The sequence below is a fragment of the Coffea arabica genome, chromosome 9e (assembly GCF_036785885.1).
Source record: "Coffea arabica cultivar ET-39 chromosome 9e, Coffea Arabica ET-39 HiFi, whole genome shotgun sequence".
NCBI classification, from domain to species: domain Eukaryota; kingdom Viridiplantae; phylum Streptophyta; class Magnoliopsida; order Gentianales; family Rubiaceae; genus Coffea; species Coffea arabica.
The window spans coordinates 2,568,120-2,712,280 of NC_092327.1; the positions used below are offsets into that span (position 1 = coordinate 2,568,120).

General features: G+C 35.2%; 6 protein-coding genes, 1 long non-coding RNA gene and 1 pseudogene across 27 annotated transcripts; 6 read left to right on the forward strand and 2 right to left on the reverse strand.

Annotated features, from left to right (window-relative positions):
* The first annotated feature begins 16,611 nt into the window (after positions 1-16,611).
* On the forward strand, positions 16,612-17,791 carry LOC113710096 (purine permease 21-like; annotated as a pseudogene).
* Positions 17,792-30,956: 13,165 nt separating this feature from the next.
* On the forward strand, positions 30,957-44,865 carry LOC140014795 (serine/threonine-protein kinase GRIK2-like). 19 transcript variants are annotated; one of them, XM_072066238.1, is made up of 11 exons: positions 30,957-31,190; positions 31,298-31,355; positions 32,921-33,039; positions 33,467-33,889; positions 36,424-36,491; positions 38,972-39,123; positions 39,883-39,948; positions 40,980-41,075; positions 41,536-41,614; positions 43,425-43,492; positions 44,498-44,865. In XM_072066238.1, the coding sequence occupies exons 7-11, from the start codon at positions 39,934-39,936 to the stop codon at positions 44,507-44,509; spliced, it is 270 nt and encodes an 89-aa protein (XP_071922339.1). In that variant the 5' UTR covers positions 30,957-31,190; positions 31,298-31,355; positions 32,921-33,039; positions 33,467-33,889; positions 36,424-36,491; positions 38,972-39,123; positions 39,883-39,933; the 3' UTR covers positions 44,510-44,865. The 19 variants fall into 19 exon arrangements, 9 of the variants coding, with proteins under 9 accessions (XP_071922339.1, XP_071922340.1, XP_071922338.1 ...); XM_072066239.1 differs by having other exon boundaries at positions 39,046-39,123; XR_011821474.1 differs by having other exon boundaries at positions 33,467-36,491; positions 39,046-39,123; positions 39,883-40,007.
* Positions 44,866-46,188: 1,323 nt separating this feature from the next.
* Positions 46,189-46,770, forward strand: LOC140014877 (uncharacterized). The gene has a single exon (XM_072066514.1). The coding sequence runs from the start codon at positions 46,189-46,191 to the stop codon at positions 46,768-46,770; it is 582 nt and encodes a 193-aa protein (XP_071922615.1).
* Positions 46,771-49,770: 3,000 nt separating this feature from the next.
* Positions 49,771-50,466, forward strand: LOC140014878 (uncharacterized mitochondrial protein AtMg00310-like). Its single transcript, XM_072066515.1, has one exon. It carries the CDS (start codon positions 49,771-49,773, stop codon positions 50,464-50,466), a length of 696 nt encoding a protein of 231 aa, XP_071922616.1.
* A 1,110-nt stretch (positions 50,467-51,576) lies between these two features.
* LOC113709437 (uncharacterized) lies at positions 51,577-56,645 on the reverse strand. The gene is made up of 2 exons (XM_072066220.1): positions 56,506-56,645; positions 51,577-55,830 (listed from the first exon to the last, which is right to left on the reverse strand). The coding sequence occupies exon 2, from the start codon at positions 55,685-55,687 to the stop codon at positions 51,902-51,904; it is 3,786 nt and encodes a 1,261-aa protein (XP_071922321.1). The 5' UTR covers positions 55,688-55,830; positions 56,506-56,645; the 3' UTR covers positions 51,577-51,901.
* Positions 56,646-70,313: 13,668 nt separating this feature from the next.
* Positions 70,314-75,570, forward strand: LOC113710571 (uncharacterized). Of its 3 annotated transcripts, XM_072065499.1 has the most exons (7): positions 70,314-70,481; positions 71,348-71,403; positions 72,311-73,511; positions 73,649-73,693; positions 73,775-73,873; positions 74,119-74,283; positions 75,110-75,570. In XM_072065499.1, the coding sequence occupies exons 3-7, from the start codon at positions 72,336-72,338 to the stop codon at positions 75,257-75,259; spliced, it is 1,635 nt and encodes a 544-aa protein (XP_071921600.1). In that variant the 5' UTR covers positions 70,314-70,481; positions 71,348-71,403; positions 72,311-72,335; the 3' UTR covers positions 75,260-75,570. The 3 variants fall into 3 exon arrangements, with proteins under 3 accessions (XP_071921600.1, XP_071921599.1, XP_027089453.2); XM_072065498.1 differs by lacking the exon at positions 71,348-71,403 and having other exon boundaries at positions 70,314-70,537; XM_027233652.2 differs by lacking the exon at positions 71,348-71,403.
* Positions 75,571-76,694: 1,124 nt separating this feature from the next.
* On the reverse strand, positions 76,695-81,608 carry LOC113709276 (uncharacterized). The gene is made up of 11 exons (XM_027231996.2): positions 81,272-81,608; positions 80,940-81,020; positions 80,709-80,804; positions 80,487-80,570; positions 80,333-80,402; positions 80,142-80,224; positions 79,605-79,684; positions 78,991-79,089; positions 78,785-78,890; positions 77,086-77,175; positions 76,695-76,944 (listed from the first exon to the last, which is right to left on the reverse strand). Exons 1-11 carry the CDS (start codon positions 81,521-81,523, stop codon positions 76,906-76,908), a joined length of 1,080 nt encoding a protein of 359 aa, XP_027087797.1. The 5' UTR covers positions 81,524-81,608; the 3' UTR covers positions 76,695-76,905.
* Positions 81,609-97,878: 16,270 nt separating this feature from the next.
* On the forward strand, positions 97,879-100,334 carry LOC140014475 (uncharacterized). Its single transcript, XR_011821236.1, has 2 exons — positions 97,879-98,103; positions 98,844-100,334. It is a non-coding gene; the product is annotated as an uncharacterized lncRNA (long non-coding RNA).
* Positions 100,335-144,161: the final 43,827 nt, after the last annotated feature.

Genomic DNA, 144,161 nt, shown 5'->3' on the forward strand with positions numbered 1-144,161 from the left:
AGCAATTTTTAAGATATTTACCTTTTGGTCAAAAATTGGAATAGTAAATCTTAACTTGGAACCACTAAGAAGGTGACACTTGTCACCTCTTAAATGCAATCTTATCTTTTCTTTTCTCTCTCACATCAATCAAATCACCTCCTCTACTTATCTCCTAACACCCGATAAATTTTTCACAGTATCCGAAATTTAATCTTATTGGCCGAATTTTTCCGAACTTTTCGCACTTGTGGGTCCCACGTCCGAAATCCGTTCTTATTTTCTCAAAATCTAACCGATACTAGAAAAATCATCTAAAAACTATATTTACTCATAAAAATTATCTGGGGAACTTTTCTAATAAGAAAATGTGGAAAAGCGGCGATAAATAATCTCCACTGAAACTTTCTAATATTGCAACACTAGAGGTTTGCTAATCATTCAAACTTACTAACCTATGTCAAGGCACACACTAGAATACCGAATATAAATTATAGTTTGAACCTTATAATCATAATACGTAAACTAGGATTTTCCAACTTAACCGAATTAGGGTTTCCTTCCTAGCCATAAAACCCTATTTTTTCCAAACCAAATATCAAATAACCCTAATATCGACTTACGATCGGACTGGGGCCTCACAATCTCCCCCACTTAGGACAATTTCGTTCTCGAAATTAATTCGTTGGTCAAAGCGTACCTTCAAAACCTGCCGAAGGGTCAATCGCCTCCTGTTGACCCATTGCATACACTCTTGCTGGCCCTTTAGGTCGATTGTCCCCTGCATTGGACGACTTAGTTGTGGTCCCTTCAGTCGGTGACTTAAATTCTTCCTTTTTCATCTTAGGACACCGGGCAATCAGGTGTTCGGTGCTACCACATTTGAAGCATTTGCGTACCGAACTATTCTTCCAGCAATTTTCATCGGTGTGATTGCCCCCACAGAAACCACAGGTTGACTTGGCGGCTGTACTTGCCCCTCCACGCTGGACACTCCTCGGCCCCTCTTGCACGACCTGACCCCGCACAAAGTTTTTCGGGGTCCCTGCAAGTCGTGGACCATCCGTACCTTTCATTATCTTGGCAGGTGGCTCGTTTCGCGAGTTTTGTCCGACCATGGAATCATTTGAGCTAGGTTGCCTCCTTTTCCGATCGTAGAAGGCTTTAACCTGTCCTCTGGCAGTCTCAATCCGCTGTGCTTTTTCTAGCGCTTGGCTAAACGTGTTCAACTGAGCAGCTGCTAGCGACTCCTGGATTTCCACATTTAAACTTTGAACGAAGCGACGGATTCGTTTCTGCTCCGTTAACACCAGCTCTGGGGCAAAGCGGGAAAGTTTAGTGAATTGGGTTTCGTACTCTGCCACGCTAGATGCACCTTGACGCAGGCGAATAAAATCATCTTCCCGTTTCTCTTGCACGATGGGCGGCAAATACTTCTCATTAAATTCTCGGGTAAAATTGATCCAGGTCCAAGGGGTTTGTTCCCGTTCCCACTTAGCTCTGATCACATTCCACCAGGCTCGAGCGGCCCCCTCAAACTGGAAAACAGCAAAAGATATCTGCCGCTCTTCCGAATACCTAAGCGCGGCAAATATATCGAGCATTCGGTCCATCCAGGTTTCTGCTAAATCAGGATTAGGTCCTCCTATGAACTTAGGAGGTGCAAACTTTTGGAACCGTTCTAAGGCACGGTCCTCGCCCTCATGATTATGTCCCGGATTATGTCCAGGGTTTCCAGCAGCATTCCCGTGGCCCTGAGCCTGTTGGTCAATCATACGCTCCATCAAGTCAGCCATTCGTTGGATGGCTGTAGCTACTTGGTCTGGCTCTTGTTCATGTTCCATTTCAGGGCCTCGTCCTCGCCCTCTACCCCCACCTCGAGTACCGGAGGCCATCTAGTGTACAAGTCTATAATTCGAAACAATCCGTATACTTATTATCCAGACTATGAGCAAAAGAAGAGACACAAAACTTACGCACAAAAGGCACACAAAAGATAAGTTCAACATTCTATTCAAATATATACACGTATTTACAAAGTCACACCAAAAGATTTACACATTACCCGACCTCCAGTCGGTACAAAACCCAATATACACGAGCACTCCGGCTCCAAAAATCTAGTTAGTCGGCCACGTAACAAAACGAATTAGCCGAACTAGTTCTAACAAAAGTAACCCGCCTAACAGTCAAAAGTACAAAAGCGGCCCTATGCGTCTCCCCTAGGACCCAGGTTCCCAACGGAACCTAACGTATCCACCTCATCCATCATCTCCAGACCGGTGGCTCGTGGCGGAGCCTCTGCGGCTAAATCTAGTAAGAGCTCGCAGTCAACAGACATACTCCGAGCCCTGTCCCTCAGCTGCCTCTTCATAGCGAAGAGGTGCTGGTGTGTGTCCTGGAGCTGACGGTGCAAAGCATCCGTCCTCTCCCTCTCCTCTCGGAGACCCCGCTCCAAGTCCCTAATACGCATCGCCTGCCCAAGGCCAACCTCTCTAGCCTCGTCTAGCTGTCTAAGCAGGCTGCGTCGCTCGTCGTCCACAGCCAGGACGACCTCGTCAGGGTAACAGTATGTGTACCAACATCCACAAGGTCGGTGCGCCACCTGACCAAAAGGGGAGTATAAAGTGTAAGGCTCTCCAGGTCTCTGCCGATAGCGGATCGCCCGCTTACGCAGCACTCGATCCTCTACGCCTCTCGAACTCGAAAATCTCGGTCCCACGCCACTGGGTCCCGCACCACTCGAACCGCCCGGATACATACCTACAAAACATTAAGTCGTCTGTCAACCAGCATTTCAGCTTAAAGGATATCATTCAACTTAAAATGGTCAAATATGCCTCTTGTCTATCGCGTATGTCCCACTTGCCTAAGTCCTCTAACCTAGGCGCTCTGATACCAACTGTGACGACCCCACTTCTCCCAAGGGCGAACCCAAGGGTATCGGCGGGCCGCCTGCCTAGCTCGCGCCAGGACTCAAAACTTAAAGCTAATAAAACTCTTCTAAGCCACAAGAACACGATTCATAATATATACAACCACCAAAAGTCTATTTACATCTTCAAAAGCATCAAGCCAAACCGCTCTAATATACTATAACAATAACCAGCAAAAGGTAGACCCTAAGAAGGGTCCTTATACAAACCACCAAAACAAAAACAATCATCCTAACTGTTCAACTATTACAAGCCAATCTACCTATACTAGTATACGAGCCAAAATTCCCCGCGTCGGCCCCTGCTAAGGAAAACAAAAGGAAAGGGGTAAGCTAAATGCTTAGTAAGTAAACAGGGGCGAAAGCATAAATTCACGTAGCAACAATTACACAATGAGAGTAAAGCAAAAGCAGAAAAGAACAACATCATATAATAAGGATACGGGTGGCTCCAAAGCCAATTCATGTGCCATGTATGATCTCCTGCCGACACTCCGTCGACCGCAAATAATAGTCCGTAGAACTTCACTTATACACCCACCGACACCTTATCACCCTCACTGGCCAGTCACCTCACAAACTTGCCCGGGCGAACGAAATCACAAACTTGAGCTTGAGTCACAAGCTCGGGTCACAAACTTGGTCACCTTCTCGGTGAACCGGATTCACAAAATTGGTTCATAACATGAACCTACAAACTTGGTGACCTCAGACTAAGTTGGACTGACTTCGACCAAGCCCTAACCGGCTCGAATAGTCCAAACAGGTCCTAGATCGGGCCCACGAACTCACAAACTTTGCAAACTTCACAAACTTTACTCGAAAGTCACCCCGAGCCACAAGCTCAAGGGTTTTGGCTCCAAAAGGTTCATATATATATGCCAAGTACAATTACACATTCAAATTAGGGTTTAGGTCGAGTGCGATAAAGTACACCCTCGCCTAAGTACCCTTTTCACATATCTCAAACACATAGCAAAGAAAACACACCAAACTGGCCTGAATACTTACTCAGAAACTGAAATAGCAAAAGTACGAAGTCGGATCGAAATGAACAGCTAGTAGTGGGCCCCACCAGTTCCGCCCACCTCACCACCGTCTGAAATAGAAGATTGTGTCACATCATATCGTAAACGGCTACTATCGTGCCTCAAACAAACAAAACGGCAAAAATGGCACGCGCGCACATACATATGACGGACGGAAACGGAAACGGCCGTTAGCGGAAACGGCAGATTTGACACTCGTTTCTATTGTAATCATAAGTTGAGCTACGAATATCGGATTAAGGCGTATGGGACACCATATCGAAGCTTAAAGGATGAACAACAATTGTTATGAAGACATCCAGAACTGAAACTGGAGGCTTCAGCCCCAAATGAACCAAACACAATCACATACGAAATCTGGCCAATGCACAAATGGTCAGTTTTGAGTGCAAACTGTTTTCTATGCTACACATGGGCAAAAGAGATGAAAATTGGCAGTTAGATAGTTCATTCCAAATGGAACAACTTTCATGAAGGTCAGAAATCCAAATTTGGAACGGAAGTTGGTCATTAGGACCAAAACAGATCTGACCAGAAAATGGTCATTTTCACGGGCAGGCCTTATTTGCTCGGCTATATCTCAGGTTCTATAAATCCGATTCATGAAATTCCAAGGGCGTTAGAAAGCTCTGATATAGGGTTATAAGTTTGGTGTTTTGGTCGCAAGCCCAAACAGCTTGTAACTAGTCAAACGTGAAGCCAAAGTTCCAGTCGTAAACTGTCCGGATATAAGAACAGAACAGAATTTGACGGTCAAAACAGGTCTGAGTATTTCATTTATAACTCAGGTTATACCACTCCGTTAATCCTGAAAATTTACAGGGATATCCAGGACTTAATGGGCTACAACAATGTAGAAGGCCTCTCAATCCAAATCCTAGCACAACTAAGTCAAAAATGCAGAAAACCAACCCAGAACCGTAATTGCAGGTTCCCAAATCACACAAAACTGTAATCAGTCCAAGTCAGTCTATACAGGTCCAAAAGTATTGATTCCAAAGGCATATGAAAGCTAAGACATCAAGATACATTTCATCAGAAGACACCAACAACAAAATCCAAAGCAATTCCAGTCAAAACAGACAATTACTATCGCAGTTCGGACATTCTGTTCACCAAAAACAGCAACAGTAAAAACGGCATAACTCACTCTATACTATGCCAAATGCCCTGAAATTTTGCAGGCACTTCAACCTCATCAATACCTACAACTTTCATGTTTTGAGAAAAGTCCAATTCGGCCTCTATCTATGACCTAAAATTTCGGACAGAATGTTCAACCAAGAACCCTAATTTTCCAGAAATTCTTCCAAATCCAAAATTGATTGCAATTATCAACTAGTCACACCTACTAGTGTCATTATAGGCCATTGCCAATCATCATAAACAACCACACCATCATAATCCAATTAAACCAGAAAAATCATCAATAAAATAAAAACTTCATCAAATCACTTCAAACCAAGATAAAAACCAGAAATTTCAGCACTTTAATCACTAATAAGCATAACCTAAGCTTCATAAGGTATAGGAGGGTAGTCAATCACCACTTACCAAGAAAACAAGAGAGAGGAAGTTGTGGAACACCTTAGCTCTTCCAAAAACTTCACCAAACCAACCACTAACACCAACTAGAGAGATTTTATGGAGTAGAAATAGATGGAAGCAAGTATTTTTGGGTGATTTGAGCTATTTGGGACTTGAAAATTGAAGAAGTTTTCTTCCTTTCTTAGCACAAGAGGGCCGGCCACCAAGGAGAAGAAATGGTGAATTTTTTAGCAATTTTTAAGATATTTACCTTTTGGTCAAAAAAAGTCAAAAATTGGAATAGTAAATCTTAACTTGGAACCACTAAGAAGGTGACACTTGTCACCTCTTAAATGCAATCTTATCTTTTCTTTTCTCTCTCACATCAATCAAATCACCTCCTCTACTTATCTCCTAACACCCGATAAATTTTTCACAGTATCCGAAATTTAATCTTATTGGCCGAATTTTTCCGAACTTTTCGCACTAGTGGGTCCCACGTCCGAAATCCGTTCTTATTTTCTCAAAATCTAACCGATACTAGAAAAATCATCTAAAAACTATATTTACTCATAAAAATTATCTGAGGAACTTTTCTAATAAGAAAATGTGGAAAAGCGGCGATAAATAATCTTCACTGAAACTTTCTAATATTGCAACACTAGAGGTTTGCTAATCATTCAAACTTACTAACCTATGTCAAGGCACACACTAGAATACCGAATATAAATTATAGCTTGTACCTTATAATCATAATACGTAAACTAGGATTTTCCAACTTAACCGAATTAGGGTTTCCTTCCTAGCCATAAAACCCTATTTTTTCCAAACCAAATATCAAATAACCCTAATATCGACTTACGATCGGACTGGGGCCTCACATTAAGTGTGTTTTATTAGTTGGTTTTAGTATATTTTAACTACTTTTATAGCTAATTAACTAAGTTTCTAGTGAAAATATGCATTTTGTGGTTTAAGAGGGAAAAATGTATTTTTATGGATTTTAATGGTAAAACTTCATGTTTTTGTAGGTTTAATGATTCAATCACCAAATGGAGTGACTTGAGAAGATAATTGGATGATTGATGATGGTTTGAAGTGGTTTAAAGAAGATGTGAAGTGCAAAAGATGAAATGCAAGTAAGAACAAAAGGAAGCAAGTTTTACAGCTTTGACACCTTGTGGTATTTCGGCTATATGTTAAGGTACAAGCATTGGATTGAGTTGATTCTTGAACCATTTTGAAGCTAAGAGACATATCTACATTTGGTATGAAGACATTGAAGTCTATTTCAGTTTTTTACCTTGTCAAAAAGTCAAAATACAGAAGTGAAACTCTATTGTCGTAAGCTGAAACAGAGCTCTGACCAGTCTTGGGTATTTTGATCACATCTCGGTCCAAAAAACTCCAAATTGGATGATTCTTGAGGAATTGGAAAGCTAACTTAAAGAGATACAACTTTTTGTTTTGCACAAGAGCTAGTTCGGCCTCAATCATTGAGAGAAGAGCAATTGAAGTGGTGCCATATGCACAGAAGTGAAAACGTGACTTTATGAATACGTGGCTTGAAGTTGCGTATTCTCAAGTCGCGTATTCCTCAATTTCGGCTGTAACTTGCTCAGCAACTTATGTTTTGTTCACACAAACTTTTTAACCCATTTTTCTGCAAGAATATCGGTGAAAACAGCCCAAGACAGCTGCAAAAGAAGCTTTACAACTCATTTCTAACTTGTTTATGGGCTCAAGACATGATTTAACACTTTGTCTCTTGCAAGAAGTTCCTCTATATATAGAAGCCTTTGGAGGATATTTTCATAACTTTGGAAGGCTAGAGAAACTCACCAAAAATGTAGTCTTCATTAGAGTTTCCTTAGTTCATTAGTTAGGGTAGTATAGAGTAGTTAGTGTAGTGTTTCCTTCTTGTCTTTGTAATTAGATTTGGATGAAGATTGATGAACAAAGATGGAGAGTTTGAAACTCATGTGACAAGAGTGACATCTCTCCTATCACTTTATCTTTTGTATTTAAATTCATATTTAGCTATAATACAAGTTTGGATCTTGTTTTCATGGTTTGCTAAAGTTTATGCCTAGAGTTATGGATGAACTTGCTATATCTTGTTAGTGATGTTTATTTGGTTATTGGATGATATTATTTTGAGCAAGTTATTTATCATTTTTGTTTTTCTAATCATGATTAACCGGCCATTTGTTGTGATTATCTAAAGGTGTTAAGTTTGCAATGAGAATTGGGATTTAACACTAGTTCAAGGAAGTGATAAAGCTAGGGAGTTCACTCACGAGAGTAGAGGAGCACCTTTGTGGCTTTAGTGACTTGTTTCATGTAATTTCATAGAAGAAATAAGTTTGTAGTTAAATTCATAACCATGAGAGTAGGTATGGTTTAGTTACAAGTATAATTAATTTACTACGAGAGTAGGTTTCACATATATTAGGAAATTACGCCATAACTAGCCAAGATAATAGCATTCACTTAACCAATAATCTCATTAGCGAGAGTAGTGAAGAATTCCATACCTTTAGGAGTTTTTTAGTGTTAATTTTATTACTTTTACTTCATGCTTATAGTCTAAATAATAAAGGAGTATGAAAATCACTGGTAATTGAAATCTTCCCTGTGGGATTGACCCTTAATACCCTATACTCGATCACAATTCGTATACTTGTGATAAATTACGTGTGGGGTATTTAAAATATTATAAATGTAAAACTTGATTGTGGATGAGTTAATTGTGCATGTGTATCCAGCGCATGTTAGGGTGGCTGACATAGGTGCTGCAGTCCATGTCACTTCTAGGCATAGTTATTAAAACCAATCCAGGCATCAACTCAATAAGAGGACCGGGTTGACGGGTCAGTGATTCAATTGATGGATCACGGGTTGAACTGTTGGGTCACACTATATACTAAAAAAAAAATAATATAATTAAAAAAATATATAAATTATAATATAAGTACAGAAATTTTTAAATGTTAACAAGCCATAACCTATTCATGTTTCATAGTTCATACACACAAGCTATACCCATACATGTTCCTTAGTTCATGAATTTATATTGATATTATACACAAACATAAATAATAAATCTAAATGTCAAAGAAAGAAATAAACCTTAATTTCCAAATCTCTTTTCAATTTTTCTCGTCTAATTGTCAAGAAGATGACAGTGTCCATGTTGGTATGGCTGATTATTTTATATGAGCTTGCTAAATGCTAGTTATGTTATCCTGGTGTTTTACCTCATATTGATATTTATTTATTGTTTATTATTAATATTTTAGAGTCCATTTATTCTATTTTATAATACATGTAAGGCGATAATAGATTCTATTAAATAAATTGATAGAAACAAATCAGTTCCCCTTCTTAGTTAGTTCCGTACATACTAATTTAGTGAAAAGGTTATTTTTGTAACTCCAGATTTTGTTACGTCGAATTTGTACATTTTGTTGATGTTTATTGACTCTACATTGTTATCATTTTATTTATCGTTTAGTTCATTTTACCAATTGGCAAAACTAAGTATTTCCCATTACTAATTATATATAAAATGTTGGTAACAGTTTTGTAAATCATGAAAGGCAAATTCTTGAACATATGTCTGGTTACCTTTAAACTTTTGATCTAGTACTTAAATGAAAGAATTTATGAAGAATAGTCCACAATTGTTCCTATGAAAAAAAAAACTCAAATTTAGGCTCATGTGGGAATTACTATTACGTTAGTTTTAAAGTAACAACGCTATAAAAGAATGCTTACACATTATTTAAGGACTAATGTAGTTGATTGTAAGTGATAACTTTCATGCACAGAGGTCAATTCAACCTAAAGTTTAAAATAGCTTGCCCCCCATCTTCTGCTACCCATTTAATACAGATTTACTAATCAATTTATTAAATTGAACCATTAGCAATAATAACATAAAGTGTATTACTCTAAAACATTTAGTAAAACTTGATTAACAACTTGTAACATTATGAAGAAAACATTAACGTTTGCCCGTTTTACTAAATTTTGAATGGAATATCTAATTTTTTGCAATCAATTTTTAACTAAGACCCGAAGTTAAATATGGCCTAGACCATTCTTGTTATATCACAAAAAAAGAGAAATAAGAACAACAATCTAAACAATAAGTGAACTCTTATCAACAACGTATAACATTCATAGTACAGCGTCTGCTTGTAATAAACAACTTGTGGTCAATTCCCTATCCAATCAATAAAAGAAAAATTTTCAGTAACCAACAAATCAAAAAGTGCATGATACTCTTAAAAATTAGTAACTATCCATCAATAAATATTTAACCTTATGAGCATACTCACTTATTTTTTTTTCATGTTATAACTGCCCATCTACCACTATAACAATTTCCTAAATCTTACATAAATTAGCTGCACCTATTATAGTAGATGGTAAGATTATCCTTTTTCTTAAACAGTGTCTTCATAACTCAGTAATAATAGCACCCTCTTAAACCAAAGCTTGATTGTGGTAGAAAGAGAAAATGTGTTGTATTGATAAATATTCACCCCTTCCAACTTTGATTGTAAGAAATTTTGTCTATGCATTCTTCTTCTTGCTCTGCTACATGTCCAATTGTAATAAATTTCTCCTATGAGAAATTACGTAAACTAACTTTTCTTTCATAAGGAGTTTTATAACACAAAATTAAAAACCATAAAAATAGAAGGAGAGAATGGGTTGTATATAGAAAGATGGAGAGAGAATGCCTTCTAAACTGATTTTATATTGTTAGGGTTCAAATAACAATCACTTCTGAAACTTTAAAAGTAATAACACCATTGAAGTATGAAAATTCAAATTGAAAAATTTTCACACCAACCCAACAAAACGATATCACTTGGAAGCATTTTTTTTTAATTTGGCTACGTGGTGCGCTGTGATTCACATATGTTGGCTTGTGAAACTTTCTGATGACCGTTTGTGCCCCCAATTTCCTGTTTAGCTATGTGTGTTTATAGTATTAATTGCCTGATGCAGAGAAGGGGACACATAGCAAACTAGACATTTAGATTCGTAAGATAAATCAAGATGATAATGTTGGAGTTCTGCTTGTATCATGGTCACAAAGTATCAACCAATCTCGTTGTTCCTTCTCTTCCCTCTTTCTCTTCCCAACCAAATTCTCACTCTTTTTCTCATCCTCTCTTTTTTATTGTTCATTTCAATGGATAAATTTTGTTGGATATATATAATTATTTATGATTGGTTGTTAGAAAAAGACTTTAGTGCTAAGTGGGTATATTCAACTAAGTGATTGACTCATAAATTCACTTCAATTGGGTGTAAGGAAGAGAAATCATATAATAGAAAAAAATCATACACTAGAAATCATGTAATACACACATACATGGATGCACACTTACACACTTTAATAGTGTATACACTAGCGAATATAGATATATTTCACGCAATTCGAATTTAAATTTAAACTTCTATTCTTGCACATGTGATATTTATCTATATTCGTTAGTGTATACACAGTCAGTATATAAATTATATATCCCTAGTACCTCCCTCGAGATTTAGCGAAATTACTTTCATGTGATCCCTTGTCAATAACGCCATTAGATCTTTTTGACAAGAAAAAGTAAAATGACAATGTTATCTTTCCAAAAATTCTTATAAGCACAAAGTTACAATAATACACAACAAATACAAATACTAAAAGTCTAAAATATCATTGACAAAAAATTTAAAGAACTGTAAAATAGACAATTTTAATACATAAATGAATAAAAGAGGAATATTGTAACAACAAAAATAGGAAATAGTAGATTGTATTATGAAGAACAAAAGAAAATCCAAAGAAAGTAAAGAATTAACAGTACCAAAAAGCTTATCCAATAGAAAGGAAAAGAAAAGAAAAGAAAACGAGAAAGAAATGTCAAGCCATGAATCTTGGGGCCAGATTCCTGTCCCGAACCTCATTGCCATCTCTATCCATAGATGGCTACTAAGTTTTTTAACTTTTGGCGCAATAGCAGCTTCCGTTCCCTTCCTATTTACTACTTTTCTCTCTTTGCAAATATAGATCTATACCTAGTTGCAGAATACAACACTTCCAGTCCCAACAAATCGCTCAAGTGAAACTGTCAAATTGCAAGAGATTTAAGGTCTCTTCAATTGAGGAATCTCTTGGTATTCAAGATAAATAGTTTATTGGTTGAATTTAAGATTGGAGGTTTTTTAATTCTATACCTAATTGAATGTAAATAAAATATGAAAACAAATAAAACTAAGGTATGATACTGTACCTAACCCAAATGTTATTTTTAGTATGACTAGTCAATTATACTTATTAAGTGAACATCATATGGCATGTTTTGAACATCATTAAAATTGAAGAATTAAATACAATAAATCAATGCACGATATTATGACCAATCCAAACATAAGACATGAATCAATTTTTGGAAAAAAAAAAAAACAGGTACAAAATTCTAAGAAAAAATAATGAAAGCTTGGAAGCTCAATGGGAGGCTAGGATAGAAGTTTCCGGTCATCGTATATATATGACATGTTTTGAACTTAATTAAAATTGAAGAATTAAATACAATAAATCAATGCATGATATTATGACCAATCCAAACATAAGACATGAAACAATTTTTGAAAAAAACAAGTTCAAAATTCTAAGCAAAAATAATGGAAGCTAGGAAGCTCAATGGGATGCTAGGATAAAAGGTCTCCTTCATCATATACATACATACATATATATATATATATATATATATATATATATATATATATATATATTCTACCAAATAAATTCTTATTACTACAATTTGGGAAACTATTTTAGGGTACAACATATAATTGTGTTGAATGGTGGAAAAAATCTACATCTTTCAAACTAAACACTTTAATTTAAGTAACAAAACTTGTGGAAGGAAAATATTATGTAGTCCAAAATGTGACCCTATTCGTTTTTCTTAGAGAAGTAAAATATGGTCAATGAATGGTATTAAATTTGATGACTACATTCGTCTAGCTTGGAATAAAAAGAAACAGAGCATCCTTTAAAAGATAATGTAAATTAGCTTGTGTTTAGGTTCTTAATCTAATTAATATGGCAAGTGAGAAATCATTGTAGAATATGCCCTGGTTCGTGTGGTCTCCATAAAAGGAATAGGTAATATTGTTAGATTCATACTAGGTTCACTTAGGACAAGTCACTTTGTCTAAATTCATTAAATAAATGAAATCACGGTTGGTAGTAAAAGATAAATGGGACATCCCATTTAAAATTAACTCACTAAGTATCATTTGAAAGATGGGGAAATAGAGGTAGAAAAAATACGGGTTATTACAACATAATATCTCTCAAATACAAACTAATTACTTTCTCATGAATTATCCAGAAAAGAACTATAAATAAGTGGAAATTCACCACAACCCTTATTTTCATCAACTCAAAGGGATGAATTAATCTGAACCGATAAGATATTGATTTAGTGGCAAAGGTTGAGATCCCTAGAATTAAAGGTTCTGAGTTCTAATCCGTTTGTCCCCTCCTCACTTCTTAAATCCCATCCCACCCTGCCAAATATTTTTTTTAAATGACATTTAATTGTAATGACAAAGGACAACTAACCATTTGACATTAATTGAACCAATATAATTTATATGGAATTGTTCAATTTGATAGGCCTTAAACTAAGTGACTACTACTTGTAGAATGTATTATTCTGAACAGATTTTAATCTAATTAAACCAAACGAAGCTAGGCATATCAATGAATCGAGTTTTACTCAGATCTAACCTAGACCCAATGTATTTGGGTAGCGTTTGGATTTAATTTCTTAACCCCAAACCTACCCAAACCCAGACCCTATAAAAGAGTTATTGGTCTGGTAAGGTTTGATTTTCTATAATCCATACCTAAATATAAACTCATACCAAACCCTATTCAGACCCATGTATATATAATTAAATTATATATATATGTATGCATGTATGTATGTATGTACACACAGATATATATATATATATTAATAAAGTTATAAAATATTCTAACATTCTATGGTTATTGGATCGAATATCGTAAGACTTCATGATTGTTTTCTTTTTTCAACTTAATCCTAGTTATCACTGTAATTAGTACAAATTTTTTCAGAAAAAAGAGAAAAGTAAAGGCAAATAAATGAAAGATTTGACGTAAATATAGTTGAAGATTTAAAAATAAATAGAAGCAATTGATAGTAGTTGTTTTTTTTTGAATTCATAATATTGCATTCAACTTCTTGAATATTAATTTTATTATTTAAAAATAAAAATTTGGATGGCATTTATATTTTTTTTTTGAAATCTATATTTTTTAATATATTTTTATTTTAGAGTGTTTATAAAAAAACAATGAATACCCATTGGATATTCAGATCCAGGAGGGTCTGGATTTGGACTTATTTTTTCAAACACATATGGGTTTGGATTTGACTCTGAATTTGGGGTTTCGGTCTAACTAAAGCTAATAAATTTGAATTTGGATCAAAGGATCTAACCCAAACCCTACCCATTAACATATCTAACAGCAGCGCAACTTTTTGACAGGTTCTTCCCTCCAGCTACTATAAACAGATTAGACGAGTAACTGAGTAAGATAGTTGCAGATCTAATCTGGATTTCTCCTTTATTTCTACCATAGACCTCACAGACAAGGTAATGATATTTCATTGCCTAATCACTCTTTTCATAGAAAGGATGTACCAATGACCATAAAACAACAAAAATGCGAATATCATGTTTGCTGCAATAAAATTGCCTCAATCTGGAAGATGTTGACTTGGTTCAGTAACAAATGGTTAATGAGATGAGCACAAAACCGTGTTAAATCATATTATTATTCTCAGCTGCCAATTTATAATTTATAACAACTTGGATCATGTAGCTTTCACCAATCGATAGCAGTATTGACAAATAAGATATTTTATTCAGCAATCAGTGAAAGCCTTGACTACTGAATGGCATACTTGCTATTGATTTTGATGAGACATGCAAGCAATCTTGATAATATCCCATCAGCTTTGAAAAGCAGTCAAAGAACTAACAGAATCTGGTAATTAAATACTTCTTGGTGTGTTTTCTTGATGTGGTTTCTGCTGCATCTGTAGTTGTTTTTAGGGGAATTTTTCAAAACTTTACCCTAGCATTGTATTTAAAAAGTTTTAACTGTTTTGCTTTATCCTTACTTAAAATCACACTGTTTCTGCACTGATTTTTTTGGATGGAGGAAGCTCGAAAACAGCCTTCATGCACCACAAGTAAGTCGATTCGTAATTTCCCTTTTCTTCTGTTGCACTTTGGCTATTCATTCTTGTCCTAAAGTCATAATCTGTTGGTACCTATCAAATTTTTTCATGTTTAGGATTACGTTAGTAAAGTCACAGATTTTGTTGATTATCATACCCTACAGCAAATATACTATTTTAGACAACAATTGTACACCAGGGAACCATGACCATGCTTAGGTGCCCCTGGAGGATTAACTGTTAATTCGCTGATGTTATTAGCAAGACATGGTTTGAAATTTTGTATTAAAGCTCATCATTACAGGATTAATTCCAGTTAACTGTGGCATGTTTTGCTGAGGAATGCAAGCTTTCGACCTTCCATTAGATACCAAAACTAGGGATAAGATCGAATGCCTGTGTTATAGGGATCATTTAATTTAGCTCTCCTTTAAACAAATCAGATGATAATTCCAGTCTGAACCGCTTATACTCCTCATTTTTCATACCAAATATCACCAAGAAACACAATTACGCTTAAAGAGCTGAAAAATATTGACAAAGAACCATTAAACAAACAGGATGCACATTTTTAAGGGTCCAAATCTTAAACTTCATTCTTTCACTTCAATTAGCAACTAGCAAGAAATTAATCTTCTCATTTTGCAATATGTCTCCTTCGTTCCACTCTCATATCCACAGAAACGAATTATACGAATATAACAGTTTTGGATAACTCTTGCAACCACTCTGGAATTTGGGTCTCCGTAGAAGTACTTTATGGACATTGACAGGAAGTTGAAATTGGGACGCTTGTCTAGTTGATCACAGATATCTGAATAAAAATCAGGGACCATCAGCTTCTGATTTTAGCTCTAAATCAAATTTCCAGAGGTTGAGGCAGAGATTTGCCCATTTGCACTGGTAAAGCCTAATAGTTAATGTAGAACAGCTGTTTAGCAGTTAAAAATGTAGGCTGAGTACATTGTTGCCCTGCAAGTTTATGATTTTCAGGGTATTGATGAAACGTAAGTTCTGAACTATGATTTTAACTTCAGTTAGGGCCAAAAGAATGTTGCTTAATCATATTTGATTACTAATATGAAAATCTGGTTACGGAAATTGCTTCTTTTCTTAACTAATGAAGACACTAGTTCCTATCTTTAAATATTTCTTTATGATCTACTTATGACTTCTATCACTAGGAGAGAGCATATAAGAAAGGTATTAACTATTATGTAGCAGTGAACTGGAGCAAATTTTTCTGGTGCATTTTCGTATTGGATGTAATCAGGAAGCTTGAATCCGCTTATTCCCCAGTAGCAAATTTGATCAATGGAAGTCATATTTCATAGGTTTACTTCATTTTTGACCGCATAAGCCTCCCAGTTCAAAGAGTATATTTCAATAAGCTATCCTTTTTATTTCTTGTTTATGTGGGATTTGCAAGTGGAATTGTCTAGATAATGCTGATTCCTTCTAATATTACCTGACCATGTATGGAAGCTAAAGTACTATTGTCAACGGAAAATGTTAAAACTCCCTTACAATCATGGTTCAAAGTCACGGTCGCGGTTGTGGTCGCGGCCCAGAACGTTCCACATCGGTCTCGGCATATCGGTCGCGGTCTCGGTGAGACGCAAATTTTAAAGTATTTAATATTCTAAAAATTGTTAATAATATAAAAAAGTATGCTAAATAAAAATAATTAAAAAATAGTAAAAGAAACGGCCAAGTCAATCCGTCACGGTGTGACTCGGCTGATTTCTCGTCTTGACTCGGGGATAACTCGGAGTGACTCGGTGTGACTCGCCGAGTCAATCCGTCACGGTGACGACTCGGCCGATTTCTCGGCGAGTCAAGTATTTCGGTATCGTTTCGTCACGGTATCGTATCGGTAGGGGCCGAGACGGTGACGACTCGGCCGAGTCGTCTCGGTCTCGGCCGAGACTTCGAACCATGCTTACAATCAGATGTACATTGGCTTAGAACGTACAAATGGTGGTTTCAAGTGGCCATCTACATATTATTTCTCCTCTCTGGCCAGGCCGTTGGTACTCTTTTGGGCAGATTATACTTTGATAAGGGCGGAAACAGTACGTGGTTAGCAACATTGACACTAACTATGGGCTTCCCCATGCTCCTACCCTTCCTCTTCCATTCTTCCTTACAGAATAATAATGCAGATTATAGTAGAGTCCAACAGCCTTCTGTTCTTGTCCTTACTTCAATTTATGTCTTTCTTGGGCTGTGTACAGCTGGGGATTCCGTGTTATACTCACTTGGCCTAAAATACCTTCCAGTCTCGACTTATTCTCTGATATGTGCAAGCCAATTAGCATTCAAAGCTGTTTTTGCATTTTTCCTGAATGCACAGAAGCTTACCTTTTTCATAATAAACTCTCTTGCATTGCTAACCATTTCTTCCATAATCCTTGTAATCCACAATGATACTGAAGATTCCAGTAACGCCTCCAAGCACAAATACACAGTAGGCGTTATATGCACTGTTGCTGCATCTGCTTTATATGCATTTGTGCTTTCATTCACTGAACTCATGTTTCAGAAGATACTTAAAAGCAAAACTTTCAGTCATTATTGATCTCACATTCTACGAGTCGTTAGTTGCAACGCTTGCAATCGTAGTGGGGCTTTTTGCGAGTGGAGAGTGGAAGAGTTTGAAATCAGAGATGCAGGATTTTAAACTGGGGAAAGTGTCGTATATCATGACTATTCTTTGGACTGGGATATCATGGCAGGTTTTCAACATCGGTTGCAATGGACTGATTTTCAAGGTCTCTTCCCCGTTCTCCAATGTCATTAGTGCTGTGGGCTTGCCGGTTGCTCCAGTTCTAGCTGTGGTAGTTTTCCACGACAAGGTGACTGCTGCCAAAGTAGTATCCCTCCTGTTAGCCCTGTGGGGATTTATATCTTATGTCTATCAGCATTATCTTGATGATCTGAAGGCCAAGGCCAAAAGAAAATTTCCTAGTGAAGTTACAGAAGATTCGATCACAGAAATATGAGTACTGGTTTTGTACTTTTTCCTATTGTATTGTTCTTGCAACTTTCTTGTGAATTCAGAAGACGAGATTAGCGGTTGCAAAATTCTGGATAAGCAGCTTGTTATGTCCTGCAATAAAGGATAAGAATACACATATGTATCAAACAAAATAGTAGGCTAACGTTTGTTCTTCTTCATATGTTATCCGTTTCAATGTCATCCTTCTATCAAACTGCAAGCAACTCAATGACAAGAATAATGAAGGGAACAATGGTTTGCTGCCATCTCAATGTGTTCGGAAGGGTATATCATGAAGCTTTAAGAAATCTTTGTAATTGCTCTCACTTATATTACTAGGGGAGACAATTAAGTTAATCTGTGGTTTGGCAAGATTTGTGATTAACCTCATATATAACGTAATTTCCCCATGACTTGAAACCGAAGCACAAGAAGGTTTTAAAATAGTTACACTCTCTTTTCGCCTTCAGTTAGAAAATCTGAGTCTTGGTCCAACTAGTTGTACCAGTAGCATGTTCCATTTATAATTTAAAACAGGGTTAATTACACTTACCTCCCTTGAGATTTGTCCAAACTACGAATTAATCCTTAAAGTTTGATAAAATTACAAAACGGTCCATCAAACTCAAAGATCCACAACAAGTAGAGCCTTCCAGTTAGTCAATTAACGTTTGACCAGTCATCTCCAGGCAAGCCACCAGAAAAATGCAACTGAATTCCTAATTTTGCCCATCAATGTTGTTGTTTCCCTTTTTCTTCCTCTTTCCTTTTTGTTTTTATATTGAAAATTTATCATCACCCTAAAAAACGTAGGAGACATTGCAAATTTACAGTTGTTTCAAACCGGCATTGATACCATCTTTCGCTAATAACTCAAAACTGCCAACAAACACCACTTTTTCTTTAGTTTTCAATCAAAATTGGAACAAGAGCACCCAAAAGCTACTACAACTTGCCTAAACAGTTTGCCATATCCATCAATTTGAAAATATACTCCATGAATTGCAATGATCGAGCAATTCCGATCGACCAAAGCTAAGATTCAAGGAAACTACAAAAATAAAAAATAAAAACAAAGAAAGTAAACCACCAATAGAGATCTTGACAAAGTAAAATTAACCAAAAGCATGCATAGATCTATCAATTTTGACTCCCAAGGGTAAATCTCCAGAGATTGATACATTAAGTCATGGGATCTCAAGTTTTGAGCAATTCCAGTTTGATGTACTATTCATGCAGCTTTAATGTCATGGGTTTGTGAAGACAATAGAGAAATACTGAGGAAAGAGGAAGAAAGAGATGGTGGCTTGCTTGGTTATGGTGGATTTGGTGAAGTCGATAAGAAAGATGGCACTCGTGGAAAGGGAAGAGACTTATGGTGACCAATCTTTATTTTTCTTTTTTTTTTTTGAAATTAGTCCCTATCAATTCAAACTATTAACAAAGAGATTTTCTTCTTCCTTTCCTTCATCCTCAGATCTCGAATTGACGCCAGGGGCGAAGCACTTCCATTTTTCACTTGTTTGGAGTTTCTAATCCTTGGGGAAAAAACGTTTGTACATTTTTTCACTTATTTGCAATCGAAATTATGATCTTTGATTTCCAAACATTCACAAGAAAGATTAATAGTAGTTGATACCTTTAATATTTTTTCTTTTGTATAAACTTTACAGAAGAATGGATCTAAGAATTTTTTTTTTTTTTACCTTCGATGCATTTATATTAAGGGTAATATTGTCATTTTATAATTTCTATCAATAGGGTATTAACGGAGTTAGTGACAAGGGAGGTAGATGTGATTTGGTGAAACCTCGAGGATTGATTCATAATTTGGATAAACCTCAGGGGAGGTAAATGTAATTAGCCCTTAAAAAAAGAGTTATTCACTTTGGCCTCATGAATGTTAGTGTTTGGTTCAATATTCCCCCCTCAATCCAAAATATGGGCAGTTTGCACCCCCTATGCTAACACCATTTGTACTTTCTAGCATAATACGATGAAATTACAATTTTGATACCACAATGCCCCTGTAAATCACTTGCAATATTAGCATTTATTTTTTCAAAGGTTACATTTTGAAGCATTAGTAAGCCGCCAGTATTTAACAAGCATCGAATGGCCAAGTTTCAAGTCAATTTTTGACTTTAGAACAAATAAAAATAACTTTATGTGTTTTCTTCACCTCTTGCATTTTGGAACCTTCCCCCTTTTTTTCTTAATTTGTCAATCAACTATGCTCAATAGACCTAGACATGGTGATTGGTAATTGATTGTAGGTTGAAAAGTGGAAAGTGGAGGAGATCAATTTTTAGGGTTGGGGAACCTTTTTTTTTTTCCGTTGTATGACTAAAACCTGAATGTTTGTATCTATTACAGGCCAATTCTATAATTTTACCACTCATTTTCCTGTCTTGAGGATAAAATGGTCTTTTTAGTTCTTTTTCAATAGGCATTTGGTCAAAATTTCATTGACTATTACTATAGGGAGTGCAAAGTGTCTATTTTAGAGGTGGGGGTGGGGGACAGGGAATTCAATCAGTCCCCGACCTTCAGGGGGCATGGTGAACTTAACCGTAAAAAAAATTAACGCAGCTAGGCTTGTTGAAGGAACTGAAGGAAACAACAAATACATTTGGCAGGTCCAATTTGGAGCTAAAACTAATGTTCTAATGTGTCAAAATGCTGAAACAAGCAGCAATTCCACAAGCTTCAGCATGGATGATCAACAAGATGACCACACAAAACATAGATATACGAGGAAAACTCAATTTTGTCTAATTCAAGTCATATGGCCTTTTGTACGTGTCCTTTACTTTTCCCTCTCAAAAGCCTTGGACATTAGCTCAGTACAATAGTCGAAAGTAGTCTTCCTACTTCAACCTCAGTGTAGGCCTTCAAAATTTTTGTAACCAAATAACTGGCACAAAATAAGCAAGCAAAGTTTGGCACCACAATTAAGCAAAAAAGGACAAACGAGTTCTCGAGGCCAGAAGACAAAAAGGGAAGAAACGGAACTGGGAGGCCGTTTTATTATCTGAATGTTTTCTCTCACTTACATGGATAGACCAAAAGTTTTGGTTTTTATATAGACTACTAAGTATCAAAATCCTATTGAGATTTAAACTATCAAAATATGCTAATACTAAAAAATCACAGCTAAACAACGAAATAAGTAGTTTTCTAAATAAAACAAACTAGTAAATAATAATAAGACTTGGTTTAATTCCTACACAGCCACCTTTAAACCATTGTCTTCAAACTGCATCATATGAAGCATCTTCTTCAACTTGAGAAACAGTTTCACCTTCAATGTTTTCATGAAAATATCTATAATTTGATGTTCACTTTTGCAAGAATCAATGACAATCTCCTGATCTTGAACTAGTTTATGAATGAAGTGAAACTTGATATAATGTGCTTATTCCTTCCATGAAACACTGGATTCTTTGACAACTCAATAGCAGAATTTCTATCACAATAGATCTTTGTAGGACCAACTTGATTATACCATAGAAAATCAAGCATTCTTCTCAATTGAATAGCACTATGTGCAGCTTCCATATACTTTGTTTCTGCTATACATAATGCCACCACTTGTTGCTTTTTAAAAAGTCATAAAAATACACCACTGCCTAAATAAAAAGCATAACATTATATACATCTGTTTGAATCATATTACCAACCAATCACTATTTGTATAGTCAACAAGACTAGAATTGTCAGCATATGAATAAAAGATACCATCAGATTGTGTACCTCAAATGCATCTTAAAATTCTCTTGGCCACCTGCCAATGTGATTGGCATGAAGACTACATAAACCTGCTAATTAACTCAACACCAAAAGTGATATCAAGCCTTGTCAACGTCAAGTATCTAAACCTTCCAACCAATCTCTTGAAATTAGTGCCATCAACAAATTCACCACTACCAGCTTTCACCAACTTCAACTTCTCTTCAACTGGAGCTAATATAGGCTTGGAAGTATCTATTTTAAACCTCTTCAATATGTCACCTGCATACTTTTCCTGTGTAATAAATATGCCATCATTTGTTTGAGAAACTTCAATGCCAAGAAAATATGACATTAATCTCAGGTCAGTCATCTCAAAGTGACTAATCATAGCCTCTCTGAACTTAGAAATCACTTTGAAGTTAATGCCAGTAAAAATTAGATCATCCACATATAAGCATACAATAAGAATATCACCATCAAAATTGAATTTGATATACAAAATATGCTTATATAGACATCTATGAAATCCACTCCCAACAAAAAAAGAATCGATATGAGTATACCCCGTTCAAGGAGTTTGGTTCAAGCCATATAAAGTCTTTTTTAACTTGTAGATTTTATTTTCTTGGCCTTCCTTCACATAACCTGCAAGTGCTCAACATATACTTCCTTCTCAAAATTATCATTCAAGAAAGCAGATTTCATATCCATTTGATAAATCTTCCAAGAATTATTGGCAGCAATATATATAACCATGCAAACTGTATTAAGTCTGGTAATAGGAGCAAAAATTTCAAAGTAATCAATACTTGCCTTTTGCTTATATCCTTTAACCACCAATCTTGTCTTGTAACGATTTACCTCTTCAGTTGGCTTGTACTTGGTCTCGTAAACACATTTTACACCAATTGACTTCTTCCTAAATGAAAATGAAGTCAGCTCGCATGTATTATCTTTCTCAATTGCATGTATTTCCTCATCCATTGCTTGATTTCAATGATCATCTTTGACGGCCTCTTCAAATGTAAATGGATCACTATATACACCAAATTTTTTCCAAAAATATTGTAAATTTTTATTATGTCTTTGTTTATATCATTGTTTAAACAATTATTTTTATTTTTATTTTGTAGGACAAAGCTGAAAAGAAAAGAAGGAAAAAACAGAAAATGAAAAATCAGTTTTTTGTAAAAAAAAAAATCAAATCATGCGCGCGTGCAATTCACCCGCACGACTTCTTCTCCTTTCAGCTGGTACAAAAGCCAGCATGGAGTACGAGTGTTGCGCTGGCATTTTGGATGCAATTTTTTGCTCCACTTTCGTTTCCTCCGAGCCTCAGAACAAGGCCACCTAGCCTTGATCCGAATCATCATGAAACTTCCGGAAGGGAAGCCATCAAATGGCTTAGAAATTTGCCAGCAAGACAAGGGTTTCATCTGCACCCTTGAAAGTAGGTTTTAGCGACATTTTGTTCCATATAAATAGAACAAAAGGCAGCATTAGGGCAACAAGGAAGGTACAGGAGGCGGTGGAAAGAAAAGACAGAGAGAAAAGGAGAGAAAACAGAGAGAAAAAGTGCAGAAATTTTTCTGGAAAAAACTTGAGCCAGGGTTGAGCCTCTGGCCTGATTTGTGAGCAAAATATGAACCCAACATTTGTCTTTTATAGGATTTCTTTATTTCTGCATAATCTATGATAGTATAAGGACAAATTTTGTTCACACAAATGTCAAGGAAAATGCCTCTGGACTCAAATTCGCAGGTTTATCAGCTCTTGAACAACTGCAGCAAAGGAACTAAGCTCCCACCTGTGATTTTCTCTTTTCCGTGAAGTTCAAAGCTGTGTTTTTGCTTCTTAAATCATTAAAGGTATGGTATTTCATTTTTTCCAACCTTATCTAAGCTTAGATTAACATCAAACTGTCAAAAATTCTTGCCGAACTTGTTTTCCTATTTTCCTTCTTTTTTTTCTGCTGTTTTTCATAGCATTTAGATCAGATTTTCTTGTTAGGATTGCATTGAACTTTTCCTGTGGATCCTGGGTCTCATGGGCTTGTGTTTTTGGGTCCGAATTCTTGGTTTTTTGCTTGATAAAGTTGCTGCGTTTGATGAACTAAAAAGAGAAGAAAGTTGCAGACAAGCAAAGCTTTCTTCGAACCAGATGCATGGAATTTTCAGAACATTGCACTTAGACCCCTTAATTTTTACATAATTTTACTATTGCCCAACAACTCCTGCATTTGAATCATTTTTCCCCCTGTTAAGTTTTAATCCTCTTTTGCATGCTTAAATGTGTCTTTTAACAAAATTATTTCTGGGTTATAGGACATAATTAGGTCTTAATTTTTTTAGGTGGTTTAATGGTTTGTTGGGTTTAGTAAAATACGATGAGAATTGGATTTGGGTTGTTTTGTTTGGGTTTTTGGAAGTGGGTTTTAGTTATTTCTGATTGGGTTTTAACTTGGGCTTGCAAGCCAAGGCCCATGCATTTTCTATTGGGTTTTTGGATAAAATTATGGCCCAATGGTTTGCTTATTTAAGAAATCTGGTAACATTTATTGCATTCCAGTCCCTGGACTTTTGGTTAATTATACTATGATCCTAAAACTTTAGTTTTCTTTCAATTAGGTCTCTAATTTAATTATAATTTGATCCCTAAACTTTATTTTTATTTGATTTTGACCTCTTATTTTATAATAATTATAATTTAACCTCAAAAACTTTTTATTTTTGTAATTAGATCCATAGCAGTTTTGATTTCTTAAATATAAGTTGTTTATTTTCTTTAATTGTTAATTATACTTCATTTAAATACTTTAATTGATAGATTTCGTGGTTACCTTCACTTCTTTATAATTTATTTGTTAATTAAATTTGTGCCTTAACCATTTTGTTGATTTTGGAGTATAAATAGGACAAATCCAACCTCATTTAACCACTACTTCAAGGGAGATACTTTCTTTTATTATTTTAAATCCTCTTATGTGCTCCTATGTGAGTTTTATGTGTAATTGCATATTTTGAGTGCTTTTTCTTTTAATTACTCATTTTATTCATTTTAAGTTTCATTCATTTTATTTAATTTTGATGATTATTTGAGAAGCATTTAAATATCAAGTTGTAATAGATAGATGTTCAAGACGTGTATTTAGTTAGGCTATGTAATAGATAGGTTTTAATTTTGCTAAAAGTGTAATTAGTTAGATTAATATAATAGTTAGGTTATTATTTTTTAAAATTTCCCCTTAAATTGTAGTTAGGGCCCCGAATATAATAGTTAAGACTCTTATTTGCGTTTATTTGCTTGTGTGCTTGCATGCTTGTATGCTTACGTATTTATTCACTTTCATTAGGGTTTTGGATCTAGAAATTATACTTATGTGTTATGTGCTCTATGTGCATTATGTGTTTACTTACTTTAATTATGCTTTCTATGATTTATTTAGTTATAATAAATGCATGATGTCACCATACTAATCCAACGCTAGTTGTGGCATTTCTCTCCGATTTCTCACTAGTCCAACGCTAGTGAAGATTTGTAGAAATAGGTTTAGTCCAATGCTAAACCCTATAGGCCGTCTCGCGATAGAATCACATTGTTTGCGTGACATTCATCGCATTTGATACATATTTTTCATTTTAAGATATTTTCTCATCTTGCATGATATTTCCTATATATACTATCTCTCTTATCCCTATTTGTGTGCGAAACATGACATTTAGACTTGCATTTCATTTAGGAAATTAGAAGTAGGCTAGTCCATTCGGTTGATTAGATTAGAGAGTCACCCTTCAAATATGGGAAATAAACGAGTATGGTTTATTAATTTTAACACGCTCGTATCTCCTCTATAGAAAGGAAAATTGAGTTATGAATCTTAGTCTCTCGTACCCATTATGTTGCATCCCTCTCTTAGGTCATGTATATTTATATAATATTATAATTTTTTCTTTTCTTAGAGTCTCATTTTTTTCATATTCGTGAACTCTTTTAAGAATAATTTTGGACGTTACAATTAATGTGACTGATGCCAATTAACTTTTGAAGAGATATTTTATCGGGAAAATGATCGGTTTCATCCTTCACATTTCACAAAAATATTCTTTTCGTCCCTTACTTTTAAAATGAAGTAATTTTGTCCTTGACATTTAAAAACTAAAATTATTACATCCCTGAATCTAAATTTTAATCTGAATCAAACCACCAATCAACCTGATTACAAATTTTGGGGGTGTAATTGGTAGATCACTTTGTTAACTCAACTTGATATTCATGTAAAATTTAATGAACCTAAAAATAAAAAATAAAAAATTATAATATAAAAAAGAAAGATTAATCTTTTCTACGTTATCATTGTATACACTGACGGTTTTATGTACCGCCATATCATTTTAATTTTAATTTAAACACCAAATTTTATATTTATGATACACATCTAGATTCGCAAGCGGATATACTAACGGTGTATGAAAAGATTTATCAAAAAAGAAACTCTACTATTTCAAGACAAAGAATGGCCTTTTATGTTACAATTTTTATTTTTTTGGTTTAATAAATGTCATGTGAATACGATGAAGTTGACCGAATGATCTATCAATTCTATTTTCGAAATTTATTACTGGGTTATTGGATGGTTTGATTCAAATTGAAAATTATGTTCAGAGATGTAATAATTTTAATTTTTAAATGTCAGGGACGAATTTCTTTCATTTTAAAAGTGAGGGACAAAAAGAATATTTTTGCGAAATATGAGGGATGAAACATGTCATTTTCCCTATTTTATCCCTTTCGATACTCCATAGGTCTAAATTTGTATCCATGTAAAAACATCTAAAATGTGATAAGTTTTAGAGGTTAGACTAAGAAAATTTTCGACTAAATCTCACAATTAGTCTTGGCTAGATTGAAAGGGTGCCTTAGATCAAATCTTTGTCTTCCGTTTCTTGAACCGTGACTCCCGAACTATTTTCTCTTATTTTTTCGAAAAGTTGGAGTCGTCTAAAAAGGGTTTTATTTATTTATTATTTAAAAAACGTATTTTAGGTGACTTGGTATACCTTAATTCAATATCAAGTAGCGACTCCTATTTTTTCTTAAAAACCATTTTTAGACCATTATTTTGGGCCAAAACCGTCGCATATTTTAAGTCCCATTTAGGCCCTTATTTTCTTATTTTCTAAAATCAAAAACTAATTTTCAAATAAAAACTAATCAAAAACTCATTTTTTCTATTTCTAAAATCAATAAATACATTTTTTCAACCTTATCATTTTATTTCAAAAATGGGGCGCGACAATCACAATTTGCAAATAAAGCAAAATTTACAATATCTTCATCAGACAAGTCATTATCATTACTAACGACATAATCCTCCAAGCGTGTTGGCATGCAATGCTCTCAATGTGGATGACTAGATAACTGTATAGGACTTGATTGCACCCTAAAAAATGAAGGATCACTTGTAGGTTGTCTAGACTACTCTACTAGTTGATTAGAAGAATTCCCTTCATCCAAATATAGCGACATTGGTGGATGTTTTGGTGTAGAATCTGACACTTTCTTAGACCAATCCCAAGCTCCTTGCTCATCAAATGTGACACCCCCATTGATAATCACCTTTCCTATATCTGGATTAAACAACCTGTAACCTTTGGTTTCATGACTATAACCAAGAAAGATGCACTTTTCTACCTTGTCATCTAGTTTCTTCCTAACCGTATCTAAGACATAGGAATAGGCATGACAACCAAATACTTTTAAATGAGAAATATTTAATTTCTTACCAGTCCATAACTCTTGTAATATCTTCCTAAAATTGCATCACGTAGGAGACTAATTAGAAACATATATAGCACAAGCAGCGGGTTCTACCCAAAAACCTTTAGGCATATTTTTGGCATACATCATCAACCTCACCATATGCAGTTCTAATGTTAAAAAAAAAATTCATTTCTGTCTCCTATGTGGAGTCAACTCGACACGCATAGTTCGGTACCCACTTCTTTTGCTAACTACGATTGCCAGATATTTTGTTTTCTCATCAAGGAATTAGCCAGTCAACTGGGCCCTATAATAAATTGCTCTAGTAGCACCGCAACAATAACATTCCAGTAAGAAACACATTACCAACTCTTGGAATATCTATGCACAAATTATTAACATCTATATCTATATAAATTTGAGAAGGGATTTTTAACAACAGGCCTCCACGTATCTTCCCACTACCAATTCCATTTTTCTAGCATTTCACATTTAATTTAATTCATAAAATATATTCCTCTCAACTTCCACATCTACTCTTCACATTTGAAATTGTTGGTTACTTTTTAAAATCATTTCATTTCAAATTGTTGGTTAATGTGCATGTTATCCTATTTGAACTTCAACCCATCACGTTTCCGATTGCCTTGCGTTATTTGTGATTCTACAACAATTAAAACTTCTATAAGACCATAAGAAGAGATAACAAATAGAACATCCTTTCATACTTTCTTATTAATTTAAATAAGTAAGATTATTTACACTCCATTTTTGTTATTCACACTTCAATAATCATTTTGATCATATCATTTTCATTAATTAGACTATATGATAAAACAAATGGTGGAATTGCAAATAATAAAAAATGGAGTGCAAATAACATTTTCTTAAGTAAGAAGTGACTTCCATGCCTTTCTAATTTAAAAAAGTCGTGGCTCTGCTTATATAAGAATTTGGTTTGAAGTTTTTAGTGGAAGGGTAAATAAAAAAAAACAGTGCCAAACTTAGTAAAATTAAAAAAGTAAATGATAATATTTTATCTTTTAACTTAGTAATCCTAAGTAAAAGGGCAAAATTAAATAGAAAACAAAAAGGAAATAATGTTGTGGATTTAAAAAATCAAGAATGGTACTATTCATGAAATCCAAATTATGAAATCACTAAATAAAAGACAAAGTACTACTAGCCTTTTAATGTGGATTTTTTTTTGAAATATTCATTTTTGATAAAAAAAAATAATGATAATAACAACACCAATTCTATCAAAAATTTTTAAAAAAGTAACATTATAGTTTAAGAGAAAGATATAGAACATTCAACCCTAAATTACTACTTAATTTGTATATATCTGGCCCAAATTTGACATTAGATTTGAATAAAAGTGCAAAACTCAAACACTAAGGATAAGTTTTGGTATCATTAATTATTTTATGTATTCTTATTACTGTCTTCATATGTAAATATGTATTTGCTATGTTAAATATATATATATATATATATTGATTGTAGTACTTGAGGATATTATAGATATTATCAGTTTTTTATTTCCATTTTTAGATACTAATAATGCAACCATTGTAATTAATTTTTAATTTTATATTTTCATTATGATAGGTAAAGTTAAATATATTGGGTCGTAGGGATATGAATTTAGAGGTTAGGTAAAGGGGGAGAAGGAAGGGAAAAAAATGGTGAGGAGTTGAAAAATAGCAGGAAAGATTGAAGAAGAAATATGGGTTACAAAGATGGGCGGAGAAGGGACAAAAGAAAAAAGGGGATAGCAGGAATATGATAGATATGACAAAAAAAAAATAATAGAGAGAGTGGTACCATGATAGAAGATATGAAAGGCATTTGATGACTATCTGGTGTATAAGAGAAGAGGGAAATGATAGTGATTTTTAATAATTTTGAGAACTCTAAAAACACATATTACGGAGATTTTTTTTTTAAAATATACGTTAAAGTTTATGAAAATTGCTAATCTAAATGCAGTCAACAATTTTAGGGGCACAAGATAGGAGAAAGATTTTTTTTCTAAAAATGGAAGAAAATAAATTTGTTATAATTTATTTTTTTATATTATAAGTTTTGATATATGGGTATAACATAATATGTTTTGTAAGATATTGATAAATTGACCTTTTTTCAGAAAACTCTTCTCACCTTACCACCCAACCTAACCATCTCCTTAAATGCATTAACAATTCTTTTATCATGTAAATCATTATAGATTAATTTTTTTTCCAAAATATTAAGCATACACTTCTTTAAAATTGTTAGTCTATATATATATTTATTATTTTGTACCACAATATATATATATATATATATACAATATTATTTTGATTTGAAATATAACCCCGTGCATAGCATGAGTCAAAATACTAGTTAACATATATGTAAAAGGGGGAATGCCATTCCTCAAGAGAGTGCTTGTGTTGCTGACGTGGCGACGTGTGATTGGTTGGAGAGTGTTCGTCCAACTTGTTTTCATTTTCCTCTTTTATTGCTTGTCTCTTTTTCTTTCTGACCGATGATAACAACTAATTCTAATTGGGTTATTATCACTTTACCCCCTTAAACTATATCACTACTATCAGTTTACCCCCTAACATTATCTTTTAATTACTTCACCCCCATAAGTAATTCAACTCAATGTTTTAAGAAATTTTGGATAAAAATACCCTTTTATTCTATAGCATTACTACACTGTTATTATTACTTTATTCCTTTAAATTGTAGTGATATAATCGATTTAATTTCTAACATTATTTTCTTAGAATTTTACTTCATCGTTAATCTAACTACTATGGTCAAAAAATTTTAAATATATTTACCCTTATATATATAATTAAAAATAAAAAATTTAGAATGATAATTCTTCTTTTTTTTCACTTTAAGAGATTCAAAAATATAAAAATAAAAGGGTTTTCTCAAATTTCTTTTTTCACACTTATTAATACTATGAAAAGAAAAAGAGATACGAAAGAAGGAGACAGAAAATTAGATATTGCAAAGAAAAAAAAGTCTAACATTATCGTATTAATTTAAAGTTGTTGGGATTAAAATTGAAATCTGGTGGTAAACAGTAAAGTGAAATAATTTTAAAATAATAAAAGTATTTAATTCTTTCTTATTTGTATTTTCTAAAAAAAGAATTGAGTTCTCTCTTTCTATCTCTCTCTCCCCCTCTTCCTCCCTTTTCTGATCTTTCTATTTTTTTAATATTAATAAGATTGTCAAGAAGAAATAAATTAATATTTTGAATTTTTTTCTTGATACTAAAGAGGAGAAGAATCACTTTAAATTTTTTATTATTTTTATTATACAAAAAGGAGGGTACTTTCTTCTAAAGTTTTTTAATTTGCTAAGTTGGTTTAATGGTGCGATAAATTGTCTAAAAAATAACTCTATGGGGTAAATTGATAATGAGACTATAGTTTATGGGGGTAAAATAATAATAACTTTAAGAGCTAAACTTGTCTTTTTACTTTAACTAACAAACTCCGTTAAGTTTGACATTAGTTTTGGGGGTAAAATGACTAAAAGATAATATTAAGGGGGAAATTGAAAGTGACACCAAACGTTAAGGGGGTAAAGTGATAATAACCCATTCTAATTCTCGGAGTTCCATCTCTTCGTTTCTTGCTTCTTCCTCTTTTGCCAGAGAGCAGGTGAGCTGCTCTTGCAAATAGCGGCCTATGTCAAATCACACCCACCCCTCTTCGATTTTTTTTCACAAAATGTCTAGGGTGACAAAATTTACTATCCTCTCTCTCTCTCTCTCTCTCTCAATACTTCTGCCGTCCCTCTCGTTCTTCTCTTCCTCTCATTAGCTTCTCTCTTTTCCAGTTCTTCCTCTTTTTTTTTGTCGAAAAAAAATACTCACTCTTCCATTTGCTTTGGTAAATCATTATTTGTATCAAAGAAGGCCTTCGAGTTCCTTTTTTTCAGTTCTTTCGTTTTTTAGCCTTCTATCTAACTATGTATTTTACTCCCTGCTGTTTTTTAGGTTTGAAGCAAGTGTTCTTTAGATGGGTGATAATACAGAAGAAGGAAAGGGATATAAGGTAATAAAGCTTTTTTTTTAGCAAAGAATTTAGACCTCCATATTTCACATACTTGCTTTTCATATTTTTATATTTTTATTTATGGTTTTAGAGATTTGATTGAGAACTTTTTTTTTATTATTGTGAAAGGAATATTTTCTCTTTTATTCCATTCATTTCACAATTTTCCCTCTATTGTAGAGAGAGCAGATAGTGTCAACAAATGAAAGGAAGATAAACCTGGTTCTTTTATATTTGGAAGGAGAATTGACAGGAAGAAGGAAAAAAGATTAAACATTTCAAGGAGTTTTTCTTTAGTTTATTTTTCAATCATTTTTCTAATTCTGTGCTAAACTAGACCTCCAAGTTTCTACTTTCTCTTCGTTTTTTTCCTTTTTATTGAAGGTTAAAGGTTTTAATGTCTTGTTTAGTTATTGGTTTTGCTACTGCTCGTAGTCTTATTTTGGCATTGCTTTCCTTAGAGTATTTGTAAGCGTTTGTGATCTTTGAGTTTTGTTATTGTGGATAGTTTTTTTTGCCGGTCTAAAGTTTCCACGTTTGGTTTCATTTTGCATCGTCCAAAACTTTCTAATGCTAATTTCATTCATAGTTGGTTTGCCCTTTATAATTTCCTCTTAGTGGGTTTTCCAATGCGATGCTTTTTTTTGAATTAATTATCTATTTTTAAACTTGGGTGTACGGATAAAAGATAAGTCAACCAAACAAAAGTTACATATAGACTAATGTTAACTGAAACATCTGGTTGTGGAATCCAATATAATCAAGCTCTTTATCTTCTGCTTATATATATATATATATATATATATATTTATTTATGTATTATTACTTCTTCATCTTTCACTATTGAATTTCAATACATGATTTATTTGTCTTTTGCATTGTGTTTTATAGTGAAAAGTCTATGAAAGCTTGCTGTTTGTGTTGTCTTTGTCTATCCAGTTGGAAACATTCACAGATACGTCAAGTGATCCAAGAGTACTCGAAAACTACTAATTGCATGCCCATGATAGTTTTAGTCAATTTCCCTGTTCTCATGGAAAATAAATTCTTTCAAATTTCTCAAAATCCCTTGAACTGCATTTTTTCAAAATGGATAATCTCTTATTAGAGCTATGGTATATGTATTATGAAGGCTTTCATGGAATTGTGATAAAGTTTGAGATAGTGATAGAAGATATGCCTCGGGTTACACAGTGTTTGGAGATTTTTCTTTGAAGACATTGATGATGGTAGATGTATGTAGTATTGAGTGATGCGGTATAGCTTTTGATAGACTGTTATTTACCTTAGTTATGGCCTTAGAGTAGTCCCTCAGTTGTAGCCTTAGAATCCTGTGATTTTGTGTACTGCATTTGTTTGAGAAAATGTCTTAAGTGAAAATTTCATCCAATTTATGGTGATCTTACAATAGAAGTTAAGGCTATCTATAACTGAGTGTTACCATGCAAAATATAGTGATGTTGCCCTATAATTGGGACTGAAATTTGAAGAATTGCAGATAAATTGTATTCTCTATAACTCTCTGATTGACAGGACAAAGAAATTTTTATTATGACTTTTTGCAGATCTGCATTAGCTGCGTCAACAGTATCCATGTGGACCATTGCTTAAAATGAGGAGAATTTTGGGTTTTTCAACGGCTGCTGGAGTAAAACATTTGATATACGACATTGAAAGTAGATTGGTATGATTATTTTCTTTGGTTATATGAATAATAAGAGAGACATGAGGATTTGCGCATAAAATTTCTCAATATACATGTTACGTCTCTGGTTAACTTGAATTATGCATGCATAACATGAGTACTTACAACTGATGTTTAAAAATAATTAAGAAATCTTGTTTTCAACATAAGTAGATAAAGAGCGAACTTGATTCAACCGAAACGCCCATCATCCTTTCATCTTCATCATCAGCATCATCTTCGTCTTCTTATCTTCTATCTATCTAGGTGAGAACGAATGGTAAGAAGAAAAATAATTTGCTCTAAGGTTTTTTCTTCCTCTGCCAAAAATAATTAGCCCTTTAGTTTTTTCCCTTTTTTGTTAGCGAAATGGGGGGTTTAGTTGTAGCTTTTTGACCAAACTAATGTTGTTTTTTTTATATTGTAGGATATAAGGGATCTAGATGTTTCTGCCTCTGCTTGGTTGTCTTCCTCTCCTCTTCTTCTCTCTTATTTTTATTTTTTTTTGTCAAAATTCTCTTCTTTCTTTCACCCTTTTCCTATCTATGTATGTGATGAGCAGGTGGTACAGACAAATTTGAAATCCTTTTAGGTTTTGAATCTGAATATTTTTATATTTTTTTTCATTAAATATTTTGTTCATGTTGTTTTCTCCTTTTACTTATCTGATCTGAACTTGACCATTTTTTTGTGATTACAGGTGGGAAAAGTTGATAAATTTCATGTTTTGTTTTGTTAAATTAAGTTGTGGTTGTAATTTTCTAGGTTTTCTGTATTTGAATCCTTAACAAGAAAATATTTTGTGTGTTCTTAGTTTCTGGGATTTCTTTGACAAACATCTAATAGCACTGTAAGTGATCATAGAGCACTATTAATTTAGATACTTGTTTTAAATACCTTTTCCTTCTGTATTTGCAGAGATGTTGCCTTTCCTTTTTCTTTTACGAGAACATCATTTATTTATTTTATTTTAGTTTACAAAGTCAATGTTTTTTAATAAAATTCGTGTTGATTTGGTTCTAAGAAGCTATGATTGGCTTCTAATCATCTAATGGGGATAACATTTTGAGAATGTTGCCTTAATTATAGCAGATTTACTGGTCCCTAGAATGGTTTCAATCTTTGTAGGCAATAAAAAATCTGGTATGATATGTTGGTCTTTCCAATTTTTTCATTTGTTAAAAAGGTATAGTTAATTTTTTGCAGCTCAAATAACAAGAAGATGTTAGGATTTGCTTGCATTCAAATCCTATTTTCTTAAATTATATGTTTTTTCGGTACTTTTGGTTATGTTATTAACATACATTACCATATTAAAGGCATGAACAAATCAAGATTCAATCATTCTAAAACCAGTTCATGGAATAGTAAAATTTTTAAGTTAAAAATGTTATATTTTTCCTTTTTCTTTTGCCTTTTGCATTGAAGGATGGTCACTATTGGATAGGGTGGTTCTTTAATTTCAGCCTTAGGTCCTTCATTATTTGCATGCATTCATTATTTTAAAATGGTGGATACCTTTTGAATTGTCTACCTTGAAATTGTCTCAGATATGTAGGATATTTATTTTTAAAATAGCTCTGACATTTTTTTCCCCTTTTTTTTCTTTATACATACTATGATCATGTTCTGAAAAACACTTCAAATTTTTGTTCTATTGTACTGTGCAAAGAACTGAATGAGTTTTACCCAACCATAGACTTATTGGATTGTGAAAGACATTACCATGATGAAAATTGAAGAGGAAGTGAAGGTGATTTTAATGGAGGTTCTGACATTTCCCTATGATTCCAGATGTTTTACTGAAAACATTAACCTCAAAGGTTCATTTTACCCACTGTGTGATTATTTGTTAGTCATTTTTTTCCAGTTCTTTTTTCCCCTTTTTTTGGGTCTTCTAAAACCCGTTTGCATCTTCTTTTAATGGCTTCTATATGATAGAAGAAGAATGAACAGCAACTGATGGCAGGTTTTTCTTTTTAACCATTTCGTGTGTTTTCTTCCAGAAATGTTTGCTGAACTCATAGCTCAAGAGCATTCTTTTTGGTTCCATGGATTTTTAAGAATTAGAGAAATGAAGCATTTTTTCATGATTGTTCGTATAATCTCTTTTTTTAGCTCTCAAAAGTTTCTTCCTTTTTTTTCTATGCTTTACCCTTGCATTGGAACTTATGCTTATTTCCTTAGGTGAAATGGTTTAACGTGTTTTTTCATATTCTTGGAAAGTTTTATTTTCCTCTTGATATTTCCAGCAACTCTTCACAATCAAGAAATTCAGAGTACAAGGGTGTGGATTGGTTGTTTCTCTTAAATTATTTTTGGTAGTTGGTAATGATTTTGACATTTTTTGTCTTTTTGTAGCCAGAATTTTATACTTTTTGGTCAACATTTTATGGCCATGTGGATGAAATTACATATTGGGGCCTTCTTTCTTGGATTTGGATCAATATTTTTTTAATAGGAATAGAATAGATATCAAAACTCTGATTAAACAAGTAGTAGCAGAAAACTTTGTAATTCATATAATTTTTGTGAATATTAAATAAAAGCAACCCTGAAACAAAATTTAAGACCAATTTTTAAGATGAATATGTTTGATTGACTTTCACTGTACACTTGCTTATTATTTGCTTTCTTATTGTTTCTCTCTCTCTCTCTCTCTCTCTCTCTCTCTGTCAGTGCCTATTAGTTGTTTTGCTAAGTTTCTTTATGATGATTTGTTCTGCTAAGTTTCTCTATGCCCCTGGTCTTACTGCAAAACCCATGTAAATTGATTGTGTAAAGTGATATTTTTGGTTATATGTTGCTTTCATAAGGCTGAGCATGTAGAAATGGAAGAAGCTTAGTCATGTTGAATGGACTTTAGTATCTTTTGTGGGTATCTTTGATTAGAGCTCTATGTTGTTAGGATGCTTCAATACTTATAAAGCTAGCAATTTCAAAAAAAATTGTAGAATTCAGTTAAATCTGTCACATATCATAGATTTGTTGAGAATGGTCCTTACTGGGAGGCAAAGAATTTTTGACGGTTTCTTGACAATGAATGCTCAAATTTCTCAACGCCTGTTTAGTTGTTGCTTGAGTTTTCCAAAATAACTGAAATAATCAATTTCTTGGTTTTCGTTCACGTCTCTGCCTTCATAATTTTCACTGGTGTACAAAGAATAAAATTGCAGATGAAATAATGGTTATGAGGAATTAATTCTGAAGTGGAATAAAGTGGTATTGATTCTATAACACTAACAACTTACAGTGAGGTCTAAACTAACATTATATGTTCTCAAGAGTACCAATGTCAACATTTTTTTTTAAAACAACTTTACAATTTTATTACCTTTTTGTAAAGCTTTGAACTCATATCTTAAATGCCAATAACTTTTGCAGCATCATTTTGTTTTGGAAATTTTAGCTGTGCTTCAGTTCTACCGTTGGTTGCTCCATTATACATAGAGGTTAGTTCTTCTAGCATTCTTTTCTTATCCTGCTACCCATTTTTTTAGTTGTTTTGCATATATTTTGTTACTTTATGCTTAGATGTAAATTTTGGGAGTTGAACTTCTTAGGAATTTCCATTTTAGGTTTTTGCTATGCTTGTTCCAATATGAAATCATCATAAAACGTGTAGACCAAAATAAGTTCATTAAACTGAAATATAGCTAGGTGATAATCAAAGTTTCATGCAATTAATTGTGCCGTTTGACTATTAGTTGCTGTTTAGTTTGAGCCTCAAAGACTAGGTAAATGGGTAGTTGCTGAATCAGTATTTTTTTTCCCAGATATCATGCAAAATGTCCAGCCTAAATGGACGTGTAATCAACTACAATTGTTGATGTATTCTAACCTGCCATATAATAAATGTAATGTTCAACTGCTTATCTTTTAAGGTAAACAATTAAGTTAAAAAGTTACAAAGCATTAGCTTATTAACAAACATTTTGTTGCTTTTGTACTCCATTAAATGCCTACCGATTGGACATTCCTATGTGAGTGAGGCTTGTATCTGCAATAACTACTGCTTTGAGCAATACTAAGCTGTTAAATAAAAGTAAATCTACATTGCTTGCTTGGCAGTGGCAGCATTCCCTTTATTTTTGTCCCATACACAATAATTTCTGCTCTTAGAGCAAATGTTACCAACTAGCAGCTGGGGGAATATTAGCTATAGATTGGATTGTGGTCAGAGTTAATAAGGTTTCTAAGATTAAATCACTCCATTACTGCCCAAGTACACAACAAAGTAGAACATGTGAATGTCAGTTTGCAATTTTGAATTAGTATTATACACTTAGAGAGTGGATATGATTTACTTTGACATGAAATGGGTAACTTTTTGTTAGTAGTATCATACATGCTGTTTCAACCTTTTTTGCCATTAACATAAACATTCTGCTAGAAGGTTTCAGGAGCCATGTCACTGCCACATCCTAATAGTATTTTGAAATCATGTAACGAGTGTTTAGAGAAGCAACAATAAGAAATAGATAAGAAGCTGAAATGAAAGAGGGGATGGTATGAAGCATTTTTGTCCTTGATAAGGCTCTGTAGTGGTTTTGAAAAAAGGTCCAAGTTCTCTATAGGACTTGTTACCTGGCATATTTTAGTATTGTTCACAGAATTTTGAGCTTCCTCTTGAATTTGTTCATGAGCGACTCAAAACAAAGACATTCTGGTGCATATCAAATCAGTGCAAACACAATTAACAGATGCAAGGCAGCACTACACAGCAATAAAGTATTTTGAAACTAATGACATTGCCACTTCTATCCAGTTAGCAGTCTGGTGCATATCAAATTAGTGCAAACACAATTAACAGATGCAAGGCAGCACTACACAGCAATAAAGTATTCTGAAACTAATGACATTGCCACTTCTGTCCAGTTAGCAGTTAGCGCAAAAAATGACTCTTTGTCACTTAGGCATCAAGCTGAGATTGTGGAGCTCTTGACTCCAAGCAGATAAACACTCAATTGAACTTGTAATACATACTTGTCTTTTCCTAAAAGCAAATTGCAGGGAAACTCATGACTGCAGGAGAAGCCAATGGTTCGTCAAAAGTTTGCCTTCGACTCGCTGGAAATTTTGATGATATAGATAATGTGGAAGGAGATGACACTTAAAATACGTACAGCTACTCCACCAAGAAAACAAGATTAAGCTGAATTCATAATATTCAACTTTTATACCACTCGAACTTGATAGTTTTTGTCTTCTTGTTTTGCCATTCTAGATTTGACAGATTGCTTGGAACTTTTTGAAAGGATTATTACTATATCTACGAACTGTGTACATCTGTATGTGGTTATCCCTTAGGCAACTTTTCTGGCAGAGGTTGAACTATGTTTGGTCTCAACTCTGTATCAATTTTAGATCTTTGTTCAGAAGATTTTGCTCCACCTCGATTAAATGTCTTTTTTGTTTGTTCGATTTTCATTGTTTGCAAAAACAAGTTGCATCTCACATTTTATGCAGAAACAAGGAACATCTTACATTGTATGTAGAAACAAGGAACACCATAATGATCTCAATAATCTTCTTATTACATTGTCTTGTGTTTTCTCAACAAATTACTTATTTTCGCTGCTTAATTAAATTACAAAATCACTAAGATATTAGTATACCTTTACGTAACTTTTCATACTTAATGTGTAAATTTAAATAATTGGGCATTTTTGGTCGAACCTAAAAATTACACAGCGCATCGCGCGGTGTTCTCCTCCTAGTATATATAAAAGAGGGAATGCCATTACTCAAGAGGGTGCTTGTGTTGCTGACGTGGCGACGTGTGATTTGCTGGAGAGTGTTCGTCCGAAAATGTGTTTTCGTTTTAAGTTATTATTACTTGGTTTCCAGTGGTAGAGTTAAGGAACCCAGCCACATAATATTTGGTTGTTTGCCCATGTGACATAAAGTGATTGGCTTGCTGGTGATGCAGCAAAAGGAGATTGGTGGCAAGTTTGGTGGTCCCTTACCTTCTTTTTTTTTTCTCCTCTCTGTTGGAAAACACAGACGTGACGTGATTGATTGGAGAAGGTTACCTGCTTCCTGGCTTTTCGGTGACAATTAGCTCGAGATTTTCTCTGCCAGGCACGCCTTCTCTTCACTTCTTTCATTTGCCATCTGACTTCCTTTTTCCAACTTTTACTTTCTCTTTCTTCTTGTCCCTATTCTTCATCACGAAGAAAGCTCATGTTTTTCTCTCTTCATTTTCTTTCCGATGGATGACAACAAAATCGAAAACTGGCTGGAATTTTTTTTTTGTTGCTTCAAAAACTCTTCTTGCTTCTTTCTTCCAAAGCATCTTCATTAGTCTTTTAGTTTTTTTCCTCCAATTATTTACGAGTTTTTTTTCTTTCTGATGGACAACAACAAAATCAAAAAAACTGGCTGGAATTTTTTTTTTTTTTTTTTTGCTTCAAAGACTCTTCTTGCTTCCTTTTTCCAGAGCATCTTTATTAGCGTTTTGGTTCTTCTTTTTTCTCCTATTATTTACGAGTTTAGTTGTCTAATTGTTTCCCCTTTTGTGATGTTGTGATGCTGAAAGTACATAATTTGGAAATTTCCTCTGCCATCCTCATGTGATTTTGTAAATTTTGTTTTTCCCTTTTGAAGTTAGGTTCCATAAGGTTATTTTCTAAAAATGGGTATTCTCACCCCCCCCGGCATCTCCAACCCTCTCTTTTTAAAGGAACAAAATAAAAGGAAGAAACTAGAAAAAGCATATCAATGTTCTTGAAATGAAGCACTTGCTCTTCATCTTTCTTTGCCTTTATGAATTTCTGTCTGAATGTTTATGTTTATTATGTGGGTAGTTTGGTTGACCACTTCCATATATTTCTTGTTCAGTTTCGGAGTATATGGAAGGCAAATGGCCCTTTAAAGTTGCTGGCTCGCCTGATGGTCTTAGAGAAAGTACATTAAGGAAGCATTTTTGAGATATAATTTATGGGTTGGTGTATCTTCATGCAAATGTTAGAGAAGGACTTTTCATTTTTTATTGATCTTTATATGTTCACTTTCTTCACTCTAAGCTAACTAACTGGTCCAATCCATTACAATGTTATTCTTCCCTTGCATAGAAATAACTTTTCCATTTTTTTTAAAGTTTTGTTGTGATACTTGAGGTTGCACAAATTACTTGATGAAAAACTAATCCTTGCTGCTTATTTGTGTCTTTTTTTTTTTGCTAGCCCAAGGATTCTTCACTAAAATCGAATTTTTTTGTTTTCTGACATGCTTTGAAATACCTTTGACTGCTAATCCATTGTGCATGAAGTAGATGCTAATCTTCTTTGTGGTCGTTTTGAGCTCAAAGCCATCCAAAATAGAGCTTCTTAGTGATAGTTGATGATCATATTTCAGTTTTGTTCACTACCAAGCATTGTAAGGGATAGGATTTCCATTTTTGTCTTCTACTTGCCAATGCATATTGTTGCTTCCCAATTAAAGTCTGTTAGAGAAGTAATCACAAAAATTTATTATTATTCGGTAGTATCCGAGCTTGTGTTAAGACTACCCTTGCCAATTGTGGGTTTTACATGGTTTTACAGTCTGTATTCTCCTTAATTATTGCATTGTCTATAAGGCAATATAAGCTCTTCCCCTTTGACGGACTGCTACTTAAGCTTATAGCTTACCTCAAATAATTTTGCAAGTAGAATCATTTAGGAAATTTTTTTTCCATGATGTTGTTCTGTTGTAGATAGTTTATGGTATTCTTACCTTCATCTAAGACTCTGGTAAGATTAAAGTCTCAAAACTTGAGTGCTCTTGTAAATTATTTCACCTACTTATGTGCCTATAATTTGTTGAAGATAATGACCATTTGTTTTCTCCTATGACGTCTTACATATTCAACTTAACCTAAGCTTTTGTCTTCTATATCATTTGCTTAACATTAAAATGTTCTAATGTTTTGCACTAATTTCTTTCCAATTTCACAGAATGTAGTGCATGGTGATATTACAACTGATAATCTCTTGGTAGCTGCTTCTGGGATTGTGAAGATTGGTGATTTTAGCGTTAATCAGGTTGTTAAGGTAATGAACTGCAGTTTTCGCAATATTTTTTCATTAAGATGGATCCTTACTTGGTAGAAGAACTATGTGTCTATGCCTGCACACTGACATTTGGATGTTGTAGTATATTCCTCTCTATAAGAGCTCTGTCTCACTAAATTGACTGTAGCTTTTTCATCTTGTATATCATGCCCAGTTATCACCAGAAAGACAGAATTTGAAAAAGGTTATTTTTGTTGTGTGGTTGTTGAAGAATTTCCAGAATGTCTGATCATGATTTTGGGTATAATTAGGTTCAACCTATCATACCAAAGTTGCTGACATGTCGGTAGTTGGGTTCATACGCATGATAATGTATTCCCACTGCCTCCTCACGTAAAAATGTCCTGTAAAGAACAGGAATGCTTGTTATTCTTTTTGTGTCTTGTTCATTTACTGGTTTCTATAGTCATTTGTAATTGGAGATTTGCACTTTTCGCAGATTGTTAATAACCCCTTGTATATCCCTAATGGGATGAATCCCCTGCTAAAGAACTTGATTGAGGGGTTTTTCTACAAAGGTTTGTCTCTAGATTATTAGTGCTCCATTTCTTTGATTAGCTGATGATGCTTAGCAGTTGATTTCCACACACATACTGCCATTCCATTCTTGTGTTCTCTTTTCCTTCTCATATGGTTTTGGTTCATGTGAATCATTGAAAAGGAGATTAGAAACTTCGAAAACAATCTTTTTTCTACAAAACTTTTAAAAGCTGATAGTTTTAATATTGGTCCCTGACCTTTTGGTGGTGTATGGTAAGGTTTGTACTTGATGGTTAGATGAAATTTGGCCAGGACCATTGAGAAAGAAAAAAAATAGGCTAGAGAAGGAAAAAATATGAAATTAAAAAAGAAGGGGAAAAAACATAAAAGGCTAGAGAACTTTGGAAAAAAGAAGGAAAAATAGCAACTGATGGCAGGTTTTTCTTTTTAACCATTTCGTGTGTTTTCTTCCAAAAATGTTTGTTGAATTCGTAGCTCACAAAAAGCATTCTTTTTGGGTCCATGGATTTTTAAGAATTAGAGAAATGAAGCATTTTTTCATGATTGTTCATATAATCTCTTTTTTTTAGCTCTCAAAAGTTTCTTCCTTTTTTTCTATGGTTTATCCTTGCATCGGAACTTATGATTTTTTCATTAGGTGAAATAGTTTAACTTGTTTTTTCTTATTCTTGGAAAGTTTTATTTCCTTTTGATATTGCCAGCAACTCTTTACAATCAAGAAATTCAAAGTAAAAGGGTATGGATTGGTTATTTCTCTTAAATTGTTTTAGTTAGTTGGTAATGATTTTGACATTTTTTGTCTTTCTACAGCCAACTATTTTATACTTTTTGGGCAACATTTTTTGGCCATGTGGGTGAAATTCCATCTTGGGGCCTACTTTGTTGGATTTGGATCAATATTTTTTTAATGGGAATAGAATAGATATCAAAAGTTTGATTAAACAAGTAGTAGCAAAAAATTCAGTAATTCATGTAATTTTTGTGAATATTAAATAGGAGCAACGCTGATACAAAATTTAAGACCAATTTTTAAGATGAATATCTTTGATTGCCTTTCACTTTACACTTGCTTATTATTTGCTTTCTTCTTGTTTCTCTCTTTGTCAGTGCCTATTGGTTGTTCTACTAAGTTTCTCTATGATGATTTGTTCAGCTAAGTTTCTCTATGCCCCTGGTCTTACTGTAAAACCCATGTAAATTGATTGAGTAAAGTGATGATTTTGGTTATATGCTGGTTTCATAAGGCTGAGGATGTAGAAATGGAAGAAGGTTAGTGATGTTGAATGCACTTTAGTTTCTTTTGTGGGTATCTTTGATTAGAGCTCTATGTTGTTAGGATGTTTAAATACTTATAAAGCTAGCAATTTCAAAAAATTTGTGGAATTCAGCTAACATTGATACTGTATAAGTCTGTCACACACATCATAGATTTGTTGAGAATGGTCCTTACTGGAAGGCAAGGAATTTTTGACGGTTTCTTGACAATAAATGCTCAAATTTCTCAACTCCTGTTTAGTTGTTGCTTGGGTTTTTCAAAATGACTGAAATCATCAATTTCTTGGCTCTTGTTCATGTCTCAGCCTTTGTATTTTTCACTGGTATACAAAGAATAAAATTGCAGATGAAATAATGGTTATGAGCAAATAATTTTGAAGTGGTATAAAGTGGTATTGATTCTGTAACACTAACAACTTACAGTGAGGTCTGAACTAACATTATATGTTCTCAAGAGTACCAATATCAACATTTTTTTAAAAACAACTTTCAAATTTTATTACCTTTTCTAAAACTTTGAACTCATATCTTAAACGTCAATAACTTTTGCAGCATCATTATGTTTTGGGAATTTTAGCTGTGCTTCAGTTCTACCGTTGGTTGCTCCTCTATACATAGAGGTTAGTTCTTCTAGCATTCTTTTCCTATCCTGCTACCCATTTTTTTAGTTGTTTTGCATATATTTTGTTACTTTATGCTTAGATATAAATTTTGGGAGTTGAACTTCTTAGGAATTTCCATTTTAGGTTGTTGCTATGCTTGTTCCAATATGAAATCATCAGAAAACTTGTAGACCAAAATAAGTTCATGAAACTAAAATATAGCTAGGTAAAAATCAAAGTTTCATGCAATTAATTGTGCCATTTGACTATTAGTTGTCGTTTAGTTTGAGCATCAAAGACTAGGTAAAGGGATAGTTGATAAATCAGTATTTTTTTATTTTTTTGCCAGATATCATGCAAAAAGTCCAGTCTAAATGGATGCGTAATCAACTACAATTCCTGATGTATTCTAACCTGCCATATAATACATGTACTGTTCAGCTGCTTATCTTTTAAGGTAAACAATTAAGTTAAAAATTACAAAGCATTAGCATATTAACAAACAGTTTGTTGCTTTTGTACTCCATTAAATGCCTGCTGATTGGATATTGCCATGTGAGAGAGAGGCTTGTATCTGCAACAACTGCTGCTTTGAGCAATATTAAGCTTTTAAATAAAAGTAAATCTGCATTGCCTGCTTGGCAATGGCAGCATTCCCTTTATTTTTGTCTCATACTACAATAATTTTTGCTCTGTGAGCAAATGTTACCAACTAGCAGTTGGGGAAATATTAGCTATTGGATTGTGGCCAGAGTTAATGAGGTTTCTAAGATTAAATTACTCCATTACTCCCCAAGTACACAACAAAGTAGAACCTGTGAATGTCAGTTTGCAATTTTGAATTAGTATTATACACTTGGAGAGTGGATATGATTTACTTTGACATGAAACAGGTAACTTTTTGTTAAAAAATGACTCTGTCACTTAGCCATCAAGCTAAGATTATGGAGCACGACTCCAAGTACATGAACACTCAATTGAACTTGTAATACACATTTGTCTTTTCCTGGATGCAAATTGCAGGAAAACTCGTGATTGCAGCAGAAGCCAATGGTTCTTCAAAAGTTTGCCTTTGACTCGCTAAAAAGTTCGATGCTACAGATAATGTGGAAGGAGATGACTCTTAAAAAATGGACAGCTACTCCACCAAGAAAATAAGATTAAGCTGAATGCATACTATTCAACTTTTGTACAACTCGAACTTGATACTTTTTGCCTTCTTGATTTGCCATTCTAGATTTGATAGATTGCTTAGAACTTTTGAAAGGATTATTGCTATATCTACAAATTGTGTACATCTGTGTGTGCTTATTCCTTAGGCAACTTTTGTGGCAGAGGCTGAACTATGTTTGGTCTCAACTTTGTATCAATTTTAGATCTCGTTCAGAAGACTTTGCTCCGCCTCGATTATATCTGTCTTTTTTGTTTGTTCTATTTTCATTGTATGCAAAAACATGTTGCATCTCACATTTTACGCACAAACAAGGAACATCTTACATTGTATGTAGAAACAAGGAACATCATAATGATCTCAGTAATTTTATTATATTGTCTTGCATTTTCTTTACAAATTACTTATTTTCATTGATTAATAAAATTACAAAATCACAAAGATATTACTGTACCTTTATGTAACTTTTCATACTTAATATCTAAATTTGAATAACTGGGCATTTTTTTATCGAGCCTAACAATTACACCGCGCATCGCGCAGTGTTTTCCTCCTTGTACGTACCGAAAGCTGAAAAACAGGGAAACAAAGTATATTAAAAAAAAAATAGAAACAGTCTATGAGCAGCATATGCATCATTAGCAGAAGTCGGCAAGAAAAAATAGCAGTACAAATTTATGCTAGGTAAAAAGAAAATTTGCACCATTAAAACACACAAGAACAGATTAAGCATTCTAATAGTTGAAGTCTCAACGAACATTTTTTTCAAATCTAACTGCTGAATTCAAGAGAGGAACCACGTATACTCAAAATCCTCTCCAATAGTGAGAGCCTCTCTCTCTAGAAATGAGAGCTCCTCCCCTCGTTGTAGGAGAGTGAAACCGAAAACTCCCGCCCAATAATTAAACTCAAAGTTTTGAATCCCAAAACACAATCTCCAAAATTTCAGAAAGTGAGATTGATCAAGCAAAGATCTTTGAAAGATAGTACCTAACATCCCCAGTACCAAGTGAACAAAGTCTCATTTTTTTCCAATACCAAAAACTTTCACAGATTGTGTTACTCAAATCTACTAAGACCAGTTTTTCCTCTTTGCAGCTGGAAATACAAGTACAGGACCATGAGCGGGAGGCAGAGCCCATGCGCAAATAGTTCAGAACTTGCAATTCCTCACTCTGCGTAGAGGGGAAAGGGGGTTTTATTTTTTTTCTACTTTATTTTGGTTTTAGCTAGTTTTCTTCTCTCTTCCTCTTTGTTTGTTGATTTTGGCTGTTACTAGTTCTTTAAAATAAAAAAATATATATTCCTTTTGGTTGTGTCTTAAGGTGGCATCTGTTTCTTTAACTGGTGGAGCAGGAGCTCTTAGCATCGAGAGATAGTTCTGGGAACATAGTGAGTATTCCTAAAGAAAATGGAGGAAGTCCTTGTTAGTGCACTGAAAAGGTTTGATCTGTTAGAAAAAGAGGTGGAAGGAATAGATCTAGATGATGATGATGTGGAACTAAGTGTGTAGGACTGCAGGGGAAGTCTAGTGGGGAGAATAATGGGTGACAAGATTGCTAATTTCACAGGAGTTAAAAATTTCACTAATCATGTCTGGGGGTATCCCAGAAACTTAAGAGTGACGGAAATAGGATCCAATGTTTTTCAGTTTCAGTTTGAGAAGGAGGTTGAAAGGGAAAGAGTGCTAAGAGGAGGACCATGGATTCTGGACAATCAAGTGTTAGTGATCAGAGAATGGAGTGCAGGCTTTGAAAAGAAAATTGAGTGCTTCAGATTCTCACCACTACGGATTCAGATCTGGAACTTGCCAACCCACTGGATGAGCAGTGCAGCGGGAGTAAAGATTGGAAGGGTATTTCGAAATGTAAAGGAAGTCATTCTGCCTCCAGGAAGGGGGAAAGAAGGGAAGCACATGAAGATATTGGCAGAGATTGACCTATTACAACCTCTTATTAAAGGCACTACAATAAAGCTTAATGGGGAAGTAGTCTGGGTAGAATTCAAGTATGAAAGATGCCCGGATTTCTGCTATAAATGTGGGATAATAGGTCATGGAGATAAGGTGTGTAAACTGGAAAGGAATTTGAATCAGGCGCATAGAGAGGCTCAGTTTGGACCGTAGATGAGAGCAGGAAACATTATGCTTTCTCCAACTAGGGAAGGTACTGGGAAGGAAATGGTGGTAAAAATCCATACCAAAGGACAAGGGGAGGGAAGAGTTGAATCATATAGGACAATGGGAGGCCTGGATACAGGGAAGCAAACTGAAAGGAAAGGAATAACAGAAGGGGGAGGAAAAGGGGTTGGAGAAGAGAAAGATGGAAAGATAGGAAATGAGAGGGACAAAGGGGAGGTCATAGTGAAAAGAAATGACAGAGGGAAAAGGGAGGGGGGAAAAATGAAGGTGGGGCAGAAAGAGAGTCAACAATAGGTAGGTGTGAATGAGCTACTAAATAAGAAAATGAAGGAAGAGAATAAATCTAGCTTGATGGAGAACAAAATGGATATGGATGGGCAGGAGCAGGAGGAGGGCACAAGAAACTCCTTGTCATCAGCTCAAATGAACAATACAAATGAGAGCATGGAAGAGGGAAACCATAGAAAGGTGGTATTGATGACTAGTCAAGGAATGGAAGAAAAAGGAAAACAACAAAGAGGATTCCACAGATCAAAAAGATTACCACTAAGAGAAATAAAGACAAACATCCAGGTTGTGGCAAAAGAAGGAAAAAGGAAGAAGAGTGGAGCAAAAGAGGAGGGGGAACCAATGGAGGAGGATGACTGGGAGGAACCATTACAAAAATTACTCAAGAAAGAGGTTCAAAAGCTCAAAGAGCAAGGGGAATTGGAGGCTATCCCTGGAATGCCTCCACTGTGCAAATGAAGGAACTGGTGTGGAATTGTCGAGGTGTGGGAGGACCCTTGACAATTCCCCAACTGAAGGAGATGATAAATCTCCACTTTCCAAGTATTGTGTTCCTGAGTGAGATAAAAAACAAAAAAATAGTGATGGAAAAAGTTAAAAGGCAGCTGAATTTCGATCAATGTTATGTGGTAGATCCGGTTGGCAAGGCAGGAGGTCTAACTATGTTTTGGAAGGAGGAGGTGCAGGTGGAGAGTATCAATGATGATAATTTCTTTATAGAGGTAAAAATAAAGGATCTGGAGGCAAAGAGTGAATGGTGGTTAGTGGGAGTGTATGCTAGTACTGAGGAAAACATTAGGAAAGAGCAATGGAAAATGATAGAGCAAAAAAAGAAAGATTGGGGGGATCACTGGATCTTAGTGGGAGACTTCAATGATATAAGATCAGGGGAAGAAAAATGGGGGAGGGGGGGGAGAGTGAGAGCTGAGGGTAGCTTTAGAGAGTTTAACAGGTTTATCAAGGAAAATGAATTGATGGAAATAGCTTTTGAAGGAAAACCATGGACATGGTGTAACCAATGGGAAGGGGAGGGAGAGGTGAGAGAGAGATTAGATAGATGTTTAGGATCAGTGGACTGGTACCAACTTTTTGAAAAGGCAAGTTGTATTCACCAAGAAAATGAGGCCTCAGATCATAGCTTTATTATCCTGGACACTATCTCCAATCAGAGAAAAAAGAAAAGAAGATTTTATTTTGATCAAAGGTGGGCTAGAAATGAGGAAAGCAAAGGTATCATAGAGGTAGCATGGGGTAGGGAACAGAAGGGATCAAGAATGTTCAAAGTGATGAGGAAAATCAAAGAATGTCGAATGGCTCTGTTGTTATGGAATAGAAAGTTGAGGATGAACTCTGGGAAGAAAATAGAACAGATTAAAGAGAAAATGTAGGAATTAAAAGAGTCAAATGGAGATAGGATACGAGGGCAGCTAGTGGTTATGAAACTTCAACTCAGCAAAGCTTACAAAGAGGAGGAACTTTACTGGAGTTAGAAAGCAAGATGTAGGTGGTTGCAGGAAGGGGATAAGAACACTGCTTATTTCCATGCAAGTGTGATGGCAACAAGGAAAAGGAACAAAATCACAGCTTTACAGAGGAGTAATGGGGAATGGTACGAAACTGAACAAGAAGTGACGAAGGAAATTTGCAGCTATTACCAACAGTTGCTTACAACAGCAAATTCTGATCAGGAGCAAGATGTAACTCAAGGTGTTCCCAATACTATCTCTAGACAGATGAATGAGCAACTGATACAACCAGTGAAGGAAGCAGAAATCAAAAAAGTTCTTTTTTCTATGCATCCAAATAAATCTCCGGGCACTGATGGTATGTCTCCACTATTTTTTCAAAAGTATTGGGATACTATCTGCTTAGATGTGGTAAATGCAGTAACCAGTTTTTTCCATTCGGGTAATATGTTGAAGGCTGCTAATGAAACTCTTATCACTCTGATCCCTAAGGTTGATAACCCTTTAAATTTGACTCAGTATAGGCCTATTAGTTTGTTTAATACCATGTATAAAATCATATCCAAAGTGCTGGCTAATAGGCTTAAAATTGTGCTAAACAAGTGTATCAGTGAGTCTCAATCCGCTTTTGTTCCTAGTAAGCAGATTATGGATAATGTTCTTATTGCACAAGAAGTCATGCATTTTCTCAAAAACAAAAGAAAAGGGAGAGTAGGCTATATGGCTTTAAAGTTAGATATGTCTAAGGCTTACGATAGGGTAGAATGGAAATTTGTAGGGAGAATGATGATGCGCATGGGCTTCTGTTCTATTTTTGTTCGATGGATTATGGCTTGTGTTTCCTCTGTGTCCTATTCTTTTAACCTGAATGGAGAAAGGGTGGGTTTCATCACAGCCAGTAGGGGGCTGAGACAAGAGGACCCCCTTTCTCCGTATCTTTTTCTGATTTGTGCAGGGACTCTCTTACATGATCAACAGGGAGATGAACCAAGGAAAAATCACAGGAATCAAAGTATGCAAAAACAGCCCCAAAATATCGCATTTATTTTTTGCTGATGATTCAGTAATCTGCTGCAAAGCAATAGTCCAAGAGGCAAAGCAATTAAAGGATATCTTACAGGCTTACTCAAAGGTGTCGGGGCAAGTGATCAATTTTGACAAATCAGATGTGTACTTCAGCAGGAATACTACTAGATAGGTCAGAGGAGATGAATGTCAAGAGTTAGGGAATATGAAGGAAGCAAGCAGTGGTAGATACTTGGGTCTGCCTATGGCGATAGGAAGATCAAAAAACCAAGTTTTTGGGTATATCAAGATCTCAATTATAAACAAATTGAAAGGTTGGAAAAACAAAATGTTGAGTTCAGCTGGGAAAGAAGTTCTGATCAAGTCAGTGATACAAGCTATGCCAAATTACGCCATGGCATGCTTTAAGCTGCCAAAAGGACTGTGCAAGGAAATATGCAAGTGCATAGCGAATTTCTGGTGGGGCAGAGAGGAGCAAGACAGGAAAGTGCATTGGTTAAGTTGGAAAAGATTATCAGAAGTTAAAGGAAAGGGGGGATTGGGTTTCAGAGATCTGGAAGCTTTCAATGAAGCCTTACTTGCTAAGCAGCTTTGGAGAATTTTAACTTCCCCAAATTTGCTAATGAGTAAGGTGATCAGAGCAAAATACTTAAAAGATCCAAATGCTCTGGAAAACAACCCCCCTCAATCAGCATCATGGTCATGGAAAAGCATTCACAGTGCAGGGAGACTGATTCAGAGAGGCATGTGGAAAAGGATAGGAGATGGAAGCCAGGTGAACATATGGAAGGAGAGGTGGATAATGGGATCAAAAACAGGTACAGTAACAACAAGTCGCTCTCCAAACTGTCGAATTCAGACCGTGAACCAGTTAATAAAAGATGGAAGATGGAATGCATAAATTATAAATCAAATCCTCAATCCAGAGGATAGTGTGAAGATAATCAGTATGCCACTCAGCTGCTTCAGAAGAAAAGACAGGTTTTTTTGGAACTTCTCCAAATCGGGGCAGTACACAGTGAAGACAGGATAAGCAAATGTTATGCAGGAAAAGAGCAATGGAACGAGAAGAGAAAGGATAGGAGAGGAAACAAGCTGGGAAATCAGAAAGCATAGCATTTGGAAACGTCTCTGGAAACTGAACTTGAAACACAAGCTGAAACTCTTCATCTGGAGGAGTTTGCAAAACAGCTTAGCTACCAAAGAGACAATCTACAGCATAACAGGTAAAGGTGACAGGATATGTAGTGGGTGCGGGGAGAAAGTAGAAACTATGGAGCACATGTTTTTTCAATGTCCGGTAGCTCAAACAGTTTGGAAAGTAGCACCAGTGAGATGGGAAGGACTGAATGATCTTCAAAATAATCTGTGGAGATGATGGGAAGCATTTTCACAAACTGAGAAAATGGAAAAAGGAAAGGAAAGAATCAGCCTAACAGCAAACCTACTGTGGCAGATATGGAAATCACGGAACAAGGCCCAATTTGAAAATGAAAAAGGAGAAGCAAGGAATATAATTGAGAAGGCACAACAGGTGTGGATTGAATATGAGGAGGTGACAGGAAGAGCAAGGAAGGAAATGGAGGGTGAAGTAGGCTCTGATCAGCATAGAGAGGTTAGTGAACCTCCAAAAGAAGGTATCATCAGAATCACACGGATGCGGCTATAAGTGCAAAGCTGATCAGAACTGGAAAAGGGATAATAGCAAGACACTGGACAGGAGATATTATGAGAGCAAGAGGTGTAATGGAGATGAAAATGGGAGAGGCACTAATGGAAGAATCCTTAACCATTAGAATGGCACTCCAAATGGCAAGACAAGCAGGCTGGGGAAAGATAGAAGTAATGTCAGATTGTAAAACAGCAGTCGACATGATCGCAAACAACAATGTGCATGAGGGTCATATAGCAACCATCCTGGAAGACATTGAGGACCTAATTAAAGGGTTTGATTTTTGCAGTCTCTTTTGTACCTAGATCAGCTAATGTAGGAAGTCATAAGCTAGCACAATTTGCAACAAAACTAGTTAATGACATTGACTGGAAAAACAATTTCCCAACTTGGCTAATAGAAGCGGCCAACAAAGATTGGAGGGCTGAGGCCACCTTTTGTAATGAAGCCCTTGTAGCATCAAGTTAATCTATAAAATGACATCTAACGTTTGTTGAAAAAAAAAAAAAAACTGCTGAATTCAAGAGAATTACAAGAACGCAAGACAACACTTATTAGAGCGTATAAAGAAAACCAGCAGCAGCTCGAAAAGCAACAGCTAGCCACTCTTATATATTTTAAACCACTGGACCTTCCCTAGCTTCATCTAAAACACGATCCAGCCTCATACAAACATCACCAACTCAGGCCTACTATATACATTGTTTTCTTCATCATCCAGCATCGGATAAGCAGCCACAAGGGCATCCTGAGCACCAATATACAGTGAATTGTAGATTTTCCAGTACACCTCTCTCACCTTCCTTGCTGGATGAAATAGCCCCTGAAGACAGTAATTAAGGACGACTGCTGCTCCAAGAGCCACCCTCATTCCTTCAATGGCTTCCATAACCGCATTAATAACATGTGGTGATGTCTCAAAAATATTTGGCCAGACATAATTCATTAAATGAATCAAAGCATCCTCACACCCAAGTCCAGCAACTCCTAAAGCCATGTGCTTCACTGCTGAAGCAGCAGTTTGCCGGTGGACCAAGTCTCTATCCATGAGAGCATCCTCCAGCAATGGAGTAACTGCATAGATATAGTCTTTACCCATTTCACCAATATACTCAAAGAGGAAGGACAAGGACTTCAGAACACCATTCTGAACATTAAGCTCAGGTACACGATATTCATTCATCAGCGCAGGTAAAACTGTAAAGGGAGAACAAGTTTCAGCAACTATAGCAATTGCGACAGTTGTGCAGACACGGTTCTGACGTTCCTGAACTTTGAGATTATTCAACAGTGTTGCAAGGACGTCTTGTGGACCAATAGCTTTTGCAATATACCCAAAAGTGTTGACTGTTGCTCGACGAATACCCTTTTTGTGGGCTTTGAGCATCTCAAGAAGCTCAAAACAAATCCTCATCCATTCTCTGGCAGGAACAAATTCTGCTCCACGGTCAGCAATTCGACCAACAAGATCAATGCAGTTCTCCTGGACTTTCTCATGACGATTTTTCAAAATTGGAGTCAACCGAGGAAGTAAATCCTTTATTGGAGGAGTCATTTTAGTCATACCAATGACATTAACAATAGCTTTCAGAGCACCCAATATTGATCCCAGAACTTCTGGGTACTCTTCCCCCAAATACTCATACAAAACGACACCAAGATGGCCCATCAGTTGTTCTTCTCCACACTGCTTCATCACCACAGCAATCCTTGATATAAGATCTGCAGCTTGTTGTCTGACCTTTGCACTCTTATTATTTAAACGCCATTTAATAGTCCCACATATTTGCGGAAGGTAAGGCTTCACTCTCTGCCCAAGAGCATTAACAACAGCTCCAAAACCATTCAACATCACATTTGCATCATCACTGGTTTGCTCTTGGAACGCATAGAGAATCCCATCAATCAACAGCTCTTCTAAGCGAGCATCAATATCAGACGCGCCCAGATTTGCAACCACCTTTTCAATTGTCTCCATGACCATCCTCCTATAAGGCTCACTCTCATCCTTGAGATCTTCCACAATCCTACCCACTATATCAGCAACCCCAACTTTGTTTGCTATCTCAACAGTAGTATCAACAAGTTGCCTGTAATTTCTGCGGTCCAAAGCCATTCTTCTCACCCAGAAGTTGCGGAAGAACTCAGGGAGAATGTCATTCCTGATGTAGTCTGGCTCAACACCTTCAGTGCTCACACACTGCTTCACAACTTTTAAAACAATTTTCTTCATTTCTTCGTCAGGCGACTGAAACTCACGGATCAGTATATGCATCACTTCCTTGGTATAGTAACTAGCATATATAGCATCCATGAGAGGGATGATGAAACCGATGGCTTTCAAAAAGGCTGCCAAAACCTTCCCTCGGTGAGATCTAATACCCTTCCAGAGAGGCTTCAACACTGAATCGAAGCTCTCAATACCATATGGGGCAGCTGCCTCAGCAAGAGCAGCAAGGGAAAGAGCTGTGATAGTTCTAACCTTCTGATTCTCATCATTAAGACCATGTTCTATGATTTCTACAAGAGACCTCAAGTGTGGAAGAACAGCACAACCAATCAAAATAGCAATCTGCTGAACAATTTTGATACCTGTGTGACGGGCTTGCCAAGACTTCTTACTCTGACACACTGCCTTCAGAAAAGGTAACAAAGCAGGAATTCCAAGTGCAGAGGCAACAACACTGAATGCTCTTGCAGTAGTGTTTCTTACATACTCATCGATATTGTCAATATCAGGGCGCATTGCAGCAATCATAGTTGCCAACCCAGCAGCCTTGCTGAGATTGGAGATAATTTCCCTACCTTCTACACGGGCATAATAATCCTCATCAATCAGCAAAGGCTCGATCACCACAAGAATTTTGTGCACATATGGACGCACCAACTCATCCAATTTGTAAAGCACCCTATCAATGACCTTCACCAGTAAATGTCTTTCTTGGTCCTCCAATGTCGGTTGCATGAGCAACGGAAGAATCCGATTGAACAGTGGCCCAGCACCAAACTCTCTGGCCTTATCAGTTAACTGCCGCAGAGCTGTTTTCCTCTGAGGTGGCGTGCCATTCTTAACCTTGAGCAGCAGTTTCATTATCTTTCGTTCTTTCTGCTCTTCCAGAGACAATTCCTCTTCGTTTTCTTCATTCAACAGTGCACCAAAATATTGATAGTCTTCAGGCTTCATGAAAGGCAGTCCACCAGGCATCTCTTTCGGCACATCAAACTGCTGACCTCGATTTTCTTCAGGGATATTATACAGAGGTGTGCCAATCGGCGTTGGGGTGGCAAGAAGCTTCCTAGCAGGAGTTCTAATTGGGACATAGGAAGCTGGGGGCTCCAAAATTTTGTAGCCCTCCTGGGGAAACATAGCATCCAACTCTTCATCGGTCAATGGACGATTCCTGTCCTCAATATCCTTCTCCCACCTCAGCAAATTATACTGCTCTGGCGTAATTGCACCCCGCAGATTAATAGCACTTGGAGTTGGCGTAGCAAGATCAGCTCCTCCAAAGGGGGTCACACCAGGGGTTGCTGCCGCAGCAGGGGTAGCATTGGACATCGGTGTTGCACTACCCATAGTAGCAGGAGTCTCATCCCACCTTGATCTCTGCCTTTTAGGTGTAGGGGTCGCTAGCCCAGCCAGCTTTGGAGTTGCATCCCAAGTCATCCCAGCAGGGGTAGCACCAGGAGTAACTCCCCCAGCAGGGGTGACATCCGAATCAGCCAATCTCCCAGGGGTTGGAGTCTCATCCCACCTATTCTTCCTCACAGAAGGAGTCGCATCCCCAATCCTCCCGGGTGTTGGAGTCGCATCCCACCTACCACTCCCAATTCCAGGAGTTGAATCCGGCAAATCCCAATCAGAACCTCCCTTAGCTTTCTTTGCACTAGTGTCATCCTGCGACTGATCCCACCGATTTCTCTTCTTGGGTTTCTCAGCTTCCTTCTCTTTGCTTACTGGCTTAACTGCTTCTTCCTCCTTCTTCTTCGCTATTGCTTTCAGCACATCATCCTTCTGCCTCTTCAAAGCCTCCTCCTTCATGACATCAGCATACGACCTCACGTCCGGCCCTGGGGTTTTATCCAGGAAAGGGTCAACCCTCTCCGGAGATATCACCCGGTTCAACCTCCTCTTCCTATAATCATCCTCCCGGTCAATAATTCTGCTCGGCTGCTTAAACCCGAGGTCATCCTCATTCCCGGGCCTCGGAGCATCCTTGAAAAACTCTTTTGGAGCAGTATAAGAATTCAGCTTCCGAGCTATCTCGTTATCAGGACCATCCGCTGTGTCGTCATCGTCATTCACCGGAATTGACCTCTCATAGCCCTCGAAACGGTCAGCGCTGTACAAGTCGGTATCAAACGTAACCGACGTAAGGGAAGCCAGGTCTTGCTCCATCTTCTTCCTCTCCTCTTGGGTTCTCTTAATCTCACTACCTTCTGAGTCCATCTCTTCAAGTTATACAGAAATTGGAGCTTCAACAATAAACCCTAACCCTAACCCTGATCGAAACCCTAACCTAATTCTCACAATACGTCTCTCTAAACAAACAAATCAGGAAGTAATGGCGAAAATTAACCCACGATACGCACCTGAGAATAAAGAAATACAAAAAGATTCAGCAAATTTAACAACGCAAATGATAGTTAAATAAACATCAACTGAAAATGGAAGAATGGAAGAAAGGGCAGAGCTGTATGGAATTTTGCATCGACCAGAATAATAGAACCAGCTACAAGATAATCAAAAGGATTATAAACAAAACTAGAAAAAAAGAAATCAAAAAAAGGAGAAACTGAGCTTGAAAATGGATAATGGGTGCAGAGGTAGAGTAGGGAGGGTGCAGAGGTAGAGGTAGAGTGCGGAACTATGGCTGATAAGACTCTTTCCACAGAAATGCACTTCTAACTTGCTACTAGACCAGAAATTCAGTTCACTTGCGATACCCAACCCCTCCCCTCCAAGCCACACAATCATGCGCAAGCTGCTGCAACTATTACGATCAGTAAGCAAGAAATATTAGCATTACAAACAAAAGACCTACTAGTCGTCACAGCAGCTAGCCACAGGCAAATGAAATGCGATAACCCCAATAATTCAAGTTAATTAGCCAGCCCAAAAGCTTTGATTTAACGAATACTGATTGGAAACTCAAAAACCTAGAACCAGAAACAGAGACAGACCCGTTCCCTCCTAATTATCAAACAATTTAAGCGCACAAGGAAAACAAAGGCGAAGACATCAGCAAGAAAAAGATGAAGATTTACCTCCGATCACTTGCCGACGAAGATATCAGCTTGATCTGGGATTCTGGGTTGAGTAAAATTTTAGGAGGATTTAGACAGAGAGGATCGGTTTAGTTGAGTAGTCATTAGAACTGAGGGGAATGGGAGGCAACGGCTGTAGTTGCGAAGGGAAAAACGGAGGAAGGAAATAAGGGGTTTTGTTATTTTTTTGTGTATATATATATATATATGTATATATGTGTGTGTGTAATATGTATATTTTTTTTTATATCCCCGCCCCAAAAAAATACCCCACCCTGTTTTAAGGCGGGGGTAAATATTCCCACCCCTCACCCCCGCGCGGGCATCCATTCCCATTGACATCCCTAGATAAGAGGGTTGAAACTAGTTTCGGAATTTTTCTACCTCTTGTATTTATTGTTTAAACGTTCATAACCGACTGATTAAGTCGGTAATTAGTCATTACCTGACACTAGGGGTAGCAATCGGGTTCAAATCGGGTTAGCGGGTTGGGTTGAGATCCGGATATAACAGAAATCATGTTGACCCGAACCTGACCCGTCAACCCGAAACCCGTCAAGATACCTGACCAAACCCGAAAATTTCAGGTTGGCGGGTCGATCCGAAATGATCCGAAACTTAATTTTAATTGATTAATTTATCACTGTAATTTCTAATAAAATCAATTTCGCACAAGACTAATTACATAATTAAGTAATAAAATTTTAAATAAATAATTCCAAACCAAATCTTAAATAAATTAAAACATTGAAAACGTGTTTTATTCCAAACCAAATATAAATTAAATTAAAACAGTATAAAAGTAAAAAATAATATAATGCATTATTTGTCCAAATATAATAATTTCAACTTCACACAAGTAAAATAAATTCATTTAGGATTAAGTGATTAATGCCTTTGGAAAAAAAGAATAACTTAGTTTAGTTAGATAAATAAATTTTATGTTTATTAAATTATTTTTAATTCTTAAACGGGTTATCGGATCATATCGGATCACCCATGGGTTGACCCGAATTCGACCCGTTTTCTTTTCGGGTTCATCAGGTTTGACCCAATTCTGACCCGAACTCGCGAAATCTCAACCCAAACCCATTAATTTCGTGTTAGGTTTAGTGTCGTATTTTCAGGTCGTGTCGAAAATTGCCACCCCTACTTGACACAAGGTGCTGGGCCTGATTTTTCTTTCCACAAACAAAAGGACCTGGCCCCACTTTAGGCCCCAACCTTTATTCGGGTTATTGGGTTATTTTCCATTTTGGTTACAAAACTCGAACACTGGATCTCAGGTGTACTAACCCTTAGTGAGACCAGCTCAGCTGCCTTGGAAGAACTAGGTGCTAGGCCTGATTGCTCAGAAAAGAACAGGTGCTGGGCCTAAGGCCCGGAACGGCGACCGTACAGTGCCCAATCTTAAGTCTCTTCAGATTGCTATTTTTTTGTGAAACAATTTTACGTTTCTATAAATATTCTTTTAAAATATGTATTTCTCGTTCACCTCTTATTTTATGTACATCATATTTTAGAAAAATACTACAGTAATTTTTTCTCTAAAAACTCTTGAAATAGGCCACTATTACTTTCTTTCTCTGTCTCTCTCTCTTCATTTTTTTTCTTGTATCATTCTGTTTATGAGGAGTAAAAATGCAATCTATACACACACACACACACACATATTGGCACACCGGCATGGGTGCTTGAAAAAGTGTGAAACACACACACACCCAGAGTGATGGATTTATCTTGAAACATCATAGCTAGTTACGGGTGTTACCCTTTTTTTTTCCTTACAGGGGACAGTTTTGAGAACGTGATTTTGGGGAAAGAGTTGAGTTAGTTCTAGTTTTGTTTTGTTTAAACTCCTCTGTATTTGTATATTTCACATGTATTTGTATAAGTTTGGATATTTTGGCTTATATTTTAAGTTGAATCTTTAGCGACTCCATTGTATATAGTTTTGGGTTGATGAATGGAAATTAAATTGCGCGTTTTAGTTCTTTATGTGAATTTTGATTTAGTAATCCTGACGAGAGTTGAGCAGGCAATCCGCTAATCTTTGGGGTACGCCCTAAGGGAAGGTGGGGCTGTCACACGAACTCCATTTGACTTTTATGATACCATTTTTTTCTAACACTGGCTTGTTCGGTTGTGTTCGGAAGGCAATTCCTTGCCTTGTAAGAACATCTAATTTCAGGAGTTTGGGTTCCAGGTGTATAGCACTTTTTAAATCTTATGATTTATTTTTCTAGTAGCCTTGATTTTGATCTATATTGCTGCCCTAAACCTTGCAGATTCACCTTTGACGGAGCTGAACCAATAACACTTGATGGAAAATGAACATTATGCACATGGTGGGGAAACTTCTGACGAATCGGATGAGAATTGTGACGACCCTACCTCCCCCTATGGCGTACCCTAGAGTTTAGCGGACCGCATGTCCATCTCTCGTCAGAATTCACTCACATTTAACTCGAGAAAAGATATCACGACTATAGAAAAGAAATGAAACAACAATTTCAAACTTAACATATACATTAATGCTCAAATCCAGCTACAAGACTTATACACGCCCAAATACGTTAAAGTGTTTACAACCCAAATACAATCAACCCTAGTTGGGTGCTAGCGCGAGTACAATTGCAAAATCCAAAAACTAGACTACGCTAGTCTGTACAAGTCTCACGTCTCGCTCGTACCCCCTGTAAGGAAAAAAAATGGCGTGGAATGAGTTAAAAACCCAATGAGATTCCAAATAGCAAGTTGACCAATATTTAAAAGAACAATTATCAACGTAGTAAAATAACGAGCATAACAAGTTCATAAAAGAGAGCGATTATATTTCAAGTAGCAAATCTCAAAATGAATGAGTGTAAAATTCTTTTCTAAAAAAATCAATAACACTACGAATAACAATCAAAGTATAAGGATACAGATGGCTCTCAGGAGCCAAATTTTCATTGCTTCACCAGAGCTTGATCAAGTATTAGTTGACACTCCGTCAACTTTCAAGTAAAGTAACCAATCCAGTAGTATTTCGCTTAACCCCAATCCGTCCACCATTCAACCCCCTTACCGGGCCCAAACACCAACTAAACACTGGTAATAATACTCGAGTATACCGATTAGTCGAGAAAATAACACTCCACTCGACAACACTAGATATCCCTGGTTCGTTATCTAATCGACCAAACCCTTGCCGACTCGACTCGATTAACTAGTCAGTGGGGTTTGGGTACCCAAGAATTCAATAAGATAACATCTCCAATCGATTGAGTCAAGATAAAAGTACAGAGACGAGAATGAGAGGTACCTCTCACTTGGATAGAGTGTGCTACATGCTGCCGCTCAATACTTACAAGTCATGCACAAGTATATCAAGTCAATGGCAACAATAAACGAGTACATATCACATTAGAGCAAGTGCAATAAAGTACACCATTGCCCTACCATACCAATCACATATCATTCGTTCACATTGGTCAAGTATTGAAAACAAGTGTCAAGTTCAATCAGGTATTTGGAAGCACACACCAAGAGTTTAGTGCTTGTCAAAATCATATTCAGGTGTAACTCCTTGGTCGGAATCCAAATCTGCGATACAATATCATTTAAAAGGTTGAAATCAATTAGGGTTCGAAACATAGGAGTTTCGTTTCAAGAAGATCAAGTAAATGAAACTCATTTAGATAGGATTCATGTTATGTATCCAACTCTAGAAAATTCATGCTCGTTCTTTTGGTGTTGCTAAAGAAGCAACTAAAACTTTAGAATTCACATTTAGGTCTAAAAGACGAGGAAAATATATTTCGAGTGGTCACTACTTTCATTTTTTCCAAGGGTACAAGTTTCGGCCAAATTTCAACTTATATACCTCTACGAAAGAAAACTCGAATATCATAGACAATCCAAGTTCAATTCGATCTCAAATCTTCGCTCAAGTCGCGAGTACACACGCCTAATCTACGAGTGAAAATTTGGGCGGCATGCCCTTTGTATTTAGCTATTTTCTAACCATTTATGGCTTTATTGTTTTCCTCAATTCAGCCCAAAGTCACACATCAGCAATGTTAACACAATAGCTCTTCAACTAGGCTCAATGTCATCCAATTAAAACACAAGTCTAACAATGCAACCGGAAACCAAGTTTTAAGGACAAAAGTTAAATAGCAGGTTTGACGTCTCTTGGCATTTTAGTCACAACTGAAGCTATGTTTATCATATTGGGGTACACTTTATACTGTTTCGAAGCTAAGACAAAGGGTTACAACTTTTACGAAGACAACTCAACCAAGTTCACAGTTGATCTAGGTCGAATTTGCAGATTACAGAACCAGAATTTCATTGTCAGTCTAGTTGTTAGCACTGGATTTAAATGGCAATAACTCAAACTACAAAATTCCGATTGAGGCATTTTTAGATGCGTTGGAAAGATAAAATATAGGACTAAAATTTTCGTGTTTTGGCCAAAGGCTGATTTGATACGGATCAAAGTGAAAACCGAAGCTAGAAATGTGAAATCTCAAAACTGTCCGCGAAATAGGGCATTTGGCAATCAGGGGTATTTTAGTCATATCACATGTTACTGTACTCCGATTGAGCTGAAATTTTATAGGCAGCTAGATAACTCCATTCCCTACAACTTTCATGTTTTAATCTAGACCTGATTAGGCCTCTAACATGGACAAATAAATAGGTCAGAAACAGGACAGATTCCTCTTTAAACCTGGAAATTTGATGATTCAATTCTTGCAAATCACATTCATGTCTTTAATCACTACCCAAGTCCGTAACCAAGCTCCTCTACATCATATACTATGTAAATAACAATAAACACAAGAGTACATATAAATTTATGAACCAAAATTCAACACCTAAGTAAAGCTTATAGATATACCAAACATCTTAAGCAAGTTTATCACCAAATCAACCCAAAGTTGAAGGAATCAAGTTGCCCCAAAAATTGGACAACATTTTCCCTTAAATTCCTTTACTTTCCACCCTACAATCCATCACCAATCTCAACTCAAATCAACCACAATTGCACACACAACACATAAGTTATAAAACACACCTAATTAGAGCCACAATACCCTTCAATTTGAGCCAATTGATAGCTCCAAAACCAACTACAATAAAGCCCCAAATTGAAACCCTAAAACTGAAATTTAACCACACAAGCTGAAATTTTTCGTAAGCAACCAAAACTAGCATATCAAAGCTTCATTTTGCACATAACAAAGCTATCATTCCATGGCAATTACTCAAGCATCAAATAAGACCAGAAAATTCACCAAAAATCTGAAATTTCCCAAATCACCACTTTCTCCATGAAATTTTTCCATAAAACTATAAAACTCACAACTCTAAACTATTAATCGACAATTAATTGAATAACAGAAAAGATTCTAGCCAAGGTTACCTTGTTCCTCCAAGAAAATGGAAGCTTTGTGCTTTCTTCTCCAAAGTTACTCCACCAAAGCCTCTAAACCCTCTTAGTAAATAACTTTTATGGAGAAATTTGTAAACTTATTAGTTGGAACTCAAGATTGAGCAAGAAAATTGATTGGTGAAGATGAAGTTTCCTCTCTCTTTTCTCCCTCTATGGTTCGGCCAAGATGCAAGAAAGTGAGGATGATTTTTGGTCAAATTTGGAGTTTAGGAAAGTTAAGACAACTTTGGTCAAATCTAACTTCTAATCGGATCCCGACACTTGGCACCTTTAATGTTTAATCTCATCCTCTTGCTTACCAATGGTTAATTACCTAACTAACCTCTAATTATCTCCTAACACCTGGTAAATTAATATCCCTTAATACAAAACTTTACCTAGTCGTCAAAATTTATCACACTTAACGCACTAGTGGGTCCCACGTCCAATATACGCTACTCATGTCACATGAACTAACTTATACCGAAAAAATGTCTTGAAAACTTAATTTCCTTATAAAAAATAGCTAGAAAATTAATATAATAAAGGAAAGTATAGAAAATGTATGCATAGAATTAAAATAATGGCTAGAAAATAAGAATATTTTCGGATTCTCACAAGGATGAGCTCCTTTTGACCTTTGCCATGTTTGTTCTTCTAGGATTGGCCTTATTTGACCCGTACCTAAACCCTTTCCAATGGCGACGAATCCGAAATTGTTCACTGTCAGGTGAACGATGGGTTGTAGAGCTAATAAACAACCATTGAGACAGAATATTCGACAACCTTAGCATGGAAGCTCCCCTTTTCCGGCAATTATGTGACTTGTTGCTCGAGCGTGGCTATTGGGAGCGCATCCTACATAACGGGTGGGGATTCATGAGTCTGTAGTCATTACTCTTATGTGCTTGAGTCATAATGAGCAACATAGGATGCTAATCGAGAGATTCCAACATTCATTCGAGACAGTGGATCGCCATCTACGACGTTGCCTTTGATCTCTCGTTCGATTGAGATGCGACTTTGTCAGGCCGATAGATTATCACACAATTCATCCAAGAATACATAACAGTGCGCTATTCTGGCCATGGTTTAAGATTAGGGCCTAAATTTTTAGTTAGTCATTATGAAAACCTATTAAATATGTAACACTGGCCCATGTGATTAGGATTGCATTAGAACTGTTGACGGAACACACGTATCAACTTGGTGTTGAGCCAAAGGCAGGAATCTTTACCGGAACAGGCATGGCGGCTTATCACAAAATATTCTAACCGTGTGTGACCATAATATGAGATTCACTTATGTCAGGGTAGGGTAAGAGGGTAGTGCCCATGACTTTAGGATCTTACATAATGTTTTACTTGATCCTAATGTTGCCTTTCCAATGCCACCAGCAGGTGCGTGAAAATTAAATCATAAATCACAAGCTATTGAGTTTTCTTCCTACTAAATTTGATTATGAATAATGAACATAGCTATCTGTACATGATATGCAGGTAAATATTATGCGGTGGATGCGGCATACATAAATATGCCAGGATTTATGGCTCCCTTTAAGGGTGCATGGGGAACCCCACAAGAACGGGCAGCAAAAGCACTTTTCAATAGACGTCATGCATCGTTAAGAAACATTATAGAACGCACATTTGGTGTCTTGAAAAAGTGATTTCTAATACTAAAGGGGCCCATGCAGAAATATTTGATGGCAATGCAAAACAACATTGTCTTTGCTTGTTGTGCCTTGCACAACTTCATGCGGGATCATGTTCCCAATGACGCATATTTTGCTGAAGAAGAAGCTGTCGCAGTATTGGCAGATAATTTAGACCAGGGCAGCCAAATGTTTCGACCACAACCTGTCGATATGTCGGCACAGGGAATTGTTGACTGGAATGAAGATAGGGGAGCAATAGCCGATCACATGTGCTATCACCAATATCAGTAGAACATGGTGATCTCTCTCCCTCGTGGGTCTTTCTAACTATAAGAGGGATTGTTGTTGCCTTTGTAATAATTAATGTTTCCACGGACAAATTAAATGGCATGTAGTCTTATGCAGCTATGTAATGCTTATCTTTAATTGTACCACAAACAAATTAAGTCGGGAGGAAGGATATGCAAAGTAGATTGATTACAAAATTTAACTGCTATTTTTAAAAAATCGTGAATCCAAGCACGTTTGTTTTTCAAAATCAATCTATTTGTGAACGATAGTAATCCAAACAACATTTACTGTTTTCAAAAAACATGAACAGTAAATTTTTTTCAAAAATGCCCTAAAAAATAGCTAATCCAAACAGAGCCTATGTTGCATTTCTTTCTTCACATTTTTAATACCTTTCATCTCGTGATTCCCCCCATATGTAGTTGGGCATTTACCTCCAATTCTTTGTAGAGTTGTGAACGAGTCAAGTCGAATCGAATATTTCATGTTTGAGGTTTATTTATTAAGCTATTCGAACAAGATTCGTGTTCATTCGATAATATTCGAACTCCAAATCTGTGTTCGTGTTTGGGTCGTTAAGCTATTCGATCAAGACTTGTGTTCATTCGATAATATTCGAATTTCAAATCTGTGTTTGTGTTTGACTCATTAAGCAAAATTCTAGGTCGAATTCGAGCAAAAAAATATTATCAAATCTTTCATTTATTTGATAATAAATACTACATTTTTTGTATTATTTTTTAAGTTGGTGTAAAAAGATATTATCATGGTGGTAAATTATTGCAAGTAATTTTTAAGAGTATTGTAAATCATTCAAAATTTTAAGTAATTTAACATTTCTTGTCTGAACTAGTAGCACAAAAACTATTAAGGCGTATTTCGATCTTGTTATCTACTTTTATATCTTCATTAAAGAAATATATCAATCAATTTACAAAAATTAAGAGATAAATTTGGTGTTATGGCGATTAAGAAATCATAAGAAAAGGACAAATTTGAAATGAAATTGTATTCTTTCTCTTAAAATGAATTTTTTAATATTATATTTTGAAATAAGTTTTAAATGTTATAAAAATTTAAAGTAAGGAGACAAGTGAAATTTTTTAAAGTTTGAGAAGAGCCAAGTAGCAATGCTTCTGATACGTCTGATGAAGATGCTCCTGAAATGAGTCAAATGACTAAGAGAGCAAATGAAACTTTGAATGGAAAGCCACAAAATAAATAAATAAATAAAAAGGAAACTGCTGTATCAACACGACGGCCAGTTCTACTGTTAAAAAAAAATTTCATTTTTGACTCCTATGCGGAGTCAACTCGACACGCATAGTTCGGTACCCACTTCTTTTGCCAGCTACGATTGCCAGATTTTTTGTTTTCTCATCAAGGAATTAGCCGTCAACTGGGCCCTATAATAAATTGCTCTAGTAGCACCGCAACAATAACATTCCAGTAAGAAACACAATACCAATTCTTTGAATTTCTATGCACAAATTATTAACATCTATATCTATATAAATTTGAGAAGGGATTTTTAGCAACAAACCTCCACGTATCTTCCCACTACCAATTCCATTTTTCTAGCATTTCACATTTAATTTAATTCATAAAATATATTCCTCTCAACTTTCACATCTACTCTTCACATTTGAAATTGTTGGTTACTTTTTAAAATCATTTCATTTCAAATTATTGGTTAATGTGCATGTTATCCTATTTGAATTTCAACCCATCACGTTTCCGATTGCCTTGCATTATTTATGATTCTACAACAATTAAAACTTCTATAAGACCAAAAGAAGAGATAATAACAAATATAACATCCTTTCATGCTTTCTTATTAATTTAAATAAGTAAGATTATTTACACTCCATTTTTGTTATTCACACTTCAATAATCATTTTGATCATATCATTTTCATTAATTAGACTATATGATCAAACAAATGGTGGAATTGCAAATAATAAAAAATGGAGTGCAAATAACATTTTCTTAAGTAAGAAGTGACTTCCATGCCTTTCTAATTTAAAAAGTAGTGGCTCCGCTTATATAAGAATTTGGTTTGAAGTTTATTAGCGGGAGGGTAAATAAAAAAAATATTGCCAAACTTAGTAAAATTAAAAAAGTAAATGATAATATTTTATCTTTTAACTTAGTAATCCTAAGTAAAAGGGTAAAATTAAATAGAAAACAAAAAGGAAATAATGTTGTGGATTTAAAAAATCAAGAATGGTACTATTCATGAAATCCAAATTATGAAATCACTAAATAAAAAACAAAGTACTACTAGCCTTTTAACGTGGATTTTTTTTTTGAAATATTCATTTTGATAAAAAATAATGATAATAACAACACCAATTCTACCAAAAATTTTAAAAAAAGTAACATTATAGTTTAAGAGAAAGATATAGAACATTCAACCCTAAAATACTACTTAATTTGTATATATCTGGCCCAAACTTGACATTAGATTTGAATAAAAGTGCAAAACCCAAACACTAAGGATAAGTTTTGGTCTCATTAATTATTTTATGTATTCTTATTACTGTCTTCATATGTAAATATGTATTTGCTATGTTAAATATATATATATATATTGATTGTAGTACTTGAGGATATTATAGATATTATCCATTTTTCATTTCCATTTTTAGATACTAATAATTGCAACCATTGTAATTAATTTTTAATTTTATATTTTCATTATGATAGATAAAGTTAAATGTATTGGGTCGCAGGGATATGAATTTAGAGGTTAGATAAAGGAGGAGGAGAGAGGGAAAAAAATGGTGAGGAGTTGAAAAATAGCAAGAAAGGTTGAAGAAAAAATATGGGTTACAAGGATGGGCGAAGAAGGGACAAAAGAAAAAAGGGGATTGCAGGAATATGACAGATATGACAAAAAAAAAAATAGAGAGAGTGGTACCATGATAGAAGATATGAAAGGCATTTGATGACTATATGGTGTATAAGAGAAGAGGGAAATGATAGTGTGATTTTTAATAATTTTGAAAACTCTAAAAACACATATTACGGAGATTTTTTTTTTAAATATACGTTAAAGTTTATGAAAAATACTAATCTAAATGCAGTCAACAATTTTAGGGGCACAAGATAGGAGAAAGATTTTTTTTCTAAAAATGGAAGAAAATAAATTGGTTATAGTTTATTTTTTTATATTATAAGTTTTGATATATGGATATTACATAATATGTTTTGTAGGATATTGATAAATTGACTTTTTTTCAGAAAACTCTTCTCACCTTACCACCCAACCTAACCATCTCTTTAAATGCGTTAACAATGCTTTTATCATGTAAATCATTATAGATTAAATGTGAAATGAACATTTTTCTGAAAAGTGTATCGGTTCTACACTTTTACCGAGTATGGCAAAGGTAGTTCGAAGCCATAATACTCGTTAAAAATATAGATTGCAATTATAGAATTATAATGCAATTTCTGTATAATTTGCATAAAATGTCAGCCTAGTTGGACCGATCTTAAAATAATTTTGTTAAATTTCTTGTATACCAGCAAGTCTAGACTCTTTATATATACCAATAAAATGATGGTAGTATACAATTTCAATGAAAATCTACACAAACAGAAATTGATGAATTTGAGCAAACATAAATGGATGCTATGTCTATTCATACGTATGGGTGTGCAATGCTCATATACAAAAAAATAAAAATAAATGGTGTTCATCAAAACTTAAGTAAATACCTACAACATAAGATAATAAAAGTAATAATAAAGGCAACGACTATAGAAGATCAAGGAAATATCAGTAAAAAGAAAACAAGCAAAAAGGCGAATGATAAAGTTTAAAAAAAGGCAGTAAAATTATACATTGGAAAAATTACGGTGGGAAACCACAAGAAGAATACCGCATTGAAGCAAATGTTTTTTTAGAAAAGTAGCCGTAGTAAAACAGGATTTCTATAATAGACGGTTTTTGTGCATAGAAATCTCAAAGTGATTGCATGTACATATGCATAAAATTTTGAAGGGATAGCAAAATATCAACCATAATAGACATATTCAAGAGGACAAGATGAAGAGTACAAATATCTGCGTGAAAGCATTAACTGTTGTCTAACCATTTAAAAGATGCAAAGATAACGGTATCATTTTAAATGCATGTATGCAGAATAGAAATGCATGGTCATAGAAAACAGGTAATAAAAGTGCAGGAAAAATCAATCATTGTTTATGATGGGAGCAACTGAGCAATTATTGTTCAAAAGCAAGAAAAAGCTGAAAGAAACTAAACAACTAAATCTACCATAATCACAAAAATATCACATAATCATCCGAATAAATAGACCAAGAGAGAGTTGGAGAAAGGGGAAAGAGAAGAAAATGATTTTTATTTCTTTTTTTTTTCAATCTTTTGAGATCTATTTATTTGATATGTATATTAGTCTTGAGGCAGGTAAATGGTATTTTCAAAATTTTGAAGATCTTAAATGAAATTATGAGAAACCTGAGGAGAGGTTCTTGATATTATTGCTTTATCTTTTCTACTATACTGGACATGACAACTAATTTTAATTTTAGTTTCAACTTCAAACTTTGCACATGTAGCGTATGTCTAGTACTGTTAGTGCATATATTATACATAGTGTTGAAAAGACTAATCTGAAAGAGAAATTCTTTTATGGTTACTTGAAATTTTACCAAGGGGAACAATGTAGAGTCGACATAGCTCCAAGGCTCCAAGAAACAGAGGAAATTATTCAAAACTCAAAAAGCTCATGGATTTATAATTTACTTCATTCCAATTCCCTACAAACACACTTTTTTCTTTTGCCCCTACAAGCACACTTATAAACAAAAAATGCTAATAAAACAGTGTTGCTGAGAAACATATTTGTCGAACTTTTTTATTAGGAATCTTCAAGTGCAAAAATGAGAAATAGCAACCATTTAAATGCCTTTTAGCTGTAGTGCAAGTCTTATCACATTTTATTTCCAATTTAAGAATTATTGTGGAACCTGAAAAAAGTACAAAAAAAGTGTGGATATTGCTCAACATTATTAAATCCAAGAAAACAAGAGAGGTCGACAGTTGCAATAGTTAGTAGAGCTTAAAAGGCGGCCGAATGTTTCCTTTCAGTTTAGTGATGGGCCATCGGGTCCAAATTCAACCAAGTGGTAGTAGTCCTTTGAGGTTTCATATATTCGTGGGCCCCTACGGATTGAAATTAGCTTGACATTAATCTTTTAGACCTCCGGTAGCCGTAGATCTTTGACCCATCCTAAGTCAAACTAACCTAACGGCCAACATCTATTCCAGGGAGACTCAATGGCAGGATGGCTATTTAGTTATTGCTTTAGTTAAGGTCCCTAAGGATATGATTTTGGTTGCTTGGCTCCATCTCCCACTTTAGTTATTGCTACTTATTAGAGTTCATAATTGCACTACGCCCCCCTTTAAAGTCAATTATTTTCTGTATGTAATCCTAAATACCAATTATCTTACCTCGGTTTTTTATCTTTAACAATTTATTATTTATGGTAAATTACTCAAGGAATTTGGCTCCTTTCCAATGGATTCTCTCTCCATTTCTTGCAGTGCATATTTGGTGGATGTATAACACGTGTTTTTATTTATTGACAGAGGTTAGGATTAGTTAAATTTAAAATGATCATGTCCCATCCTAATAAATGAAAATACATGTCATACATTTATATGTGTATTGTAAAAAATGAAAAGAGAATCCACAGTAAATGAATCAAATCCCATTTCTTAATATCAGCTAGAAAAAAAATAAGAGAATGACTTTAGTACCTATCAACTAGATTTGTCTACTATAATTTTCCATTCATTTAGGGGTAAGCAAACTTTTCAACATGAAAGTATTTGACTTGAACAATTTGTCAAAAATAGTGGTATGTGGTACTAAATGCTATTTTGTCCATCTTAATTATGTGTCACCTTTGATCAACAAGATTTCTTTTTTTAAGTAATCAAAACTTCAAATTAAGACACTAGTTTTACCAACTTTTCCAACAAAAATTTTAAATTAATAATGTCTTAAATTAAATCTTGCAAATGAAAAGTAAAAAAAATACAAAAATTTTAAGCTTCAAAAATTTGTCAAACATTTTTTTTTGTTTTTGTTTTATGTAATTGTTTAAGATGGATGGAAGGTTGTTTGATTCCAAGGTCAGGGCAGCACTTGATGCATTTTAGTGACTAATAAAGTTCTTCTTGATTGTTTTCTACTTGATTGCTTACCAATAAGTGACTATTGGAAGTGAAATTTGAATCCGAGCTTCTATTAGCCTTGCCAATTGAACCAAGTGTCATATTGCTTTTACATAATACGTATAGAATTAAGATTTCGTGGCATAAAATACAAGCCTGTGATATTTCGAGGGGTATATTACAATTAACTCATACTATAACTACGACTTCTTTCTTCTCGTTCTCTTGTTAGAAGTAGTAGTAGCCTTCCTCCAGCCTCGGACATCGGATCGTTCCATGCTCAACACGTTTCTTTCCTATCTTTGTTCCCTTGCTTTCTCTCTAATTAAACGCTACAAAAAGGCCTTCTCCTCCTTCCATAGCGTTCAGTGATCACAACAAGAAAGGTAGAGAACGAAAAGTTTGTTATTCTTTATTCAGATGATTAAGCAGTAAAGACATGGTACCATTTTTTGGCAGCTACAATTGGGTTTTTATTGGGTGTTCTGATATGGGTTTGCTCCGTTTGTCTTTGTTCGTATGTGAAATTTTGTATTGTATTTGGGTTTCTGATGACAAAACGGGAAAAGGGGAACAGAATCTAGTCCTTAGTCGATATTGTTAATTTATTCTTTTCCACCAAATAAAGTCGGAATGGATTGATCGTTATGAGCTAGTTCTGTTAATTGATTTGTTTGTAATGTTTACTTGCAGATTGGCCTATGAAGATATGAATTTTTCGTTTGTTTGAATTTTTTTGTTTGGTTTTTGTCTTGATTGTTATTTGATGGTTGATGTTTTTATGCAATATATGTGGGTTTCTTGGTTTTCTGTCGAATAAGTTGGTTATAGGATGATTTTGGAGAAGCCAATTTTATTTGCTTTGGTTAAGGAGTAAATTGGTGGGAACCTTTTTCCGTTTATAATCAAGAGCTTTTGATGCCATATTTTGCGGAAAGTTTGTCCTTTGACCATCCTTTTTTTTTTTCAATTTTTTTTTTTCTTTTCGTTTTTATTCCTGTCCTTTACTGGTTTCGTCATTCTATTGAACAGTATTTGTGGTATGCTGATTCTTATATGACTTGCTTTTGTATTTGAGTGTCTATAATCATATGATCATTAATCATAATGGTGGTATTCTGTAATAAGCCACTTTTGTTTGTGTATTATGTGATATTTGACTGCAACTCTCTTTTTCCAGAAACTGCATGTATCTATTTGTATGAGGAAATTGAAGGTTGCTGTATGATTTCCATATCCGTGTTTTCTACAGGAATTTCTTGTGTTTAAGCTCTTCAATTAGTTTGGAGGAGCTCTTGCGTTTTGTATGTAAGTATTGTTAGTTGCTGTGTCGTTTTAATCTGTGCCTGTTGCTATAGTAAGGACAGATCTCCAGTGAGACTTTATGGTACCTGAACTCTGGCTTACCTTAATGGAAGATGGATTGCCTTGTTGTTTACGTACCTCATTTACATGCTGTGCCCTACTATCTGATCCTAGTGATGTGGAATGGCCTTCCCTCCCCATAGTTATTAGGCAGTAAAACCACAGCTAGGATGCAGTTTATGAGTTGAGTTTTGCTGCTCCTTTATGGTAATTTGATTGTTATTAATGTAGGAAAAGAATTTAGCTAATTAATGATAATTATCATTTCATGTCTGATTGGGTTCTTTATCTAGAACTTTCCTCTAGGTGCATATGAATACCGAAGAATGTTTTGTGACCTACAATAAATCATTGACTGAGCTGATTTCTTGGGCAAAAATACTATGTGGATTTTTCCCTCCACTGGCATTTCTGCCTGTCTTTTTTGTTTCAATGTTGCTTCCCTCTTGAAGATGAGTCACGCTTATTATTCTGTTTTCCCTTCTATTGAATATGACTTCTCGTGTTTATTATAACAGGAATTTCTGAGTGTACGTAATTACTCCCAGTTTGTTATATGAGATGCTTGCTTCCTGAATTTAATCTGGAATCTACTTGTATAGTACATTAGTTCTTGTTACTCGATAATTTGAAGCTTAACTTTGCTGGAATTAATTGCTGCTATATTTTTCATTGGTAAACCACGATTAATTGTTTTAATACTTGTCTAAATGCTGTTCAACTACAACTTTTTTTTTTTTTTTGGAAAATAATCTCTTTTCGCTTGTAAGGGAGAGCTGGTTTTATGTTGATTTAGATGTCAAACCTATATGAAGGTCTTGACTGCTTCAATATGTTATTGCTCATACAGGAATAAGGGTAGATAGTAAAGTAAGATGGATGAGTTTTCTGGTAAGAGACACAGAGTTGGGGTGGTTGTCCCCAGAAAAGGATCTAGACTTGTTTCCAGGGATACCATTGATAAAAGAGATCAAAATGCTGAATTTTGCAATCGTCTTGGATGCAATGGAAGACTTAAATATGGAAAGAGTAATCAAAGTGATTGTGCTGACAAATCCAAAAATATAAGGCCTTCCTGTCATTCTTCAAATGGCAAGCAGACTACTAGGAGCTCCCCAGAGACTTGTTTTCCAATTAATAATGGAAGAAAATCACGACGTGATTCTGATTCTTTTAGGAAATCTTTGTCTAACTTAGACAATGATTCTGCAGAATCTTGTGGTGTTCGGTGTGAGCCAGATGTTACAGAACACATCCCTTTAGTAAATAGGAATAACACGGTACTGCAGCCTGATTTACAAGATTCAAGTGCTGGTAAAGTCACACTGACAGAAGTAGGGAGTTCAAGCACAGGATCAAGTAAGAAATCTCATATAGTATTTCGTCACAAGCCTCCGTCTGGCTGTCAAAATCCTCTTCCTGGTCCCTCTGTTACATCTGTTATTTCTACATCAAATAGCATGGCTTCAGGGTCTAGGAACTACAATGGGAGTCGGTATGGTTTAAGAAATTTAAGATGCAACTCAATATCTGATGTTATCCCACGAGGTGGTTCAGCCTCAGAATCTAAGGTTAAGAGGGATGTTTTAAGAAAAAGAAGTCCTGAAGCACAAAGTAGTACATCTTCTTCAGGAAGAAGAGGTAGCATGGCTCGTTCTGAAGATGGACATGTCTCCGCCTTCAATACAGGAATCTCTGTCACTGGCTCAAGACATGGTAGAAGCTGGGTTTCAAATAGTGATTCTCACACTGCACCTCTGAGGACTCGGAAGGCATTGAACTCAAATACTAGGATTGGGCTTTCAAATCTTGACAACAGAAATGCTTTATTAACCAGTGAATCCAGTAGCGGTATTGCACAATTATCTAGACCTGAAACTCCTAATAGTGCTAATTTACATAGTTTATCTTATCAATCTTCCATGGAAGGTTCTTCAAATGCTTCAAGCTCCTGTAGACTATCTGCGAGAACTGGTATAATGTCCTTGACGCCCACAGAACATGGTATTACTCATGCTTTGCGGCGACGTAACCTGAATGGAGTTGCTGAGGTACTTCTCTGGTTCATCCGAAGAAGCACACTCCTTTGTTTCTTTTGTGCTTAACAGAGAACTCAATACTCCAGTTCTGTTTTCTTGATCTTGCCTTGGCAATTTTTAGTAAATTGTATTATTTCATTCTGGCGCAGGTACTACTAGCTCTTGAGAGAATTGGACAAGATGAAGAGTATGAGGTACTCAATCTTTGGCAACTTTATGATTTGTGCAGATTGGCACTTGTATGTTGACTTTACTTCTTATCCATTTTGACTCAGGAATTACTTGCTTTGGAGAACGATTTATTTCTTGGCCACCTTAACTTCTACGACCAGCACAGAGATATGAGATTAGACATTGATAACATGTCGTATGAGGTAGGTTATCATAAGATGCAATAGATTGGAATCACTAAGTACAATATTGTTCTAACTACTTTTTATTCCTTTTCTGGCTAACCAGATTGTACTAACTTGAATTTATAACAATTGTCTTTTAAATCAGCATTTTTTTGTTAATCACGAAAGTTTTCTTATTTGTTTCTTGGCTATAAATTGGTGCCGCTGATGTACAATGCCCTCTTTTTGTACTTCTTGACTGTTTTTGTACTCCTTTTTGACAGGAATTACTTGCTTTAGAGGAGAGGATGGGTACTGTGAGCACAGCACTCTCAGAAGAGGCATTTGCTAAATGCATCACGAAAAGCATATACCAGACTGCTACGGCAGATGTTGGGGCTGCTGGATGTAGTGAGGATGAAGCTGATATTAGATGCAGTATTTGCCAGGTGGTGTCCTCATTACCAAATATATGCTCTTGAAATAACGCTTTTGTTTGGATGTGCTTTGAGTAGTTACTGTTAAAAAAGTTTTTGGCCCTCAAGATAGAAGCAGCCTAACTGTAGCATAGAATTACCATCAGTGGTCATCCTAGATGAGAGATTTTGAGGTAAGCTTGGATTAAGTTGGCAATGTTGGCCAGTATTTCTAAAAGAGCTCCAGTGGAAGTAGGTTTTTTTTTTTTTTTTTTTTTTTTGAAAAATGAATTCCCTAAGAAACGGACCAGAATATAAATCTGCTGTATGCAGAACCCCCATCCCTCCCCCCAACCCCCCCCCCCCCCCCCCTCTTGAAAAAAAAAGGAAGAAAAGAAAGGAAGGCCGAAGATGAATAAAGAGAACGTTTATTGTGAAGACTTAAATGTGTGTGCATGTTTGCCTGTGTCTCTTCTGGCTGAACCTCAGTCGGTTTTGCTTCAAATTCAACTTAGCTGATGATGATGATGAGCCTTTTGTTTCAGCTGCATCAATTTGCTTGTGCAAAATTATGTATAATTTATAGAGATTGGAACTGCGGGAAACCAGTTGACTCTGTGATGCATGATTCTCGTTTGTTCCAACAATGATGCATTAGTAGCTTGCAACAAATTTGATAATGCTACAAGTTTCCTGGTTTAGAATTAGGCCCTATTTGAATGCTTGCAGAATTTCTGACACCTCATCCATGTTTTCCTATGGTGGATGATTTTCTCTAATTGGAGAAACTGATTTGCCAGTTATACTTGAATTCTTTCCATGCACACTCAAACATTGATGAAAAGCACCTACTTTGCAGGAAGAGTATGTAGCTGGTGATGAAATTGGGAAGCTGGGATGTGAACATGGTTATCACTTGGTATGTATACACCAGTGGTTACGGTTGAAGAATTGGTGTCCCATTTGCAAGGCTTCAGCTGCACCATCCCAGTCTTCTTTGTCGTCCTAAGCTCAACTGCCAAGCTATACAAGGACACTAAATAACATACCCATGTACAAATTACAGAGTCTGGTCATGCTTTTGCACCGCCTTCCTCTTCTCATTTTTTCCCTTCTGACGTAAATAGTTTCTTAGCTACATTCAGTTTAGTAAGCAATAACTGATTTCTAAGTGGAAATTTAGGTGGCAGGGTAAAAGATAGGATAGGAGAGTTAAGATGTTGATACTCCTTGGAAAATTGTTTACATCTAAAATAATGTAACATTTGTGTCTTTCTAAAACTCTATAAAGTAAACATGATTTCTATTCCATTGAACAAATTTTAGATGTTGGAAAGTTTTCAAGGTATGTAAGATGTTACCGGTTGACTGTACATTTCACTTGTATTGATAAAACAAATTGGTAACAAGATTATAAGCATCTCAAAAACTAAAAAGTCTTCTACATAAAAAGAAATAAATAATTTACACTTCAATCCCTTTGTCTAGTTGGAAAGAATTTCGAACGAAATGGAGTTCAAGTATTTGTTCACTTCATCTATTTATTTTTTATGATTCACATGCTGTTAAACCTGTTAAATAATTTCTTTTAGATCGTTAAGAAATCTTTTTACCATTCTTTTTTATTTTTGACCGAACCCGGGTTGGTACGAATGCTTAAATTCTTTTGCAATATTAACCAAAATTTGGTTGGCAGTACAATACTAATCATAACAGCCCTGTCATCTAGTTGCCAAGCCTTAGGCCCCAGAATAAGGAACTGCTGATGTTAGTTTGCTTCATCCTTTTTATTCTTCCCGCGTTTAATGTGGTTTCCATCTAGGATTTCTTTGTAAAGGCCCTCTATGTTTCCATGCAAAGAACCTTTAATGAAGTGAAAAAAATATTACCAAGACAATCAAAACCAACAACTTATGATGGATAGTTCAACCAATAATTGAGCAACCACATATAAGAGTTCAAGATAAATCTTCAGTACTTCAGCCCAAACACAGAAAGCTACTCATTTGCGGTTGAAGTACGACAAATTTTTCACTGCAATTGACCCATTTCTATTCGCCAGCCTTCCCATGGTTTCATGTACCAAGTCCCCACCAAGAGATTTCCTTATCCGTCCAAAATAAATAAAAAAACAAGTCTACGCCTAAAATCACTAGCCACCCAAAAGGCCAAAACAAACAAGACTGCCTGGACCAACTCAAAATCTCCAAGCATTTGAGTTGGAGCTGATAAACATAGAATTTAACTAAAATCAGTACAATCAATGCATTCAAAGATCGACACGGTCACAATAGCCAACCTTCTCGTGGTTTTGCCTAAACAAGCCCTTTTACGAAGCTTCCCCTACTTGTCCCACGAGGGGGGATTTTTTTTGTTGGAAGACGTGGGTGTTGGGGGGGTAGGGGGGGGGGGAGGATAAAACATTTCTACACGACAAAAAGGACTGCCAGCACCAAGCTGAAAATCTCCAAAACTTGCATTAGAGCTGATAAATAACCAATGTGGATACACAATTTGTAAACTCAATATCTCATACCTAACCTGAGCTGGAGATCTAATAAGACCTAAGCTCACAGATCCTCACAGGAAGCTACACTTTTAACTTGTTCTTAACCTGAAACTAAAACCTATTTACCCAGTAGGACAACATTTCTCTCACAAGAAAAATCTTCTGCGACTAGTATCCATTTCCGGCTGGTATTCAAAAGATAAACAAAGCAGAGCAGAAAAATGAATTAGCTCAATGCAGGCAAAAAAGATAAATATCTGTATAAGTAATGAAGACCTATAGCTAAATCAAGCATTATTGCAGAATAAAAAATAAGCGGGAATCACCTTGTGAACCCACTCATATTCCCCACCCTTTGAATCAAATGTTCCATGTTGCAGACTGATTAACTTTAATGTGAAACGAGGACCGCATTCCTGCAAGATTTCCATCTGATGTTACAAAAGGCATCATAGGCAGAGAATATATTAAGTGAACTACATGAGGACTATCAACATTAACACAATACCTGGCAGCTGTAAAACTTTTTTCCTAAAAACTTCAATGGCAAACACATATAATAATAAACTTAAAATAGTCAGGCACAACAATCCACTTTTTGTTTTTTTGCAAAGTTTGCCGATTAACTACCCTAAAAAGCTGGCATTTGGAGGCAAATGCAGACATCTGAATAAGATAACAATAGCATCAAGCTCCATCTCATTAACTCTCATTAAAAGAAGTTGAATAGCATCATTCAAACAGCTTTATCTTGTTGGAAAACTCGTCACTTTTTTTTTCTCTTTTTGGTAATGAGAAAAAACTCATCACTGTCCATAGGTTTTCAAGCTCATAGACAAGAAATCATGAAATTTTCCTCAAAAAGATTTTTGATCTCATGAGAAACTTAGATCAATTTAAAACACGTATGTAATTCCATATCAACTCCCTCCCAGCAAGGGAAGTGACAGTTTTGCATCATTACACAGACTCAAACTTTGCTTTCTGCCCTCTTCATACTATATATACTTCATATCTTCAAAGTATTCGACTTCACGAGGAGAGTTCTCTTGCAATAAGAAAATCAATAGGTGGAAAAAACAGATAACATATGAAAGTCAAACAAACAGATTACCAATAGTCTCTTTCTCTGCTTCTGTTTTGCCTTTTATGTGTTGTTGTTTTGTAGTAATAAATATTTCTTTGATGAACAGTTAAAACAAACTGGAAGGAAATTTTAAGCATTGTTCACGAATGTTCAGATCTCTATAGCACATACACTTACCAGACCAGCTAGAAGCCAAGTTCTTGGTGTAGTTTCAGCTTTACTAGGTAAAGTTTCTAATTCATATTCTGACTCAGATAGCTATTTCCTTTCATGTTGCATTTTTTTGCCCCTTGTTTCTTATCCTTCTCTACATTTTTTAAGTGGATAATATGAATGTGAGTTTTTTTTCAGCCACTAAATCGATTCCAAACCTTAAAAAGAACTGCCGTAAAGCATGAAAAGAATTGGCCATCAGTATAAACAGCAATTAAAAAGAAAGACGAAAAATGCTAAAGCATAAAAGACCTGTATGACAGGAATATTATAAGGGGCTATAGAAGTGTCAAGAGGGGTTTTCTCCATTCCTTAACCAGTTAACCCAAAGAAACATGTATGACTGGCATTGACTCAATTACCAGTTAACAATAGACATTCCGGTCAAAACATGGCCTGTATGATGTGCATCTTCATATACCGAAACTAAGGGTGCTGCAGATGCCAAATATGAGGACAAGGCCATTCATGGGAAGATTCAAACTTACTATAGAGTTCCTTGCAGGCAAATTTGTGCAGATCCAAGTGCATTACTAATTGCCATTTTAAGGCTTAGTCTCCTTAAAACAGCAACAAATTAATTCCCCTTATCTTGGGATTAGGACAAATAGCATTTTTAACAAAACTAAAACTTATTCTTGAATTCTAAATGTGCTAGAAGTACTTATCACAAAAGAAAGAATATACATCTCAAGACAAGAATGAACTAAATCAGAAACACAAACCTGAAGTCGTGCAATAAGTTTCTGCTCGCTTTTCTCATCGTTATTATCCTTGCTCTTTTTGCCACTGGATGCAGCCTGCTTACTTTCTTTGGTTTCAAAAATGTAACTTCACATTCAAAAGATAAGGTTGCCATCACAAAGCTTTATTACAAGTCTAAGATCAATATGTGGAATAGAACAAACTCCTTAAAAGAAAGAACACACACCGGTGATGGCGAAAGAATACAAAATCACGTTGATTGTGAAACGTTACAACTCGACGACCATGAAAATTAGGATCTTGTGGGAAAAGCGATTGTATCAACCTATTAACCAAAATAATGCATAGAAAGAGTCATAAACAAAAATATAGATCCTAAAGTGCACGAGACAGAAATTATCTAGCAAAATACTTCATAAATATTCTAGGTTTAAGAGTACATGACATTCACAAACACATACAGGAGAGAGAGAGAGAGAGAGAGATCTTAAAGTGCACGAGACAGAAATTATCTAGCAAAATACTTCATAAATATTCTAGGTTTAAGAGTACATGACATTCACAAACACATACAGGAGAGAGAGAGAGAGAGAGAGATCTTAAAGTGCACGAGACAGAAATTATCTAGCAAAATACTTCATAAATATTCTAGGTTTAAGAGTACAAGACATTCACAAACACATACAGGCGAGAGAGAGAGAGAGAGAGATGATCTGTGCAAATCCAGAGAAAACAACATAAATTAACTGTGCCACCACACTAAATATAATCAATGTTTTAAACACACATCCAATTTCCTGTAACTCTCTTGAAAAAATCACATATAAAACAAGAAGTCACCTCCCGATACGATGTCCCAAGCGTGTTGTGAAGTTATTCAAGACTAGCTCAGGCTTGTGACTAGTTGGATTCCCATGATTCTGCAAGTGAAGGAGAGTAAAGCATCATCATCTATCTGGAACTACAAGACATCCAAAATCCAACATGCAACACCTAAGTATGGAATACACATACACATAAACAGACCCAGATATCCATGAAAACAACAGCCATTTCAAGAAAACACACACAGAAGAAAGCACATGATAATTAAAATTACACTATTGAGAATGAGGGAAAATATTGAGGAAGGAATAGCAGGATACTGAAACAAAGCTATCAAAGGAACACTTTGGGGATAGGTATCTAACTAAAGGACCATCAGAAATTGCAATACTAAAATCATCATGAGTACTAGAGTGCAACGTAAAACCATGACAACATTCAGCACCCTTATCAAACTAATATAGCTTCTTCTCTTAAGGGAAAATCATTCCTAATTAAAAAGCTTAGCAGCTTAGACAAGATTCTGAAAAAGAAGACGGAGGACCAACAAACCTTAATATCCTTGCGCAGAAGCAGCTTTGATAATTTGAAATGGGCAGTAGGTCCATCAGGTAATGCAATTATCAATAAAGCATCTAAAAGAAGATTCCATCATTAGTATTCTACATTAACTCATGAAGAGAGAAAAAAGGCCAGAGGCAATGGTTGTGTGCAAATGCTAGATAAAGGCTGCATAATTTAACCTGGTTCCCGGCGATTAGTGTGGACAACGATAACAGAAGTGAATTCCTTATTTTCTGCATATTCTACAATCTGCATAGGCAAAATATGCCAAAATAAAAACTATTTTGTAGTTTTTTGAAAAAAAAAGGAATTAACAGAAATTAATATTAAAACCTTTTTAAGATCATAGGTTCCTCTCTTGAAATAGTGTGCATTTGGGATCACAGAGAGTAGATCTGATATAAAAGCAGGTCCCCTCTGTAGAGAAAGAAATAAATAAGACATAAAATCTACACACAAAAAAAGCAAGTCTTTGACAACAGGGAAAACAATGATCTGAAACTAAAGGCAACGCTGTACAGTCAAATAGGTACATATACTCAAATTAACACATACAGTTGAATTGAAGCGGCAAGTTGTTATGAGTATCTTTGGAGTGCGGTCCTGCTTCAGAATCGAACTAAATTCATCTGCATCATTTGCAGCAAATAGCTGTAGATGAAGAAGGCAAGAGCAGCACATATGAGACACACAGGATAATCTGTCATGTTATCAAATTTCCCAAGTATTCTTTCCAAATATGCAGCTTGGGAAAACATTGAAGATTCAAGATGGATAACAGGATACCTCTTCATCGTCAGGCTTGCAGATAGTCTCGTCAAGCTCCCTGGTATTTTCAATTGTGCGAGGGATTTTCCTCGGCGGAGGCTGCTTGTCGACAGAAAAATGTCCATCAGAATACAATTAGATAGTCAAATCTTGTTTTAATCAATTGCTTGCTTGTTGGATCAAAAATTACTAATTGCAAATTATTAGCATATATTAGACATATCGGATTGGACATACCAAACACTAAAGCCTCAAGATTAACAAACAGCATTCGTTTGATGAGAAAGATATGGAAAAAGAATGTCTTTAAAATAAATGAATTTAAAAAAGAAAAAGGATGAAAGGCAAACCTCCTCGCCAAGCTCAAGAGCTCTCTGCTCAGCCGCTTCACGAGCCTTGGCCCTCTTACGTTTCTCAAGCCTTTTCTGCTGCTTAAGCTTGGCATGGACGGCAGACCTCTTCTCCTTATTCTTTATTGTCGATGGAAGCAATCCATCCGCCGCCAGTTTCTCCTTCTTCTTCTTCTTTACCTTTTGTTCTCCTCCTTCCTCGGTACCCTGGACATCGGTGGTGCTGGCGAAATCCTTTCTCTTTCCTCCCATTTTTCTCCGACTAGCTCTTCTTCTGCACTAGTGAACCAAGAAGAACAACAATTTACGAGGTCAACAAGACCGATAAACTCTTCCAAAAACCCTTCAAATTATTAAGAGGTTGTATTTTAGGATTTGGGAAAATTGCACTTTTCATCCCTAATGTTCAGAGTGTTTGAACAATTTTGTCCCTAAAGTTTCAGTCAAAATGCATTTTGTTCTCGTAGTTTTATAATTTCGATCAATTTCATCTCGAAAGTTTTATACAAACACAATTCATCATCATAATTTCATAAATTTGACCAATTGAAGACAACTAAATGATTGTTAACCAATTTGGATAGAATATCATCACATGATTAGCATGTCCTGTTAATAATTGTATTTTTAATACTTAATTCAATCATCGATTAAATTATAGAAATAATAATGAGTGTGTTCGATTAAGAGATTATCTTTTTTAATTTATGATATGCAGTATGTGAGTTAAAAAAATAAATTGGATAAATAGACAATTTGAAAAGCATGTATATGATACAACAAACCATAATTTTGCAAATAAATGACAATCTAAACAATTCTTTTGTTCACACTAATATTTTTCTCTAATTGGTTGTAATGGGATTGTTTGAAAATTTTCTCCTATTGACTACAATAGGGTTTTTTCCTCTCCCCAACTTCGTTTCCTCTCAATCTTTTTGTTTAATTTGTGATTAATAGGAGATTAATGGTGGGCGAAATTTTTTAATTTTTTCTTAAATAAGAAAGTGAATTAAAAAACAATTTCTGAGGTTTTCGTTGATCTAATATTTTTTTTTATTTTATTAACGGGCATGCTATAGTCAAGTGATGATATTTCATTCAAATCACCTGGCAATCCATCAATTGTCCTTAATTAGTCAAATTTATGAAATTATGATGATGAAATTGTGTTTGTATGAATCTTTAGAAACGAAATTTGTCAAAATTATAAAATTATAAGGATGAAACATGTTTTGACTAAAACTTTAGGGACAAAATTGTCCAATACCCCAAACAAAGGGATGAAAGTGCATTTTTGCTTTTAGGATTTGGGAACCAATCTTTATTGGAAGCCATCAAGGAATCAATCCAAGGCTATTAGACTATGCGCTGATTCAATATTAACCCATGAGTTGGAAGCCATCAAGGAAGCATTGGTGTTTGCTAAACTCAAGAGAAGGAAACGTATTGAGATCCACACTAATTCAAAACTTGTTGTAAATATCTTAAACAGCAAAAGTGACTGTCCTTGGAGGGCTCTAGTTGCATATTCTGATATAAAGGATTTAATCTCATGCTTCAAGGAGCTGACTATATATTTTGTATATCGCCAATATAATCAAACTGCTGACTTTATGGCTAGTTATCTCAATAGGGTGAATAAAGTTATTTTGAGTCAAATTTCCCCCTTAATCTTAGAATTATAGAGGAAGATAAGAGGGGAAAATTGATGGTTAGAGTGTAAATTCTTATTTTTATATAAAACTCGCTAATTCTTCAAAAAAAAAAAATGCAATCTGTGTTATTAAGGAAGAAAACAAAAACATGAGTGTTTGCCCCTCACACTATGCATGAGGTATATGTTTTTCGAATAATTCACAAACCAACAAACATTGTACTAACCAACAAGTTTTAGCTCTGTGGCCATTAAAAGTAGGATTAAATTCCTTCTTTGGACTATAGATCTTGGGTTCAAACTCCACCTGCAATGAAAAAATTCAAAAGAGATACCAAAGCACCATTTGATCTAGTCAGGTCTATATACATGCCACACTTATACGGTCTTTTTATGTTCTCCCTCCTTGTAGAATAGGAATGCCAGAGCACCCCTTTAGTCTAATCGAATCTGTATAAATGCTAACCATCTTTAGGTTCTCCATCCCTATAGAATAGGAATGTCAGACTACCCCTCTATAGAATAAGAATGCCAGAGCATCCCTTTTGGTCTAATCGAGTCTATATACCCGTTAGTCCTTTATATTGCCTCTTTAGACTCCCCTCATTGTAGGATAGAATATATTAGATTAGAGAAATGTTATTGTAGTCAATGGAAAAAGAAGGACAAATAGTCGATAAAAAAAAGGACAAATACTATACTAAATTCATTATTTAAAAGGTCATCGAGCACATGACACAAACATACCAGATTTCAAAGACTAAATTTTCAAAACCAAAAAAGAAAAAAAGAAGTTGTCAAATAGAATCAAGAACATCAAGTTAGTGTTTCAGTTTAGTAAATAATATCAAGTAATATCTATCAAATCTATTGCTATTCCAGTGTAAAAACACTTCTTTTGAAATCGTATTTAGAGATTTTAATAAGAAGATATTTTGGTGAAAGAATTTGTTCTTATAATCATCCAAGAGCAAAAAGTACAACTTTATACACGATACAATACCAATTAGATCCTATTCTAATGCCTATAAATTAGCTTTGACTTTTATTAGGATAGCAACTAACTAATCAAATTAATATACAAAATATTCTCTTTCCTATTTTATTTGATTGTTTTTAACACACCCCCTCAAGTTGGAGTTTATGTTAATAACACCCAGCTTACTAAGTAATATCTCAAATGACAGTGTACTCATCGCCTTGGTGAATAAGTCCGCGATTTGATCATTGGTCCTCACATGTGCTGTTTTAATCAAGCCTTCTTGAATTTTGTCACGAACTAAGTCGTAGTCAATTTCAATGTGTTTCGTTCGTTCATGAAAGACCAGATTCGAGGCAATGTGTAAAGCAGCTTGATTATCACAAAATAATATGACTGGTTGGGGATGTTTGATTCCTAAGTCTCTCAAGACATTCTTCAACCAAGTAACTTCGCAACAAGTAGTAGCCATAGAATGGTATTTTGCCTCTGCAGTTGATCGAGCCACCGTAGTTTGCTTCTTTGTCTTCTAAGAAATGGGTGATTGTCCAAGAAATATGCAGTACCCTGTTATAGACCTTCTTGTATCTTTGCAACATGGCCAATCCGCATCACAAAAGGCCTTTAATTGAAGTGTGCTTGTAGAGGATAGTAAAATGCCTTATCCTAGTGTTTGCTTTATGTATCTAAGAACTCTATGTATTGCTTCAAGATATTACACACGTGGTTTGCCCATAAAGTGACTTAAAACATGAATTGCATAGACCAAATCTGACCTAGTGATAGTCAAATTGATCAACCTTCCTACAAGATGCTTATACATTGAAGGGTCATTCAGAAGATCTCCATCAGATTGTGTAAAAGCCAAGTTTTGTTCCATGGGAAACCTTACTGGTTTAGCTCCTAGAAATCCAACATCTTCTAATATCTCTAATGCATATTTTCTTTGAGAGAGAGAAATACCTTTCGAAGACCTTGCCACCTCTATTCCCAAAAAATATTTGAGCTGACCAAGATCCTTGATTTTGAATTGTTCGGATAAAATTCTTTCGAGTCTTGAATATGTTGCATATCATTACTTGTTAAGATCACATCATCAACATATACAAGAATTACTACGAAACTACCTTTGTGAAATCGGACGAATAATGAATAATCTGCCTTTGATTATTGAAAATCAGCAAGTTTAAGAGCTGAAGATAATTTCAGAAACCATTGTCGAGAAACTTGTTTCAAGCCATAGAGTGACTTGTTAAGTTTACATATTCGAGTCTCTCCCTTTCGTCCGAATCCCGGTGGTAGGGACATGTATACGTCTTCATCAAGATCGCCATGCAAAAAGGCATTGTTGACATCAAATTGGTGGAGATTCCATCCTTGAATTGCAACAACACTAAGAGGACACGCATAATAACAAACTTAGCAATCGGGGCAAAAGTCTCTCGGTAATCAAGTCCTTCAATCTAATTGTATCCTTTGGCAACCAAACGAGTCTTATAACGCTCTATGGTTCCATCGGATTTGAGTTTCATTTTGTACACCTATTTACATCCTATTGATTTCTTGTCAAGTGGGAGAGACATAAGTGTCCATGTATTGTTTGATTGGCGGGCATCGATTTCATTGCGCGTGGCTATGTGCCACAGAGGATCCTTCAGAGCCTGTAAAAAATTAGTTGGTTTTTTTACAATGATTAAAGAAGTGGTAAAAATTTTATGAGAGGTAGATAATTGGTCATATGAAAGGACTTGAGAAAGATTGTGTGGCATACATGAAGTGGTGACCATGCTAGAGGTTGATGAGGGGTCAGGCCGAGACGAGAGGACTGCTTCCACATGATAATTCTGAAGAAAGGGAAGACATTTGGTTGGTCTTGTGAAATAACAGTGTACAGAAGCAGGTATGGAAGAAGTCGGAATAATATGATGAGAATTATTGACAGCATTCTTAGGGTAAGTGTCTCGATGGAGTTTTGTAATATGACAAGATCATCATAGAAAATGAATTTATCATGAGTAGATGTAGCGGATTTCTCAATAGCAACGAAAGCATTTTTGAAGGAAAATTCTTGTTCAAAGAAGGTAACATTACGAGACACAAAAACTTGTGGAGTCCAAGATCATATACTCGATATCTTTTTTTTTCATAAGGATAGCCAAGAAAAATACATTGGGTTGCACGTTTATCAAATTTAGATGGCCTTTGGGCATGAGTGGAGGCGAAACATAAACATCCAAATACTCTTAAATGTGAGTAATTGGGTGTTGAATTAAAAAACCATTCATAAGATATTTTTCCTTGCAAAATGGACATAGGTGTGTGATTTATAAGGTATGTAGAAATCAGAATGGCATTCCCCCGGAAGATTTTAAAAAGGTGGGTTTGGAAAAACAAAACTGGTGTCATAGTTACCAAATATCTATATTTCCATTCAATCACCCCATTTTGTTATGGAATGTCAACGCAACTGTGTGATGGATGATCTTTTTGGACATATAATATTCTTTGAGTATGAACTCATGGCCATTGTCACTGTGCACAACCTTAACCTTGCAAGAAAATTAAGTTTCAACTATATTAATGAAATTGATTAGGTGGGTTTGAGTTTCAGATTTATAACGTATCAAGTAAACCCAAGTGCACCAAGTAAAGTCATCAATGATGGTGAGAAAGCATCAAACTCCAGGATCAGATGAAACGCAGTATCCATTCCAAATGTCAATATGCAATTTCTCAAAAGGTATTTGACTAGAAAGTTTACTCAAGAGAAAAGGCAATCTGGTTTGTTTTGCTAAGAGACAAACCGAACAATTATGTGTACAACAAAACTTATTATCCAAACTAGAAAATAAAACAGACACTTTATTTGAAGAGTGTTCAAGGCGTTGATGCCAAATAATGGAGGAAGAGGGAATGGCCGAATTACACGAGGGTGTCTGTGCTTCATCAAGATAGTAGAGTTCCCTGTGTTCAGTTCCCAACCCAATCATCTTCTTTGAGCGTAGGTCCTATCTCGCACAAAGATAAGTAAGAAATGTGATGGTACAAAAGGAGTAGCGGGCAAGCTGTGTTATGGAGATGAGGTTTAATTAAAAATTTGAGACACATAAAACATCATCAAGAACCAAACTAGATGAGAACATAACTCGACCAACATGTGTAACATCAGCAATAGATCCATCTAACAGTTTTACTGTCTTATTTCTAATAATTTTTTAAGTGATAAACAATTCAAGATTGCAGATGATATGATCAATTGCTCCACTATCAAGAATCCATGTGATTTTCCTGCCTTGAGATGAAAAACAAAGAATTTTACCTGAAAGTTCATCATGAACTAAAGAATTACTAACTTGATTTGCCATGGAAGACTTATTATTCTTTAAGCATTTGTAGGATTTGTTGGCACTGTTCCTGAGTGAAAGGCAATGAGTTGGGTATGTCAGTTTTTTCAACTTGGTGTGAAGCACCAAATTGATTACCTTGCTTTGCTATAATCATTCAAAATGATTGATCCTTCTTGAGTTTTTCGACAAAGATCAATTGTGTGGCCCTTCCATCCACAATAAGAGCACTTCAAATGTTCTCGGCAGTTGTCTGTGCTATATCCATTTTTTTTCACATTTTTCACACATGATTACTGCCCCTCTTATTTGGATCCTTGATTGTAAATGTTGCTACCTCAAGCTGACCTATATTCTTTTTCTGAAGACATACCTCGCTGTCGTTCATGTCTAAGCACAAGGGAATAAGCCTTATGACCTTTAAAAAGGGATCAATTGTCAATATTTGTCCCCGTATTGTTTCAAAGGATTCAGTCAATCCTATAAGAAACTTGATGGTTTTCTCTATTTCTCAATAGAATAGCTCTTCCTTCATAGTTCCATATTGCCGAGCTGCAATAGAAAAAAGGATGTCTCTTTTATTCCATAATCATTTGAGTTTGGTAAAGTAGAAACTAACAGACATGGTTCCTTGCATACAATCATGTATCTCATTTTTAATGTGAAAAAGTTTGACACGGTTTACTTGAGAGAAACGTTCACGTAATTCATCCCAAACTGCCTTTGTTTCATCATAATAGAGAACACTTGCTGCAATTTCCTTGGAAAGTAAACCTAATATCCAGGTCTTGACGAGATTGTCGCAACGAATCCACTGCTACAATTTGTCTTCTGCATTTTCGTTTGGTCGTAAAATCAATCCATCAACAAAGCTGTATTTGTTTTTGACTGTTAAGGCCATAATCATAGAGTGATTCCATGTGTTGTAGTTTTCTTCAGTCAGAACTTGTGATACAAGAATCAATCTAAGTTGATACAAAGGTTGATTGGGATTGTCAAAATTATGAAGATGCCATGCTTAATTGAGTTGGCTTGTTTGTGTCTCCCTTGATTAATAATGGAATGAGGAAAAGTTTTCAGATTCCTAGATTCGGTGCTCTGATACCATAATAAGAAGATATTTTAGTGAAAGAATTTGTTCTTATAATCATTCAAGAGTAAAAGGTACAACTTTATACATGATACAATACCAATTAAATCATATTCTAATGCCTATAAATTAGCTTTTGACTTTTACTAGGATGGCAACAAACTAATCAAATTAATATACAAAATATTCTCTTTCCTATTCTATTTGACTGTTTTAACATATTTTCCTAAAATAATAACAAAAAAAAGGAATAGATAGAAAAATTCAAGAGGCAAGTATTAGGTCTAGTTCTAGGAAATTGACAAAAGGATTTTTGGCAATCCTAAAAGACAAATAAAAAAGAAAATAAATAAAATAGAAATACAAAATTTATATGATTCGGCCGTATTGATCTATGTCCACGAACGAAAGAGTAGCAAATTTACTATAACAGAAAGATAGTACAAAAGAGAGTACATAAAATCTACGAAATAATTCTTAGGCCTAAAAGCACTTAAAATTGAAAATACAAAAGAGGTTAAATAGTACAAAAGACTTAATAGATTAAAAACCCACTAATTTGCTCTATAAAACAAAAGATTTAATAGATCCCCACAGACTAAAAATACAAACATAGTAATCTTATTTCACCTTTCCTCAAAGCCCTCAATGAGATCCAATGGGACAAACAATTCTTCTTTACAAAAAATCCAATTGAATTCCAACAGGTTCTTTCTCCACTTTCGGTAACGCTAAATCAATGTCCCAAAATTGATATTGATAATTTATTATTGTCATCAATAATCTAAAACCTGAAACTCTGACACCTCTTTGTAAAATTTTTGATGTGAGATACAAAAATAAATTTAACAGCAATGAATACTGAAGTAGATAAACACAATAGAGGAATCAAAAAATCAATCTATAGAAAAAATTCAAATGCTAACATCAAGAAAATGGTAGGTCTCTATAAAATTTTTTCATAAGTACCTGTCCAATTCAAATTCCAAAAAATACTGATTTAATCAAAATAATCAATAAATTAAAAAATCTAAAATCCTACGTGCAACCAAAAGCTTAATAAAATGTGAAATCATAAGCAAAAAAAAATCATGTCAAACAATTAAAAATAAGAAATGGGAATATATAAAAAATACTAATAATTTTGTAGTATGTCAGTGAGAAAAGGTTGAATGGAAGTCACTAGTAGATTTTGAGAATAAGAGGATGGAGGAGGAAGAGGATAGAGGAGGCGGTGGTGGCAGCTGTAGGTAGAGTTAAGAGGAAGAGAATGTCGAGGGAGGAAGGAAGGAGGGTTCGTAAGAGGAGAAGGGAGCAGTAATGTAGTGGAGCAGGTGGATTTACGATTAAAGTGAAAAATTTCTTGGAAACATGGTAGTAATGGAGAAGGAAGCCATGGGTTCAGAAGACAAAGTTTTCATTTGAATTTTTATTACTTATATACCCGTGATACTTGCAACGTCATTGAAAATTGTACATATGATAAATGATAAGTGTGGAATGAAATGACTTTTTTGCCCCAATTGGAGTGGAACTTTATAGTTTTATAATCGATTGTGAACCACTTAACTCCTCTTAATAGCTCTACTTATTAAACAACTACCAGATGGTGCAGTACCTCCTCCACGTTTGCCACCTGTGGCCTTTCTTCTTCTTCCACATTTGCTACGCATGGCCTTCTTTCTTTTTTCGTTTTCCCCCTTTGCTTTTATGATTGAATGGCTGCTAAATATGTTGCTGCCTATAGATTTTATCTTTGTAATATGTTTGGTTATCAACATGGATTTTCCTTTGAATTGAGGTGAGTTTCCCATACAATTAGTTTTCCTTCTTTTTTTTTTTGGCTTTTACTTACAAAAAATAATTATCATGCTTTCTTGTGAAAGTGCCATGACTGAAAGTAGTTAGATATCTGATTGTGTTAAATTAGTTTAGTGATGCTGGGATACATCTCAGAAACTCCACTAAGATTAATATCCATTAGTATAGAACAAACCGTTAACATGAGCACAAATGTGATATTCTATACTTGATTAGTTCAGAAACAACTTAATATATAATTTTATAGAATAGGATGTCAATATTGGCACCTCATTAGTTCGTTTGTGTAGATATTTTTAGAGTATGCTTTTCATCAACAGGATCTAGGGATTCAAGTTTTATGTTTAATTTAACATTTTATCTCATCAAATGTTTCAAGATATTGGGAATTCTATAGTTCATTATTTATTGTAAAAAGTAATTATTTTTTCATTCATTTTTTCTAATAATTCAAAAATGGTGTGTTAGTTCCAGACTTTCATTCAAAGTTAGTTAATGGTTTTGTCATGCAGGTTCAAACTCTTCTTATCAAGATCACGTTTTATCGGCTTCTTTTTAAAAAATTTTCTCCACAAAACAAACTCAAATCATTTAATTGAGCGGTAAATTAATGTAAATGTGAAATGTGTCAATAAGAAATTATCGAAAGCTATATGTATTTGTACCATATGCATCACTAATTTCAACAAAGCACTCATATTACTAAAACAACCCATCATGGTTAACATATACCAAAGACACATGTCCCACCATAAAGACCCCATTAGCCCTACTACAGGTCAAATAGGTAAAATTACTCTAAACACAAGTATTAAGCATGTATACCACAAGTAACTTGAACATCAACACAATTTTTATGAGACAAAAACAACCCTTCACACAAGCAGTTGAAATGGGTCACTTTCCAAGCAATGAGTGGCCTTAAACATGTTCTTATATATTATAAGGATTCATTTAGATTGACTTGATGTTCAAAAGACCGAGATTTGTTCCTATAAAAGGGTTGGAGACTGGCCACTCGTCAGAAGTTAGGGTAGATGCAACAACTTCAAATAGAGATTGTATTGGGTCACAGGGGCAGTAAGCAAGTCTGACACTCATATTGGAAGGGACTGGCATCTTATCTTGATTACTACAATTACGTCCTTGAAAAGTGGCACCCATAAAAAAAATTGGCTTTTTATTAAAGGATCCAGTCACAAACTGAAGTTTGGACCATCTCATCAAATCAACTAAGGATGCTAAACAAACTTGAGTTAAGTTAGATAATGGAAATAGAAAATGGAAAGGGGATTTCCATTATCTGTTCCAAATAAAACTCATAGGCAACAAGGAACCTCTCAATTACAAGGCGATAAGCTCATTCCTGAAAGATTTTGTTAGATTTTCATTTGTTGAGTATAGTGCCATGGTTCAGCCAATGAGATAGCGGTACCTTAGCAGTTTAATGAATTTTACACCGAATTAGGTTAGGCTAATAAATAACTAGTTAGCTAAGTGTCCGTAGTCCAAACTTGCTAGACTATCTTTACAAGTCAGAATGTCTACTAAAAAGACTATTTTTTTTTCAAAAATTTCCCCCCTTTCACCTATTATCATGAATTCTCGGTATAACTAGTTAAGCTAAAGAGCAGATATTCTACTCGTTCTTGCATTATGAGTTTGAATGAATATAACACACAGTGCCTCTTATATATACGAAACTACTGAGAGAACCAAATCAAAGAGACTTGAATGAATCTCAATACGTGCTTCAGCATTTCTAATTTTTATTTGTCGAATGGCATTTCAGTCTTATATTTCAAAATCTATTTGCAGAGACATGCAAAAGATGATGCGCTGACAACTGTAAAGGCACAATAAGAAAGGCAGGAAATACGGCAAAAGGATAAATGAATAGTTAGAACATGAATAAGAACTAAAGGCAGAATTGACCAGCTTACATGGGATTCAAAGAAAAGGCGGAGAATAGGGCAGTATAGAGAGAGGCAAGAGGGAATGCTTGCACTAGATAGCTTCAATCTATCATAGATTTTACCAACTTCAATTGAAATAGCGCTTTGCTTTTAAGAGAGATAAAATAGAAGCATGAGAAATGAAGAAATAGTGAAGAAGATAGAGCGGAAATGAAATAAGGAATAAGGCAGAGTATTGGTAGTAAAAGGTAACAGGCTTCCTCCTTAGGTGTCGACTAGCCTCCTATTTTTGTTCGTCTCTTGCCTAGTCAATCTTTTTTTCTTCTATCATGTCTACATTTCTCAATCTAGGTCATTTTTTCATGGCTCTTCTATAGAGCACAAAAGTGTTTCCCAAGGAGTCTGAATTCTCTTCATCTTGCACTCTCAGTTCATCAGTTATTAGCAGTTCATCGCTTGCTAATATTACTAGATCTGCTCATACTACAAGCCTGATAGTCCCCCTCCTCTCAATCCTACTGCATTTGCCACTTGCCACTACGCTTTCCAAGGGCACAAATAAAAAAAATGGACTTCAATCGAATGTGCTTCAAACCACTATAGGTTTTAAATTAAATCCAAAGAAAGAACCTCTAACTAAATGAGAGTAAAAGAAATAAAAACTCAAACCTAAGATAAGCTGCTATTAGCTTTCTTTCCTTGACGAAAAGGGATCATTTCACACCTGGCAATTTTCGAGGAGAGAGTGGCCTTACGAGAGTTTAGAGACTAAAGACAATAGTGGTGGGACGTGATTAGACTTTTATGAAAAAATGCCTTGTTGCGGAAGAGGTACGTGTCTTGCCTAAATTTCTATTTTAATTGCAGTACCGCTCTCTTTTATTTAAGTTTCCCTTGTTCCTTTTATCAAGCATAATAATTCGAATCGTTGGTATAATTTTTTGCCGAAAGAGATCTCTCTTATCAGATGACATCAAATGCTGGTGGTGATTAGCATTCGTTATGGGTCATATTCAGCGCCAGTGGCCTCTTAGCTTTGTAGGTGGTATCAGATGCTTGGTATCTCATTGCATAAGTGTTAGGGATGTCATAGTTCATTAGTTCTTTCCTGAGGATGTCTATGTGTACTCTCCCATCTTTAGTCTTTCTTGATATCAAAAGAGTGAAAAGTTCTTTGTTTTAATTTAATGTGCATCCAATTTTTTAGTAGGCTTTTATATCCAAGCTCTAAGAGTTTAGCCTATTAGCGATTTCTTTGCCAAAGTCTTGCTCTAAAGGAATTGGTTTTAAAGGGATCGAATTCGTAGTAGCAATGAGTTCTGCTTTTTAGTTTTGACTTTCTAATTTGGGAAAATGACCTATTTCATCTCTCACATTTCACAAAAATATTCTTTTCATCCCTTACTTTTAAAATGAAACAATTTCATCCCTGACATTTCAAAATTAAAAATATTACATCCTTGAACCCAATTTTCAATCTGAATCAAACCACCTATCAACCTGATTACAAATTTTGGAGGTATAATTGGTAGATCACTTGGTTAACTCAACTTGAATATAACTCAACTTGAATTCCTACATTGTCATTGTATACATTGATGGTTTTATGTACCTACCATATCATTTCAATTTAAATTTAAACACCAAATTTTGTATTTGTGATACACATCTAGACTCGCAAGCGAATATACTAACGATGCATGAAAAGATTTACCCAAAAGAAAAACCCGACTATTCCAAGACAAATAATGGCCTTTATGTTATAATGTTTATTTTTTTGGTTTGATAAATGTCACGTGAATATGATGAAATTGACCGAGTGACCTATCAACTCTATCTCCAAAATTTATTACTGGGTTATTGGATGGTTTGATTCAAATTGAAAATTAGGTTCAGGGATGTAATAGTTTTAATTTTTAAATGTCAGGGATGAAATTGCTTCATTTTAAAAGTGAGGGACGAAAAGAATATTTTTATGAAATGTGAGGGATGAAATAGGTCATTTTCCCTTCTAATTTAGTTGTATATGCTCTTGACTTGCTTTGTAGTTCTAAAAAAAGCCATGCATTGAAAAAAAAAACACTGCTTTGCATCGACAGACTCTTCTAGTCAATCTGGTCACCAAAGAGGATCGCTCCCACTATGAATGCTTGTTATTCTTCAAGTAGCATTTGCAGCTCCTTTCAAGGCTCTCGATTCTCTCTTTCGCTATGTTTAGTCAATTCTATTTTTTTTTATTGATAAGTAGTAGATTCATAGCCATTTTCAAGATAATGATCCTTTATTCAGTAGATTTTTTTATAAATAAATTCAAATGGCCACTTGCTGACATTTCTAGAATGTCTGATAGGCATGTTTTACACAAAAAGCTAGATGATATTTTAGTTGGGAAGAGAAAAACGGGTTTCTATCTTTGAATGCACATGCTCTATTACTATTAGTGATCAGTTTCTAAACCGCTTATCCTTTAATATGAGTTGCATCTCGAATTTGGAAGTAGATGAGATCAGTGAAGTAGTCTCAGTTGAAGATGGGATTGCACGTGTTTATGGATTGAACGAGATTCAAGATGTGTAAATCGTTGAATTTGCCAATAGTGTGAAAAAAATAGCTTGAATCTTGAGAATGAAAATGTAGGGATTGTTGTGTTTGGTAGTGATATTGCTATTAAAGAAAGAGATCTTGTCAACGTACTGAATCTATTGTGGATGTTCCTATGGGAAAGGTTATGCTAGGGCATGTGATCGGCGTGTTGGCAGTACCTATTGACGGAAGAGGAGCTCTAAGCGATCACAAGTGAAAACATGTTGAAATGAAAGGCCCTGGGATTATTGAACATAAATCTGTGCATGAGCCTATGGAAATAGGTTTAAAAGCGGTAGATAGCCTTGTTCCTATAGGTCATGGTCGATGAGAACTTATAATCGAGGGCTGACAAATTGGAAAATAACTATCGCTATCGATACCATATTAAAAAAAAAGCAAATGAATTCAAAGGCCATCTCTGAGAGTGAGACATTGCATTGTATTTACGTAGCGATTGGACAAAAACGTTCAACTATGGCTAGTTCAAATTCTTTCAGAAGCGAATGTTTTGAAATATTCTATTCTTGTAGCAGCCACCGTTTCAGATCCTCCTCCTATGCAAATTTTGGCCCTATATTCAAGGTGTATCATGGGGGAATATTTCTATGATAATAGGATGCACGTATTAATAATTTATGATGATCTTAGTAAATAAGCAATGGCATATCAACAAATGTCATTATTGTTACGCCGACCACTAGCTCATGAAACTTTCCCACGGGATGTTTTCGATTTACATTCTCGTCTATTACAAATGAGTGGCTAAATGATTAGACTAGATAGGCGCAGGTAGTTTGACTGCCTTACCCATCATTGAAACACAAGTTGGAGATGTATCTGCTCTATTCTCACCAATGTGATCCCCATTATTGATGAACACATCTGTTTGGGAATAGAGTTCTTTTATCGTGGAATTAGACCTGCTATTAACATTGGCTTATCTATCAGTTGCCTCGAATCTACCACTCAGTTGAAAGCTATGAAACAAGCCTGCAGTAGTTCAAAACTAGAATTGGCACAATATCACAAAGTGGCTGCCTTTGCTTAATTTGGCTCAGACCTTGATGCTACGACTTAGGCGTTACTCAATAGAGGTGCAAGGCTGATAAAAGTACTAAAACAACCATAATATGCACCACTTCCAATTGAAAAACAAATTTTAGTCATTTATGCAGCTGTCAATGGATTTTGTGATTGAATGCCACTAGACAAAATTTCTCAATATGATAGAGTTATTTCAAATAGTGTAAAACTAGAATTACGACAATCCTTTTTAGAAAAATGTGGCTTAACAAACGAACGAAAGATCGAACTAGATGAATAATTAAAAGAAAGTGTTTTAACTTTTATTTAATCCATGAAAATAAAAGATATTAAAAAACGTTATAGGATAGACAAGATCAAGAGAATAAAAGAATTTATTTCTTGTAGTCCTATGCAAACAGCTTTAAAAGCGTTTTATTTCAAAATTCATCAATGTTTTTGTAGCCATATTTTTTTCATCTTTTCTAGGAAAAGAAGGGAGAGCTATAATGTCCACCCTCCAAAATATGCTGCTTTTCTTTTTTCTTTTAATAATTTTTATTCTTATTTATCGCTACTTTCACTTTTCAAAAAGAAGGAAGAATTCGATTCTTCCTGGCTTAATATTCTTTCTCATATTTTTATTTTCTTCACAAGTTCACTTTCAATTGTTGGATAAACTCATTCCTATTTTTTTTTTGCGATTCCTTTGTTTTCATGATGGATGATGACTGGGGATGGACATCTATCTTTGGAACCAACTCTGGTAAAAACTCGGTTCTTTCAAAGCAAGCATAAATCAACCAGTGCCCTATTCCCTAGAGCCTGTTGCTCTTGAGGTTGATCAGTCAAATGGAGGTGAGCTCCTAAGTCCTGAAGATGCCAATCACAATCACTTAATGCCTACTCAAGAGCGTATGGAAGAGTCGGGCCATCATCTCTCAATCAATTTCGTTACAAAAAACATGAGCCGTAATGAGTGGGCAGGCATCATAGAAGCACAGATTGTGGTGCAGAAAAGTGTCGAAGCCACTTTAGTTGAGGATGGCTTTCCTCTCGATGCTATTTTGGCCAAATGCCACCAAATACGGGGTTTTATGTTCTATTCTACAGGAACTAGTTTGATTGAGAAAACCTATGCATGCTATGTCACAAGTATCAACAACTTTAGTACTTGCGCCTCTGTTCTATTCAAGCAACTCATCCAAGTGGGGCACACCTTAAAGAGATGGGGTCTCACAAACATGGGATAAAACGAGAGTAGGTAAGTGGGCTCCTTTCCTGTCGATCTCTTCTATTTTATGATTGGGGTGATCATTGGATCAGTGGACATCAAAATCATCTTTGCCTCTTTTTAGTTTTCCTTCGTGGCTGAATGATGGAATGAGAAATTTTCTTTTTATGCTATCTACTATTATTATATTAAACATACTTTGATTTTTCTCTCTTTTTATAAATGTTCTTGTGCTTCTTTTGATTGCTCCTTTCAATTGTTAGTTTCTTTGCTTTGTCTGATGAGTAAGAAGGAAGGAGGATAGTTCTCGAAAATGCCTTTTGAAGTTGGGGTTTGAGCTCTTTACTTTGCATCATAAGACAATAAAGAAAAAGGACTCCTAATGCACTCTAAAGGCTCGTTCCTTAGGCCTCCAGGCCTAAGTTCACTAAAGAGTCACTACACTACAAAAAAATACTTTTTATGATAAATTTTTTCGATAAACCCTGCAGTCGTCACAAAAATACATTTTTATGATGAATTCCAAACTTTCATCACCCAAAATAGATTATATATGCTAGCTTGAAACCGTCACCACAAAAATGTTCTCTTTCATCACAAGAAAGTTAAAATTTTGCAAACTCCATTTGGTGCTAAATAGCGGGAAATATTGGTGGAAAGCTATATATTTTACTTTTTTTGTAATTTTGTAGTTCAAGAATGAAAATAACTATGCTAACGAGGATGCTGTCACAAATAGGATTAAATTTTATGAATTGTCATCACAAAAAAATAAATTCAGCTCCCGCCTTATTTTCCCACCACTTTTTTTGGTGTTCATTAATTAAGTTGGGAAAGATGAAAAAAAAAAAGAAAAAAAAAAGAAGAACCCACTAAAGTAAGTGACGTCACTTTGAAAAAAGTAATGAATATACATAATGCACTTGTCTGTCATCTAACACTTGAACCATTCTAGTACTTGAGCTAAACTCAAGAATGTACCAAGCGCACTTCTCCCTTCTTCTTGCACCGTCAAACCTAATCTCCTATCTCTTTTTGGTACCAAGCATAATCAGAGATTGTTTCAATCAACTACACATCCCAATTTGAACAAGTCAAGTCCCAATTTTAAAAACCCCTTTGTAAAGCCCTATCTCCTCCAAGACTCCAAGACTCCAAGACCTATTTTAAAGTTTTCATTTGGTAAATTTCTTCTTTAATCTTATTATCTTGTGAAAGATTTATGAGTTTTTTGCCATTTTTTGTAATTTGATAGGAATTTACGTTTGATTAGATTGGATCCTAAAATTCTTATTCTTATTTGGTTTATCTAAGTATTATTTTTTTTCACACGGTATATTTACTTTTTTGACTTGTTGATTTTGGATGGGAGGTGAATATTGTCTGAATGAGTATGAATTGATAGTGATTACATGAGAAATTTCGTGACCTGATGACTTTTAAATTCAATAGAAAAAATATTCTTTTTTACCAAGAACCCGTTTGAGAAAATGCCTAACTAACAACTTTAGTTAAAGATTAATCTGCTAACTATGAGCATGCAAAACTGAAGAACTCCAGTCCAACTTGGACCATTATATTTTTACCTTGTTGTTTTGAGCATTGTTTATGTGGGGTCTTTCTTTTTTTTTTTTTTTTTTTATTTTTTCTTTCGTTAGTGTTCGTTTCACCTTGTTCATGCATTCTTTCCTATAGTGGACACATGTTTAATTTCAATGTGATATAATGCTAATTCCAGTTTCATGCCTGCCTTGCATCATAAATAGCTTCATTTCACAATGGTATTGGTACTGCGAACAATAATATTTGAATTAACTAGATTTAGCGATGGAATATACTGTCACTTTTTCTCAGCTTTAAATATATAAAATTTTCCAAGGTAATACTTTTATATTTAATCTTGTGTTTTTCTCTCCTTCTAGGGAAGCTCAACTATTTATTCAAATTTGTACATTTTGATTCAAGGAAAAAATGGGAGACAGTTACTTATTCAAGGCAAGTTGCTATTTTTTCTAACTCTTATTTTATTTAACGAAGCACTTTGCTATTATCTATTTATATTTGTTTTAGTTGTATTCTTTTAATTCATACCAGCTGTGTGTTTCATATCCAAATATTTATATGCATATAAACTTGTTAATAAGCTACATATCGTGTATTCGAAACATTTGGTTTTCTACTTTGTTTATTTTACGAGACTGGAACTTAAAAATGGTTAAACTAAGTTTCATATGTGATGTTTGTTGCATTAATGATTTTAACTTTTAGGTAGTTCAATGGAAAAAACTGGATTAATGACAATAATATATATTCAAAGGCATACAAGGATAGTGTTCAAGAATTTATTGAATTTGTTAGGATAAACTCCACCAGTTGGGACAAAATTTCTTGTCCATGTGCTTCATGTAGGAATTCAACTAAGAAAAGTTATTTTCAGGTTCAATTTGACGTACATAATAATGGTTTTTGAAAAAAGTATAAGAATTGGGTCTTTCATAGAGAATCATTGAGTGTACCTCCGTGTGTTATTAATGAAAGATTTAATCATAATGGGGAGGCAAATGTTGGTGCTAATGATGATAATGAGGAATAGGGTAATGAATTGCAAATATTGTTGGAAAAATTTAGTGAGGCACAAGAACGCAATCCTTCATTTGATTGGAATGCCAAAAATTTTGATAGACTATTAAGTGATGCTCAACGAGAACTATACCCAAGATATATCAAATACTTGTTACATTTTATCATTACTGTACTGAATATGAAAGTAATGAATCATATGACGAACAAGGTTTTTAACATGATTTTGGAATTATTCAAGAATGTAGTACCAGTAGGTGAAAAAGTTTCATCTTCACTATATAGAGTTATGAAAATCTTATCAGCCATTGGTTTAGGTTATGAGAAAATTGATATGTGCAAATATGATTGTGCAATTTTCTGGAAAAAGAATGAGAGAGAAATAAAGTATCATGTTTGCCAAGAATCTTGCTGGAAAAAAATCGATTGTAAGGGAAATAAAACTCCTCACAAGGTATTGTGGTATTTTTCATTAAAACCAAGGTTGTAAAGATTATTCTTGTCCTCTAAAATTGCAAAGGACATGCAATGGCATGAAAAAGGAACGTGTGAAAGAGGAAGGCGTCATGTGGCATCCAGCTGACTCTATTGCTTCGAAACATTTTGATGAGTCCCAACTTTGCTCAAGAAACTAGCAATGTTAGGCTATGGGTTGACCACTGATGGTTTCAATATATTTGAAATTATGAGCAACTCATATAGTTTGTGGCTTATCATTCTTGTGCCTTATAATTTGCCTGCCTATAAATTTATAAAGAAGAGTATTTTATGCTATCATTACTCATTTTTGATCCCTATACACCAGGGAAAGATATAGATGTGATTTTTAGACCTTTGATAGATGAGTTGAAATATTTATGGCTGAATGCCATGGAGACTTATGATTCATATAGTGGGCAGAATTTTCTCATGCATGCAGCACTTTTATGGATTGTATTTGATTTTTTAGTGAATGGTTATTTGTCTGGTTGGAGCACTTCTGGTTATAATGCATATCCATGTTACCTTTATGATATTAGCTCTCAAAAATTAAGATGTAAGATAGATTTCATGGGGTATCGTCATTTTTTGCCTCATGACCATCGCTGGAGAAGAGAAAGGAATAAATTTGATGGTATAGTTGAGCAAAGACCAAGGCCAAGAGAATGGATAGGGGCTGATATACTACAGAAGTTAGACAGTTCGACTGAGTTCTTTGACACTCCTGGAAAGCATTCTGAAACACAAAATAGAAAACGTGAGCGTAATCAAGGTAATTGGACAAAGAAGAGCATTTTTTTTAAATTACCTTACTGGCCGAACTTGAAGATAAGGCATTTTCTAAATGTTATGCACATCATAAAAAACATATCTGAAAATTTGATGGCGACATTGCTGGGTATTAAAACAGAAACTAAAGACACAAATAATGCTCGCAGAGACTTGTGTGACATGGGAATAAGAGAACAGTTGCATTTGCAAAGTAATGGTACTCGAACTTTGAAGTCGGCTGCATGTTATGTGATGTTTTCAAGTGAACGGAAAAGATTTTGTATTTTTTTTGAAATCAATTAAGTTTCCAGATGGGTATGCTGCAAACATATCTCACTGTGTTAAAGATGATAAAATTTCAGGTCTTAAGAGTCATGATTATCATATATTGATACAACGATTTCTCTTGACAGGTATTCAAGGATACTTATAAAAAGAGGTGAATGAGACAATTTTTTAGTTAAGTGAGTTTTTTTCGAAATCTGTGTTCAAAGACACTCAAACTGGATGACTTGAATTGGTTGGAAAGAAATATTTCTCTAATTATGTGCAAGTTGGAACAAATATTTTCACCTGCATTCTTTACCATTATGGTTTATCTATTTATTCATTTGCTTTAAGAGACAAAACTAGGAGGTCTAGTTCATCATAGATAGATGTTTCTATTCGAGAGGTAAGCCTAATATTAGTTGATTATGTTATACATTAATTTTCAAATCTTGTTCATATGTGTAATATGAAATAATCCCAATTGTATCTCTACTATATCTTGCTAAATATGAATCTTGGGTGTCTTAAAAAATACGTGCGGAATAAAGCTAGACCCGAAGGATCAATTGCTGAAAGATATGTAGCAAATGAGTGCCTAACTTTTATGTCTCAATACATTCACGGATGTGAAACAAAATTCAATAAAAAGGAGAGGAATCGTGATATAAGTCCTAGAGATCAAGGTCCGCTAGTTTTCTCATTGCAAGTCTGTCATTTCGAATTAAATACAGTTACTGAAAAACTGAGTCAAAAGTTTTTGAACGTAACACATAAGTTTATATTGAATAATTATGAAGAAGTAGGTCTCTACCAAATGTAAGTTGGCTGACTTTACTTTATTCCATCTATAATTACTTGTTTGGGTCATTTTTATTTTATTTCTTTATCTTTTATTTACTTGTTTGGTACTAATCAGATTCTAATATTTTTATTATCCTTTTTTTGTAATTTGTATAGTTTGCACAAGGAAGAGTTCATTAATATACAACTTGAGAATATTGAGAGTAGGCACCAATCACAATTTTTAAAGTGGTTAAAGAATCATGTAAGTAGTTGACATAAAATAGAATTGTCTTTCTAACAAATGTAGACGTTTAATGCTTATGCTTTTTGTACTTTGTTATTAGATTAATCATTTGTATACTTAGAAAGTTGAAGGAATTACAGATGAACCATGGGCACTAACAAATAGCCCAATCCCTATTATGACAAAAATCTATTTAAGGTATATTGGAAATCAGATTTGATTGCACAGTGAGGATAGAGATGATTGTAGAACAACACAAAACAGTGGGTTGGTGTTGATGGTGATCACAAGGGAGAAGTTATTCCATTTTATGGCTTTATTAAGAGAGTTGTAGAACTTACTTTTCTTAAAGGATATAAGATGGTGTTGTTCCAATATGAATGGTATGATACGAGTAGTACTCGGACAATGAAATGTGACAAGTACTTTGTTAGTATTGATATCTGATCATGATGGTATCAAAATGATCCATTTGTGCTACCAAATTAGGTGCAGCAAGTGTTTTATATCATGGATACCAAACTAGGCAATAATTGAAAAAATAGTTCAATGTGTACAACATAAGCATCTTTGGAACATTCCTGAGTTAGAAAAAACTGATGAAAATATCAACAATGACGAACAAATAGAGACAGATGATACCTTTTATGAAAAAGAAGCAAGAGTTATTGGTCAAGTTGAAGATACTGAGTTTGACTCATTGCACAAAGAAAATGCTGAGTTTAAGATTATGAAAACTAGTAATGAACATGATCGTGTACACACACACACACACACAGAGAGAGAGAGAGAGAGAGAGAAATATGGTGATAAAGAAGAAGAAGAATATAGTAGTACTAATGAAACTAGTAGCCAACCAGAAGGTTAAATACTTTTGCAATACAATGAAGATGATGATGATGATAGTGATCATATGGATATCAATTCTGATAGTGAGCAAGCATTAGTTGAAGAAGGTCTTGACAAGAAATTTGGAATAGTAGTTTGTAGTAGATGTGATTTTGTAAAAATGGTGCCAGAATGTGTACTAGTAATACATTCTTGTTGATTTTCAAGCATAGCAGTGTTTGTGCTTCTGAATACCTTCTTAATTTTGTATTTTCATTTTTGTTAATTTTCTATTTATATGTTATTATTCAAGAATGCTTATTAAGGTACTAGTTTAATCAAGTAGTACATGGTAAGTCCTTCCATTCTAGTAGTGTTCTAATTTTCATGTTATTTCCTTTTCTATTTTTATGTTCTTTTTCTTTCGATTTTTTTTTGGATTAATCTTTCCTACACTGACATTGTATATGTGACGCCCCCACTTCTCCCTAAGGTGAACCAAAGGGTATCCGCAGGACGCCTGCCCAATTCTCGCCAGGACTCAAGCAATTCCATTCAAGCTTATTATCAGTCTACACAACACAAGTAAATAACTTAAATATAGTAAATGCGGAAGCGTTCAAGCTTAACAACAGTCATCCATTATCCAACCCGCACGTCAGGTGCTCAAAGTACATCATGAATCCCAAATATACATCATGCCCCAAAAGTTACATTTTAAATTCAAAAATACAACCCAAAAACCAAGGCATAGACAAAATGTAATAGAAACCCTAAACAAAAGCACATCAGGAGGGTTTCTCCAATACATCTCCGAGTTCAATCCTGTTAAGGAAAACAAATCTACAGGGTGAGCAAAATGCTCGTGAGGCCAATAACACACATGCAAGCACGTAGTCCAGATAATAGTCCCAAATAATAGTCTAAGAGATAATTACAAGTAATTAATAAAGCCAGTGAAAGTAAGCAGAAACAATTCAAGAATATAGTAGCTCTCAGGAGCTAAGTTCCACTTGCTTTGCCAGTTCATTCGTATATCTTCCTGCGATGACTCTCCGTCAACCGGGTCGATATTTCCAAACCGTAGATCACCACTTATTTCTCATCCGTCCACCCTACACCGCTTCGGGCCCGCACGACATTTATAAGGCTATACTTCACGAGTATGCCAAGCAAGATCTCTCAAATAGATCAAGCTTATCATGTTATTCCCATGGCTCACCAAGGTTCCCGACCAAGCCCATGCCGGCTCGAGTTCCAAGGTCGGCCTATGAGTTTGGGCATCCCCCATGTATCATGTAAGTGTCGAGGAGATTCACTCCAACGACGTATGCGGCCATAGCATACCATGTCATGTAATAAAGCATTCGACAGGTTTAAGCATGTATTTCAGATCATGTAAACCAGGGAAAACATGTTAAGCATGAGTCATTTGTTTCAAATGAGAACGAGTGCGATAAAGTACACACTCGACTCCATTTTTCAAAACCAAGTAGGCTAAGCATGTAATCAGGTAAGCCAAGCATGAATCAAGCCCATAGAGTTCAAGTAGCCATACACTTGACACTCACCGAGCAAATCAAGAAGAAATATTTTCTGGAAGTTCAAGTGTTCACTGTAGGATTCTCTTGAAGGTCCTCGAGTGCACCTGAGTAAAATATAATGTATTATCATTCACGTGCCCCAATTATCAAGGAAGATTGTATGTTAGTACAATCTAAGGAAATTTCATGAAAACAAACCTCAATTACTCGTAAATCGAGGTTCAATTAGAGCTTCTTAAAGTACAAGAGCGATCGAGTTTTTATTTTGGAAAATCAAGTATAAAACGTTCAAGTAATATCGAAGGAATAAGGAGTGCTTGAAAACTCCCTTCCTTTGGAATCCGGAAAATTTTCAGTTTTGATATGATATTTTGAAAAATCGTATCTCACATTCTACATGTCAAAAATTGGAAAACTTGGTACCGTTGGAAACCTCTTTGAAAGTACTAAAAGTTATTAGAAGACACTTTTCCATGACTCTAAATAGAAGACATTCAAAAATGGGCTCAAAGTTACTGTTTCAGAGTACTTAAGGTTGGTTTTTCGCTAACTTTGGAAATTCGGCAAAATTCACACGTTGCGAGCTAGCCTCTGAAATCTATAACTCAATTAGAGTTACAAGTAATGTTTTTAACAGAAAAAGTGGATCAAGAATCGGAGTTTGGAGCACCGAGATACGGTAGCTCAAAGTTATGGAAAAATTCAAAACTGGTGAACAAATTTCCAGATTTGAGCTTCCAACTTTGGGACTTTAGTTAGGTATCGAAATGGACTTGGATTGGTACAAAATTTGGCAGTATAATAATCCTATATAAAGAGTATCCCTCTACCAAATTTCATGGAAAAATACCTTCGGGAAGGTAGTCACTCAAACAACCAAAGTTTCGAAAATCCTAAGACAGAACTGCCTTGAGCCTTTTGTTTTCCATTCCAAACATTTGGTCAAGGAAAAATTCCTCAAACATGACTCATTAGTGTAGGAAAAGCCTAAGGAACATTCATGGCACATTTCATAAGTGTTTAGCACCAAAATATTCAGTTAGCAAGTCTACACCAAGCCTTGCATCAAATCTGTCCAAAAGTTAGGGTTTTCCAGAGCAGGGTAGGTTCCGTATTTTGATCATAAATCGTTCAACTTAACTCGGAATTGGGCATGGTTTATGGCGTTGGAAAATAAATTCATAGAGATAAAATTTCACAGAAGAAATCATTTTGAAATTTGGCACACAACTAGCTCGAATTCAAGCCACAAGTTGCAGCCTCAGCATTTCGTTCCAGGAAAACAGAGAAACAGAACAGCCGACTTTAAATGGTTGGTTCGGCTCACATACATGGAACCAGAACATGAATTTTATACCGTCGGAAAGGTGGGAATGTCTAGTTTCAAATGCCACTGATGGCACTCGATTCAACGTCGGAGCACAAAGTTATGGCCGAAACACGAAAACTGGTCAGAGCATTACGGGAACAGTTCCAGATTTACTAGCTTTGTGAAATCAATTCATTTGACCCACCAAACCTCAATATTTTTCAATGAAATTTTTTACACCGTCTATACAACATATAAACATCATATATAAGCTATTAAATCCCCAAAATTCTGCATAAATAGGTATGTTCAAAGCAGGGGCAGAATCGGAACTTTTTACTCCATGCACCCCTTGAAGTTTCTACTAATAATACACCATTAATCCACCATTTTGAGCACTAAACCAACATTAAATCCATCATCAAGTATGAGATCAGTCCCCAAGACAAAGGTGGGAGTCCATAGAGCCCACCCATTTCATTTTACACCATAAACAAGCTAACCAAAAGCATGCTAGAGCTTAATCATGCTATATGACTTCCGAAAGACAAGATTCTATGAATTGATCACTACTTACTTTGGTTGATGAACCAAACAGAATTTTTGGCCCTTTCTCAGCCAAAGAAAACCGTGCAAAGCTCCTTGTTTTTGTAGCTAGATGCACTCTCCAAATTTTAAGCTAAGTGGTCTTCAATTTTGGTGTGAAATGGTTGAGATTTGGTGCATGAAATGGAGTAGAATTTGATGAAGCAAGTTTGGTTCTTGCTCTTGGGAGAGCCGGCTGTCTTAGGAAGGAAGAGAGAGAAAATTTTGATCTAAATGAGGCTTCCAAAGGAAGCTTTAATGTGTGGCTAAAATTGGTGCAAAAGTCAACTCTCTCTCGCGCGTTTACGCGCGCGTTTCGTGCTCAATTCCTCTTGCATTTGTTTCACTAGTGCACTAAACCTCTAATGCACTTATATTCATATAAATATTATTCACCCTTAATTGTCCCAAAATAATGGTCTAAAGTCCCTCAATTAATCGCGCGCGTGAAAACGCGTATTTCCAATTTAGGCGCGATAGAGTGAAACTTCCGAGAAATTCTTATAACGATCGTACCACTAACTATCACTTGAGTATTTAATCGTTAAAATACCTAATTTAAATCCATTGTATAAGTCTTTAATATTCCAAGCCTATTGTACTCTCAATCGGGTAAAATTTCCAAGCACTATTCACTGTTCTCACTAAACGCGCTCCCGGAAATTAATTTTTGAAACAAGTCATTTTAAAAATATAATGAAGCTATATTTCCACGTAATTAGGTTCAATAGGTCTAGAAAATAATACTCGGAATAAATGAACAACTAAATAATTAAATAAGCTCAAAATAGGGTTTTAATAGGAGTTTTACGAGTTCTCACATGAGTCGGGTATTAACTCCTCAAATCTCCAATAAATTTGTATCCATGCGTCTTTTGGAAAACTATCCACGCGTGAGTAGTATATGCTCACTTAGAACTTATTCACCTTTAATTCCCGATTAACTTTTCTTAATCTGCTATTGTCCGTTCTTAATTTCCCCAGGATAATCATACTCTCGAATATAATATCACCTTGAAACACTCGTGTTCATTATTTCTCACCTAAACAATCCTCCGAAAATTGAAGTTGTTAACAGGACGTTTTAAAAGCATAAAAAAGACATTATTCCATACGAATGGATTTAAAATGGTCGTTATAAATTATTTGGGGAAAACAGGTGGATAAATACTTAATTAAACCATTAATATTCGATAAAAATAAGAAATTTTTCGGGTCCTCACATCCTCCCCTCCTTAACAGAATTTCATCCTCGAAATTCACACCTGAGAAAATATCATTCCCTTCATGGTTAAGTCTATCAGATCGATCACCACCTTACGTTTTTCCAACTTATACTTGACAATTTCCATTCATTCGACTAGCAATCAAACCTTGATTTTTTCTTCAATAGGCATTTTAACTTTCGAGTCATAGAGCAACTTAATCGGCCTCATATCTACCTCATATAGACAATATCTTCACTTCTTTAAGGCAAATATTGTAGTTATTTACTCCCAATCAGGAGTTGGCTACTTCCTCTCGTAATATTTTAACTTCCTAGAGGCATATACAATCACCTTATCATGTTTTATTAATATACATTCTAAACCATCCTTTGAATCATCTGTGTAAATCACAAAATTACCTCCTGCACATGTACACCGATTAACATTCTTCATCTCATGATTTTCCCTTACATTTAGAACCTCAAATGGTTTGCCAAGTCTTGCACTCTTACAAAAATCCTTGATAAATCAAAGGTAGTATTCGGCTAACTCCGAGAATTCCAAATTTCAATATGCTTTTCTGGTCGTTTCCTCTTATACAATCTTTCATTTTAGCTGAGTCAATAATAATTCCTTCCTTAGATGCTGTATAACCTAGAAAGGCTATTTCTTCCAATCGAACTCGCAGTTATTGAACTTAACAAAAGTTGGCGTTCTCTCGAGGTTCGTAAAACTACCATCAAGTGTCTTTCATGACCTTCTCAAACACTAGAGTATATCGATATATCATCAATAAATGCCACCATAGATTAATCCAATTACGACTTAAAATCTTGATGTATTAAGGCAATAATTACTGCTAGTGCATTAGTTAACCCAAAGGGCATAATTGAAAATTCAAGCATCCCCATCTTGAGTTGGAAGTGGTTTTAAACACATCAGTCCCTAGGATTCCCGGTTGGTAGTAACTCTACTTTAAATCCCTTATGCGCTGCTCCTGACCCTTGATTATAATTCTCGTTTATGTGAGACTACGGAGTATTTATTCTTAATAGTCACATCATTCAAGTCTCGATAATTTATATATATATATAGCTTCAAGCGTCCATTCCAAATATGCTATCCGGTCCTTAATCGTTAGTCTCATTCAATCCATCAAATATTTCCTTTCACTAACCCAAATCTCACCACTTTTAATATCTCAAATTGGCGATCAAACATTGGATCTCAACTTCAACATCAAGTTCTCAATTTGGTCATAATCCCTGGTCGCCTCCAAGACCTCAGAGTGGTCTATATTCTCAAGCCCAATCTCGATCACGTCTAACGCCGTTCGTATCTTATTATGAGTCTAAAAGTGTGGGGCAAGATTTTGAATATACATATAAGTCGTAAACCAACCAAAAGCAGAGTAAAGTTTCATATGTCATAAGGATCATAATAAATACATCAAGTTGGGATAAGTTTATCAAACCATTTCAAAAGGGGAAGGGAAACAACGGGAGCATAGCAAAACGTGCCGAGTTACCAAGATACAAAATAACAAAAGATTTTCCCCTATACAAAAGATTAAATCTCCAAAAGTGCTAGTCTAATTTAGGGTAAAGTTATAACCTCTATCCCTCGAGTGGAGTTATCTACCCCTACTCGAAAATTTCCCGCACTTAGACTCCTTTCTGACACTCGATTATTTTGTGGCGAATTTAGTTGGCCGCTGAGCATTTCCTCTTTCTAGATGCACTGGGGCAATTCGAAAACTTATGCTCGGTACTACCACATCTCAGACATTTTCCTTGTTTTCTCCAGCACTTGTCCTTGGTATGGTTAATCTTGCCACAGTATCCACAATTCGCGTGAGAAGTGACGGCTTGACCAGTTTGAGGATTTCCTTTGTATTTCTTCTCTAGTTCTACGTTCTGGCGTAGCAACTTAGTTTTCTCTGCATATTCTTGTTTTCACCGTCCTTCCCAGTAGTCAGCCAATTTTCTTTAAAATTCTACCTCATTTCGAAGAATATCAATTTCCTTACACATTTCTTCCAAAGTTGTCATCTTACCAGTTGGTTTAAGTCAAATACTAGCCTGCCAGGTAAATCAAAGGTTCAAAATAAGTAGCTATTTATAATGGAAGTTCGAGTCTTAATACTCTTTCATTCTTTTGCTTATAGGTTACTCCGGAATGCAATTCTCAACTATTCTCTGCTTAATACGGGCGAGTTCTTAAATCTCCATGAGATTACTATCATTACATACAAACACAACCAGATACAGGGACCCCATTCCTTAATATAAAATTTTCATGTCTTAGTTCACTCTCCAATACTTGTCTACGAAGTTGTTCGAGAGGAGATCATAACCTCTTACTCCCACTAGTGTCTTATCGTATCCTCTTAAATCAATCTTACTATTTCGAGGTTTGGTTCCCCGTAAAATCTATATAGGTACACTTCAAGAATCATTTCATTTTCACATCTCGCTGGGTCCCCAGGTGGGTTGATTGGTTTAGAGCTTTAGTGCTCCACTAATCGTGCTAGAGCATCAATTGTCTGGTTAATAGCAATAACTACACGATTATTTTCCTTCATTTCTAGGGTTTTGGTTCAGTCTAACAGTCGTTCTATAATCACCCCCTTGAGCTTGGAGTTGCTTAACCCCTCGCCCTTAATCCTTTTTCACTCCTTTGGCAACCCATAAATTTAACATGTTTAAAGGTATGATATAAAGTGAGTGCACATAAATGGAGTTTGAAAAGTGATACCTTTATCACGCCAAATAAATACAAGAACAAAAGGAAAGACACCGAAATAATCGCAAATGTGTACAACTCAATCATAGATTTGAAATCGTAAAGCAGTAAAGTCAAGCATGTCATGAGTAACGTTTTAATTGCCTCAAAATATAGAAAACATAGTAAAACAAGATACAAAATGCAATGGCCTTTAAGCGAGTGCCACCCCGTCTATCTTTGGCAAAACTATTAAAATAGTTTAAATCACTAACTTAGTGATTGGCGGAGTCAAAAATCTTATTACCTCCGTAGAATCATTTTCATTTCCAGCACTAGGAGTTTTAGATCTCATGTCCCTTATCGAATATATTATCATTCTCCACTTGCTCAACCAAGGTAACACACCCAGTCATCGACTTATCTATCCTGTCTTTAATTTCGGGCACTACCTTAACAAGTCGGGTCTTAGCTTTTTAAAGCTTCTCACAAGGAGCCTTTGTCTTCCTCGCTCCTTAAGTATCTCAATCTCCACTTCAGGAATTCTAGTAGTCTAGGTATCCGCAATTGCCCTCAGTTCTCGATTATCCCCTCGAGTTACCCTAATTTTCTCGGATAGCCACTTTTAATGATCGACCACTATTAACACCCCATTATTTGGGTGCGAGCAAGTCCTTTGAAAATCACATGAAGTCCTAGTTTTGTGAATTGGATTATCTCTCCAATGCTCCCTTAGGTCTTTCTCAAGAATGGGCCATCAGAAGGCGTCCCGAGACCATTTAATATCACCCTTACCTCCCATAACTTACCCTTAAAAGTAAAAGCTCATGTAAGTCCAGGTATATTCAATAAACTAGATCTGATCATTTCGTACTATCCCACATGTATCACACAAGATCAAAACTCCTTGTCATCCACTAATTCAAACCTTGGTTCTAGTTTTCATTTTCACAAGCTGTCACTTAACTTTTCAACCAGTTCCACAGTCCGGCATCCTAAACTTTTCAGCCTAGGACACACTACAAAGATCTAAAACCTGGGCTCTGATACCAACTGTGACGCCCCCACTTATCCCTAAGGCGAACCAAAGGGTATCCGCGGGAAGCCTGCCCAACTCTCGCCAGGACTCAAGCAATTTCATTCAAGCTTATTATCAGTCTACACAACACAAGTAAATAACTTAAATATAGTAAATGCAGAAGCGTTCAAGTTTAACAACTGTGATCCATTATCCAACCCGTATGTCAGGTGCTCAAAGTACATCATGAATCCCAAATATACATCATGCCCCAAAAGTTACATTTCAAATCCAAAAGTACAACCCAAAAACCAAGGCATAGACAAAATGTAATAGAAACCCTAAACAAAAGCACATCAGAAGGGTTTCTCCAATACATCTTCGAGTTCAATCCTGTTAAGGAAAATAAATCTACAGGGTGAGCAAAACGCTCGTGAGACCAAGAACACACATGCAAGCACGTAGTCCAGATAACAGTCCCAAATAACAGTCTAAGAGATAATTACAAGTAATTAATAAAGCCAGTGAAAGTAAGCAGAAACAATTCAAGGATATAGTAGTTCTCAGGAGCTAAGTTCCACTTGCTTTGCCAGTTCATTCGTATATCTTCCCGCGATGACTCTCCGTCAACCGGGTTGATATTTCCAAACCGTAGATCACCACTTACTTCTCATCCGTCCACCCTACACCGCTTCGGGCCCGCACGACATTTATAAGGCTATACTCCACGAGTATACCAAGCAAGATCTCTCAAATAGATCAAGCTTATCATGTGATTCTCATGGCTCACCAAGGTTCCCGACCAAGCCCATGCCGGCTCGAGTTCCAAGGTCGGCCTATGAGTTTGGGCGTCCCCCATGTATCATGTAAGTGTCGAGGAGATTCACTCCAACGACGTATGCAGCCATAGCATACCATGTCATGTAATAAAGCATTCGACAGGTTTAAGCATGTATTTCAGATCATGTAAATCAGGCAAAACATGTTAAGCATGAGTCATTTGTTTCAAATGAGAACGAGTGCGATAAAGTACACACTCGACTCCATTTTTCAAAACCAAGTAGGCTAAGCATGTAATCAGGTAAGCCAAGCATGAATCAAGCCCATAGAGTTCAAGTAGCCATACACTTGACACTCACCGAGCAAATCAAGAAGAAATATTTTCTGGAAGTTCAAGTGTTCACTGTAGGATCCTCTTGAAGGTCCTCGAGTGCACTTGAGTAAAATATAATGTATTATCATTCACGTGCCCCAATTATCAAGGAAGATTGTATGTTAGTACAATCTAAGGAAATTTCATGAAAACAAACCTCAATTACTCGTAAATCGAGGTTCAATTAGAGCTTCTTAAAGTACAAGAGCGATCGAGTTTTTATTTTGGAAAATCAAGTATAAAACGTTCAAGTAATATCGAAGGAATAAGGAGTGCTTGAAAACTCCCTTCCTTTGGAATCCGGAAAATTTTCAGTTTTGATATGATATTTTGAAAAATTGTATCTCACATTCTACATGTCAAAAATTGGAAAACTTGGTACCGTTGGAAACCTCTTTGAAAGTACTAAAAGTTATTAGAAGACACTTTTCCATGACTCTAAATAGAAGACATTCAAAAATGGGCTCAAAGTTACTGTTTCAGAGTACTTAAGGTTGTGTTGGGGTTGGTTTTTCGGTAACTTTGGAAATTCGGAAAAATTCACACGTTGCGAGCTAGCCTCTGAAATCTGTAACTCAATTAGGATTGCAAGTAATGTTTTTAACAGAAAAAGTGGATCCAGAATCAGAGTTTCGAGCACCGAGATACGATAGCTCAAAGTTAGGGAAAAATTCAAAACTGGTGAACAAATTTCCAGATTTGAGCTTCCAACTTTGGGACTTTAGTTAGGTATCGAAATGGACTTGGATTGGTACAAAATTTGGCAGTATAATAATCCTATATAAAGAGTATCCCTCTACCAAATTTCATGGAAAAATCCTATGATAAAACTGCCTTGAGCCTTTTGTTTTCCATTCCAAACATTTGGTCAAGGAAAAATTCCTCAAACATGGCTCATTAGTGTAGGCAAAGCCTAAGGAACATTCATGGCACATTTCATAAGTGTTTAGCACCAAAATATTCAGTTAGCAAGTCTACACCAAGCCTTGCATCAAATCTGTCCAAAAGTTAGGGTTTTCCAGAGCAGGGCAGGTTCCGTATTTTGATCATAAATCACTCAACTTAACTCGGAATTGGGCATAGTTTATGGCGTTGGAAAATACATTCATAGAGATAAAATTTCACAGAAGAAATCATTTTGAAATTTGGCACACAACTAGCTCGAATTCGAGCCACAAGTTGCAGCCTCAGCATTTCGTTCCAGGAAAACAGAGAAACAGAACAGCCGACTTTAAATGGTTGGTTCGGCTCACATACATGGAACCAGAACATGAATTTTATACCGTCGGAAAGGTGAGAATGTCTAGTTTCAAATTCCACTGACGCCACTCGATTTTGACGTCGGAGCACAAAGTTATGGCCGAAACACGAAAACTGGTCAGAGCATTACGGGAACAGTTCCAGATTTACTAGCTTTGTGAAATCGATTCATTTGACCCACCAAACCTCAATATTTTTCAATGAAATTTTTTACACCATCTATACAACATATAAACATCATATATAAGCCATTAAATCCCCAAAATTCTGCAGAAATAGGTACGTTCAAAGCAGGGGCAGAATCGGAACTTTTTACTCCATGCACCCCTTGAAGTTTCTACTAATAATACACCATTAATCCACCATTTTGAGCACTAAACCAACATTAAATCCATCATCAAGTATGAGATCAGTCCCCAAGACAAAGGTGGGAGTTCATAGATTCCACCCATTTCATTTTACACCATAAACAAGCTAACCAAAGGCATGCTAGAGCTTAATCATGCTATATGACTTCCAAAAGACAAGATTCTATGAGTTGATCACTACTTACTTTGGTTGATGAACCAAACAGAATTTTCGGCCGTTTCTCAGCCAAAGAAAACTGTGCAAAGCTCCTTGTTTTTGTAGCTAGATGCACTCCCCAAGTTTTAAGCTAAGTGGTCTTCAATTTTGGTGTGAAATGGTTGAGATTTGGTGCATGAAATGGAGTAGAATTTGATGAAGCCAGTTTGGTTCTTGCTCTTGGGAGAGCCGGCTGTCTTAGGAAGGAAGAGAGAGAAAATTTTGATCTAAATGAGGCTTCCAAAGGAAGCCTTAATGTGTGGCTAGAATTGGTGCAAAAGTCAACTCTCTCTTGCGCTTTTACGCGCACGTTTCGTGCTCAATTCCTCTTGCATTTGTTTCACTAGTGCACTAAACCTCTAATGCACTTATATTCATATAAATATTATTCACCCTTAATTGTCCCAAAATAATGGTCTAAAGTCCCTCAATTAATCGCGCGCGTGAAAACGCGTATTTCCAATTTAGGCGCGATAGAGTGAAACTTCCGAGAAATTCTTATAACGATCGTACCACTAACTATCACTTGAGTATTTAATCGTTAAAATACCTAATTTAAATCCATTGTATAAGTCTTTAATATTCCAAGCCTATTGTACTCTCAATCGGGTAAAATTTCCAAGCACTATTCACTGTTCTCACTAAACGCGCTCCCGGAAATTAATTTTTGAAACAAGTCATTTTAAAAATATAATGAAGCTATATTTCCACGTAATTAGGTTCAATAGGTCTAGAAAATAATACTCGGAATAAATGAACAACTAAATAATTAAATAAGCTCAAAATAGGGTTTTAATAGGAGTTTTACGAGTTCTCACATGAGTCGGGTATTAACTCCTCAAATCTCCAATAAATTTGTATCCATGCGTCTTTTGGAAAACTATCCACGCGTGAGTAGTATATGCTCACTTAGAACTTATTCACCTTTAATTCCCGATTAACTTTTCTTAATCTGCTATTGTCCGTTCTTAATTTCCCCAGGATAATCATACTCTCGAATATAATATCACCTTGAAACACTCGTGTTCATTATTTCTCACCTAAACAATCCTCCGAAAATTGAAGTTGTTAACAGGACGTTTTAAAAGCATAAAGAAGACATTATTCCATACGAATGGATTTAAAATGGTCGTTATAAATTATTTGGGGAAAACAGGTGGATAAATACTTAATTAAACCATTAATATTCGATAAAAATAAGAAATTTTTCGGGTCCTCACATCCTCCCCTCCTTAACAGAATTTCATCCTCGAAATTCACACCTGAGAAAATATCATTCCCTTCATGGTTAAGTCTATCAGATCGATCACCACCTTACGTTTTTCCAACTTATACTTGACAATTTCCATTCATTCGACTAGCAATCAAACCTTGATTTTTTCTTCAATAGGCATTTTAACTTTCGAGTCATAGAGCAACTTAATCGGCCTCATATCTACCTCATATAGACAATATCTTCACTTCTTTAAGGCAAATATTGTAGTTATTTACTCCCAATCAGGAGTTGGCTACTTCCTCTCGTAATATTTTAACTTCCTAGAGGCATATACAATCACCTTATCATGTTTTATTAATATACATTCTAAACCATCCTTTGAATCATCTGTGTAAATCACAAAATTACCTCCTGCACATGTACACCGATTAACATTCTTCATCTCATGATTTTCCCTTACATTTAGAACCTCAAATGGTTTGCCAAGTCTTGCACTCTTACAAAAATCCTTGATAAATCAAAGGTAGTATTCGGCTAACTCCGAGAATTCCAAATTTCAATATGCTTTTCTGGTCGTTTCCTCTTATACAATCTTTCATTTTAGCTGAGTCAATAATAATTCCTTCCTTAGATGCTGTATAACCTAGAAAGGCTATTTCTTCCAATCGAACTCGCAGTTATTGAACTTAACAAAAGTTGGCGTTCTCTCGAGGTTCGTAAAACTACCATCAAGTGTCTTTCATGACCTTCTCAAACACTAGAGTATATCGATATATCATCAATAAATGCCACCATAGATTAATCCAATTACGACTTAAAATCTTGATGTATTAAGGCAATAATTACTGCTAGTGCATTAGTTAACCCAAAGGGCATAATTGAAAATTCAAGCATCCCCATCTTGAGTTGGAAGTGGTTTTAAACACATCAGTCCCTAGGATTCCCGGTTGGTAGTAACTCTACTTTAAATCCCTTATGCGCTGCTCCTGACCCTTGATTATAATTCTCGTTTATGTGAGACTACGGAGTATTTATTCTTAATAGTCACATCATTCAAGTCTCGATAATTTATATATATATATAGCTTCAAGCGTCCATTCCAAATATGCTATCCGGTCCTTAATCGTTAGTCTCATTCAATCCATCAAATATTTCCTTTCACTAACCCAAATCTCACCACTTTTAATATCTCAAATTGGCGATCAAACATTGGATCTCAACTTCAACATCAAGTTCTCAATTTGGTCATAATCCCTGGTCGCCTCCAAGACCTCAGAGTGGTCTATATTCTCAAGCCCAATCTCGATCACGTCTAACGCCGTTCGTATCTTATTATGAGTCTAAAAGTGTGGGGCAAGATTTTGAATATACATATAAGTCGTAAACCAACCAAAAGCAGAGTAAAGTTTCATATGTCATAAGGATCATAATAAATACATCAAGTTGGGATAAGTTTATCAAACCATTTCAAAAGGGGAAGGGAAACAACGGGAGCATAGCAAAACGTGCCGAGTTACCAAGATACAAAATAACAAAAGATTTTCCCCTATACAAAAGATTAAATCTCCAAAAGTGCTAGTCTAATTTAGGGTAAAGTTATAACCTCTATCCCTCGAGTGGAGTTATCTACCCCTACTCGAAAATTTCCCGCACTTAGACTCCTTTCTGACACTCGATTATTTTGTGGCGAATTTAGTTGGCCGCTGAGCATTTCCTCTTTCTAGATGCACTGGGGCAATTCGAAAACTTATGCTCGGTACTACCACATCTCAGACATTTTCCTTGTTTTCTCCAGCACTTGTCCTTGGTATGGTTAATCTTGCCACAGTATCCACAATTCGCGTGAGAAGTGACGGCTTGACCAGTTTGAGGATTTCCTTTGTATTTCTTCTCTAGTTCTACGTTCTGGCGTAGCAACTTAGTTTTCTCTGCATATTCTTGTTTTCACCGTCCTTCCCAGTAGTCAGCCAATTTTCTTTAAAATTCTACCTCATTTCGAAGAATATCAATTTCCTTACACATTTCTTCCAAAGTTGTCATCTTACCAGTTGGTTTAAGTCAAATACTAGCCTGCCAGGTAAATCAAAGGTTCAAAATAAGTAGCTATTTATAATGGAAGTTCGAGTCTTAATACTCTTTCATTCTTTTGCTTATAGGTTACTCCGGAATGCAATTCTCAACTATTCTCTGCTTAATACGGGCGAGTTCTTAAATCTCCATGAGATTACTATCATTACATACAAACACAACCAGATACAGGGACCCCATTCCTTAATATAAAATTTTCATGTCTTAGTTCACTCTCCAATACTTGTCTACGAAGTTGTTCGAGAGGAGATCATAACCTCTTACTCCCACTAGTGTCTTATCGTATCCTCTTAAATCAATCTTACTATTTCGAGGTTTGGTTCCCCGTAAAATCTATATAGGTACACTTCAAGAATCATTTCATTTTCACATCTCGCTGGGTCCCCAGGTGGGTTGATTGGTTTAGAGCTTTAGTGCTCCACTAATCGTGCTAGAGCATCAATTGTCTGGTTAATAGCAATAACTACACGATTATTTTCCTTCATTTCTAGGGTTTTGGTTCAGTCTAACAGTCGTTCTATAATCACCCCCTTGAGCTTGGAGTTGCTTAACCCCTCGCCCTTAATCCTTTTTCACTCCTTTGGCAACCCATAAATTTAACATGTTTAAAGGTATGATATAAAGTGAGTGCACATAAATGGAGTTTGAAAAGTGATACCTTTATCACGCCAAATAAATACAAGAACAAAAGGAAAGACACCGAAATAATCGCAAATGTGTACAACTCAATCATAGATTTGAAATCGTAAAGCAGTAAAGTCAAGCATGTCATGAGTAACGTTTTAATTGCCTCAAAATATAGAAAACATAGTAAAACAAGATACAAAATGCAATGGCCTTTAAGCGAGTGCCACCCCGTCTATCTTTGGCAAAACTATTAAAATAGTTTAAATCACTAACTTAGTGATTGGCGGAGTCAAAAATCTTATTACCTCCGTAGAATCATTTTCATTTCCAGCACTAGGAGTTTTAGATCTCATGTCCCTTATCGAATATATTATCATTCTCCACTTGCTCAACCAAGGTAACACACCCAGTCATCGACTTATCTATCCTGTCTTTAATTTCGGGCACTACCTTAACAAGTCGGGTCTTAGCTTTTTAAAGCTTCTCACAAGGAGCCTTTGTCTTCCTCGCTCCTTAAGTATCTCAATCTCCACTTCAGGAATTCTAGTAGTCTAGGTATCCGCAATTGCCCTCAGTTCTCGATTATCCCCTCGAGTTACCCTAATTTTCTCGGATAGCCACTTTTAATGATCGACCACTATTAACACCCCATTATTTGGGTGCGAGCAAGTCCTTTGAAAATCACATGAAGTCCTAGTTTTGTGAATTGGATTATCTCTCCAATGCTCCCTTAGGTCTTTCTCAAGAATGGGCCATCAGAAGGCGTCCCGAGACCATTTAATATCACCCTTACCTCCCATAACTTACCCTTAAAAGTAAAAGCTCATGTAAGTCCAGGTATATTCAATAAACTAGATCTGATCATTTCGTACTATCCCACATGTATCACACAAGATCAAAACTCCTTGTCATCCACTAATTCAAACCTTGGTTCTAGTTTTCATTTTCACAAGCTGTCACTTAACTTTTCAACCAGTTCCACAGTCCGGCATCCTAAACTTTTCAGCCTAGGACACACTACAAAGATCTAAAACCTGGGCTCTGATACCAACTGTGACGCCCCCACTTATCCCTAAGGCGAACCAAAGGGTATCCGCGGGAAGCCTGCCCAACTCTCGCCAGGACTCAAGCAATTTCATTCAAGCTTATTATCAGTCTACACAACACAAGTAAATAACTTAAATATAGTAAATGCAGAAGCGTTCAAGTTTAACAACTGTGATCCATTATCCAACCCGTATGTCAGGTGCTCAAAGTACATCATGAATCCCAAATATACATCATGCCCCAAAAGTTACATTTCAAATCCAAAAGTACAACCCAAAAACCAAGGCATAGACAAAATGTAATAGAAACCCTAAACAAAAGCACATCAGAAGGGTTTCTCCAATACATCTTCGAGTTCAATCCTGTTAAGGAAAATAAATCTACAGGGTGAGCAAAACGCTCGTGAGACCAAGAACACACATGCAAGCACGTAGTCCAGATAACAGTCCCAAATAACAGTCTAAGAGATAATTACAAGTAATTAATAAAGCCAGTGAAAGTAAGCAGAAACAATTCAAGGATATAGTAGTTCTCAGGAGCTAAGTTCCACTTGCTTTGCCAGTTCATTCGTATATCTTCCCGCGATGACTCTCCGTCAACCGGGTTGATATTTCCAAACCGTAGATCACCACTTACTTCTCATCCGTCCACCCTACACCGCTTCGGGCCCGCACGACATTTATAAGGCTATACTCCACGAGTATACCAAGCAAGATCTCTCAAATAGATCAAGCTTATCATGTGATTCTCATGGCTCACCAAGGTTCCCGACCAAGCCCATGCCGGCTCGAGTTCCAAGGTCGGCCTATGAGTTTGGGCGTCCCCCATGTATCATGTAAGTGTCGAGGAGATTCACTCCAACGACGTATGCAGCCATAGCATACCATGTCATGTAATAAAGCATTCGACAGGTTTAAGCATGTATTTCAGATCATGTAAATCAGGCAAAACATGTTAAGCATGAGTCATTTGTTTCAAATGAGAACGAGTGCGATAAAGTACACACTCGACTCCATTTTTCAAAACCAAGTAGGCTAAGCATGTAATCAGGTAAGCCAAGCATGAATCAAGCCCATAGAGTTCAAGTAGCCATACACTTGACACTCACCGAGCAAATCAAGAAGAAATATTTTCTGGAAGTTCAAGTGTTCACTGTAGGATCCTCTTGAAGGTCCTCGAGTGCACTTGAGTAAAATATAATGTATTATCATTCACGTGCCCCAATTATCAAGGAAGATTGTATGTTAGTACAATCTAAGGAAATTTCATGAAAACAAACCTCAATTACTCGTAAATCGAGGTTCAATTAGAGCTTCTTAAAGTACAAGAGCGATCGAGTTTTTATTTTGGAAAATCAAGTATAAAACGTTCAAGTAATATCGAAGGAATAAGGAGTGCTTGAAAACTCCCTTCCTTTGGAATCCGGAAAATTTTCAGTTTTGATATGATATTTTGAAAAATTGTATCTCACATTCTACATGTCAAAAATTGGAAAACTTGGTACCGTTGGAAACCTCTTTGAAAGTACTAAAAGTTATTAGAAGACACTTTTCCATGACTCTAAATAGAAGACATTCAAAAATGGGCTCAAAGTTACTGTTTCAGAGTACTTAAGGTTGTGTTGGGGTTGGTTTTTCGGTAACTTTGGAAATTCGGAAAAATTCACACGTTGCGAGCTAGCCTCTGAAATCTGTAACTCAATTAGGATTGCAAGTAATGTTTTTAACAGAAAAAGTGGATCCAGAATCAGAGTTTCGAGCACCGAGATACGATAGCTCAAAGTTAGGGAAAAATTCAAAACTGGTGAACAAATTTCCAGATTTGAGCTTCCAACTTTGGGACTTTAGTTAGGTATCGAAATGGACTTGGATTGGTACAAAATTTGGCAGTATAATAATCCTATATAAAGAGTATCCCTCTACCAAATTTCATGGAAAAATCCTATGATAAAACTGCCTTGAGCCTTTTGTTTTCCATTCCAAACATTTGGTCAAGGAAAAATTCCTCAAACATGGCTCATTAGTGTAGGCAAAGCCTAAGGAACATTCATGGCACATTTCATAAGTGTTTAGCACCAAAATATTCAGTTAGCAAGTCTACACCAAGCCTTGCATCAAATCTGTCCAAAAGTTAGGGTTTTCCAGAGCAGGGCAGGTTCCGTATTTTGATCATAAATCACTCAACTTAACTCGGAATTGGGCATAGTTTATGGCGTTGGAAAATACATTCATAGAGATAAAATTTCACAGAAGAAATCATTTTGAAATTTGGCACACAACTAGCTCGAATTCGAGCCACAAGTTGCAGCCTCAGCATTTCGTTCCAGGAAAACAGAGAAACAGAACAGCCGACTTTAAATGGTTGGTTCGGCTCACATACATGGAACCAGAACATGAATTTTATACCGTCGGAAAGGTGAGAATGTCTAGTTTCAAATTCCACTGACGCCACTCGATTTTGACGTCGGAGCACAAAGTTATGGCCGAAACACGAAAACTGGTCAGAGCATTACGGGAACAGTTCCAGATTTACTAGCTTTGTGAAATCGATTCATTTGACCCACCAAACCTCAATATTTTTCAATGAAATTTTTTACACCATCTATACAACATATAAACATCATATATAAGCCATTAAATCCCCAAAATTCTGCAGAAATAGGTACGTTCAAAGCAGGGGCAGAATCGGAACTTTTTACTCCATGCACCCCTTGAAGTTTCTACTAATAATACACCATTAATCCACCATTTTGAGCACTAAACCAACATTAAATCCATCATCAAGTATGAGATCAGTCCCCAAGACAAAGGTGGGAGTTCATAGATTCCACCCATTTCATTTTACACCATAAACAAGCTAACCAAAGGCATGCTAGAGCTTAATCATGCTATATGACTTCCAAAAGACAAGATTCTATGAGTTGATCACTACTTACTTTGGTTGATGAACCAAACAGAATTTTCGGCCGTTTCTCAGCCAAAGAAAACTGTGCAAAGCTCCTTGTTTTTGTAGCTAGATGCACTCCCCAAGTTTTAAGCTAAGTGGTCTTCAATTTTGGTGTGAAATGGTTGAGATTTGGTGCATGAAATGGAGTAGAATTTGATGAAGCCAGTTTGGTTCTTGCTCTTGGGAGAGCCGGCTGTCTTAGGAAGGAAGAGAGAGAAAATTTTGATCTAAATGAGGCTTCCAAAGGAAGCCTTAATGTGTGGCTAGAATTGGTGCAAAAGTCAACTCTCTCTTGCGCTTTTACGCGCACGTTTCGTGCTCAATTCCTCTTGCATTTGTTTCACTAGTGCACTAAACCTCTAATGCACTTATATTCATATAAATATTATTCACCCTTAATTGTCCCAAAATAATGGTCTAAAGTCCCTCAATTAATCGCGCGTGTGAAAACGCGTATTTCCAATTTAAGCGCGATAGAGTGAAACCTTCGAGAAATTCTTATAACGATCGTACCACTAACTATCACTTGAGTATTTAATCATTAAAATACCTAATTTAGATCCATTGTATAAGTCTTTAATATTCCAAGCCTATTGTACTCTCAATCGGGTAAAATTTCCAAGCACTATTCACTGTTCTCACTAAACGCGCTCCCGAAAATTAATTTTTGAAACAAGTCACTTTAAAAATATAATGAAACTATATTTCCACGTAATTATGTTCAATAGGTCTAGAAAATAATACTCGGAATAAATGAACAACTAAATAATTAAATAAGCTCAAAATAGGGTTTTAATAGGAGTTTTACGAGTCCTCACATGAGTCGAGTATTAACTCCTCAAATTTCCAATAAATTTGTATCCATGCGTCTTTTGGAAAACTATCCACGCGTGAGTAGTATATGCTCACTTAGAACTTATTCACCTTTAATTCCCGATTAACTTTTCTTAATCTGCTATTGTCCGTTCTTAATTTCCCCAGGATAATCATACTCTCGAATATAATATCACCTTGAAACACTCGTGTTCATTATTTCTCACCTAAACAATCCTCCGAAAATTGAAGTTGTTAACGGGACGTTTTAAAAGCATAAAGAAGACATTATTCCATACGAATGGATTTAAAATGGTTGTAATAAATTATTTGGGGAAAACAGGTGGATAAATACTTAATTAAACCATTAATATTCGATAAAAATAAGAAATTTTTCGGGTCCTCACAGTATACACTGTCAGTGTTGGATGAATGACAGTTGTGTAAAATTTGAATTTAGAATTCAACTTTTGTATACATGTCATGAATCAAACGGTGATAGTGTATACACTGTCAGTGTATATAAGATTTACTCTTTTTCTTAATCTCTAATTATTTTTATTTTCAAATATTTTTTTTTCAGAAGCTACCTAGGGGCAAAAGATTGATGCACACTCCTAAAACAAATACAATTGTCGTATTAAGTGGACACAATTTAGATTTCAGAGGACAAAATCCAACACAACCAGTGAAGGAAATTGCTCAAATGCAATCTGGACAGTAATTTTTTCGAAGTCCTTCAGGAAATAAAGCGGTTTTACCTTCTCAGAAATCATATCAAAATAATGATAGAGTTTCAAGAACTAATCCAACAGCCTGCAACTAATTCTAACGAGTAAATTACTTTATATAGTGTAGAACTGATTAGGTAAAATTAATTTATCAAACAAGTGAATAATTATTAAATTTTGATTCTGTTTATTTCATATGATTTTTTTCTCACAATGGCAGATCCTCCTAAACGAAAGAATGGTCGAGGTTTAAGTACACGACAAGCCATAGAAGAAAATGTATACTGAATAAAATGCTTATCATATTCACACACAAAAATAATTCAAAAATCTCTATAAATTTTTTTATTTTTTTGTAAGATATTTTTTGCCATTGACTGTCAAAAAACTATATCCCTAGGGAGGCAAGTAATGTGAAATAGTCTTTTCTGAAGGATGTTCCAAACCTATCACATATGCCTCAAAATTTGCAAGTACATTTGGTATTATAGTCAAGCATCATGCCAAGGTGAAGGATGTGCACGAATATGATGAGGTTCTCGAAGAGACGAAGGAGGAACTTTATGGTAGCTTAATGGTATCATACACATACTATTGTGGCAAGTAATTACGTATTTTATTCAATTCAAGTAAGTCTGATCATTGATTCATCATTTTATTTTTAATTAACATGTATGGTTTGAATTTAAGGACTGGCAAACTAATCCAATGGTGATCAACTACATTGATGATATGCTAAGAATTTCTTATAAGAATTGGAGAAATAAAACTGCATGAAAAGTACAAAAACTTGAAGGCAGTAGGTAAAAATCCACATACCTACCCGTATGATTGGATTGAGCAAGATGAATGGGATAATATATGTGAGTGGTTTGAAAATCCCAAATTTCAGGTAATTCTTCAAACCTAACTCATTAAATTAATTATGGTATCACTTGATGTTGTTACTAATTCAAGTCATATTTATTTTTATTTTCCTCTATTTTTCTTCAATTAGAAAACCTGTGATAAACTCTGCCAATCCTGCTAAACTGCCTTTTTCTCATATTGGTGGTTCAAAATTAAACCATATTCGAATTCAACAAATGCTAATTCTTTTAACTTGCATTATATGTCAATAGGTTTTGAATCTTTCTTTGACTTTTTTAGGAGTATTATTCTTATCGTAATTAAGATTTTATTGTGCTTAATAGGAAATTAGGAGGCTAATTGATATTTGGGAAGGTAATCACAAACGACGAAATGGTGAATTTGTTACTGACTAGGCTAAGCAAAAACACGTAAGTCTGAAATTCATAAGTATATAACTATATCATTTTTGTAGGACTTGTTTCTATCCAGTACGTCACATGGTAGCACAATATTAAATGCAGATTGAATTAGTCGAGAAGAAAAGGCGTAGCACTGAGAATGGTGAAGAAAATATTCAAGAAACTAGCCTTATGGGTGACATTCTTGGCAAAAAAAGTGGTTAGAATGGGATATGGAGTTGTAATTCCTCCGGCTGCCAACAATTTTAAAGCCGCTGTGTTCTCCACAGCAAGAGCAGTACAAGAAGAATTAAGCCAGTACAAAGAGAATCTTCACAATGCAAATGATTAGCTTGAGAGACAAAAAGTGCAACTTAAAAGTCAACGAGCACAAATATGTCGATATGAGGAACTTTTTCAGCGACAAGAGACTTACAACAATAGTTTTAATGAGAAGCAAGAGGCGATGGAAAAAAGGTTGGAAGAGTTTCTCGTTTAGAGATCTAACCAGAATGGTTCTGTTTTGAATTAATGTAAGTTGCCATTTTTTGTTTTGTCGCTAGCATATAATTATTTGAGCCTTCCTTGTTACACCAAATAAGTACATATAAATTGTACTAAACAGCGAAAATTTAAATGATTTACCTTCAGTAATTGTTGTTGAACAGAAATTGATCCTTTCTACTAGTTGTCTTCTTGCCTTGTTCTTGTCTATGTGGACAAAGAAACTATGTAGATGTGTAGAAGAAGAGAAAAGTAGAAGGAGAATTTAGACTAAGAATCTTCTAACATATATCTAATCAAAAGGTGTACAATTGATGGAATACCACAGGCAATTTATAGGCTAGGTTAGGAACTCTTACAGGCAAATACAAAAATTCCTAGGGTTTCCTTCCATCAAGAAAATCTTGCCAAAATTCATAACTGAAATAATATTTTCTGACTAATTGATTGATTAACTGATTGAATAAAATATCAATTAACAGTAGATATCAATTACTCATTAACAAATGGAAGATAACCATCAGCCTTAGGCTGATTGCCACCACCAAGCCTTTAAGGCTTTGGTGGGGTGGGAGGCAAGGGTTCGAACCTTGCCTCCCACCAATTTGCCACAATTGTGGTTCTTCAAAAAAAAATCCAATCCCCATTAGTCCCCCATAAGCCCAGTTGGGTCTCCCCCGTAGTTAGATTAGAATAGAGTAGGAGTAGAAGTAGGGTTGACGATTGACAAAAAAAAAATTTAACAAATGGAATATACTAATTAATTATTGATAAAATGTCTATCAATTAATGAGGATATCAATCACCAATCATTGTCTAATGGGAGATACTAATTAATTATTAATAAAATGTCAATCAATTAATTAGAATATCAATCACTTTAGAATCAATCATGTGGGTCATAATTTGGCTCTAAAGGAGGCAAATCTTTCATTCTCCCATTTGACCCACATGCTATAGTCAGATAACCTTTGAGTGACTAGATGCTTAAGCGGCCATAAGTCTTTATTATCACTCAATAGACTCGATAGTTATGAACAGTTGCTTAATTAGAAAATGATAATACTCGAATCATGGTGGTTATGTTCTTATTGCGAACACTTCCTTCGATGTATTACAATATATTATAGGTTTAATTCCACTTTGTCCCCCCAAACTTTGGACGATTACCCACTTCAGTCCCTAAACTTTAAAATTGGACACTTAAGTCCCTAAAACTTATAAATTGGGACACTTAAGTCCCTAAACTTATAAAATGGGACACTTAAATCCCTAAACTTATAAAATGGGACACTTTGACCAGCAACGGCATTCAGGATTCTGTCAACAATTTTCCTTAATTGGGAGATATATATAAGTTTAGGGATTTAAGTGTCTCATTTTGAAGTTTAGGAACTGAAGTGGGTAATCGTCCAAAATTTAGGGGGACAAAGTGGAATTAACCCTATATTATACTTCCTAATCAAGTACTTTAAAAGAACTTTATAAATAACTTTGTATAAGTTACTCAGGGTCCAACTTGATGGATCAAAAGATCATTTCTTTATACATGTATCAATTTTAATGTGCACAAACATTAATAACAAATGTCTAGACACAAATGGTCAAGAAAATAGAAATAATCTAGCATTAGCTACTCAGTCCCATACGAGTTGCATGATCCTGAAAGACTTTTACCGGCAATCCTTTAGTCATAGGATCAGCAATCATTAATTCAGTATTAATGTGCTCAATGATTACTTCTTGCTTTTTAACATGATCTCTGACCATTAAGAACTTGATGTCGATATGTTTGTTTCGACTTCCACTCTTGTTGTTCTTAACAAAGAATACAGCAACAGAGTTGTCACAAAAGATCTTCAGTGACCTACTTATTGAATCTACCACTTTTAGGCCAGATATAAAGTTCTTCAACCACCAAGCCTGTGATGTAGTCTCATAGCATGCAATGAATTCTGCTTCCATCGTGGATGATGCAACAATTTTCTTTTCTACATCTCTAAGATACTGTTCCTCCAGTAAGAAGGAAAATGTACCCTGAAGTAGATTGCTTAAGTTCATACATCCAGCAACATCCGAATCAGAATATCCAACTATCTCTAAATAGTCAGACTGTTTGTATGTAAGTCTGTAGTCCTTGGTCCCTTGCAGGTATCTCAAAACTCTTTTGGCAGCTTTCTAGTGATCCTTTCCAGGATTACTTTGATACCAACCTAGCATTCTAACTATGAAAGCAATATCAAGTCTGGTGCAGACTTGAGCATACATAAGGCTTACAACAAACGAAGCATACGAAATGCTATCTATCTCTTTTCGTTCCAACTCATTTTTAGGATATTGATCCAAACTGAAATTTTCTCCTTTGACAATGGGAGCTGCCATGGAAGAGAAGTGTTTCATTCCAAATCTTTCCAAAACCTTTTCAATATAGGTCTTTTGAGACAGACCAATAATTTTTCTTGTTCTATCTCTATGAATCTCTATGCCAATGACATAAGAGGCTTCACCCATATCCTTCATTTCAAAGTTTTGTGCAAGAAACTTTTTAGTTTCATGCAACAAACCCATATCATTACTCGCAAGAAGAATATCATCTACATATAAGACTAAAAAGATATATTTGCTCCCTTTTGTCTTAAGATATATGCACTGGTTAACAATATTCTCTACAAAACCAAATGAAGAGACAACGTTGTGAAATTTAATATACCATTGACGGAAAGCCTGTTTTAGTCCATATATAGATTTCTTTAACTTGCAAACAAGTTGGTTGTTGTCATTATTGACAAAACCCTCAGGTTGAAACATGTATACCTCTTCTGCATGATCCCCATTAAGGAACATCGTTTTCACATCCATTTGATGTAGTTCCAAATCAAAGTGGGCTACTATTATCATGATAACATGCAATGAATCCTTCTTTGAAACAGGAGAGAAGGTTTTATGGTAGTAAATTTCTTCCTTTTGAGTAAAACCTTTGGTTACAAGTCTAGCTTTATATTGTTCGATATTACCTATTGAATCTCTTTTGATTTTGAAAACCCATTTCCAACCCACAATAAAGATCTTTTTGGGTAATTCAATGAGATTCCAAACTTTATTTTTAGCCATTGATTCCATTTCTTCTTTCGTGGCATTATACCAAGATGTGGAGTTTTCTCCATTCATGACTTGTAAACATGAACTAGAGTCATCCTTAAGTCCAACATCATAGTCAGACTCTTGGAGATATACTTCATAATCACTAGAAATTGTTGACCTTCTAATTTTTGTGGATCTTCTAACTCCCACTGTTTCATGGAGAGTTTGATTAGTGGGATCAACTATTGTTGATTGTTCTTATTGTGGTTGCTCAAATGGAGGTTGCTCAACTGGTTGTTCTTCAGTATTTTGAATAACAACTAGATCATGTAAAGGTGATATAGGTGCATCCTTTACTTCTTCAAATTCCACCCTTTGAGAACCATTCCCATTGATTTCGTGCTCCTTAAGAAACTTAGCATTTCTAGCTTCAATAATATTTAGAGTGTGTGAAGGATAGTAAAATCTAAACCCTTTGAAGTTAACAACATAGCCTATGAAGAAACCACTAACTCTATGTTCATCCAATTTCTTAATGTGTGGGTTATATACCCTCACTTTAACTGGACAACCCCATATGTGTAAATGTTTTAAACTAGATTTTCATCCATTCCAAATTTCAAAAGCCGTCTTAGGGACAGCCTTGGATAGTACCCTATTCAAAATATACACAACTATTTTTAAAGCTTCACTCCATAAGGATAAAGATAAACTAGTGCTCCTAATTATACTTCTAACCATGTCCATGAGAGTTCGATTTCTCCTTTCAGCTACACCATTTCGTTGCGGTGTGTCAGGCATTGTATATTGAGCAACAATACCTTCGTCTTGGAGAAACTTAGTAAATGGACCATATGCTTGTCCTTTATCTGTGTGTCTTCCATAATATTCGCCACCCTTATCTGATTTCACAATTTTGATTTTCTTTTTCTTCTATTTCTCTACCTCTAGTTTGAAAATTTTAAAAGCATCAAGTGCTTCTGATTTATCAAACAAGAGATAAAGATACATAAATTTTGAATAATCATCTATAAATGAGATAAAATATCCCTGACAATTCAAGTAAGGGGTAGGAAAAGGTTGACAGATGTCTATGTGTATAATCTCAAGTAATTAAGAACTTCTTTTGGCAAATTTTGAGATCTTATTAGTTTGCTTACCCTTTATGCAGCCTACACAAGTACTAAAGTCAATGAAATCTAAAGTCTCTAGGACTCCATCATTCACTAACCTTTTTTATTCTATCAATGGAGATATGTCCCAATCTCTTATGCCAAAGTTTCAGAAAGTTCTCATTGATAATACTGCGTTTAGTACCAGTACCATGCATAGTTAAAAGGCTATATTCGTATATGGGGTCTAACTCAAGTTTAAATAACATTCCATCCAAATTAGCAGAACTAATAATTTTATTATTTTTCAAAAGATTCATAGTTGAAAGATGAGAATTGGAATCATATCCAATAATAGATAGTCTAGAAAGAGAAATTAAATTTCTAGAAAAGGATGGAACATAAAAGGCATTTTCAAGATCTAATTGAAAATCAGTCTTTAAAACGAGTCTATAGGTCCCCACGCCTTCAACGGATGAACGCATCCTTTTTTAGAATAGATGTTTTGTTCACTTCCCAACGGCTTTCTTATGTTCAGAAATCCCTGCATAGTTTTGGAAATGTGAATTGTAGAGCCACAATCAATCCACCAAACATTATTAGAAACTTCAGTGAAGTTAGTTTCATAGCACACAAAAATGAGATTATCTTTCTTTTCAAGCCACTTCTTGTACTTGAGGCAATCTTTCTTCCAATGCCCTTTCTTTTTGCAAAAATGGCATTTATCTTTATTGCCATCTTTTTTTCATAAAAACGATCTTGCCTTTTCCTTTCTTTGTGTTTCCTTTACCATGAGTCACAAGATGAACGCTTTCTGGTGTCTCATGTTTCAATCTCTCCTCTTCTTGAACACACATGGTCAAGAGTTCATTAATTGACCATTCTTCTTTATGTATGTTATAAGAGATCTTAAATGGAGTATATTTCGATGGAAAAGAGTTGAGAATGAAATGCACAAGAAACGATTCAGAAATCTCAACTTTAAGGGACTTTAGTTTAGCAGCAATATCCCTCATTTCCATAATATACTCGCGCACACTCTTATTTTTGTCAAGTATAATGCTTGCAAATTTCTTTATAAGGGTGCTAGCCAAAATCTTGTCAGATCTTACAAATTGTTCATCAATTACTTTCATGTAAGCTTTGACTCGGTCACAATCAGGAATTGAACCCCTAATGCTTAGACTGCTATACGACTTAATGAGCATCAAACTCAAGCGATTAGATCGCTCTCATAGCTCATAAGCAGCCTTTTCATTTGACAAACTAGATTCCGTGAAAATGGGTGGTTCATTCTCACGAAGTGCCAAATCAAGATCCACGCACCCTAAAGTTATAAGAATCTTGTCCTTCCATTCAGCGTAGTTTTCACCGGATAGCATTGGAATACGAGATGAATCATTAAAAAGAGTAATGGTAGAAAAACTGCAATATCCAAGAATAAACATACATTATTGCGATGAAATTTAAGACATAAGGATTGAATTAACCAATGTTAATTCAAATAATAAATTCAAACCTTCCTGTAGGTAGAGGTTGTCAAACATGCATTAAATTTACTTTCTTTATAATAAGACTAGTAAATTAAAACTATAAAAATAGAAACTTTCTATACCTGTGGTTTTAGGAAAATCTCTTAACACAGTGTTAAATTTTCCATCTTATTTCAACTAATCTTATTAAAACTATCACTTTCCTATGGACTAAGTGATAATTTTAATAAATTAATTGCTTACTTAATTAGATGTTATTCATTTAATCACTAGACATTTATTTGATTAAAATTCTAATCATCAAGCATACAAGATGATGTGGCCACTCTTAAATACAAGATGCAAAATCTTTATGATAACATCTAAATGGGTGACAAAAATGAAAAGTTGATAAATGTCACAAATTATATTTTAAATAATTAGGCGAAAGTGCAGCAAACAAACAAATTACTGATGCCAATTATTAATCACAATTTCAAGAGGCATGGAGTTATTTGAATAGAACTCATAAAGTGCCCCAAAAGCAAGGTTCAACATTTATTTAGCATACATGATGCAAAGTCAAAAGGTACAAGTATACTAACCATAATTCATGCAAGATATAATTAGTTATGTTGTCATATACAAGCATAACCAAATGAAGATTAAATATCATCCCAACGATATATGTATGATACATACTTGCATGACAAATAAATCATCACAAGGATGATATATATACATGGGATTAGCCGTTAATTCTCAATTATTGAGATAATGGATACATAGATCCCATAACAAATTGAATTTGATTTATTTAATATTAAATGAATCTATGTAGATTTTCTCAAATTGCCAACAAATCATGAAATTATATGTTAAACAACATGGTTAGAGGGTGGCTCTAATACCATATGTGACACCAAATAAGTACAAATAAATTGTACTAAATAGCAAAAATTTAAATGATTTACCTCCAACCATTGTTGTTGAATAGAGATTAATACTTTCTATTCGTTGTCTTCTTGCCTTGTTCTTATCTATGTGGACAAAGAAACTATGTAGATGTATAGAAGAAGAGAAAAATAGAAGGAGAATTTCGAGTAAGGATCTTCTGGCCTATACCTAACCAAAAGATGTACAATTGATGGAATATCATAGGTTATTTATAGGTTAGATTAGGGACCCTTACAGGCAAATACAAAAATCCCTAGGGTTTCCTTCTATTAAGGAAATCTTGCCAAAATTCATAACTGAAATAATATTTTCTGACTAATTGATTGATTAACTGATTGAATAAGACGTCAATTAACAGTAGATATCAATCAATCATTAACAAATGGAAGATACTAATTAATTATTAACAAAATGTCAATCAATTAATCAGGATATCAATCACCAATCATTGTCTAATGGGAGATACTAATTAATTATTAACAAAATATCAATCAATTAATTAGAATATCAATCACTTTAGAGTCAATCATGTGGGTTATAATTTGCCTCTAAAGGAGGCAAGTCTTATATTCCTTGATACTTTAAGTTCTTAGCATGTCATGGAATTAGATTAGTATGATACATTCATGAGAATTTATATAAATAACTTATTGGTAGTGCCAAAATTATGCATGTGACATGCTTAAATTAGCTAGTAAATTCAGATATAAGTGTCGCACTTGGCATATACTATTTATATTGAAATGAGATTCATAGTTAATGTGCTTTCTGACTTCAAGTAAAATCTATGCACTTTTATGATCATGGTTACTAATGCAATTTGTTTAAATCTTTCCTTTGGCACTCCAATGTAAATACCAATCCATTAATGCTAATTTGAATGCTCTAAGCAATTTGATGTGTATGAGATTCTTTATCATCAAATTGCCTAGCATGTTCTTTATGATCTTTTCCTTTTCATACTTTGTGGTCTTTTGGACAATGAGTTCAATTTTTGTTTTCATTTTAGGTTCAACACAATGCTTTTGTCTAACTTTTTGGGTCGATATTTGTAGGACTTCTCTCCTGGATAGCAACATCTACCTCAATGTACATGTTTAGGAGTAAACGCACCCTTTTGAAATTTGAAACTGTTGAAAGTATGCTTCACTACTGCTTAGAAGCTCCAGTAGTTTGCTTATTTTGAAACTATACTTTTGGTTGTTTTGTGCTAGACATGTATGTCTAAACATACTATGAAAAGTTTAGATGTTGACTTCTATTATGATGACACTTGTGGCTGTAACCATTTTAATACCGGATTATATTGTATGGTTAATTTTTGATATGGCACGTTAATAGCCTATGCAGCAGGATTTCTTATGACACATTTTATTGTCATAATAGAATGGAATGTCCTTTTGTAAGAGATTTTATACCAAAAGTTTTGGTGACAACAAAGTTAGAAACGCCATCACAAGAAAATAGTAGTTATTGTGATGATGATTTCATTGCAAGAGCCGTTGTTACAAAAATATTTTGGACTTTTTGTGATGAAAAGGTTGCCACAAAAACTTTATTAAAACAATAAATGTAGTATTTTTGTGATGACATAACAGTTTTGTGACAAGCCATAAACCATTTATTGTGACGCTTTGTCGTCACAAGTACATGAAAGGAATGATGAACAGATAGTGCTGTCACGATTTCTCTGTGACGACAACATTTTGTTGTCACAAAAACCTTTTAGCCACGGGGTATCTTGGATGGAGGTCATGTGATGAAGTTGCCATCACAAAAAGTTTTACTGACGAATATTCTAGTTATTGTGGCAACTTTTCATCATCATAAACAGGTCTTTTTTTTGTAGTGCTAAGAGGTATTTTAGACGTAAAGTACGCAGAGTTTTGAACCCAAATACATTATCTACAATTGACATAAACATATTAGTAACAGAACCATCTTCAAAAGGTCTAAGGGGTAAACAATAAATTGATCTTCTTATCGAAAGAACTACCTCGATATGATAACGTCACCCTTTGTAACGATCAAGGTTAGTACATATACGTGTAGAAGATTTGGCAGCTATAGCGTCCCCCACTTCTTAGTGTTATAGGATAGTTCCCCATTCAAGTAAGTCACTTTTCCTCGTCATGCGGTTGCTGTCTTCTTTGTAGTCTTTTGTTTAAGATTGGTAGAAGTCCTTTTTTAGCACCACCTTTCCTTTATGCTAACTTGTCAAAGTTGGAGTTGTGTGCATTCTTTCATCAACTGAATCTACTTCTACCATTTCACTCTTCTATTTGTATTTTTTTTTTATTTCCGAGTAAGACTTATGGTAAGACTACTTAAGTGTCTATCTCCTACTCCTAAGGCCGTTCTATAGCTATTGGAACTTATTTCCAAAGTAGAAAATAGGGAAGTGGGTTGTGTAATTGTTGAAATTTTGACTCTTTTTTCTTTCATTTATATACAAATAAGGTAGGTAAGTAAGAATAGAAAACTAGTCCTCTTTGGAGAGCCCTCATTCTCAATGGAAACAAGCTCTTACTTGTGTTTAGTGATGAGGTTACCTAACATAGAAGTGAATACAATCCTGGTTGTGATTTCTTTTTTCCTTGGGTAGGCCTGCCTTGTTGTGATGGGATGAGTGATAGAGCACATAGAAAGTAGTATTTAAATGAAATGCTTACTTTGCCATCTCTTTTTATCTACTTCCAGAGGTGCTTAAATAGTCATTATCCGGGTTAAGGAATGGATTAGGGAGGAAGTGATGAAGCAGAATAACAGATTCCCCATTATTGACGAGGGAAGAATAAGAGTGCTAACTCACCCGGTAACTGAAACGAAGGTTAAAAGAGCAATTTTTAACATTAAGGCTGATAAGGCGCTTGGACCAGATGTGTTGAATGCTAATTTCTTCGAGAAGTGTTGCCATCTAGTGGGAGGGTCTGTGGTGAATTATGTGAAAGGAAAATATCCTATCATATATATGACACCTTTTTCGGCCTATGATGGCATGCTTGAGATGGTAGTCTTTCTCCTTAATACTGTTAAATCTTCTATCTTGGATACATGGTGTTAACCCAACAAAGTCTCAAGGAAATTCACTTTGACTAAAGCTATTTTCTTTAATTCTATTATCGCCATCTTATTGTAGAACAAATTCTTTGTCTAGAGTATAATTTGGTAGGTGAATTCTTTCTTTGCGTGTGACTTTTGTTCTGACATAATCATAAATTACAATTTTTATGCTTCTGACTGAAGATTGATTGCTATTTTTTTCAATAAACTAATTGATCTTATACTTGCTTTTTAGCATAATTGATATATCTATACATGAAGTCTAAACAACCACCCTTGGAAATCATATTGCAATGTTTAGGGCATCATCTAATATGTTTGTTTCACATGGCAAGCGTGACGACTTGAAAATTCACCAATATTTTTCTTATAATACCCTTTTATTTTGAATAATTTACTTTATAATATCTTTACTACTAAATTACTCCCTCCCTAGTTGTAATAAATAATAAAATCAAGAGTTTTATCTTTACTTTTATAGTTAGGGTAAACTAGGATTTTCGCGTATTTTGGTCGTGTGATCACTTGGTGAGGTATGTGTACTAAATTTGGTGGTTAAGAGTGAGTTTTTGATAAGAGGAAGTGTGTGATTAGAAGTGCTATTAATAAGTTAGTGAATCATAAGTTAAAGCACAAGTACTAGCGAGTTAAGGAAAATAGGCTTAAACCGACGTGTACCGTTTGTTATCGATTGAGTACACCACTTGACCACCATTTTCTTACCCTAATCTTCTTTTTTTTCTTTCACCTAATCCTCCCTAAATTATCTCTTAATCCAGTCATCTTTACTGACTGAGGAAACGGAAAGAAAAGAAAAAAAAGAGAGAAAACTTGGCTTTGACAAGTGTCAAAGGTCCAAGGGTTGGTTGACCAAATAAATTTTTTTTGAATTGAAAAACAAGAGAGAAAACCTCAAACTCCAATCTTGAATCTTACCTTGTTTGAGTTGAAACTACAAAACTAATCCGATTAAACTAGCACCAAGGAACTAAGGAAGCTTGTTGTGGAGTTGTTTGGAGAGAAATAGTTTGGTTCTTCACTTTCTTCAAATGTTTTGGAAGGTATAAGTCTAAAACTTCCTTTTTCTTTCTTGTTTTAGCAAAAAAATGGGATAGATGTCTTGAATTTGGAATTATGTTGGGTGATACTCTAGTTTTGGTGAAGATTAGCGAATTTCATCTAAGATTTGTGATTTTTCAGTTTTGATTTATGATGTTTATCTCTAATATACTGGTATTGAGCTTGGAAATGGAATTTGTGAGATGATTAGCAGCTTGATTGTGATATTTAGCATTAAAAGATGAAATTTCAGCTTTGTCAAGCAATTTTCAGTTTCGATGAGTAGTTTTAGGGTTGATATGCAAAATTCCAGCATTTGGTGGTGAATATCAGTTATGCCCTGTTTTTGGAATCAAATTGGGCTGCGAATTTCTCCATGTTTTAGATTGAATCAGTTTTTTGACAAAACATGGAAATTATAGGGATTTGAGTTAACATTCTACCTGCAAAATTTCAGATCAATTGGATCATTTTAGCTTATGATTTGGTCAGAACACTCCCGACTGCGTAAAACCTCTAATTTTCCTGACATGTTTTTCATGTGTTTCTACCCGTCCTTTTTTTATCCTAAAAATGCGAGAACTGGGTGTCAATGTCTTCATAGGAAATGTAATTCTATATCTTATTTCAAAATGCCATAAAATTTACCTCGATCCGATATACCTAACTACAGTTATGACCAAAATACCGAAGGATGACAAATCTGCCATTTATAAGTTCTTCTTTAAACTGGTTTTCAACTTTGATATCCATGGTGATAATTTTATTATTTGATTTGTTTGGTTGGTTTGAGGCCTTGAATAGATATATTTTGTTGGTTATTACTTGTGGTTGGATTGGAGGTTTGATGGCTTGTGAATCCAAGTTGTACTTGGATGGGAAAATGGATAAATACAAAGGGCATGCTGCCCAAATTTTTGCTCGAGGGTTAGGCAAGTGAACTCGAGACTTGAGCGACGACACGAGATTGAAGCGAACTTCGCTTGTTTATGGTATTCGAGTTTTCTTTAGTAAGAGGTACATAAGTTGAAATTTTTGCCGAAACTCATACCCTTTAAAAAGTAAAAGTAGCGACTCTTAAAAATACGATTTTCTCGATTTTCATACCAAGTGCGACTTCCAAAGTATAAATCACTTCTTTATCGAAATTAAAAGAGCGAGCATAAATTTTCTAGAGTTTGCCAAGCCATATAACTACAACTTAAATAAGTTTCATTTACTTGATTTTCTTGAAGCGAAACTCCTATGTTTCGAACCCTAGTGGATTTTAAGGTTTTAAATGATATTTTATCACAGATTTGGATTCCAACCAAGGAGTTGTACTTGAGCGTGATTTTGACAAGCACTAAGTCTTTGATGAGTGCTTCCAAATACATGATTGAACTTTATCGGATAATATTTGCTTGGTTTGGTCGGATAAAGGTGTATTTTATCACACTTGCTCTAATGTGATATATACTTGTTTATTTGTTGCAATTGACTTGATATACTTGTATATAATATGCGCACTCTCTGGAATTTCAGAAACCCTGTGGCTACTTACTCGAGTTGAGCCGGCAAGGGCCTGGTCGATTAGGTAATGAACCCTGGGTCTCTTGTTTTGTCGAGTAGAGTGCTATCTTCTCGACTAATCGGTATGTTCGAGTATTACCACACGTGTTTATTTTGTCGTTCGGGTCCGGTAAGGGGGCTGATTGGTGGACGGAGATTGAAGTTAAAGTGGTGTACTACTAGAATGGTTACTTTACTTGAAAGTTGAGGGAGTGTCAACTACTACTTGATTAAGTTATGATGAAGCAGTGGGAATTTGGCTCTTGAAAGCCATATGTATCCTTATCTTTGAAATAATTATTACTTGTCCTGTTATTTTTTTTATGAACTTTTACACTCGCTCATTTTAAGAGTTCAAGTTTTACATATGACCAATTTGCTACTTGGGTTTGCATGAAGTTTTGAAACCTCACTGAGCTTTAACTCACTATATTCCGTTAAATTTGTTTTCCTTACAGGAGGTACGAGTGAGGGCATGAGACTGGTACAGGCTAGCATAGTCTAGTTTTTGAATTTTTGCGATTGTATTCGCGCTAGTGCTCGATTAGGGTTGAATGTATCTGGAATTCATATCTTTTGTTATATTTGGGATTGTATGAATGTTTGGACTAGAGATGAATGTACATGTATGTTCCAAACTTGGGAACTGTTATTCTATTTACGCTTGAAGTTGTGAACTATTTTATTTGACGTAAGTGAGCGAGTCCTGCGAGAGTTGGGCAGGCGGTCCGTTAAAGTCTGGGGTACACCCTAGGGAGAGGTGGGGTCGTCACAGATGGTATCAGAGCTCTTATCGAGCTCGTGTCGGGAGAGGGTTCTCGGACTGTGGGGATTGACTTGTTAAGTGTGGAACAAATGTCTATTGTTGGGGATCTTAAATATGTATTTTGGGTAGGAATTTCAAAAGTGATTGATTTTCGCTTGAGACTAGCTAACTCAAGTGGTGGATTATCATATTTTCGGATTATTGTACCCGAGTAACAAAGAGTGATACCTTTATGATAAGTCGATATCCCGAATAATATTAGGATAAGTGTGGATGGGGAAAGCCAAGATACGGGGAATGCGAATAGTCTTGATTTAGGAGATATTGAAGATATTAGTGAGATTTGGGACCCTTATTATTCAAGTATACATACCCGGTTGTATTTTTTCGAGTTTTGATTAAGTGTTATGTTTGAGCAATACTTGGAGTTAATGTCCCATAAGGTATGTGACCATATATATAAGGAGAATATTTTATTTTAAATGTGCTATATTATTTTCATTTTATGATTTGAAATTGCTTTTATCGAACTTTATAATTCCTTTCTTTTGCTTATATCTATATAGTGTATCGTTTTTCAAAAGAGACATGGAGGGTAGGTGAAGTCAGGGGTGCTAAAGTGGTAGAAGGTATGATTTATGTTTCCCATTATTTGGCTAAAATTTTGGTTATGGTGAGACCTGAGAGTTAGAGACGGACATGCAAGAAAAATACCCTGAATTAGTTACGACTAAATGTATGAATTTCGAGATCGAAAATCTTTTAAGGGGGAGAGAGTGTGACGACTTGAAAATTCACCTACATTTTTCTTATAATACCCTTTTATTTTGAATAAGTTACTTTATAATATCTTTACTACTAAATTACTCCCTCCCTAGTTGTAATAAATAATAAAATCGAGAGTTTTATTTTTACTTTTATAGTTAGGCTAAACTAGGATTTTCGCGTGTTTTGGCCGTGTGATCACTTGGTGAGGCGTGTATACTAAATTTGGTGGTTAAGAGTGAGTTTTAGATAAGAGAAAGTGTGTGATTAGAAATGCTATTAATAAGTTAGTGAATCATAATTTAAAACATAAGTACGAGCGAGTTAAAGAAAATAATCTTGAGCTGACGTGTACCGGTTGTTATCGATTGAGTACACCACTTGATCACTACTTTCTTACCCTAATCTTCTTGTTTTTATTTCGTCTAATCCTCCTTAAATTACCTCTTAATCCAGCCATCTTTGTTGACTGAGGAAAAGGAAAAAAAAGGAGAAAACTTGGCTTTGACAAGTATCAAAGATCCAAGGGTTGGTTGACCAAACGAGTTTTTTTTCTTCTTTTCCTTCTTCTTGGTTCATTTTTTTTCATTCTCTTCTTGTGTTGGCCGAAAATTGGGAGAGAAAAACAAGAGAGAAAACCTCCAACTCCAATCTTGAATCTTGCCTTATTTCAATTGAAACCACAAAACTAAACCGATTAAACTAGCACCAAGGAGCTAAGGAAGCTTGTTCTGGAGTTGTTTGGAGAGAAATAGCTTGGTTCTTCACTTTCTTCAAGTGTTTTGGAAGGTATAAGTCTAAAACTTTCTTTTTTTTTTCTTGTTTACCAAAAAAATGGGATAGATGTCTTGAATCTGGAATTATGTTGGATGATACTCTAGTTTTGGTGAAGATTAGCGAATTTCATCTAAGATTTGTGATTTTTCAGTTTTGATTTACGATGTTTATCTCTAATATATTGGTATTGAACTTGGAAATGGAATTTATGAGATGATTAGCGGGTTGATTGTGATATTTAGCGTTAAAAGATAAAATTTCAGTTTTGTCAAGCAATTTTAAGCTTCGATGAGTAGTTTTAGGGTCGATATGCAAATTTCTCCATATTTTAGAGTGAATCAGCTTCTGGACAAAAAATGAAAGTTATAGGGATTTGAGTTAGCTTTCTACTTGCAAAATTTCAGATTAATTGGATCATTTTAACTTATGATTTGGCTCGAGCACTCCCGACTGAGGAAAACCTCTAATTTTCCTGACCTGTTTTTCATGTGTTTTTACCCGTCCATTTTTTATCCTAAAAATGCGAGAATTGGGTGTCGATGTCTTAGTTTCGAAATGCTATAAAATTTACCTCAATCCGATATACCTAACTACAGTTATGACCAAAACACCAAAGGATGACAAATCTGTCATTTATAAGTTCTTCTTTAAACTGGTTTTCAACTTTGATATCCATGGTGATAAGTTTATTATTTGATTTGTTTGGTTGGTTTGAGGCCTTGAATAGATATATTTTGTTGGTTATTACTTGTGGTTGGATTGGAGGTTTGATGGCTTGTGAATCCAAGTTGTACTTGGATGGAAAAATGGATAAATACAAAGGGCATGCTGCCCAAATTTTCGCTCGAGGGTTAGGCAAGTGAACTCGAGACTTGAGCGACGACACGAGATTGAAGCGAACTTCGCTTGTTTATGGTATTCGAGTTTTCTTTAGTAAGAGGTATATAAGTTGAAATTTTTGTCGAAACTCATACCCTTTAAAAAGTAAAAGTAGCGACTCTTAAAAATACGATTTTCTCAATTTTCATACCAAGTGCGACTTCCAAAGTATAAATCACTTCTTCATCGAAATTAAAGAGCGAGCGTGAATTTTCTACAGTTGCCAAACCATATAACTACTACTTAAATAAGTTTCATTTTCTTGATTTTCTTGAATTGAAACTCCTATGTTTCGAACCCTAGTGGATTTTAAACTCTTAAATAATATTTTATCGCAGATTTGGACTCCAAGAAAGGAGTTGCACTTGAGCACGATTTTGACAAGCACTAAGTCTTTGGTGAGTGCTTCCAAATACATGATTGAACTTTATCGGATAATATTTGCTTGGTTTGGTCGGACAAGGGTGTACTTTATCACACTTGCACTAATGTGATATATACTTGTTTATTTGTTGCAATTGACTTGATATACTTGTTTATAATGTGCGCACTCTCTGGAATTCCAGAAAACCTATGGCTAGTTACTCGAGTCGAGTCGGCAAGGGCCTGGTCGATTAGGTAATAAGCCCTGGGTTTCTTGTTTTATCGAGTGGAGTATTATCTTCTCGACTAATCGGCATGTTCTAGTATTACCACACGTGTTTATCTTGTCGTTCGGGTCCGGTAAGGGGGTTGATTGGTGGACGGAGATTGAAGTTAAAGTGGTGTACTACTGGACTAGTTACTTTATTTAAAAGTTGATGGAGTGTCAACTACTACTCGATCAAGTTATGAGGAAGCAACGGAAATTTGGCTCTTCAAAAACCATCTGTATCCTTATCTTTGAAATAATTATTACTTGTCATGTTATTGTTTCTTTTTCTGAACTTTCACACTCGCTTATTTTAAGAGTTCAAATTTTACATATGGCCAACTTGCTACTTGGATCTGCATGAAGTTTTGAAACCTCACTGAGTTTTAGCTCACTCTATTCCGTTAAATTTGTTTTTCTTACAAGAGGTACGAGCGAGAGCGTGAGACTGGTACAGACTAGCATAGTCTGGTTTTTGAATTTTTGCGATTGTATTCGTGCTAGTGCTCAGTTAGGGTTGAATGTATCTGGAATTCATATCTTTTGTTATATTTGGAATTGTATGAATGTTTGGACTAGAGATGAATGTACATATATGTTCCAAACTTGAGAACTATTATTCCATTTACGCTTGAGGTTGTGAACTATTTTATTTCACGTAAGTGAGCGAGTCCTGACGAGAGTTGGACAAGCGGTCCGCTAAACCCTAGGGTATGAACTAAGGGGGGGTGGGGTCGACACAGATGGTATCAGAGCTCTTATCGAGCTCGTGTCGGGAGAGGGTTCTCGGACTGTGGGGATTGGTTTGTTAAGTGTGGAACAAATGTCTATTGTTGGGGACCTTAGATATGTATGTTGGGTAGGAATTTCAAAAGTAGTTGATTTTCTTTTGAGACTAGCTAACTCAAGTGATGGATTATCATATTTTCGGATTCTTGTACCCGATTACCAAAGAGAGATACCTTTATGATAAGTCGATATCCCGAATAATTTTAGGATAAGTCTGGATGGCGAAAGCCAAGATACGGGGAATGCGAATAGTTTGGACTTGGGAGATATTGAAAATATTAGTGAGATTTGGGACCCTTATTATTCAAGTGTACATACCTGGTTGTACTTTTTCAAGTTTTGATTAAGTGTAGTGTTTGAACAATATTTGGAGTTCATGTCCCATAAGGTATGTGATCATATATATAAGGAGAATGTTTTATTTTAAATGTGCTATATTATTTTCATTTTATGATTTGAAATTGCTTTTATCGAACTTTATAGCTCATTTCTTTTGCTTATATCTATATAGTGTATCATTTTTCAAAAGAGAGATGGAGGTTGGCGAAATCAGGGGTGCTAGAGTGGTAGAAGGTACGATTCATGTTTCCCATTGTCTGGCTAAAATTTTGGCTATGGTGAGACCTGAGAGCTAGAGACGGACATGCAAGAAAAATACCCTGAGTTGGTTACGACTAAATTTATGAATTTCAAGATCGAAAATCTTTTAAGGGGAAGAGAGTGTGACGACTTGAAAATTCACCTATATTTTTCTTATAATACCCTTTTATTTTGAATAAGTTACTTTATAATATCTTTACCACTAAATTACTCCCTCCCTAGTTGTAATAAATAATAAAATCGAGAGTTTTATCTTTACTTTTATAGTTAGGGTAAATTAGGATTTTTACGTATTTTTGGCCGTGCGATCACTTGGTGAGATGTGTGTACTAAATTTGGTGGTTAAGAGTGAGTTTTAGATAAGAGAAAGTGTGTGATTAGAAATGCTATTAATAAGTTAGTGAATCATAAGTTAAAACATAAGTACGAGCGAGTTAAAGAAAATAATCTTGAGCCGACGTGTACCGTTTGTTATCGATTGAGTACATCACTTGATCACTACTTTCTTACCCTAATCTTCTTATTTTTATTTCGTCTAATCCTCCTTAAATTACCTCTTAATCCAGCCATCTTTGTTGACTGAGGAAAAGGAAAAAAAAGGAGAAAACTTGGCTTTGACAAGTGTCAAAGATCCAAGGGTTGGTTGACCAAACAAGTTTTTTTTCTTCTTGGTTCATTTTTCTTTATGCTCTTCTTGTGTTGGCCGAAAATTGGGAGAGAAAAACAAGAGAGAAAACCTCCAACTCCAATCTTGAATCTTGCCTTGTTTGAGTTGAAACCACAAAACTAAACCGATTAAACTAGCACCAAGGAGCTAAAGAAGCTTGTTGTGGAGTTGTTTGGAGAGAAATAGCTTGGTTCTTCACTTTCTTCAAGTGTTTTGGAAGATATAAGTCTAAAACTTCCTTTTTCTTTCTTGTTTTAGCAAAATATGAGACAGATATTTTGAATCTTGAATTATGTTGGATGATACTCTAGTTTTGGTAAAGATTAGCGAATTTCATCTAAGATTTGTAATTTTTCAATTTTGATTTATGATGTTTATCTCTAATATGTTGGTATTGACCTTGAAAATGAAATTTGTGAGATGATAAGTGGCTTGATTGTGATATTTAGCGTTAAAAGATGAAATTTCAGTTTTGTCAAGCAATTTTCAGCTTCGATGAGTAGTTTTAGGGTTGATATGCAAAATTCC

Bases quoted from the DNA above. Each gene is read 5' to 3' on its own strand.
- LOC140014795 (XM_072066235.1), top strand. From the start codon at position 36,405: ATGCCAATAACTTTTGCAGCATCATTTTGTTTTGGAAATTTTAGCTGT. The intron at 36,492-40,979 runs GTTAGTTCTTCT...CCAATTTCACAG, and splicing joins TTGCTCCATTATACATAGAG to AATGTAGTGCATGGTGATAT. The intron at 41,615-43,424 runs GTTTGTCTCTAG...TAACTTTTGCAG, and splicing joins TGAGGGGTTTTTCTACAAAG to CATCATTATGTTTTGGGAAT.
- LOC140014877 (XM_072066514.1), top strand. From the start codon at position 46,189: ATGGGTGACAAGATTGCTAATTTCACAGGAGTTAAAAATTTCACTAAT.
- LOC140014878 (XM_072066515.1), top strand. From the start codon at position 49,771: ATGAAGGAAGCAAGCAGTGGTAGATACTTGGGTCTGCCTATGGCGATA.
- LOC113709437 (XM_072066220.1), bottom strand. From the start codon at position 55,687: ATGGACTCAGAAGGTAGTGAGATTAAGAGAACCCAAGAGGAGAGGAAG.
- LOC113710571 (XM_072065498.1), top strand. From the start codon at position 72,336: ATGGATGAGTTTTCTGGTAAGAGACACAGAGTTGGGGTGGTTGTCCCC. The intron at 73,874-74,118 runs GTAGGTTATCAT...CCTTTTTGACAG, and splicing joins TTGATAACATGTCGTATGAG to GAATTACTTGCTTTAGAGGA. The intron at 74,284-75,109 runs GTGGTGTCCTCA...CCTACTTTGCAG, and splicing joins TTAGATGCAGTATTTGCCAG to GAAGAGTATGTAGCTGGTGA.
- LOC113709276 (XM_027231996.2), bottom strand. From the start codon at position 81,523: ATGGGAGGAAAGAGAAAGGATTTCGCCAGCACCACCGATGTCCAGGGT. The intron at 80,571-80,708 runs GTATGTGTTAAT...CTTTCTCTACAG, and splicing joins CTTGCCGCTTCAATTCAACT to AGGGGACCTGCTTTTATATC. The intron at 80,403-80,486 runs GTTTTAATATTA...TTGCCTATGCAG, and splicing joins GAACCTATGATCTTAAAAAG to ATTGTAGAATATGCAGAAAA.